Source organism: Clarias gariepinus, chromosome 23 (assembly GCF_024256425.1).
Source record: "Clarias gariepinus isolate MV-2021 ecotype Netherlands chromosome 23, CGAR_prim_01v2, whole genome shotgun sequence".
Lineage (NCBI taxonomy): Eukaryota > Metazoa > Chordata > Actinopteri > Siluriformes > Clariidae > Clarias > Clarias gariepinus.
In genome coordinates this window covers 16942862-17080000 of record NC_071122.1, presented here as the reverse complement: position 1 = coordinate 17080000, position 137139 = coordinate 16942862, and the positions used below count along the sequence as shown (strand labels likewise).

The following is a 137139-nucleotide window of genomic DNA, read 5'->3' as shown; positions in this document are numbered from 1 at the left end:
TTTGCACTAATAAAGTTTTGGAATTGTAAAGTATTTTGTCTCGTGTCAATCATATTGTCAATTATATCGTTATCGCAAATGTTCAAATATATATATCGTGATAAATATTTTTGGCCATATTGCCCTTCCCTAATTAAGATAATCAGATAGTTTTGATTGGGGGCCACTGCTCACGCCTGCGCAACATATAGTCACGAGAATCCAAAGAACAGACAAGCTTTGCCATCAAGTCTTTGTAATCAGATTGTGATTAAGACAACAAACTACATTGGAAAGATTCAGTAAAAGAATTAACATAAATGAAACACACTCAATTAGTACGAAGAAAAAGATGATGCAATCATCCTCAAGTTCCTTGAGTGCGGGTAACTCATGGAGTTGGTTGGAGATAATTCAACTTTCTGATCAGTATGAACCTGAATGGTTCAGTTACAGGATACTGTTTGACAGTGATACATGTATCTTACATGTACCACCATAAAATAACACATTTACTGGTAGATAAGGCCTATTGTGTAGATCCATGTACATTCTCTGTATATAAAATGTGTATCAAATCGTAAAACATTTGCAAAACCTGGACAATTCATTTTTGATGATTTCTATAAAACAGGGCATAACACACCTCTGGTTTTTATTTATTTTCAAGATAAGGTGATGTGAAGTAACCCCTATTTTTTTGAGTAACATATACACATGCAGACCTTGGGTTCTGGGGGGTCGAAAAGGGGTACCCCCAAAAAATGTTTTTTCAGAAATATCTCCATAACCACAGAAGATAGCCAAATTCTGATTACGGAATCTGAATCTACATAAAAAATTACATAAATATACCCAGTTTCACCTCCATATGACATACAGCAAGTGAGTTATCAAGGAAAAGAGGATTTCAAAAAGGGGCCTGGCATGTCTTGGCCAAAAATTAAGATGGCTGCCATTGTTTAACGAGTGGGAGTTGGGACAAAAAAATTGGGGGGTTTTATTTTCATGGCAATATCAACAATTGGTGAAAAAATCAGCAAAATCTGAGAGGTGATGGTGGAAAATTTCTCTTCCACTGGTTCATTTGAGATGGAATCACCCATGTGTATATATATATATATATATATATATATATATATTAGGGATGCACCGAAATGAAAATTCTGGGCCGAAAACGAAACCGAAATTTTTGGATGCACTTGGCCGAAAACCGATACCGAAACCGAAAATGGCTTCATTAAAAAACGTGTTTAAAATATTTTCATTTTGTTTGTATTAAAAAAATGTTGCATATTGCATATATACAGTAGTTGATCAATTGGAATGGTTATTACCGTCGCGCTCACCGCCGCGTAAAAACGTCAGCGGCCAAAATAAATCAGTTGCATTTCAAAGTCATTCGTAAAATGGCCGCCAGGTGGCGCAAAGTGACATTTTCGCTCGTTGCCGTAAATACAACAGTGACTGTTATACAGCGTATCTCTGTATCGTTTTATTGTTATTTAAGTTCTGGATTATTTCAGGTACTTTAAACACATTGTTGGGTTGCTCATGTTGGCTCATATGAGATGTAGTTTACAAATGAACACCTGGTTGGGTTATTTTGACCCAACAACTGGTTTATTCATTATTCTTTCCTTTCTCCAAATATCAGCCTGCAGAATGTTTGAAATATTACTGTTTATTGTGTTACAGGTGTAGTTTTAAGAGTTGTTTAGGCAGGAATGCGTGTGTATACAGCTCAAAACCTCCATCAGTTATTAAAGATAGCGGCTATTTAGAAAACATGCCCAGTGATTTCTGAGCTTCAGGAAATCTCCCGGCGCTCTGCGCATAACACCGGGCCAACTCATGTCGGAAAGAATTTATAAACGGTTTCTAAACATGGGCTATTGTTTTTTTACTTATAATATTTGTTAATTAATTTAAATGAGGTTTGGGCTCAGGACTTCGACTCAGCATCGTGATTCTCTTTAATTTACTCAATAGTTTTAATCAGCGCTCAGCCGCATGCATGGAGTTTTCCAGAGCGCACCGGCAGAAGTAGACTAATGATTATGAACGCGTTGGGAAAACAGCAAGCAGACTGACTCTGACCATTTAAAAAAACGTTTGCGTTCATTTTCTGACGCGCTCAAGTTCACCAAAAACAATACAGAACAGCGCAGCTTACAACACTTACAAAATCACAACACTTACAAAATCACAACGTTTTTTTCGTTATTGTGAGTGCGCTTAAATAAAAGTTGAGTCTTATAAAGGCATGTAGTCTTATATAGTTTTATTATATAGTTTTTGCACATTAATCTGACACAGTTTTTAGAGCCTGTCACGGCGTGCGCCCAAACCAATATCGCTCCTCGCTCACTAGTTAGGCGGCCTCCCCTTCAGACATGCAAAGCAGCGGGACCGCAGAATTACACATGACTGGTGAGCTATCGTTGCTATCGTTGCCCAGGCTTGCACCCCGCGCTATAAAATACTCTGGGTTTGTTGGGCTACAGTGGATTTTACTACGCGCTGTGTATGCAGCGCGCGTGCAACAACGCGGAAGTGCGGCATGCAAGCAGGGCAAATGGAACGCGCCCCAGGGACTTCAAAGGAGCGAGAGGTGGGAGGGGGGCGGTACGGCCATCCGCGGAGAGCAGAGTCAGCGCGAGCAGACGGATGGCCATTGCACTCACACCGCGTAGTAAAATCCACTGTAACCCAACAAACCCCAATCATCACCAGCCGTGCCTTATTCCGTCATGTCATGTGGGCATTATAAGCTTTGTATTGAAGACTTCTAACTAAAAAGTGGCAGCTGGCACGCCTAAAAAATAGACGCAGGTTATTTTTTTAATAGTCTAAATAAAAATCCTCCGATTTAATTTCCTATAGTCTAACCAGCGCTCAACCGCACGCATAGTTTTCCCGAGCGCGAAGAATTTTTTTGTGCTAAATAATGTTTATGCAGTATAAGAATTTACTATTAATCCTGGATTGTTCTTTTAGTGTCACTATAGTGCTTTACAATGCCAGACAACATTCAAATACAAATTTTTCCCCCTCCCCAGGTGTGAATCGGCTGTTCTCACCTATACATTCAGGGGAACTGAAATGCACTTCTCCCCACTTTAAAAACCTCTTGAATCTGAGGCTGACTTTAAGTTATTTAAATTTGTGTAATTTTAATCTTCTGGATTCTAAATTCTAAAGTTAACATTGTTGCCTTTTTAATGCTTGGAATGGAAGAACTTGAGATTTTCCTTATAATAGCGTAAATTGTTTTGTTTTTAATCAGTCTATACACAATAATATTCTTTGGTATTTATTTATTTATTTATTTATTTATTTTTTTAAACGGGTATGGGGGCTATCTTGGTTCATTAATCTCCGTGCCTGGTTTAGGTTTAGTATTTAGTGCGCATCTGTTATATTACAACTATTATAACACTCAAATACCTTTTATTGGGGGTTAAGTGACTGATGTGCCTAACATTTTTCAGCTGAGCCTTTGTTTCACTGAAAACGACCGCGACACGCCTCTCTCTCTCTCTCACACACACACACACACACACACACACACACACACACACACAGAGCCGACCAAATCATTAGCACGTCCCTCCCCCAAACAGCACAGACATTTACTTTCTATCCATTTACTTACACCTGAACTGAGTTGTTTGAGTAACTTGGGTCGAACCCGTTACAAATCATAACAGTCTACTGCATTTCATTCTTATAATAACGCAAAAACACAAGCGGGGCTGAAAGACCGACATCTGCTGACACAGTAGAACGTCCTAACACTGTTTTAATTTTATGGTCATTTATTTTAGTTAATAAATCTACTATAAATTTAAAGAACACAAGATATAAGACGACACAAAACCCTACACGCGTTTTTTCTAATTACACGTGATAAAATTTAAAGGCTCACTGTGTTAACATTTATTTTGTTTAAATTTGATCCTAATAAGATTTAATTTAATTTAAATTCTACATTTGTATCGTCATTTCAGTTCTGTGATTATACATTTGTTAAACTACAATGTTTTACTTGATTTTATCCGCTACTACGTGCAGTTCTAAAACTCTGTGTCTCATTAATCCAGCAGAGAATGAACTAAGGCATGAGGCGTCAGCCTGTAGTTATATAGCGCCACTCAACGGTAAAAGCCAGCAAACGCACAAAGCCAAACGGCTAAATAGGCAGCAAAGGGACGGGGCCGCCTATTTGTGCCGGCTGGCGATAATTAACGTTAATATGATCTCGGGCTTTCTCCGCATTATAAAAGCAAGGCGCGGAGGTTTGTCTATACACACATATACACACACATATACACACACATATATATATATATATATATATATATATATATATATTTTTTTTTTTTTCCCCTTCCAAAAAGTTCCATTCTACCTCACCAGGAAAAGCAGAAGGTAAATAGATGAAAATTTTAGTTATAGGGTCTCCACCTAAACAATAAATTCATACCATCATCTTCATCTCGTGGTCTTCGTTGAGAGGAGTTCTGCATGGCACATGTACTGCCATCACTAAGGGCTGTTCCAGAAATACACATCTTGCTGGAGACCTATATGATTAAGGAGAAGCAGCATTATTGCCATGTTATATGATATCATAACAGGCAGAATAGCAGCTCTTCCACAGCAGGGACCTTGTTTAATGTGGCTGCACACATTCACACACAAAGGGACAGAGAGAAAGGAGAATGAGAAAAGGATCTATGCTTGTGAGTTTCAAAATGGCTTTTAAAAACTCAAATTCAAAATAGCTTTACTCTTAAAATTAAGGAAAATAAAGAAATTAAAATCAAATAGAGAGGATAAAATGATTGAGCTAATCTTAATATGTTAAAACATATATTGTTAATCCTGATTTAAGAGCAGGATATAAATACAATATGCAAATCAAAGATGGCTATACCTTTCAAAAACCAAAGGTTATTTAAGAGATAGTATTGCCTCTTTTGTAATGCATGTATTACACATTCCCATTCAAAAGGTGTAGCCACTGCAAGCATGTGATAAAAAAAAAAAAAAAAACTGCCAGGCTCTTCACACCAAACACTCTATCATCACCCAAATCAGATTATCCTGTGAGTAAACCCCAAATTTCCTAATATGTGTTAATGCTTGTAAGAGTGTAGGCTAGATGGGTGGAGTGTGGAGAAGGCCACTGTGTGGAACAAACAGAGCTGCTATTATGCCAGAATAAGCGGCGGAGCAGAGAAGAAAACTCTGAGTGACAAACAGAGACAGGGACTCTGTTTCCCCATTAGCCATGCCCACACTGGTGGCTTTTCCCCCCCCACACACTAAAACCACCAGGCGAGGCTGGCCTTGGGGATGTACAGAGACGGTGCCACTCTGTACACACATGACTGTTGGAGGCAGCTGCTCTTCTAGCCCTCTCATGGCAAAACTGAAATTTTTATCTTATAGCTACAACTACAAAAGCTCAGCAAAACTGTCTTTGGACTAAAACACTAAAAATTTGGGCATCTTAAAAAATCTGTAACACTACCTCAAATTTAACAAGAGACTTTATGTAAATGATTAATCTGGTTATTACAACTCTTAATAAGGATTAATAAAAATAATACTAAAGTAGAGGCTGAAACAACTGTTCAAAGCCATATGTATTCTGGATTAGTTTTACCTGGGGAGATCATTTTAAATTATGATAGAGATTTGGGATTTGAATCTAGTACAAACAGGCAATGTGCAGTTTCTTTATTAAAAAAAAAAAATAGAAAAGAAAAAAAAGGAAAAGGGAATAATTTCTGAGCAAATGCCTGTCATTCACCAAACACAGAGCTACCTTGGCAACAGTAACCCTGTTTAAATGGACCTTGCTGTAATGCAATAACTAAACCAGACATGAAGATTCAGACTAAGGCTCATAAATCTGATCAAATTACACAGACCTGGCCAAACCCCTTAAAGACTACATAAATGAACCTCCTTTTGGTAAAACTAATCCATCATCAATAATGCTATAGTCAGTAATTTTGAATAAATCTGATCCCTGAGCAGCCTGTGCTCATTGCTGCATATCCTTTTTTTTAAAGATCTTTTTAAAGAACTTTCCTAAGCATGGATATTTTGGTCAACCTATACTTAAAAAAAAGTCTCAAACTGTACTATCACACATAGAGTTTATTACATCTCTGCATAATATTTGTTGCCATGAAAGGGGCAGATGAGCAACGCTTCTCCTATGCACCATGCTGTCGCTTTACCTGACCGGGATCTTCACATGGAGACTGATTAGAATCCTGGCCGACTGAAACATTCTTTGCCGCGTCTGCATTTCAAATGAGACATAGTAACATACAAAAAAAAAAAAAAAAAAAAAAAAAAAAAAAAATCCTGCCGTTTATTAAACATGCACACACCATTCATTCCTAGGATTAAAATAAATATTACGCCATTAGCCAAATTTGTTTTGGCACTGAAAAAATAAATAAATAAATTTATAGGCACCTTATCTGACATATACCAATCAGCCACAACATTGACACCAACGCTCCAATGCATGCATACTCACACACACACACACACACACACACACTCTCGCTCTCTCTCATACGCAACAAAGGCTCAAACTGCAGTGCAAGATTAAAAATAAATAAATAAATAAATAAATAAAATAAGACCTAAGTTCACAGTGCAGCGGAAAACATAAGACATAACAGATATACGGTTAATTCTTAAAGATGTTTAGATAAAGATCTTCAAATACTTAAAAACACTGACTAGCAGGTGTAGGCAACGTACCTGAGTCACTCAGAATGAGCAAGTTCCTCTTCAGCATCTCATAGACAGGGCTGAGAAAAAAAATATGGCATATTAATAAAAATAATAATATTAATAAAATGTATAAGCTGTTGCATTATTTTATGCCAGAGATTAATTTTGTACAACAGCAGCACTGACTTGTTGTGCCAACTACAAAGTTTATCTAACATTCTCATTTCTATAAGTCATGACTTACAGACGTGCTTCTAGAAAATCCGTAACTGCTGATATACTAAAATTCCATGTGAGGACATGTTTGTCTTTTTTTTTTTTTTAGCTCTGCACTATCCACACTTTATAACTGTCAAATGTAAAGCAGCTATGGTTATTGTTTTTCCAACATAAGAAAAGTGTCAAGGACAGGGTTTTTTCCTTTACTGAAAACATAACACTTATTTTGCTTTATAAATTTTAAAGTAAAAAATGAGATGCTAAAAAAAGTAAGTATTACAGGTCATTCAATTCTTACTCAATGTATAAGTATGATTTAGTGTTAGTTATGCCAACATGCCGTAGTGAAGTCGAATAAAACATTTACAAAATATATATAATCAATTGTCCCCGCGTAATGTTTTCTTTCCAAATCACTGTATTGTTTTGGGAATACTCCTCATTTGCTCACAGAAGCAACAAACTCACCTGGGACTTTTGACAGAAAAGCTTCCCACTTCCAGCAGCTCGCCAAGTGGATCATCTTGACAATGAACTATGTGCTGCCTCTGTTTGTCATACAATTCCTTCACGATAATGTACTGGCCAAGGTAGTGCATGACCTGTAATTACAAAGCAGTGTAACTTTGAAAACTGGGAAAACATCTTTATAGTCCAATCTGTTTCTTTCTGCCCGTGCTAAGTAACCATGAGCTGCGTACTGCAGTGATGATGTTTTCATTTGCAGTATTTAAATGGATTTCCTACACCAAAATCAATTGCAGTAGCTACAAGATTTATTCGTGGACAGTTGGGGGAAAAAGGCTGTGTTTGGGTCTTAGCTATCCTTAAAGCACAAAGAGAAAACAGATAATTTCATCAACTAATCTAAAAAGACAAAAGGAGTGAAGCTTACTGGTTGGTTCATGTCACCAGTTGGTTTATGACCTGCGGTGCACTGAAAATGTTTTTTCCCCCCATCTCATTTCAGCATAGACACATAAGGAAAGCTGAGCGTCACTCTCCATTGTAAGCACACAACACCAATAAAGCCACATAATTTAAAACAGGATGACGACCGCAAACTTACTAACAATTTCAGGGATGAAATGGAATGCTGACTGCACACCAGACCTACACACGTTTACTGAACAAGTAAACATCTACAATCACAAGCGCTACAATCGCCAAACATAGCAGAAACCTTTCGTCTAGTCTTCGTTTTTCCTGAAGGCCTGACTGTGCCCATGGATCATGTGAATGATGCAGCTGGTTGGAGGGATTCATAAGAAACGTTCACCCCAGCATTCTGATACATCGCACAACCACAAAATATTTTGTAAAGACTGTGAAAATCAATAGTGTTATAATTCAAGTGTTTCAATAGAAAGCAGGGTTGTTTTGGTTTCTCAAAGAGTGAAGAAAATATAAAACACTGGTGATCAGCCAACTGATCCTGTTCACCAGGCAACTACAAATGAAAAACCGACAGCCCAGAGCAGAGCTGTATTCTGTACAGCAGGTCTAGTGATTTTTTTTTTCCATCACTGTGTGGGAAATTCTTCTAAACACATGCTAAATTAAACCAGAGTTATGCTTTTGGTATGCTTTATACTTTGAAGTCTATATATTTTGACAGGTCACTTTAGAAATGCCTAGCTAAGTAGAAACACTTACTGTTATAACATCCTTAAACCATTTACCAGTTTTAGCTTCTCATCTCAGAACTGCTTTTGGCTGGACAATTTTCAGTGAACTACATCTTTCTTTAACCCTTAAAGCTCAAGCGGCATAAATCAGTGCAGGAAATACAACATTGGTGAATAACGGCTTAAAAAAAAAAAAAAAAAAAAAAAAAACTCCTTATAAGGAAGTCCTGCGTATGTATGTTGTCGCGGGCGGATTTGAACATCAAACTTTGCATTTGGGTTTGAATAACCTTTACAGCACGTAATATGAATATGAGAATGACGTTGCGAAATTGTCAAACTCATAAAGATGCTCATATTTGTAATTTTTTTTTTGGTTATAGAAAAAACTGAAAACAACCTAAAACACAAGATCTTATAAATCTGTGCTGCTTTTTTTTTTTGCCTATGTGACCCATTTTTACACTTTTTTTCTCAGTCATATTTATTTAGGGCAGCACTGTGACCGAGGAACTCCAGAGCAGAGGGTTTGAGTCCCACCTTGGATCTTTGTGCACTGAGTATATATTTACTGAAATATATACTAATAAAAAGAAATGCCTTAAAAAAAACTCTAGTTTTTTTGGGGTTGACGTCAGTGCTGAGAAGGCTCAGCTGTCCAAATATTAATGTGTCAATGACTGGCAAACAGGGTTACATGCTGTGCATACAGTAGCAGCAGACGCAGGCATATATAGCAGGTGTATGTAATATAAAGTGACAGTATGCAGTACCAACCTCCTTCAGAGTGAAAACCTCCTCCTGAGCTCCAGCTACCCGGAGAATCTGCAGCAGGGGAGCCTTGGGCTGGACCTAAAATAAAAAGAATGAATAATTATTGATTCATATGCTTTCTGCTTGCAATAATAATAATAATAATAATAATCCATCAATCTGTCGAGGTTACCGGACTTCCTTCCCCGGGCAGAGCTCTGCATGCTGGGCTTGAAGCCGTGTGCAGGGCTGATGACATGGAGTCCATCATTAGGAAGCTGCAAAAACATGAGAAGACAAATTAAGCACATCTTAAGCGCTATACTATAATAGCGACAGGATACACAACTTACTATGCTTATGAGTGGTATATTAAATTAGTCAAGTATTCACACGAGCTGGTTATTCACCTGTCACCAAAAGGAGATATTTATCTCCTTTTTATGCGAGTAACTTCTTAAAATTAGCATTTATCCCAGATATAGTTATAGGCACCTAATTAATAATAATAATAATAATAATAATAACACGCAGCTACTCAGTTAGCTCACGCTAAGCTTTAGCTAGCAAACCTAGCAACAAACCGTGCTAGTTAGCGCGCTAGATATAAGTGCTAGCAGGTTTAAGCGTTTAAGCACAAAATACACCAACGAGATCAAATAATCTCACCTTAAAATTACTAAAGGTTTACATTGTTGGTTTTTTCGCTAAAACAGGCCAGCGGCTTTAACCAGCAGCGTTATTTTTAATTTTAATTATTTATTTTTTTGAATGATGCTCCTAGCTAACAGTCGGAGAATGGTTAACCGCCTACAACTGACGTGGTAAGAGTCGATTCCAGAAAAATCGTTCGGCAAGTCTTTGGAGTTCAAAAAGATCGAAACTTTTCGTCTTTTCAAAATAAGAGTCTATGATTTGAAAATAAAAACAAAGTCAGGTTTGTCCAGAAAATGGCATCGCATAAGCAGAAATAATATATTGAGCTTGATGTAACAAGAATAATTTTCTATCCCTTAGCACATTTCATTTTTGAAACAAAAAAATACAAATGTTGTTTTGAGGACACAGCTGAGATGAGGCGCCTCCACAGGGGTAATCCCTGTGAAAAAAATTTAAGTGAGGAACATTATATTGAGTAGACTCTATGTACAGAGAAAACAGAAGTTGACATCATTTATGATTTCCGCTTGAATGCCTCGTGGTGTTCTCCGAGTTCTCTGGTTTTCTTCCTACTCCCAAAACATGCCAAAATGTGGCTTAGTTAAAACAAATTGCCCCTATCTGTAGAAGTGTAGGTGGTACGGAGGCTTAGTGGTTACCTTCAGGGTCCTGGTACGATGCCCGCCTCGGGTCTGTATGTGTGGAGTTTGCATGTTCTTGGCCTTTTTAAATCACCCATAGTGTGTGTATGAGCGTCTGTCTGTGTGTGTGTGTGTGCCCTTCGATGGATTGGCACCCCATCCAGGGTGTACTCTGCCTTGTGCCTCAAGTCTCCTGGGATGGGCTCCACACCCACCGCGACCCTGTATACCAGATGAAGCCATATAGATGATAAGTGAGTGAGTGTAAAAGTGTATGGTAAGCGCATGATGCCTATCCAAGTCTAGCGTTCCTGGGATGGAACATAGAAGAACCAGAGACATTCAAAATGAATTGTTGAACTTCTCATACACTGATGATGATTATTTATTACATCTGACTTCATTATCTTTATTTCCTTTCATTTCAGCCAGTTACAGAATTATGTTAATCCTACTACATGGGCTTCTTGACTGCAGTTGCTGTTATTAAGCAGGGTAGGCATTATATAATACTGGGCGGTGGGGGTGGGGGGAGGAATTCATTTTTGTACACAATCTCCCATGTATAAATCTATTATGTATGAACAATTTTGTGGCAACAGTTTGGAGAAGGCCCTTTTTTTATTCCAACATGACTGTACCCCAGTGCACAAAGCATGGACTATAAAAGATGTGGTTTGATGAGTTCGATGTGGAAGAACTTTACTGGACCGCAACCTCATCAAGCACCTTTGGGATGAACTGGAACGGAGATTGTGAGCCAGGCCTTCTCATCCACAGAAACACTCCAACATCTTGTGGACAGCCTTCCAAAAAGAGTGGAAGCTGTTACAGCTGCTAAAGGGGGACCAACTCCATATTGAAGTATGTGTATTTGGATACACTGTCATTGCAATTTTGGTCAAATACTTTTGTCCATATGTATAGAGAGAGAGAGAGAGAGAGAATGCATATTTTGAACTACAGTATGATCTGAGGATACTCCTAATTTGACCAAGAACCCAGTGATAATCAGATCACATAATACCTCATACAAACTTCTAAAATTTTCAAATCTCTGTACAAGTTAGCCAAACGGTAACTAAACCACTATAGGAAGCATACAATTCTTCTTAATTTACTGATTGTTGTAATTAGTGCATGTTATTGTACTATATTTACAGTACACCATAGTTCTTTTGGTACATGTGCATATTAACTGTATTTGAGGTTAAACTATATTATTGGATAATATGGCTAAAACTGCATTATAAATATAGCTAAAGCTTCATTTTTGTTTTTAACAATTGAATTCTTAAATTGAATTCGTAACAGAAAGCTGACATAGTAAAAATTACATTTTGAATTAAATTGAAATTCATCATCTTTCACTAAATTGAAAGTCTAGTTTTCCCTCATTGTTTTCACCAAAATACATGCAACACTATTGTCATGCAATGTTAAATTCTAGTTTCTGATTAGTCAGGAGACAGATTTTCTTTTATCAATGTAATGCACCACAAAAATACATAAAACTAGTTTGTGTCTTTATCAGACTAATATAATGCTTATAATATAAAAATCTTGCAAAACTTTTCACTCTCACACACACAAAAAAAAAAAAAATCAATCTAAATTACACTGATTCTATATAAACTACATTCATGGGCTTGTGTCCTGGTACAGGCTGGTGTCATTGGGGTCATCAATAATTCCTAGCCCATGTATTAAGATCCTCTGCTTAGTCACTATTATTACAATTCATTTGCATTTGAATTCCCATGCTGATCTGTATAGCGTTTGGCTATTCTTCACTTGTTTGGTTTTATCTTGGCAGGTTATCAATCCTCACACTTCTGCTGTCTCTGATAGTGAAACTTAATATCACGCTTAAGTCTACGCAGCTGTTGCGCATTTCATTATTTTAAATTACCACACATTTATAATATCATAAATTAGACCGATCTTTTTTTTTTGCTATTAAGTCTGCTCAAATCTGCACTTGAATTTTGATTTATAAGGACCCCAAACATGAATCATATGTTCATTACAAACCGCACATTGGTGTGACTTCAACATTCCATTATTTTTCCCGCCACTAAATTTTCAAACATCAGTATGTAGGGTATGTACTGTACGCCACATAGCCAAAAGGAAAAGCACCATTTCAGAAGCACCTGCATCAGGCAAAGAAAATAACTGAGGAGAGTTATAAAATAATTGGAACTGAGTTAAGGGCATTATTACTATCAATGCAGAAACAATAATCATGAATGATTGTAACCGAAGATCACCTAAACGCTTATATAGATTCAGTTTGTTTTATAGTGAAAGCATGGGCAGCGCAAGGAGAACAAGGATTGGGACTATACAGCTGTGTGTCTCTTGTTAATGAGACAAACCAGGGGAAAAGGCTTTATTTTGCAGGGAGTATAAGGATTGGACTTTGAAGCAATACAAAAAGGTCATGCAGTCTAATGAGTCCAAATCGACCCTCAAAAAAACCCATCAGGAATAAAGTGTACTATACAAGCCTCTGTAAACAGCGTTATGATCTGTTGTTGTTTCATTTCAGTTCTAGGCTCAGCAACATTTTGTGGCAATAAAATGACATCACACTGATGTACTGAAATACCAGATTATCGCATCTATGCATTTTTTATCTTCCCTGATGGCATGGGCCTATTCTAAAGGCAATAGTAGTGTATTTACTCTGTGAATAGCTGTGAATAGGGAAACTCCGTGCACAATCTTTTAAAGGCTTGTTCCAAAAGTTCATTATCTTAGGTAAAGTTTGTTATACTGTATATTGTTTTAAAGGGCTGTGGGATTAAATCAACATTCCACATTACAATTCAAATGACTTTTTCTTTTATATATATATATATATATATATATATATATATATATATGAATACAAACCGTGAGATACTTGTACCTGTAAGTGACTTGTCAAGCATTTTTTTTCCTGACAAACCTATGCAGATTTGGAAAGGAAAAAATATAATAAAATAATTCACCACCTTCCTGACAACCCATTGTTAAATACTTCTGACTCCTGAGTGGAAGTGTATGTTAAGATCACAAGTGAAAAAAGGTACCTGGTCACACCACATCAACACTTATTCAAAGAATAAGGGAAAAAATGAGTCCTAATATATTTCAAATCCTAATGGCTTTATTTATTTATATATATTATATATTTATATATATAGTTGTATATAATAACTTTCACCTCAATTGCTCAGATATCTTTTTTTGTTTGTTTGTTCTGTTAATTTCAAACGACAGGACATAAAGAACAAGGCATTCCACATGATCATATATTACAAAAGAGTAAATAAAATTTGAAGGTGTGCACATCACACGCATACATACATACGTACATACATAATACAGTTGCGTTTTTGTTAGTATAAAGTAATGGGAAATGGGCATGGCTGCGTTCACCAAGACAGAAAAGAAAAAGCATAGACAGTGTGTGTGTTTGTGTGTGAGAGAGAAAGAGAATCAAGATAAATAATTTGATCACATTCTAAAATCAACCAATCTGTTGCATAGTTGGAAGCAAACAGGACTGACATTTTGGCATGATAAGTTATATTTACAAAAAGGGAAAGTGTTGTGGAGAGGGGGATCTAATGCCAGATTTTTGTCAGCTGAAACACACACCGATAAAAGATGCTGTTTACGATCATCAATCACTTCCTCAAAGGGTTTCAGTGCACCGTGAATGATCTGAAGCAGGTAATAAAAAAACTGTTTTAACTATCTTCTGTTATCAGAACCTGAATCTCTAATAAGGCTCTTATTATCTATAATAAGATAATTTATCTTATTATCTCCCAATGTAGGTCTGACGTGATGATTGGGGGGGGGGATGATGAAGTATACGCCCTTTCTTTTCTTTCCATTATGTAGTGTTGTGAATTCTCTGTTGATCGGACGTTTCATAACTTGATAACTGGTAACATGGAGTCACCTTTTAGCCCTTGGAGTGCTATTAAAGTGCTATACTACGTAGTAAGAACACATTTATGTCACTTAGACTAAACTGGGCAGAAGTTGCTGAAGTGTAAACACAGACTGTGGCAGAAAGCATTAGCAAGTTTCACATCTGGCACCAAAAAACACAAATTGCACATTACTCCCACTTTTAGTAAAGATGCTGATTTTAAACCGACCTTTTATGGACCTCAATTAATTAGTTTTAAAATCTAAAACTATAGACAACTGTCCAAAACTTTTCAGGAAATTAACACAGTGGTGCGACTCGATGCTGCTGAATGGCACTTTCGTGATCAAGAAGACAGCATGCCATTGAAAAGATTTTAAATAATAATAATAATAATAAACGCACTCCATTTTATGCAACAAAGCCACCTTGGTAACGGATGTAAACATGACCTCGGACATGAGGGTACGGTTACCTCTCAAAAACACAGTCTACTGAAAATATTAAGAAAAGTGTTACTTATGTAAACTAACCTTAGCCCAGATTATCAACAATCAAAATGTATAGTCATATTCAAAATTTTAGTAAAATAAGAAGTAAAAAAAGATCCGTTCCAACACTTGTTAAAAAAAAAAAAGATGGCTATTTTTTTCTTTTACATTTCATACTTTTTAGCCATTTTTTTGACTTGTAGTTGAATTTTCAGATGGAAATATTTGCCATTTACACAAAATATAAAAGTTACTCATAGGTAGTGCTTAAAATATGGCTATGCTAGAATTTGGTTCTAATAATAATAATAATAATAAAAGCTTAAAAAATGAAATTAAGAAAGACGGAACTGTGAATGTGACATTTGTAAGTGACCACAGCCAATCACAGTAATTGCCGGTCACTAAAAACAGCATCCAATCATTTTTGCTTTTTCATGTTTATAGAATCATCCACTGGATTTACAGAGAAACACATTAATGAAAACTACTGCTTTCGTTTTGCAAACCGATGAAATGAAAGCGCTCATTTGAGCAGCTGATGGAGTGATGAAAATGATCGATGCTTACCTTCAGGTTCATTATTTAAAGCCCCCACTTTTATTAGCTAAAAGACTCAAACAGCCTTGCACAAAGACTACCACTTAAAAATATACATAAATAATTAAAATTTAAAATTCGATGTCTAACAAGGTGGAAAAAAAGCTGCTTCTTTTACAAGTAGGTGACGAAGCCAAAGCTGGACAAAATGTACGACCAACTGCATGACGGTAATGGAAATGACCCAACAAAGATTGGACTAAAAAAGTCCATCCCTTCAGCTCATATTACTAGTGATTGCAGAATATTAGGTTTATTCAGCAGCCCATTCTTTCCATCTTACAAGTAATAAAGTGCAATCCATGCCTGGAGATAAGGGCATGATGGATGAGTGGACATGGTTCCATATAAATATATATAAACATATCGTATCATCTAATAGAGTAACCAGTGCCCATTTTTCTTACGACAGCATCATGTCAGTGTGTGTTTCTTCTGCTCTGTTAATTTACGTGAAGTGTGCAAGTGTGTGTGTGCGCGCCACGTGCGGCATTCATTGGGAGAACGAGTACAGGTTTTGTTTTTTGTTTTTTTACCCGGGATGTCTCATTCAAATTCTTAATCATGCAAACACTGAACACATATATTCAACAGTTAAGAGATTTCTTTTAAGCAACACAGGACACTAGAAATACCACTCACACCAGGTTGTACATATTGCTTTGAACCACCAATTTGTTTATAAGTCATGCATGCCACATAGATGATATTAGGTTTATACAAAAATAACACCAGTGCTTATTATCATATTCATAAAGAATGAAAGAAATTTGCTTCCTTTTTTCCATTTTTTTTTTTAAACCTCTTCACAATCGAATACACTTTTGTATGCACTCTAATGTAGGATCTCGCTTGCCTAAGGTATGGAAAATAGGCGGTTGTGGTTGTGACTAACTTCAGGTTAAAAATGCAATCTTTTATTTACAGCTTGCGGTGCATCACTTCTAAACCCCAAACCTCAAAAAACAAGAGCTGTCAAAGAATCTCAGTAGACTATATACGCAGTTGAATAAGTTACTGCATGCCACCTATTTTTTCTCCTTTTTGTTTTTTTTTCTTTTGTTACTGCACTTCAGCAAAATGACAAACGTGTACGATACCAAACCGTCCTGCAGAGCCAAATCGGTTTAATGTCGGAACTGAATGTGCTGATGATCGTCACCAGTGTACAGCAAAATGTCCGGGGATAAGATGATGTCATGAGATGGATAAAAAGGGACGAAGTCAGCTTCACAAATATTTCTTTAGGACATCTTTAGGACTCTGAACAGATGGACCGAGGGAACAAAGTAGTGTCGTCTTAACAACGTAACACACATTTATGTAGGGGCTTGAATAACCCTAGATAATGATTGTACAAAACAACACTTTGGCAGAACTTTCTTAAAGCTTTGATGGCAGGAATAAGCATTAATTTTTAACACTACACTGAACGCAGTACATGGTGCACTAGATGATCATGAATTGAGCAGATTGAAAAAAGCTTGAAACAAAACCCAAAACAATTATGTCCTTAAGACAAATTATATTTGGGCAAAGACATGAGTTTACTGTCAAACAAACCATGAAATAGAACAGCCCAAGTTTAAAAAAAACAAACAAAAAAAAACATATACGTTTAAGTTGTGCTTAAAAGTTTGCATACCCTGAAAGAAAGTGTTACACGCTGCCATTTATTTGGAAAATATAACTGATAATGCAAAAAAAAAAAAAAAGATCAGTCAGTCATTAATTATCAATTAATTATCACATAGTTGTTTGACTCCTTTTTAAAACCTAATGATAACCAAAAACAACCCTGATCAACAGTTTACATACCCTTGAATGTTGACCCACACACCCACACCTTTGACTCATTGTAATTGTAATTAGTGTCTGTGCAGTAATAGTCTTATTAATAATGCATTAATAGGAGGTGGGTGGTCAGGTAGCCCAAGAAATCACTACTGCTAGAAGTTTTTATTTTTTTTTCTTATTAGAAGAAATATTGTTAGAGACGTAAAAACTAAACCCCCCAACAACTTCAAGAGAAAGACGGGTTGCACTGGAAAAGTGATGTTTAAAAGAAAGCCTTTACTGCACTAGACAAGCCTCACAGCTTCTGGAGCAGATTCATTTGGAGTGATGAGAACGAAACTGAACTTTATGTTTGGAGAGGAGTCAACAAGGCCCCTATGGTGAAAAGTACACCATCCCCAGAGAAAGGTGAAGGTTCTGGAGTGGCATCAGTCTCACCTGACCTGAATATCATTGTGCCACTTTGGGGAGATTTCAAACGTGCAGTTCATGATAGACAAACAAAACATTAACAGGAACTGAATGCATTTTGCCAAGAAGAATAGGCAGCTCTACCACCTGAGAGAATTAAGGACCTTATGCACAATTATTACAAAAGACTGCATGTAATCATTAATGCTAAAACGGAGCAATACACGATCGTAAAACCTAAGGTATGCAAACTTTTGAACAGGGATTATTACCTTATTTTCTCAGTCATATTTTGTTTGATGAATGTTATGTTTTTTTTTTGCCTTATCTATATATATATATATATATATATATATATATATATATATATATATATATCAATGCAAACTTTTGAGCACAACTGTACGTTATCCTGTAATATCATGGCAAAGAACAAAACAGTGTGACTGCACATGATGGAAATATGCATTGTAACAAAGGCAATTATTTAATTAACAAAACATTCCTTTTACAACTAGTAACGTCAATGCAAGTGTCCGTGTAACATTTACAGTAGCCGGTATGTTGGACAAACCACAGGCTTTCGTTTTCCCAATGCACCTACAACATTCAAAGGCGGTTTTAAGCCGAGCTGAGAGTTTTAGGATTCTCGCCGGATTGAAAGTAAACACACATCACGCTCTCGTTCTCTCCTTGGCCAAAACTTTTCCCATTAAACGTGGCATAAGTGTATCTGCGAAACAATGTACTCTTTACTGCCCTACGTCTTTACTAAATCTGCGAATGCTCCGAGCCTATACACCTTTAATTTATAGATTTCCAAAATATTAAAAAGTACTTAATATAAAAATACAGAACAGTTGTAAAAAACAAAACAAAACATCAACGTTTATATGAAATTTACACGATTCGCCGGAGTAATACGTCACTTTGGGAAATAAGCGAAACAATGTAAATAAAATTGCCAGTAGGGGGAAGCGCGGCTTCGTCGGAACTGTAGCGTTTGTTCATGAAATATTAAAGTGGTCCGTCTTCTTTCTTTTAGGCAGTGACTGAATTTTAAAAGCGAAGAAGGAAAGCAAAAATGGGCTTATAAAAGAACAACCTATAAAATATGGCTCTTAGCAAGTAGAAAAAGGATATTGAGGATCCTGCCTAACCTAGCTCGGTATGAAGTCAGGATTAGAAATATGGCAGTACTACGATTTGGGAATTAGAAGGACGTGGCTGAAAGCTGTCAGGATTTTCTGCTCAGCTAACAGGCCGTTCACAGGGCTAACACAGGCTTCAGGTTGCAGAAAACACGTCAGCCTTTTATGCTTTCCTTTGGAGGAGGAGGAGGAGCGTTGGAACTGCTCAGAGCCTCCTGATGTCTTCTTCTGCAACTGATCAGCACGATATTGGGTAGAGTCTAACATGGAATGGCGAAAAAGAAGACCTGAATCTAAGCTGAAAATTGGCACTGACTGCAGAAACCCGTGCACACACCACACAATCATGAGTCGTGTTAAACACAAAGTGAAAAAGGTTTCATGGTGACGTCCTCTACCTCGAGTGATTCTGCTAGACAGGGATTACAATTAGGGGTGGTTGTTGTTTGTTGTTATTTCTTTTTTTCTTTTTTTTGGCTGGCTGAAATCGAGATGATGAGTTGCATGGCCCACTCATCCCCATCGTGGTGAAATCACATACACACTTTCTTTCACTCTACTTTCAGCATAGCAGCCTTAGGTCTGTGCGTACAGAACCCAAAACATGATCAAATAAACAAGACGACCAAGGATGACCTTAAACCAAAAGTTAATGTATTTGGAGAAAAAGAAAGAAAAAAAAAAAGAAAGAAAAAAAAAGTAGTGTGTGTTTGTAGACTATAAGACACTGGTAGACAGCAGTTGTGGGAAAAAAAACAAAAAGACAATGTTTCAAACTATGGACTACCTTCTCCACTTGTGTTTCTAACCAACATAAAATGAAAAAAAAAAAAAAAAAAAAAAAAGACGGATAAAATCATGTACAAACATTAAAGCACATTTCAAGTTGTAAATCTGAAAGGATAAAAGCTGTTGAAAAACTGTGTCCTAAAAAACAATACACAAATCAGACAACATGGAAAAAGAGAAACAAGGATACAATGTCAGTGAGGGACAGGCTGCAGCCTCCGATCTGCCCTGGTGTGGGTTGAGTTGAGTTAGACCGCGCTGTGCGTGCTGTCGGAGCGCCGGCGGCGCGCTGCCGGTCGAGGAGAAAAAAAAATGTCTCCATGGGGGGATGCTGTATGAAGGGTGAGGTGTTTTATTTATTTATTTATTTTTTCAGAAAGGAGGAGCTTGCAGGAGAACAGGATCGGGATTGATGCGGGGAGGAAAAGATGGTCAGATGGAGGACTCGCGGTCGTGGACGGAGCTGTTCGGCTGTTCTCCGCCTCCGCCTCCGCTTTTCCTGGGGGAGGCGGAGGAGGAGGACATGGAGGAGGAGGAAGGCAGCGGCTCGATCTCGGCGTTGCTCTCCTCTATCGTGGGTACGCGCTCTTCCTCCTCGACCCGTGGCATGAACTCAGGGTGGACCATGAAGTTGTGGATGGAGCTGTTGGACTCGAGGCCCGTGTACAGTGAGCTGCGGAAAGCGTTCACCACCTTAATCTGGGGTTGTGGAGAAACAGATGCAGAGAGAGAGAGAGGAAAAAAAAATAAGGATTAGAGAGATTACACTAGGGTGATCTGCGTGCATGTCTCCATGCTGGATGCATAGTGCATTAAATCACTGATAAGAACACAAACATTGACGACATCTCAAAAGATAAAGCTTTTTTTTTTATTATTATAAAATGATACCAAATATAAATATAGCATAGCAAAAGCATCAAACACAAAAAAAAACACCCCTTCCCAATTAAATATGGAACAACAAGCACGTCACGACATCAAACACACCACAAGCACTAAAAATACCACAAACACTAGACATGCTACACAAACAGGCAGCACCCAATCACGTGCACGCTACTGTACTGAACAAACATCTTCTCGTTATTTATTTTTTTTTTTTTACACAAGATGTGTTAAGGAGAGAAATGGAAAAGATGGAGACTTTTTTTTCTTCTTTAAAAGAAGGAAGAGAAAAAGAGGTAGAGTGATACACACTCACTGTGCAGTCTGGGATGAATTTCCCAGAAACACTTCTGCAGGACAAAGAGGTTCTCAGTGGATCAGTGGAAGAACAGCACACTTCTTAGCAGTTTAAAAGGATCTTTACATTTACAGTATGCCGCTACAGTATTTCTGTATTTATTTGGTTCTATGCAAAATTTGCACTGCTGGTTACCTGATATGATGCTGCATCTGGAGATGTTGTGCGAGTGCATCCGACAATGGCTGGATTGTGCAAATTAAGCATTTCATATTAACAATATGTCCAATGCAAAAAACCCCACACATGGGACATATCTTTGGCTTATGCACATGGTATGTACTCAAGGGGGTCGATCTTTGTATAATGATTTCCCTTTAAAAAAAAAAATCTGGTACAAATCATCTTTCTAAAAATAATGGCAAAAAAAATGTCTTGAGTATGATTTGTATTGCTACAGAATTAAAGACACCCCAGGTCAAAGGAACATTCTTTGCTTGTGAAGTTGTGAATAAAGCATGTGGGTGATGGTCTTATATCAGGCTTAAGATCTGGAAGTCTCTTTGCTGCAATACTGGCAGACACACAAGCATGAAACCACCATATGTCAGGGTGAGAACATACTCACTTACACTCTCTCTCTCTCTCTCGTGCACACACACACACATTCATTTTTGTCAGGTGCTTGCTGGAGTGTGGAAATGAGCGACCGGGGTAAAAGAAAGACAAGCTTCAATGCGTCCTTCTTTGAGTGGCAGAAAGCCGTTTCCGAATTTACACCCCGCGGTTATATTCGTACACACGTCGAGAGCTCTCGCACCTTTCACTGTTTATCACCGATCAGCAGCCTTTTACTTTGCCTGTGCTTGTTCTTTGATCTAGTAGGAAAGAAATGTCCTTTTTCGAGTTTAGTTAGGACTGATCTTGGTATTGGTGTTCAAGTCTGAGCTTAAACCTGTCCACCTGCGTGCGCACTGTCTCCATCACATCCTTAATGCAGTGCTTGCCTACGCTGTGCCTTTGCATCTTCCTGAAGCCGTAGGTGTGTTTTCCTATGCTGCTCTTTCTTAAACCCTGGAAGAAATTGAGACAGCGTAAATATTGACCACCTGCTGCATTACGATCGTTACTGAAATCACATTTCGTCATACGGTCAAACCCTCTGCCCTGACACATATGGCAGCCGTTCTGGTTTATAGCACTCCATAAAGTTTAACCCCACAGGAAATGAGCCAAGGAAGACATAAAGGATGCTCAGGAAGACATAAAGGAGAAACATACAAGACAAAAAGACTCTCAAAAATAGGCAAACATCAATCATTTAACTCCCCAGAACCGGAGTCACGCTTCTATATATTGTTTCCTCGGAGAAGAACTGTCACTTATATATCATCTCTCGGCAGAAGGGGGAGAAGACTGCTTTGATAAACGCATACCACAAATACAAGCTGACATTTTTCAGCTTTCAGCAAGGGATGCCGCGGAAAGGTTTCCGCCTAGGTAACCGAGATAAAGCGAGTAGAGGAGTCATGACTCGCGTGTCCTCCTGCAATACAGAGTGGGAGGGATGAGCGGAGTGTGTCGTGTCAGAGATCTGGAGAGAGGGGGCGAAGGTGGGGCTGGAAAAAAAAAACCTAGAAGACGGATAGAAAGAAGGGGTGGGGTGTAAAGTGTGAGAGGGGGCGAGAGAAAGACAGAAGGGAGGGTGTGTGAGAAGGAATGGAAGGGGGGTATGTGAGAGAGAGATGAAGAGTCTTTGCAGTCTCTCATCACTGGTGAGAAAGTGAGATATGAGAGAGAGAGAGAGAGAGAGAGAGAGAGAGAGAAAGCTATAAGTGTGAGCATCTGCACATTTTCATCTCTCGCGCTCGGCTCTGTTGCTGGGCAGACACTGAACGGGAGCCGCAGGACGTGGCGACCCGTCACCTTGGAGACACCTTGTTCTCTCAGGCCGGCTCAAGGTCATGGGCCGATAACACCGCATTCCAGCAGGCTTTTATCACTTCCTCTTCCTTTTTTTTTGGGCGGGAGGATTCTGACCAGACACATTGTGTGTGTGTGTGTGTGTGTGTGTGTCTGTGTGTGGAGGGGGGGAGGGGGGGGTTTGAGATAAATGATAAATTCATTAACTAGACCACAGAGTTAATAAAGGCACCAACATGGTGCCCAGTGCCATGTTTCTGGTTGCCAGGTAACCTCCTAATTTAAAAAAAGAAGAAAAAAAAAAAAGAAAAAGCTTATAGAGGTGAGGAAAGATCATGTATCGGCCACAATGACTCCAGCATCAAAAGATTTTTAGAGGACAATTTTAATTTATATAAGCCTGCACATCATTCTGTATGGTTGGTTTAGAATGTTTAGAATTGTAAAAGAATCTATACGCATATAAATATATAAAATCTGAATATCAATAAATTTGTGATACCAAATCGCAATACAATTTGAGTTGGCACATGGGTAATGGGATATCACATCAGAAGCCCTCTACTGATTCCTATCCTTACTAACTAATGCAAATTGTTTTGTTACATTAGCTGGATGTGAAAACGATACGACTTGCATCATACAATGGTGTATGACTGTTGAGTACTTGCACTTTATTCCTTTTTTTCTTTTTCTTGATATTTATATATATATAGACAAAAAACAACCATATATACAGCAAAGTAAAAGTGCAAATAATATTTCTCAAAACCATTTTTAATACTAGTTTCAAGATATTCTTTAATTATAGACTTATTGGACAAAAAGCTGATTGCGCCCTCTACCAGCCAAGTATGGAATAGAAAAACACTGTCTATTCACTTCTGTTTTTATCCTAACACAAAAATAAAAAGCAACTGATGACATAACGAGACCACAACACGGATACATGTCTTGTCATTTATGTATCAATATCCATAACCCATTCACTGTGTATGCCACTTATCCTTTATCGGGTTGCGGGTGGCCAGGAGACTATCCCATAGAACTCCAGGCACAAGGTGGGGCACATCCCATCGCAGAGCACTAACGCGCTCACACACAGTCACACACTGCCGGCATTTTATAAAATAACCAGACCAGCCTACAGTGCATTTCTTTGTACTGTAAGAGGAAACGGGAGTACCCTGAGGAAACCCACCAAGCATACGACCTCCACATACACCCACAGAGTGGAGGCGAGATTTAAACCCACAACCCTGGATGTGTGAAGCCTAAGTGCTAACCATTAAACCAAAGACACTACTACTTTTAGATGCTCTGACATATTACACAGATTAATATATTTTTTAAAACAAACAATTAAAGTAAAGAACAGCACTATATTCAGCTTTTGATTATATTTTGGTGATGAAATTGTATAGGTTACTTGACACTACATGAATTTGACTTTATTCAAAATATTTTCACTTGCTCAGACATCATAATCTATAGTGAAATGTCTGAATAAAGACAGGTCTCATAACGGTTACAGCATTAAGGTGTAAAAACCTGTGGTGTCCTTAAGAACCCTTATTATTATTATTATTATTATTATTATTATTAGTGGTGCTTGTGAGACAAAGCCTCACTTGTTTTATCTTGCAGGCTAATAAATTTTTTTTTTTTTACAAATTTTGGTGCGTAACTTGTCCTGTACCATTTGTCATAGACCCTATGAATCTTCTAAGGGGTGGGGGGGGGGGGTAAATTGCCCCCAAAAGAATCCTACAGATTTAACATTGAGACCAAATTTGATGAATTCTGGTGCAGAGCAATAATAAAATTTACTACATATAAAGAGGCTTTCAAGCTGTGTCAGAATACACCCTGCAAGAGGGTATTAGTTGTAGGCTACATTTGGGGCACAAGAGGTGCCCAAATTTGCCCTATTAACATAATATGGTGAAGGTACGCCCCACCGTAACAGGAAGCGCTCACAGTTGCATTCTCTTCTATGGTACATTCCATAGGAACTTTGAAACTAAATCTAACTGTCGAACCAATTGTCATAGAGACATGGGGGTGGACTCATTTTTTCTAAACTTTTTGCTGGTGGTTAAGCCTACTACAAAGAATAAAAGACCAAAACCCAAGACAGAAGACCACAATACTAGCTGTGAAAAGACACACTTCCTTAGAGTAAATAATTTGTAAAAGTTGTAAATGTTATGCTTTAACATGAGGAAAAAAAAACTAAAAAAAAAAAAAAAAACACGCATGCATGTACATACAGATACACATGCACAAATTTAGATCTTCATGCACATACTGCATACTCATTATTATTATTATTTTTATTATTCTATTTTTAAAATGCACTGAATGCTTAGCTATTAACCTGTGTGAGACCCCTTAATTAGATAACGCTTAGAATAACTCTGATCCCCTTAGGGAATAAGCCTAATCTGCTCCTAACTTTCATCATCAAAAAAATAAGAAGAAAAGAAGAGAAGAGCAGATCGGCAGTGATCGGCGTTAACAGCATTCTGAGCCGGTATTGAAGCAGGCGCTTATTCATCTGCTCCATCCATTTCTGCTCACAAGGCATAACACATGCAAACAGTGGCGCAGCCATTCATATTCCTGTCAAACACTGTGCACTGGTATAACCAGAGGGCCAAATGCCATGGTTGATGGAATAAAGGAGAAGTAAGTAGACGCTGTACATATTTTACAATAAAATACATTTCTAGTCTCATAAATTCAGGTTAAGATTAAAAAGCTTTCAAAATTTCACGACACATGCACTACACCGAACTGAGTTCATTTTTAAGGCTCTCAAATCTGTCTTAATCACAGGAGCAAAGATACTAAATGTAATTCTCTGCAACAGCACATTATTTGTAAGAAAAATGCAGATAAGAGTTGGATTTTTTTTGGGGGAAAAAAAGACTGTAGGATCAGTGTCACATTTTAATGTTTGTCAGCTTCGCCCCTTTTAAAATGTGACAACTTACTGAACTTACCAATGAAAAATATTTAGATTACAATCAAGTCTATCAAAAAATGTTGATGATTTTCAAGCTATACGTCTATAATGAACCTAATTATTAGATGATTAATCCTATATTTAGACATGGTTTATAAATTTCAAGCAAATATTTTACCTCATTTTAAGAAAAAAAATTGCCTACTGTATATAATCATAAGTTTTTTTCCCCTATGTAGGAGGGCAACCGCTTTTGTTTTATTCAATTATTTAACTAATAAATACTCCCTATGTTGCTCTTAATATAAAGACACAAGCTACGCCATTTTTAGTCCGTCACTGCTTTGACATTCTGCCCCAATGTAAGAGTTCAGGAAAAAAACTAAGCACATTTCTCCATCTGTTTACCTCGGCCGCTTAAGAATATCAAGAGACTTGATGCTAAATAACGAGGTGGAACCAAAAGGCTAAACCATGCAGTCAAAGCAAATTTATACTATCTAAGACACTGTATTTACTGCAAACGTGTTTTACAGAGCCTCTTTAAAATAAACCTCCGAAATAGACTTTCGACACTGTGTTAATAAGGAACAAGAATGGCTAAAATGTACTTTTTTGCCCAAAAAAAAAAAAATGAAATAAAAATAAATGTGTTCCACCCAGGCACGGAACTGAGGAATGGGAAAGGAATTCGACAAAATCCCTCCACCCAAACATGAGTGCAGAATCTATGGACAGAGCCAAATTCCACAGTTAAGCCTTCGTTATAAATGAGGGAGGGAGAGAGAGAGAGAGAGAGAGAGAAAAAGAGCATTTGGTGATCTGAGATGTTAAGTGTTGCAAAGGTGGAGAGGTGAGAAAGAAGGTGGTTATAAATGCTTTGGTTGTTCATGCAGAAGCAGTTTGGCTTGTGCGTTAGGAGCCACTCACTGCCTGCAGTAGAGGAGGAAGAAGGGACAGGCAGCGCCGTGGCAGTGGAAGGGGAAAGCCCTACATGCGTGGGGCTAGAAACTGTTTTTGCGTCGTTGTGCTGGCTGACCACCGAAGGCTGGCGCCGCAGCGCACCGGGCACCGCCGTTTGGCTTGTCTGGAATGTATAAACCACGTCCATCTGCAAAGGAGAGGGAAAGGCCCGGATGAAGAAAGAGGGGAGAAGGAAAAAAGAGAGAGAGAGGAAGACACCAAGATGTACAGAGCAATCAGTGGTTATAGCAGACATACAGTATGTTATTGAAAAACAGAAAAATGAAACCCTGTAACAATTAGGTTTGAGGCAGCTGAGGAAGAGCAGGGATGGAAAAGAGAGGTATTTTAAGTGCATAAAACTTTTATCTTTTTTGTAGGAGAAAGTTTTTTGTTTTTTTTGGTTATTTTAAAACTAACAAAAGGCTGAAAGCTCCCATTGAAATGTTAAAGAAAAAAAAAAAGAAAATAAGGACCACAAAGAGGTGACAAAAAAGTGGTTCTACAAGACAGGCATTGATGAGTCCGCTGTGAATTGCGTATGTGCCAATTAATTTCTCTATTGTGTACCACTAACCAAGTATGACTGATAAAAAATAGAAATTCAGGAGGATTAGGAATTGTGTTGGTGGGACAGGGAAGCAGCAGTTTTCGCGGTCAAATGAGGAGACGGTGAGGGAGCTTTCAACCTTGTCTGTATCAGAGCTTGAAGGCAAAGAGGGAAGAGACAGTCTGGAACTCAAGGACATGGAAGTGGATTTGGAACAAAAATCCAGGGCAGATGATACGCACGACATCACTTCACGTTTGTCGCCTGATATCGCTGTCTGCTCCAGTTCAACACAGATCAGTCATCACGTCACCGTGCACGTTTATATGCAGAACATGGGATGTGCTTATACACAGAAGTATATAAGACACACACAACAATTAAAATGTTTTACAGTCAGATCAATTCAAATTCAGTCTGAGAGAATAAAGTTATAAGTTGGAATGATTTCAACCGGATTAAAGTAATAGTTTATCTGACTATAGAGTTAAACCTTTATTGTATTTCTAAACAACAATAATTTAAGACTAAAAAACAAATGCCTGCAGTTGGTTAGCTCGACCAAGAGGGTAAACTTTTTTTTATTTTTTTTTTTTTTATTGGTGGTGGTGGTGCAGGAAACCACAATAAGCTGAAATTCAGAATGGGAGAACAAACAGCAAAATGCAGACAAAGATTGATGCCCAATTGCCTCACGATCAGGTTCGCTACTGTAAATAAAATTACATTTCTGCACTGAAACAACAACAATAACAGAAAAATTATGATCCGTGTTAAGCTTTCCATTTTCAGAGGCAGACAGAAAACCTAATGTAGCCCAACGGGAGAAACATGCTGCCTGTGGACATTCATATGGAACCTTCATCGGTGCTCAGTCGGAGGCTTGACGCCCCTGTCTCAGCGCTTCACAGAGAACGCTCAGTACACCTTCATCCAATACACACCCACATATAATATAATATAATATAATATAATATAATATAATATAATATAATATAATATAATATAAATAGACGCAATCCTGGGAGATAAATAAATCTGTGCAAACCCATGACCCCTTCCATGCTGGCAATATTGTAGTAGAAACTGTATAATGTCTCCATACTGAACTAAACCCCCTAATAAAGGATTTTTATTAGAAGCAGCTTGGGAAGGTCAGACCTCTGCCATCTAGTGTCTCGCACTAAGGGATTTTAGATCTCTATAGATTGAGTCTCTTTGGATTTCTACTAAGCTGTAAATAGGTTTTATACCAGTGAGGAAAGTGTGTTACTTTTTAGAGTAGTTTGTCCTTTACCATAGAGCACTGGGAAGTGACACACCACTGCTTAGCTCGGGAGTCTTAAGGGAGTTTGAGAGTTTGCATGAATCGGCTCAGAGGAGAAACAAACGCTGTCCTCCATTCACATTTATGTTCGCATATTATCTGCAGAGCTGTTGGAAATTTTCCGAAGAATGAGGTCTGCATTCTTTTTCTTTAAAACAGCTGTGACTGTAATTCTGTCTGTGAAGTTTATATTAACAACTTGTTCTTATGTCATGATTTCTATGATGTCAAGTCGTGTGGAGTGACTTGTATGGCACTCTAAGCCTAAGAATAAACAGACATGCATTTAACAATGGAAAAACACATTTTCTGCCCCTTTTAATAGGGATTTAGCTGGATACCGAGCTATTTGTACTAGTACAAGGACATGATTTTGAAAACTATGATGAAGAATCTGATAATTGCTGTAACTGTAAATCCAGAGTAATGTACTTTGCACCAGACAATAGAAGTTTATTTAAATTAGATTTTGTCTGTGTTTCAGTTTTTAATTAAGATTTGATTTTCACTTAAATTATTTAAGGACAAAAAAAAAAAAAGAGACAAAAATCATTAAAATAGTGGATAATAGATTTGAGCAGAAAATAAAATTAGCTTGCATCTTTTGCAAATCTTTCTTCTTTCGATTTTATGGGTGGCTGGTGCAATACTGCCACCTACTGGACTGGAGGGTGGAGCAGAATATTGCCAAGGAATTACAAACAACAGAAGTTACAATGCATTTTACAGAATGCTTATTAAATATGTGTAGTAGTTTTGATGCTCTAACACCTGTAGGAAATATAGCTGCTTTAAACAAATCAGATAATAATCATTAGTGCTATTGAATCGAATCAACAATCACAATGACTAAAAATTAAACTGAATCAAATCGACAGTCTATCCATGATTCATGGCACTATTGCAACCAGATAGATGTAAACTAAAACCTGTTTAGCACAGATATTCACTAAGATATGTATAATAAGGACAAGAAAGAATAAAAATACCCTTGCTAAAATTACTATAGGATATCAAGGTTAGAGAAAAAAAACCTCTCACTTTAAGTTTTAATAGTAAAAATAATTAAAAGGTGATGGCACAAAGCTTCATCTACTTATTTTTATCCTGACCTAGTGCAAATAACACAATCACACCGTGCCATAAATGAAAAATCCACATTTCATATTAACCTTTATAATATACGTGATTTTCAATGCTGTCCAAAAATTTGATTTAGTTTTCAGTTAAAAACTCTTTCCTTTAGCCTGAACAGTTTCCTACAGTACATTACCCAGAATGCCAATGTAATAATGCCAGAGGATTTAGTCCATCCTTATACATCATTTCTACCAAAACAGTGATGCAGCAGTGCTTTACTCCTTTGCTGTGAACCTCCCTACTCTTTATCTGTAGCATGTACACACAAATCAGCTTCCCAAACCTCAGTTGTCATCTTGAAAACTAACTCTCTTTGGTGCAGTTTCTTTAAATTGTATCGTATTCTGGTCCGAGGTTTGGTATCGGCACCACATCTACTGTATACTTTCTCATTCATTTGACATTGATGAATGACTTGGGAGAGAAAAAGCTCTTGCTCCTTTGTTTTTAGAAGCTAAAACAAAAAAAACTTAAAGCTCCTTGATCATTACACCTTGTTAAGGGCATGAAGTTGCGCAACTGTTCGGCTTATTAATAAAACCGTCCCATGATGTCATCATGGCACATACAGTAAACGTAAACTTAATACAGCGTTAAAAAAAAAATGAGCAGAATCAGAATCATAAACAGGATCATAAACATTTCAGAAATACAATATTAGTGGAGTATTCGGGCCACACGTCCTTGTGAAAGCAGTATAAAATATGAACATTGGAATGTTATAACAAATACAATACAACCACAGAATTATGTATAAACAAGTATATAACAAATTTCAATGCCTATAAAGGATTTAGATCTAAAACAAAATGTAAACATATAAAAGAAAACATCTTTATGTTTCTTGCTCCTGCAGCTATGGTCACATCTAAAAGAAAAGGCTACAATGGTAAGTGAGAGGCATTGTGGGAGTACCTGAGTCTGGATGCGGTTCAGCCCTCTAAACCAAAGGATCTGACCACGGCGCAGCTCCATCTCAGCGTGATCGATCTCATCCACGTCCTCGATCTGCTCCTCCTTCTGAATCTCCTCCTTGGTGCTGCCATGACCAACTGTCGTCAGGAACTTCAGCCGGTGTGTGGGGATGCTGGAGATGAACTGAGGAGGAAGAAAAGGAATGTCAGATTATCAGCTCTACTTATATAAAGATTTACAGAATTAGCTTTTTACATAGAGTTTCAGAACTGGGACTAAAATGTTATGAAGCCACAAAAAAAAAAAGTGTTTCATTTGCTAGAGAGCCTAATATTCACTAAGATATGTATAATAAGGACAAAAAAAGAATAAAAACATCCTTGCTAAAATTACTAGGATATCAAGGTTAGAGAAATAAATAAATAAATAAAACCCTCTCACTTTAAGTTTTAATGGTAAAAATAATTAAAAGGTGATGGCACAAAGCTTCATCTACTTATTTTTACCATGACCTAGTGCAAATAACACAATCACAATGAGTTAGCTTTTTACATAGTGTTTCGTTGATGTTCTAAAGGTATAAGACTATACTGACTATACAAAGGCTGCCTCGTACAAATGTAAATAATATTCGTCATAATGGAGTAAAGCAAGATTTTACATTTCACCTTACATCATACTCTATAAAGCTGCTGTCCAGGATATTTGCCTGTACATTATACACCGCATGATTAAAAAGGTTAAATGACTGGCCCTTGGGTTAAAAACATTTCAACACATGTTTAAAACCTGGAAAGTCAGTGATGAGCCACTTCATGGAAGAAATGTCGGTCAGAAGTTAGTGAATCATTAAAAAAAATAAAAATAAAAAAATAATGATAATCCAACAGTACAGATCATGGCTACAGTATGTTAAATAGTAAAGGTAAGAGCATTTCTATTTCTATTGAACTTTCGAGTGACGAGAACTCAGAACTGGGACTAAAAAGTTATGAAAAAAAAAAAAAAAGGGTTTCATTTGCTAGAGAGCCTAAGATTCGACTTTGGAGGAATAGAACAAAAGTCTTGTGATCTGATAAGTGCTCGCCCTAGCATCCGGAGATCGCTGGTTTGATCCCTGTAGCCTCGCGCAGCCGAGGGCCCAGAGAGGGGTGATTGGCCAAGCTTTCTCAGCTGCTCTTTTTTTACTACTCCACAGCCAATCAGGGGCGTTTGTGAGTTCACGCAAGTGGAAGGAACAGATAGCGCTGCCCCCAACGGTGCGTGAGCGAGCAGTTCATGTGGTTCGGCCCTCCTGACTGAGTGGTGATAGTAGTAACTTTAATGTGGGAGCCCCCTAGTGACAGGCAGGAGTTGGATACGACTAAATTAGGAAGAAAATTAGGAAAAATACAAAAATGCACTCATTATGCATAGTGGCCACTGTTCAAGCCTCTGGAGGCAGTGTGATGATCTCAGGTTGCTTCAGTTGGTCAGATCCAGGTTAACGAAGCTATGCCTGAATGTACTGAATGACCAGGTTATTCTTCCATGATAACAATAGGCATATTCCATAACTCATATTCTGAAAGAGTGGTTCTATCATTATGAGAAATCATTTTTACACATGAATTGGCCACCCCATTGCACACCGTAATCAAAGGCAAAACCATCCTGGAATAATTCACTACAGCATACAGTAATGTGTTCAATCAAAACTGCAGTTCAACATGCATGATCAAATTCAGATTGAAAACAGCAACTGATGAGAAACGGGTCACACACAGCTTGCCAATAAAGGTTGAGATGAAAAAAAAGATATGACAAGGCAGTAGGTTATTATACAGGTAAGGTTAAAAGTTAATGAATGCCTAGGTTTACTTAAGGCAATTAGAGTATATACTTTATTTCCTTAAGAAACAAGCTGCTTGTGGGATATGTGTATGTCACTGCAAATGTGAAAGGTATGCTTAAAATCGCTGTTTAACTGGAAGTGACCAGATATGACATAATTGTAATTTTGTCTTGAAGTGTTTCAGTATTTCTAAATACAAAAAGAAAAAAAAAGAAGAAAAAAAAAACATCTCCACAACATGATGCTGCCAGTCCCATGCTTCAAAGCAGGTATGGGATTCTTCAGAATAACAACTTTCTCCTCATTAAAACCACTAAGAGGAAAAAGGTTCTGAGGAATAACAATGGCCATAATTACACAATCCTCCAAAAAGGATGGTCTTAGAGTATGTTCTTCCTAGAGATACAGGATGCCCTTCGTGGTGGCTGTACATACTTTGGTACTTGATGCCTTCATCACCTTGTGGCTTTTTTGCTAACTGAAGTGACACTCGAGCCACCAGATTACCATTTGATTCAGAGCAACACCTAACTAGTAATTGAGGGTAGATATTAAAATCATGAGGGTTTGGAACATATTCCATTTCATCAGACATTACAAGACCTCAGACGGCATACTTCTACCTGGGAATGCTAATACTCGAGAGTATTTTAAACAAATGTCATTGCTTCATAAACGTCCACAAAAGACATTCATGCATATAAGGGACATGAAACAGGTAGGACAATCAAATGGGGCATCAGTGGCTAAAATCACCTAGCATGGCGCTTTTTCTCATTCTCAAGCTTTTCCAGAAGACATGGAAACCTTATTGAAGTAACTCGACTGAGTACCTATAAGCATTCTCAGACGGATGCAATGTTGCGTCTGTGAGAGACAGGAGAGACGCAGTGGGAGTACCATGCTCACTTTCCATTCCCCCGTGATGGTGTGTAATTGCGGGCTATAAACTTTTCATGTCTCATTATACTGCCATGCAGTGTGTGAGGTTTTTTTTGGGGGCGGCAACAGTTCGCAGGCAGTGCTGTGCAATGTGCCATCAGCTCATCCACCATCCACCCTCCACCCTCCTCCTCATGCCTTCTTCTCTCCCTCCCACAGAACCTGGATTCAAATGCTGTTTCACTCTCCAAAATACAGACACACACACTTCTATCAGGTGCGAACTGCTGAACGTCACCCACGTCCAAGCACTATGCCATGATGTTTTCATTACACCATGGTGCTGAGAGCAGTACGCCATCTCTCTCTCTCTCTCTCTCTCTCTCTCTCCATCTCCCTCTCTCACACTGTTCTTTCACACTTTGTCATGTGCAGATGGAGGCTTTCAATGCAGAAAAAAAAAACACCTACGAGCCTTTATTCAAACGAGCAGGGCTTTTTAGAATCCTGTTTGGAGGAGATGAAACAGTGCTCGTTGCAAATAAAAATTTTTTTATGATTAACAATGAGGGGAATTTTGCAGTACCTGGCCCCAAAGCAGTTCGCCAACACCAATGAAAATGCACCAGAGCCACTGATCCAGGGTGAGAGCCGTGCAGGAGAAAGGCTTCCCTCCAAGCTGCACGATGATGATCTAAAAGAACAGAGTATAGTTTAATAATTTGACCTGCCATTATTTAGTTGTTGCAGACTTGAACTAGCTTTTTGACCTCGTCTACATGGAAATGTTTATACTGTAGACCATGCTTCATAAAGCTAGTTTGCTACTTTGGTTCACAGTAGTGTATTATTAACATTAAAAATGTTTAATAATAATATAAACATCTACAAAAGTTGAATTCATTAAAGTTCAAAGTTGTTAATCCTGTATCTTGCCTGCAGGATGAAGGTTCCCAGGACGACGCTGCAGAAGATGGGGTTCCTGTGGATGGCTTCGAAGACGTTCCTCTCGCCGTGGATCTTGCGGGCGTTAATCTCGTTGAAGAGCTGCATCATGACGAAGACGTTGAAGATGATAGTGTAGTGTTCGGAGGGGGGTGCGTGGAGGGGGGCGTTGCGGCCGCTGTCGATGGGGAAGAACTTCTCTCCTACGGAAAGCGCCATTTTGTTTCAGTCAATTTTGTTTCAATTATAAATGTATTTATTCACTCATGGAAAACGGTCCTGAAACACTGTTCCTAGGTCAGTATGTTTATATGGGAATCTTTGGTGTAGTAGTCAAAGACGGACCTGGATAGCTAAGTTATAATTACATTTAATAGCAGAAAAAGACTTCCTCGTAAGTGGAAGACTTCCACGCTTTTTTTTCCCCCCTCAAGCAACATTTTCCACTGATGCCCAATGCTATGTTAGTAAAGTCTGATAGAGAATAAGGAAAGATACCAAATGCTGAACTTAAAAAAAAAAAAAAAAAAAACAGAATGTAATGAAGCAACAGGATGAAATTGCTTGAACTTGCATAAAGTCTTGGCTCAGTTGGTTAACGATCAACGAGATGGTCAGTGCAATGGTTTTAGTTAGAGCTGGGAATCACAGATAGACCGTTGATTCAATTTAACTCAACTCAATTCAAAATATATTTTCTGATTTGTCTCAAACAGCTATACATTTTACAGGTTTTAAACTAATATCAACTACTAAAAGTTTCTAATATTCACTGAAATGCTGTGTCACTTGTCTTGCCGATTACTCAAACGTCATGTGATAATCGGATAATAATAATTGCCGATTACTCAAACGTCAAAATGATAATCTTCTGGTCCATTCCAGTACGTCCAGTAGGTGGCAGAACTGCACCAATCATACATAAAGTCAAAAGCATAATATGGAATACTCTTACAAAACACGAGTATTTGCATAACAAAGGAGCGGTTTACATCCTCTGCAAAAGCTGTGGTATATTGTTAAGGACTTTAGAGCATTTAACATGTAAAAGTACTTAAACTAAGACTGCATGGTCGCTTTGAACCGTGCACGGTTACGTGTTGGTGTGCCTTCCCCTCCTGGGCAGATTTCACACTAGTAATACTAGTACACTTCAGTGTTTACACTCTCTACAGCAGGGGTCAATATGCACATCTAGCCTTTGATATTTAAACCCATGCTTGAGTACATCTTACTGCGCTTGAGACCGCTACTTTAATTAGACCTGAACACGGTATACAAATCCATGAGTGGTCAATGTACAGATTTCACACCCTAAGCAAATATACCAAACTTGCGTTCAAGTGTTCGAGGATGTGTGTCTAAGTCCCTGGTACGAAAATACCCTAAAAGAATAAAGTGATTCCTGATTGCTTTCTTTAGACATAGATGATGCTAAAGTTAAATACCACTGGCATCACTATCAAACTGCATGCTGGATAATATAAGAATTCAAAATGAAAATAGACAAAAAAAAAAAACATACAATTTCAGTACTAAGGACGAATTTGGCAGACGTTCTTATCCAGAGCGACTTACAAAAAGTGCTTTGAAATGTCCATCATTGGATAGATACTTACACTGGATTACTAGGTTACTTACTGAAGTGCCATCAGTCAAACACAGGGATTTATTATTATTATTTTTTTATTGGGTGGGGTTTAATCAGTCCAAGTACTAAAGAAACAAATACGTCTTGAGTCGTCATATAAGGAGTACCATAGAGTACCAGTCAAAAGTTTGGAGACGCATTTGACTTAATTTTCTACATTCTAAAACCATACTGGAGATTTCAAAACTATGAAACAACACATTAAGCAACAGGTAATTAAGTAACAGCAGTCAACAACAGTCTGTTGTTTTTTGTAAGACGTGATGGTCAGCTGTTCTGGAATAGTTATTGCGAGAACACTTCTGTCAAGTGCATTTGCAAAACCCATCAAGCACCATAATGAAACTAGCTTTAGTGTACTAATCCCAGACCAAACCAGGAAAGGAAGACCAAAACTGACTTCTGCTGCAGAGGAGACGTTCATTTACTGTAGAGTTACCAGAAACCTCAGAAATGAACAATTAACAAACAGCACCTCATATTAGAGCCGTTAAGAAGGTTTTATAGAGCGTAAGCAGCAGATGCATCTCAATATCAGCTGAGATTATTGCATATTTCGAATGGCTTCAGCATGTTTTATAGTGGATAAGAATAGATTAGATTAGAAGGTGTGTCTAAACTTTTGACTGGTAGTCTATCGATCTATCCGTCTATCCACATACGACTACAGTACATAATTCTAATTTATTATTATTATTATTACATCTTTATAGATAAGGAGATTAAAAGAAACATTTAGAAAGATTACAAGACATCAACATTCTTTAAATGATGTCTATAGGCAATAGTAAACCTGAATGAGAACCCCAAAATCCCAAAACTACACCAGTTGTGTTATAATACAAGCACTGAATTACATACCAATTTGTTCTGCCTTGGGCGTAATACTCCTCCTAAAACAAAACAGCACTGTTTATCTCAATGAGCTCACGAAAACTAAGCCTGAGACACCCTTAGGCATGTGCGATGAGCTAGCAACAGTGTACGTACAGCGTGTGAACCTCAGCAGTAGTGTTTTTCAAAGGCTCGGTGGACTGCATTCAATTTGCATTAATTAATCCTGGCAGAAGGTTTTATCGAAAACAACATATAAGCCGTGCAAAATCCAGTCCAAAAACAGAAGCGAGAAGTCGAAGCTTTAGGCTTCCCTAAAGGGCTCAACACTGGCTCTCTGGCTCTCATAGGGTCCTCACAACTCCCAACTTTCACTCACTAGGAGAGAATGCTAACCGGTCAGGCTCGGCTGCCTCGGGCCACCAGAGAAAGATTACATCACCGTGCGAGGTCAGTCATGTCAACAGACTGAGTGAGAAAAGAAGTCACAGCTCGTGTGTGTGTGTGTGTGTGTGTGTGTTCATTTGCTCTGCTTTATAATATTGAGCAACTTTGACAGTCGCAAAACAAAAACAAAGTTGTCTTGTTTATGACGAAGATTTTCTCAGTTGGAGAACCCTGTAGGCAATGTAAGAGCACATTTTCGTAGCAAATAGTATGAAAAACATTTTTGTTGTTGATGATGATGAAAGGTTTCTGAAGAAAAAACATACAAGATGGCATCAACCAAAAATAAAGCTAGATACCGAGACTGGATCAGTCATTTAAGACTTAATTGTGGCATACACATCCTTTTTTTTTTCTTGCCAACATCTGACCGTCCTTTATGAAGTCTTTTATTGTAAAGACATAAACCTACTGAGCAGATGAATGTTTCATTAGTAGAATTCATCATCTACGGAAAAACTAATGGTATAAACACATACAAACTCCGTAAAGTAAAAAAAAAATCCAATTAAAATCCTTTTCAGAAAGCTTGTTCCGTGTAATACTTTTGACTTATGAATGGATTGCCATGATTGAGTCGAAAAAGAAATATTAAATAGAATAAATATTTAAAGAAATAATGACAAAAATGATCAAAAAAAAAGAAAAGGTAAGTCAGCAGCAGCTCTAAAAACATTACAAAAATTCAGTTTAGATAATGTCATTAGGAGTGATTCCGACCTTAATGTGAAACAGCTTTATTTACGCTGACTGGTAGGCTAATAAATCTAATAGGATAATACTATGCAGGCATCTCCGGACATCCTTAATGATTATTACCAATTCCCATGAGATAAGATCTAAATTGCATTTATAGCCCCTGCCAGTTAAAAAGTCGGAACATCCTTTGCTTTGGCACATTTGGTTAAATGACTTTGTTTCAACTACCATGAAGTTTGAATTGAAAAAGTCCAGGTAAAAATCCAACATCACTATCATGCTGCATGTTAATGCTTTTAAAATATAATTAATTCTAGCCCTATACAGAAGCATTTTATCTAGTGGTTTTATTGGTTTACATTGCAAAGCGGACTTCCTTTAATTAAGCACTCGTTTAGAGTCGCGTTAGGATACGAGTGTGAGAAGTTAGATTTAACAACACTGATTTAGGATTCCTTAATTATTTATGATTTGTTTTAATGGAATGATTTGCTTTAATGGAGATCTCATGGTAATGGATACATTATTATATACCATCCCCACCACAATCTCAAACTAATTCCCATCAAACAGGGCAATGTGTTACAAAAGTATTTCTTACAAAAGTATTTTAAACCATGTTTGGCGGTGGAAAAAAAAGGCTCTGATTTTCCATAACCTCAGATAAATATCACAGTTAACTGAACACTTTACCTCAATTATGATTAATGAACAATTGTTTTGCCATTTCAGGTCCCTGACAAATTTTGTAGTGTAAAATATGTTAATACACCAAGTCCCCCACATACAAACATTTAAGTTATGAACTTTTGAAGATACGAACATGCCTTTGCACTTGTTCAATCATCGAAGTTAGATCACATGTCTAGCATATAATGGTGTGTGTGTGTGTGTGTGTGTGTGTGTGTGTGTGTGTGTGTGTGTGTGTGTGTGTGTGTGTGTGTGTGTGCAGCGTACATCCTCTGCAAGTGCAGCACAAGCCCAGGATGTCCAGCAGCAAGCGCATAATCAGTGGTACTGCTAAGAAGCTCCAAGCAATAACAATGGAAACAAAAGTGAAAAAAAACATCGGGAAAATGGAGCAAGATGGCAGACGTTGCTTGTCTTTTAACATGAATCGATCAACTGTCGGCACAATCCTAAGGAACACTGTACTGTAATATATTGCGTTTAGTCAGGTGTATTGGTTTCCTAGTGCCTAGACGATGTCTGTTGGACTTATGAACAAATCAGACTTAAGAAAAAGCTCTTGGAAGGGAACTTGTTTGTATGTTGGGGACTACTAAGGCTGGGATCGTTTGTTTCTAAAGAAAGAGCTTTTTTTTATGTTCTTCACAGGGCGGAGTCGTGTGGCGGATGCACGTGTTCATTAGAATGCATAATAAAGTTACTCACATGGGCAAAATTAGTTCATTTAGAGGGTCTGGATGTCTGTTTCGTTTCATTTTCAATTAACTGCTCAGACCCATTTTCCACCATGGTATAAATTTACTGTCAATGTCTTAAAGTTATATCTTGACTTATTATTTTGATTGTCTCATTAAATGTATTTCTGGGGTATCTCATTTCTACGAATACCTGTATTGTTTGAGTTGAGGTTGCAATACAGTACCACCCACGACTGACCTAATAAGCCTTCCTCACAGTCTTACCAGCAAACAGCAAGGTGAAGGTGACAGTCAGCTGGTAGACAGCATGACCCAGTATGTTCTTCATCATGGTTCTGGAGATGAGTGGCTTGTTACGGCCATACGGTTTGCGTAGCAGCAGAGCCTCGGTGGGCGGTTCGGTGGCCAGAGCCAGAGAGGCCAGAGTGTCCATGATCAGATTGACCCAGAGCATCTGCACTGCTTTTAGAGGGGAGTCCTGCAAGAAACACACACAAATACATATTAATAAACTGGATTCGACACAACAGAGAAAGACATAGAACAGAGAAGGCAGACTGTCTGACAGTCTTCCGAATCCATTAGTCTAGTATTATCATCAATCTAACCAGATTATCATAACACAGAGACAACAAACAATAAAGTACGGCATTAGTGACATCATCATGGATACAAATACTGTAAGTCACATAAAACTTACCATTATAGTTTTGTTATTATAAAACTTGCTATATTATTATTATTATAACTATTCCTACAGTTTGGTATCAAAGCTACGCAGACCCCAAGTGTTTTTGCAAAGAAATCTAATAAAGCACTTAACATTCTCTGCATGCTAGTCTTTCAGATGCTGAGCAATGTTTTCACTGTGGCCTCTAATTATCACACAAGGGTCAATTAAACACAACAATGGCTCATGTATCATAGACATTCCACTATCACAAAATCGAAGGGCTGCTTGCAGCACAAGGTCGAGGATCCACCTGTGTAATGCAGGCGCCGGTGAAAGCCACGATGACTGCCACGACGTTGACGGTGAGCTGGAACTGCAGGAACTTGGAGATGCTATCGTAGACGTTACGGCCCCACATCACAGCCTTTACGATGCTGGTGAAGTTGTCGTCTGTCAGGATGATATCCGAGGCTTCCTTGGCCACGTCGGTTCCAGCAATACCCTGGGGCAGGAAAGAGCGAACGAAACAGCTGATACAACAATATGACTGAATGGGACTTGTTGCTAAATCTTATTTTTTTAGGCAGTTGCTGATGAGAGCGGACAGAGTGCTTCGACATAACATGTTCCTATTGTTGCCCCACATAAAACTATAAGAATTCTGACTCAATCAGAAAGTTTTTTTGTGTCTTCTTCAGTTAACAATTTCTTCTCACACCACCCTGGAACCTGCAGGGTCGTCCCTGCACGAGTGCTGCTGATTACTGGCTGAGGATGAGAACAGAGCTGCGCTGAGCCTGGCAAACACTAGGAGCAACGGAAACCTGGTGCCAAAACTAACTCTCGTTAAATAAAACATGCAGTGGCTCAAGCATAGCAACCGTCAACTTTAATAAATGTGTTTATTGTAACAAACTAGCTATGAATTGAGTTTTAATCACAGAATGAGTCCACTGAGTGAATTTTAATGTGGAACTGTGGTGGGTCTTGGGGAATGGCCTTTATGGGGAAAAATTGACAAAAGTGAAAATTTAACCAAAAAAAAAAAAAAAAAATGCTGTATAAAACATGCAACGGTTACCATAGCAAAGCCGACATCAGCCTTTTTGAGAGCTGGTCCATCATTGGTTCCGTCCCCTGTCACTGCCACCACCTGTCTGGTTCCTCCCACTGTGCTGTCAATGATGCCTGAAATACACGCACTTAATTATCTGTCTGCTAAATTAATAGAAATGTATGTATGGTAGGTTCGAGGACAAAACAAAGCAAATGTTAACAGTATAAGGATCACTGTTGTGATGCACCATTCATACGTACATGCAGTAGGATCACTATCAAATTATATTAAATATAAGGGCACTAAAGAAGTGTGCCGAGCTGTTTTTGAACGCAGATTCAGCGTTTTGGATAATGAGGTACTTTGAATTTCATTTTGTGCAGATTTCAATGACACGTCAGAGCCATATTTAAAACAGAGAGCTGCAATAGCACAAAGCCAGAACTGGCATTAAGAAATCTGCAAAGGTCAAAAGACATTACAAAAGTTTTCTTGAAAAAACATCCTGATCCTCTCTTTTGAAACTTTTTAGAGGTACTGCTTTACTTCTATATGGCTTGCAGCAAGTTTCTTTGCAACTTTTACTACCTTTGACCAAGGTGTGCTTGTCTGTGGGAGAAGAACGGGCTAGTACACGCAGCTTGGGCCAGACCTTGTCAAGACGATCTTGCTCCACCTGGAGGAAAGGGAGGAAAAAGTCCAGTAAAAACAGTAACGCTTTGAAATTTCTCACAAGGACTAAAGTGATGTTAGGTGAGGAGGTCGGGGTTCAATCTGCGTGCTGGTCACTCATGTTCATCAATACAACCTTTGCAAACCCCATGGACCTCATTTTACGCACATGGATTAGCTAGATTTCTTAGTTCTAGTTAAGGTAAATCATTATGCTACATCCTAGACAGTTGTGCGTTTTATAACTTAATGGAAATGTTTCGGGGAAAGACCACAAAGTTTAGTCCATATTGTGTACATGCTTTCGGCAAAACATAAAACCTGAGTAGGACTTCTGCAAGTTTAAATGTTTGAATGTTAATAAAAAAAAAAAATGGAAATTTAACCATCTGAACAAAAACCCACTGAATTAACTGTTGCAAAACTATTCATTCCCTTCGATGTCAAATCCTTATACTGCCTCTGGTGAAATCAGATAAATTTAGGTGGCAGAACTGTGCCTCTGCCTAGAGGAGTGACTGGGTAAGGGGAGTGTTAGTCAGGAAAACAAGAGAGAACATATCGAATCAGAATATTTATTAAAAAAAATTGTGATATGTTCAATTTTGAATAATGATGCTGTTTGTTTAGGGCTCTTCTCTAGCAAACCTTGGTGACTTCCAGGAGCAGGTACTGTATATGTTAACTGAGGTCATGTGACACTTTAATTGCACACAGGTCAGATCCATGTAACTAATTATGTGACTGCTAATAGAAACTAGTGGTACCTGATCTAATTTAAGGGTTTCACACTAACTGAGGTGCAAGCACAAAAGATTACGCTCATGACATACTGTACAATCGTAACTATATACATTGTAGGTGCCACACAACCAAATGTGAAAAAGTTCCAAGGTACCGGATAAAACAATAGGCTTAAAGTGGGGTTTACTATAATTGGACTACATTCTGTTTATGCATGTCTCATGGATGATTACAATGATTACAAGCCTAATATTTTTCTGTGATTTTAGCTTAGTCACTAGTCATGGTTAGACGTCCTCACCTCTCCTTTGTCATTACGGATTTCCTGGTTAAACTCTTTGCCTTCCAAGCACAGAAAGTCTTCTCCAGGCTGCAGGATGCCACATTTGGTAGCAATGGCACGGGCAGTGTTGATATTGTCTCCAGTAACCATGCGCACGGTAATGCCTGCTTTCTGGCACTTAGAAATGGCCTCTGGAACCTATAGAAGAAGAAGGAAAAATCACTAATGGGCTAAATGGAGTAAACAGAAGGATTAAATGGACTAAAAATAAAGAAATGCTTTATGAATCCATATTTACAAGCGTTGTATATCATAGGGCGAAGCGATTTGCCTCCAGCAAGACACTCAAACTTCAGACTGATCTAAGAATTGAACAGGGTTATTAAGCTAAGCTGAGGAGCAGCGTGGTGCTGAAGTTATCGACCAGACTGAGACCAGTGCTGTCTAGCTCTGGGTGGTTCTTGGGTGTGAGCGCGGGTCTCTAAATGGCAGGTGGTCAGGGTATTTTAGTCACGCTCTGTGGGTCGCCATGCCAGTCTCTGCTGCTCACTCAGCCATAGGGCTGCTGACACATGAAGAGGCCCAAGGGTTGTGTGTGCATGTGTGTTTGCGCATGTGTGTGTCTATGAGGCGTGGTGCAGCCCTCTGTAATTATCTGCACTGAATCTTGTGATGAATCACACCATACCCCTTATTAGAACCAATAAGCTCATTTATTTATAGATGATTAAAAAGGTTGCGGCGTGTGCACAGTGATGTCATACGTCTACAAAACCAATTCAAGTCGAAGGTGGTCTTGAATGACTGTATTAGATTTGATAGAAATTTATTTTTAGACATGACCAAGGATGAACTTGTATAAAAAATAAATAAATAAAAAATAAAACCTTGCGATTCGTTAACTGTCATCTGCCATTAAACAGTTTCACATGAGACACTCGAGAGGAGCCGACATGTAAAACTCTGCTCTGATTAGCATACCCAGTCTGTCACCTCTATAATAACTGATTTGGTGTCCTGTTCCAGTCCTCTCAATATAATATAAAATATAACATTTGTGTGTCTATATGTGTAGATGCATTGTAACTTGAGGACACTTGAATATTAGATTTATTGCTTTTAAACAGGATCACATGATTCAATTATCAGCCTTTAATTTGGACTCTAGATCTGAAACATGGTTTCCAGGATTCAACCTGTGCTAATGTATTTACAGTGCCTGGAAATCAATGTTTTATAAGGGATACAGCTTTAGCTGTAGATACAGTATATGGGGAATATATAGGGAACATGTCTTGTTCACAGAGGTTAACACTTGGGGTGGAAACAGTTTTGTCTGCTCAATGCACAAATTCAGTCATTTGTCGTGTAATGGTGTTTCAAACAATTCAAGAAAATTTGTGGAAACAAAATTAAGCACTTAAGTCCAGAAGGGTTACAAATGTTGTGAAAATGTTTAAGGAAGATTTAAGATTAAATGAAATTATTTATAAATTAAGTCTGGTTAAATCTGCATGTTCTCTCCGTGTTTGATGGGTTCTCTAAGGGATCTCCGGTTTCCTTCCACAATTCAAAGTCATGCAGATTAGCCTAATTGCCGTTCTCAATTCCTGTAGTGTGTGTATGCGTGTGTGCTGTGCGATGGATTGGCACACCAACCAAGGTGTACCCCACCTTGTTCCCCAAGTCTCCTGGGATAGGCTCCAAGGCCGCTACGACCCTGTATACAGGATAAAGCGGTATAGACGATGAGTGAGTGAGTGAGTGAGAGGTACAGTAGTAGTGAATGAATCTCAGAATTGTTTTTGGAATCTTTCTCCAGGACAGAGTTTTTTATCTGGTTATAGACCTATAAAGAACAACTGGGTAGAGGGAATTCTCTCAGAAACTCTTAATCCAGGGATGCTTTTCAACTCAATACCCATGCTTGTTAGATGGCAATTATTGTAGCAGCCGTCCCTCAAAGTGTAACAATAGGGGGGTGTCATTAAATATAATAATAGACAGCTTCGTCATCACCTTTATGTCATAATATATCTGTCAGAAATATTGGAGCATCATGAGGAGCGGCAGTGAGTTGACCGCACACCCATTCGCAGGTTATGGTGGAACATACTCTCTGTGTCGGGATCGGCATGCGGGCGGAGCCGCAGGTGCAGTATATTTCCAAATGACTGGAAACATGCCCTTGTAGCCCCTATTTTTTAAAATGCAAATTTGCGAATAGGTCAATAACTGTAAACCCATAAGCATACTACCAGTACCTTCAGCTCATCTTAACACAAGCAGTTTTGGTTTAAATGAAACCAAATTTAATGGCTTCAAAGCGAATCATTACACTGGAAAACAACCTTACAGTCAAGTGCTGTTTGTTTTAGCCATTTATTCTGTCAATTAATGTAAAGCTTAAACTAAATTGAATAAAAATTTAATTGGTTGTGCTCTGTGTGTCATTATTTTTATTACTTGATTAATCTGCTTAATAATTACCTTTTTTTTACGTATACATCTTGGTTTTCTAGTGCTGCTTTGTAATTATGATGGTTTTTTTAACAGTCATGCACAGGTAATTATATTTTTACCTAAGGATGTTATTAAAGGAGATAACATTTGATAAAATGGACTTGTGTTGACGGTCTGGTGGCAGACAAAGCTCTGCAGAAATCATGACTCTGGAATTGAGAGGACGCAGTGTGGAAGCTCATGTCTGTCCAAACAGTTGAGCACTACAGTATGAGCACTGTTCCTCTGACAGAAGTAGCTGTAAAGCAGCTGGTACGCACTGATATTCTGACTCTAAACTAGTGTTATGTTGAATAGTTACACAACCAGCGAAACAAAAAAATGCTGCCCGATGTTGGCAAGGAATTCACTACGCACAGCTGCTAAGTTAGTCGAGGAGATTACGCAATCACTAATCCGCACACTGATCTACAGTACGCCTGTTAGCAAATACAAAACAATTGATTTGTATACCTAGGCCTGCTTCCAGTTAGGTCTGGGAACTAAAATAGACTGAACGCATTATAACAGGACTGGGGTGGAGCCCATCAGTCCACAATTACGCACCATTATGAGCAGTTAGAGACTACCAGGTTGTGCTCAGCAGAGCAGAGCTTGCATAATGATGCCGACAAAGCTGCTTTGACAAGCGAGCTCAACTGGGAATACTCGCTTGATATGCTTCGGTGGTTTTGAAGGTAAAAAGGTTCATCAAAGTTACGTAATGATTGTTCAAGCACAGCGAGTGCAAACTCTACAAGAAAGCACATTTTCATCGTCTTGGCAATACAGTGAAATTCTCACCTCTGGACGGACGGGGTCTTCGATGCCCACAACGCAAATGCAGGTGAGGTCGTTAAGAATTTCTGCCTCGTTGTCCCAGTTTGGCTCCTCACCCTTGAATTCCCTCATGGCTATGCAGATGGTCCTCAAGCCGTCACAGGCCATGGGTTCGATCACTTTCCGCACCATCTCATCCCGGTCCTTGGGCTTGAAGACCCGAGGCTGACCTGCAGCGTCCAGAATGTAGGAACACCTGGCACAAACCCCAAATAAGAGGGTTTAATATTACACCACCTCAAGTGCGCAAAATACCTGAACATACTGGCTGCTCTCCAGTACTATACATAGAGATTACCACATAAGGTGCAGAGAATAGAAGATATAAAATCAATATCACTTGGGCCCATTAGTAGTAGGGACGACTCAATGATTTGATGTACTGTAGCACAATAACACAACAGGCCAGATCTAGACAGAAAAAGACCTGGAAGGAGATAAGAAAAGAAATCTGTGTACTTGCGGAGGACGATCTCCGAGGCGCCTTTGCTGTACATGCGGAATCCTGAGCCGTCTGCATTTTTCAGCACCGTGCTCATGCTCTTGCGTGATGAATTGAAGGTGTAGACCTTGTAGAGCTTCTCTTCAGGAACCTCGTCACGGATGGGCTGGTAATCTCTCTTCAGCTCCAGAACAAGTCCCAGGAGGGCACACTCAGTCTTATTACCCACATGCCTTGGCAGACCACCTTCCTGCTCTGGTGGCTATATAAATAGATAAAGAATTAGATAAACAAATTAATAATAATTAAAAAAAACAAAACAAGCAAAGTACATTTTGAAATAGTTTAGGTTAAAGCGTGATGGTCTAATAAAGTTACATTGCTCTGTACAAATAAAGGGATCCGAAAAGATTACAACCAGCACAAATACAGCTCCGGTAAAGTAATTATTATATAAAGGCTTATTTAAACTCAAATTAATTGAACTGCCAATCTCCTATGATGTTCAAGCAAATGAAAATCTACTGATAACATACAATACTGTAATGGCCTGTTTGTGCATCTCCCTGAACCAAGACATTTTGCCACCTTGATAATCTATACATAAAATAAAACTGCAATGTTTGTACATTAAAGAAATTTGCAAAAGATCATTTGGGACACACACAAGATAAGTAACAGAACACATTAAAGATGTTTTTTGGAATTTTTGTCTGTCTGGCAGTGTGTCTGTTCGTGCACTACTGTGCAATTTTTAATTGTAATTTTTCTTATTTTAATGTTGATTAATGCCAATCCCCCATAATATGCAAAAGAACTTCCACAAACCTTCATAAAAGGTTAAAATCACGATTAATTTATAAAAGGAAAGCCATGATGGCAGAGGTGAAAATTATTCCGAAATCACTTTTATGGCGATAAAATATTAAGCACCTGATAAGATCAAAATAAAGAGAGGTTTCTACTGGTTCTGAATAACATGGATGGGCAAAAACATGCAGTTCCCTGAATAACCACTAGGCGTTGGCTCAAAAAGTAAATCAAAAAGAGAGTGCAATTATGTGCAGCAAAAGGTTTTTGGTTTTCCATTCATGACAACTGTGCGGGCGCAAAATTGGATGGAATACATCAGTTAAAATTATATTACGCCATAAAATGGGGCATAACTAGGGCCCTGGGCGTTACCATGACCTCTCAGCTGTGCAGCTTTGGGGTTAATTGTACTAATCTGTGCTTTATAAAGTTAGCATAGAAATTACCATTAGCCATTAAGCTAAGCAGAGGTAACAGGTACTGTACTATATCTGTACTTCACTTAAGAAGTGCAACTGTTTGAGACGCTTCAAAAAGGAGTATGAAGAATAGTAAACTTTCATATATTGTATCTGTACTTCACTTAAGTACAGATACAATATATGAAAGTTTACTATTCTTCATACTCCTTTTTGAAGCGTCTCAAACAGTTGCACTTGTTAAGGTAAAACTAGTTAGCTAATAAGCTAACATACTGAGCAAAAGAGTCAGCAGAACTCTTAGACATTTTGCCAACTTAAGCATTGTTTAGGTGGAGTCAGTCCTGCCACAGTTAAAAATTCAAAACTGCTCTTCATGCACTTTATGTTCAGTTTCTTTATATATGGTTTATGCTTGTACTTGCTGTCCATGATAACCTGGGAAAACACACGACAACTTTTAATTTAGTTCAATTGCCCCGGGCCGACAATGGAAAATGAAAAAAGAACTGATTTATACAGTAAGTTAGCATTTATCCTCCAGGGAAGAAAACGGGGGAAAAAAAAAAAACCTTGGCATCCACGTCAACATAAGCAGAGTGCTGGAGCTTCAGTCAGCTGGTGTGTAATTAGAGGTCCTGTTTTTGATAGAGTAAATGATAGAAGCGATGTACATTCATTAGTATAATTCAAAAATAGAAGTGCAGTAATCTATGTGAATTGTGTTATCTAAAGCTAATCAGTTGAGATTTGAATTAGTTGGTCTTCCTGTATGTAAGTAAGTTGAAATACAGGAGTAGGGTGCCAAAATTACAGGATTATAAAGCTTGCTGTGTGTAACAAGGGCTATTAAATGTAACACAAATGTATACTGTACATGGTGCATGTGTTTTCTCTTGGCTACTGTGTTTAAACTGTTCTATCATGTACATTCGAGCTACACAATGATGAAGAACGGAAATGAATGTTATAAACACAGCAAAAACCAATCCTGGAATTATCAACATGGGGACCACATTTTACAATTTCCTAGAGGGAACTAAAAAGCTCTCTCTTTCTCTATTGTTTATTTCTCCCCAAAGTATAATCAAAAGATATGAGTTTGACTCAGCTGGCTAAATTCAATGACAACAAATACATCAGAGATGAAGAAACCACAAGTTCCCCAACTCTGGATGAGTAAAAGTTCCAACGTCCTTAGACACTCTGATGTTATACTTTCCCAGATTTGATTAAATTGATTAGGGAAAGAAAAAGTAACTTTCCAACATATGGTGAGATATTTGCTCCATCTTGAACATGATAATGAGATCATTGTAGTCAAATGGCCTCCACAGTCACCAGATCTCAATCCAATAGAGCACCTTTGGGATGTGGTGGACCATGGATGTGCAGCCGACAAATTTTGCAGCAACTGCATATTGCCAGCATATCAAGGTGGACCAAAAATCTCTGGGGAATGTTTTTTACCATCTTGTTGCATCTATGCCATAAAGAATTAAAGCAGTTCTAAATGCAAAAGAGGATCCAGTGTACTGTATCTAATGAAGTGGCCGCTGAGTGTATGATGATTTAACTTCTCGGACAATGTTTCTAACATTAGCACAAAAAATGTTGGCCAACGTTTTAGCTATGAGATGAGTGTTCTGTGCCTGCACTGCATATAAAAAATAAATCAAATAATTAAAGTCTGGCTAGTGCATGTGGGTTTCGCAATGTGTTTGAACTGTGACATATTTGCACGAGGGAAATGAGGTTCTGACAGTTTTGTGGCAAACTTTATTTATCTTGCTCAATGTTTCTATATACCATGCGCTTGTTTGGGAGAACATCAGCTCTGAGTCATGTATTTAAATCTAATAAGAACCAGCCTCAGGATTCTCCATCCTCGCGTCTCAGCTGATGTGTGTACTGCAGCAGGTGGTCGGATTTGGAACAACTGGCTTGTTCAAAATAGGTCATGTTTATTAGCTACGATCCAACTGCTTTTGAAAAGTGTGTAAGATTTTGTTTCTAACTGCCAAGATATGGGCTCCAGTCTATTTTTTATATGCAATGTGGCACGTTTCTATCCATGGATCTAAAAAAGCAATAAAACATCTGTATGCGTGCTCATGCAACAGAAGGCTCGGCGTTGGAAAGTGACGCTTCCCTAAAAGGATTTTTCATGAGGCGAAAGCACATAAGAGTGACACACCTCACTGTACGAGTCTATTAATAAGCTGCAAGGAGCTAACTGCAAATATTTACACTGACCACACACGAAAACATACTTATAAGGTAGGCTAAGGAGTCGGAAAGTGAAAGCACGTATACGGGATGAGTAAGTCAGGGCTGCTCTCTGTCTGATATGAAAGGCAAAAGGACGATAGAGTCAATTGGTTACACAGAGTACAATAATGTACGGGAGGAAAAAAAAGTTGGCATGCACTGAAAACATTCAGTCGAGTGTCTTCCTCAAGGCCACGGTTCTCATTAAGGATTTAAAAGCTGACACACTGCCAGAAACACTTCATAAGCTGACCGTCTTCAAGGTTAACCCATTAAATACAACTATGTTTTTACAGCTGTCTAGACAAATAAGGAGAGCAAGTTTTAAAAAGATGAATTTGTGGAATTGCACCAAGTATGGCTCCTCAGGGATATAGAGAACTGTGCAAATAGATTGAGCCACCATTCATTTCTTCATATTTCGCTTCCACTTGTCTCAAGGAAACTTTTTTTTAACTCTCTTGCCTCAGAAGTTTTTGGCTTTCATTTTCAGTCCGGACGCTGTACCTAACCAGTTTCATGGGAATGTTTTTTGTTTGTTAAGCCACACAGTATTAATAGATACAGATGATGACATCTGGTCAGGGCGGTGATTAACTTATGGGCGGAATAGCCGAAAGCGGAAATGAGGTTGCTGCTGAGGTTGTTACATGAACACTCACTTATCGCCGATACCGCTTTATCCTATATACAGGGTTGCAGGGGGCCTGGATCCTATTCCAGGAGACTTATTGTACACCCTGAACAGCTGGTCAATCCATCGCAAACAGCAATTAGACTAATCTGCATGTCTTTGCACGGTGAGAACATGCACTCAGACGGGAATCAAACCCGAACCCTGGAGGTGCAAGGCGACAGTGCTAACCACTGTGTCTTTTGGCACTTTGAAGCGTGTTGCAGTAAAATATTTGCGCACATTTATTTTATTTAATCTACGTGATTTCATTTTATATAAAGGGGTGGTTCAAGACTATTGCTCAGTACTGTAAATAAAAAAAAAAAATAAAGATAGAATGTTCACAAAAAAAGGTTAATTTGATGCATGAAAAGTGTCTATAGTGCATAACATCATTTCATACAATTGAACAGAAAGGCAAAGAAAAGAACAGAAGCTTAAGAAGATTTTTAAAACAAACCAGTTAATACATATTAAATAAAGAAATAAAAAAATCTACAAAATGTATGTATATAAAATGACCAAGTCTGGGCTGAACTCAGTGCCTCACTCTTACTTCAATGTGCTTATCAAGAAAGCTTTTCTCCCATGAGCAGCTTATTATCCTCATCAGAAACATTGCCATGACCAATTATTTAACCGGCCGTTAATCCTGCTGGTGTCCTGTGGTGAGCATTTCCTTGAAATATCTAAAAGGAGACTAGCCCTGGTCATTTTCCATACAACAGCTCTGTTCTTCAAATCACAGGTTTACTTGTGCGATCGCTCTAAGACTGGTTTCTATAGTGACAACCCGTCCATGAGGACTTGCATGGCAGTTGCTTCACATTAAACTAAGGCTTATATTCAAAGGATTACAAGTAGTGCTAGTAACAAAGAAAAACAGCATAATTGGTTGAATTTGTTCATGTGATATTTATAGAAGAGTGTCGGAGCTTTGTAAAAGTTCAGCGATTTTCTGGTTTGTCTCCAACATGCCAAGCTGTGTCTTATTAACGTTAAGAAGGCAAGTGAGGTTTACAGCTGCGCCATTTAAGTGATTGCAGGAATTAACATGTTTCATAGACATTCCACAACAGTGAATGTAACTCTGCTCACTATCCACTTTATTATGAACACCTGTACACCTGCTGAACTAAACAGAATGGTGTGAAATACAAAAAACATCCCGAGGGTTGTTTAGCCAAGTTCTAACTTTCGGGTCAGAAAGGTCAACGCAGACCGGTTTAAGCTGACAGGAAAACTCCTGTATTTCAAATGAGCACTCTTTATAACCATGCTAAGAAAAAAAAATGAAGCAACATTGTTTAGAGTCAGATCAGTTTCATAATTCATAAATAAGGCAGTAGTGGGAGGGTTGAGCAAGGCCCCTTAACCCTATCTCCTGAAGGAGTGTTGTATCTTGTGTGACCGTGTGCTCAGACCCCACTTCCTAATAATGATGGGAAGTTTGAATCATTTTAGTGATTCGGTTCTTTGAATCTCGTTCATCAAAATGAACGAATCTTTTTTTTTTGCCTCATTTAGTTCATTTCATTCTTTTAATCAGAAATAAAATATAATGTTGCATTTTTAATAAAAAGACCCCCCCAACACGTCCACATAAACCAATTTTGGCTATAGTTCCAAGTAACCAAAATATTACAATGCAGCCAAGGACATATTATAATAAACAGAATGAGCAGCTCACCTCTCATATCTTCTAGTACGAGTCGTTCGTTCTTTTGAATCTATTGCACCGCATAGCGTCTATGGGAGTCACGTGACAAAGGAACGAACGACTCGGGACTTGAAGACTCAAAGGTAACTATTCAATTCTGTTTCCGGTACATAACCTACGGAGGTTTTGCGATGCTTTGCGCATGCGCGCTCAGTAGAAAATGAACGAATCACTATCCGAGACTACTTGTTCCTCTGAGTCACGCTAAAGATTCATTCAAAAAGAACGAATCATTCATGAATGACCCATCACTACTTCCTAACTGGGATATGCGACAAAATCATTTCAGGTGCACGTGACAATTAATTGAATCTATTTCTATGAATGCATTTTGTGATTATATTCCTTTACAGACTGATGAATCTGCATTTACAAACTGATTTACAAATGCATTTTTTTTTTCAATTTCATGTAAATTAGGTGAAAATCTGATAAGCTTGTTGCAGTGGTGGAAGATTACATACAGCAAAGGAAATATGTCACAGTCAGTGATGTTGCAAACACACTGCACATAAAGTATGTAAAGCAGTGTAGTCACATTTAGTCATACCTTTGGAATTTATGTTCATGTAGCTGAAATTGTAGGAAAAAATCTGATAGCCTGCAGGGAATTCCCATTTGAAAAAAAAAATGCTTTGTGAATCTAAGCGCATCAGGGAAGCCTCAAATATCCAATATCCACGCACAAATGCAGGGATGTTCACGAATGTCGAGCGGTTTCTAAATGCAGATTCTTCCGTCTGTAAATACATGTAATCACAAAATAGGTTTATCAACCGTGTTTGTGCATTTATTTGTGAATTATGAAACTGATCTGACTCCATAACGTTGTGTTCAGACGCAGAGAAATAGAAAGTCTAGTTTAGTTTTCCATCTTTAACTGTCCAGCCATCTTTCATGAACGTCCACTAAAACAATGTACTACAGTTACCACTGTGAGCCAGAATAACTAGACTTACAAAATCAATAATTGCGAGTCATATCTAGATTAAATTAAATTGAATCAACGATTTAGGATCCCTAAAACAAGGATACTGAATAAGAAATACTGCAGCTCTCTCTCTCACCAGGATCTTGGTGGTGTAGGCCGAGTTGATGGAGATGCTATTAACCATGAGCTCCAGAGTCTCAGGTTTGATGGCCTCGGGCTCCGGAACCTTTTTGTAGTGTGTGTCACCTATGTAGGCCTGCACTACGGTCATGCGGTTCATGGTGAGTGTGCCGGTCTTGTCAGAACAGATGGCTGTGGCGTTGCCCATGGTCTCGCAGGCATCCAGGTGCCTCACCAGGTTGTTGTCCTTCATCATTTTCTGTTAAGAGGAAAAAAAAACAGAATGTGACCCAGTTTGAGCAGAAAGATGGCCCTTGGTAGCAGATTCGATTACAGGTGGGTCGATGAGTTAGTCATGATACACACTTTATGTAGTTAATGTAGCGGTGCCTTCAGTCAATATGCATTAAAAATGTAAGTGAACATGACATGACCAGTTAACTTCAATCACACTTGGAAACCTTCTATATTTGGGTTGCACGCTTAACCTTAAGTAGTAACTGTAGTCATGTGAGTAACGGTCAACATAGAAGTTTTTATATGGGCACAAATTTCACATATACTGTATACAATAGACATAAAGATTACATCAGTAGCTAGCTGACCAGATACAGTAGCTTCCAGGAACAGGCATTTGGGATGGCACGAGCGCTTTTCACTTTACACTTTTCATATGTGTCTGAGATTTCCTGAGCTCATTGCAGATGATGAATTATTTAGGAAACCCAGAGAACCTGGCTCATCTGTTGGGTTGCTGTTCGGCCTTAAACCTCGTTTACAGCTGGGTTTTTACAGCTTCTTCGATTACTTTCTACAGTTTCGTGGGCAGCTGCTTCAAGGAGTTAAATTTCTTTATAATATCCTGGGGAGAAAACGATGCCGTTGACAAGAGTACATTTCCCATTCAAAACCATGCATGATCAACGTGTCTGAGAAAGAGCTATTTTTTGACATACTCTTTCTGGAAGCCTGTTACAGTAGCTCTATTTATCTATCCATCTATGACCATTTTGACTATAATTTTAAAAAATAATAATAATAATGAGAATGAAACTTATGAATCGTTAAGCTTAATAATGATCTTAATTACTGTATAACAACTAAATTTTATCTGACTCTAATGTGGACGAGTCTCTCCTCTGAAACGGCACGAATGCGCACATCGACACGTCTCTGCTCACTGGCTTAAAGCACGTCATACATTCGTGTGACCACTCATTCATTTTAAATAACGGATGCAAGTTTAATAAAAAATATGCTTGAGTGTGTATTCCGAAGCTCTTGAAATGTCTGCAATTATAAAATGCACCGCCTCAATACCCGCCTATCATGTGTTCATGTCACATCAGACACTAGGCGCACTACTGTACAGTAACAGGGCTAAGAGATTCCACAGAGCTGATCACGTCCTAGGACTAGGAAATGAGTGGTTAGTTTCTATGGAAATCTTATGCAACCACATAGAAAGTTACATGACGCTGCTATTTATTATGCGGGAAATGTCTAAGAGGCATGCATTAAGTCAAAACCCAGACATTCTACTTTTAATCACTTTAATAGTAAGATGGACCTCACCACATTTTTGGCCAGTGAAATGGGCATCGTTTATCAAGCTGATGTGAACTAATTTAATCGCAGGAGCATTAAGGCAAACCATATTCATATCCACTGAAAATCTGATTAATGATGTATTCTGAGGAAGGTCTTGTCCATTGAAGTTCATGTAAATCTACAGGCGAGACTGTGAAACTTTGACCGGTATGATACAAATCACGCCTGCTGGAATTTTATGTACTGACCACACTGGCTATTACACACAGTTTAATGAAAGATTGTAAAACTCTTCGTAAGATTTTACCCAAAATAACTACATACATAAAAACAAATACAGTGGTACCTTGACGTATGAACACCCCGCTTTAAGAATTTTCGACTGAAATTGTTCAAGAAATTTGACTTGGCATACGAAGCATTTTTGATATACGAGCTACCAAGCTGAGCAGAATTAAACGCCAGCTTAAGCCTCATGTTACTCTTGTTCGAGTCAGTGAAAAGCCAACCAGAGCAAGTTTACATGTTTTTTTTTTGTTTTGTTTTTTGCAAGACGCAAGGATGGTAGCCAGAAGAAAAGGGAGCCACCTTCAGTTTCCTTTTCAAAGCAGCTGGTGCCGAGAGAAATCATACATTATGCTTAAGTGAGGTTTAAAAATATGATTATAGTGTTGGAAATGGGGTAATATTTGTAACATTTTTTAGGGGAATAGAACAGATTCCATGCATTTTCATTATTTCCTATGGGAAAATGTGTTTCGCAGTATAAAATTTTGCCTTTAGAACTCCTCAGGCCTCTAGGACGGGTTACACAAGGTACTACTGTAAGTCTAATCTCACATGTAACATAAAACAAATGTGTCGATGTATAGAAGAAGAAATTTAGCCGACATGCTGCAATGCCTCTCCATGTCTACGCTCCTTCACAGCTAAATATCTTCATTTTTGTTGTTTAGCCCTCTGTGCAGGGCTCCAGACAAACATTAATCTTTAGAAGCCTTTGGCACCTAAAACTAAAATATTTAGAAGCTGAACCAACATTTTACGAGCCACAATATAGGAATTTTTATCATATAACCAAGCAAACTGATGCAGCCACTCTGCCATGGGTATAAGGAACTTAACTAGCTGTGTCTTACTAGCATTATCTGATAAAGAGGACTGAACACAGCTGCGATGAATATACATTGGTCGGCTCAGTCTCTGGATCAGTGGCATAGCCAGGTTTGAATGGGCACGCAGTGAAGTCAAAGATTTTTGTTTTCGTGTCAGCTTGGTTACCCCTATTAGTTAGCACTGCACTGAAAGTTTAAAAAAAATTATCAATAATAAAAAATATGTTGAAAGCAGCCACCAAAACAGGTCTCAAATAAAAACGCTAGGCACACTGGCGACGGTTTCAGTCACCCCCTGAAGCCTTGTCTGTGTTTGTGTGTTTGTGTTTCGCAGGTGACAACATTTTTGTGTGTTGAGTTTACACACAACCGTACTAAAAGTTCGAAAAAAATCGGTACTGACAATAAAAAAAACAACATTAATGCGTCGCTTTTGTTTCGGCTCACCTTCACGGAGTAGGCGAGAGAGATAGTGACGGCGAGCGGAAGCCCTTCAGGAACTGCGACCACCAGCACGGTGACACCGATGATGAAGAACTTGACGAAGTATTGAATGTAGATGGGTGTGCATTCGGCCTTCCACTCTCGCCCCTGCACCCCGAACGTATCGATTACAAAGTATAAGATGAGGATGATGACGGTTACAGCAGACATGATGAGACCTGCGAAGAAGACAAGCAGTTTAAAGGACAGTACAGCCCTCGGGGGGGGGGATGCAATAAGCAGGAAGTTGTGTTCACAGACTACTACTTTGTTTTTAGCCTGGATAATAACAGCTGTGCGCCATCTGAATCAGATTTTATTAAGACATGTTGAAAAAAGTGAGACTTATGTGGAGCGCGGCCCGGAGACGCGGGCCTGTTTTTATGCTCGTTGACATTGTTTCTTTACACAGCAAGTTAAATAAATGCTCTGATCCATGGGAGAGCATGACAAATGAACCCGTTCGCCGAGTTTGTGTGTTCATGGTAATGACAACAAGCAGTCGGTTCGTGTATAACCTCTGAGGAACTAATTAATATAAATATTCTGTGTAGTACAGAATAGCAGGAGAGGCTGTATTCGGGCCAACTCTCGTCTTGCTGGGAAGCAATCGTTATGTTAAATGTAATTCTACTCTCGTGAAGGTCCACTTGTATCCAAAAAAAGAAAAGAAAAAAATCCACCTGGAACATCTCTGGATGATATAATTGTATTAGGTTGATTATAAATCAGTTTTGGTTTAAATTCCCGGACCTGCTTTTCCGATCTGCACGGCCAATCTGGTCAGCTTGCCCTGCAGCACGGACTTCTCCTTTTTGGTGACGTTGACCTTCTTCACTTCTTTCTCCTCTTTCTCCTCGCATTCAGCTGCCTCCTCACTCTTCAGAGGTTGGATCTCCAGAGCGATGCCATCCTGGGTCTTAGCTGGAGGAGAAAGCAATGGGAATGAAGGAAGAGCATGCAAAAAGAAAATTAAAGAAAATTAAAATTTAAAAACAACCAAACAACAATATATTTAAAAAAAAAAAAAAAAAAAAAAAGGAGGGATGAAGGGCAGAGGGGAAAAAAGTGGAAAGTTCAGTGATAGGTAGAAGTCAAAGCCAAGAACATTTTCTCTCTTTATTTTTATTCTTTCTTTCTTTCTTTCTTTCTTTTTTTTAAAGTTAGTGGATATTATTAATGGAATGACTCAGATCTGGCTTGGAACAAGCTGTTATTAAAGCAAGTTACTTCCGCACATGAATGGAATATTAAAGAAAGGCAAAGTCATAAATTCAAAGCACAAAACTATACATTTCTATTAACGCTGCTTTGTATTTATAACACTAATGATCAATGATATGACTGGTGAGACCATCTTTGCAGAACAAACAGCATTCTACGTATGTGGACTGGATATACTGTACATACACAATATTTATGTTTTTTTTATTTTTGAAACATCTACACTTTCTTTAAAATTCAAAATTGCTAAATCTTTCAAAACGAGCACATTTTAACTGAATTCTGACTGCATTTTACAGGTTTAGTCTGCTCTGGAGATGGCATTTCTAACACTGTGTCTGTTTACTGTGGAATGACTTTCCACGACTCATCAACTCTAGACTTACACTATTGGGTGACTCAGCACTGCCTCATTTAACCCAACCGAATTATTCACTTTTCTAGACTGATATTGGGGACCAGGCACCGAAAGAAAGACAGATAGGATCAGGGTAAAACCCCTTTCACGGGAACACTTATCGCTGTATCTTGGAGTTTGACTGTCATAACTCAATTATTTCTCAGACAGACCTATTGCATTACTGGACCTCTGACTAAAATAGAAGCATAATGGGATCTAAGATCCAATTCAGGCTTTTTGCTATGGTCAACCACTGATCCCGCCCCCCCAATTTCCTGCCTATCGTTGCCGCGAGGGCTGCTGGATAACCCGAGGCCCCTGGACGGCGGTGTAAAATTATCCTGGGACGTCATTTCCAATACTGAAATGGTAGCAGATGAAAAGTAACGAGGTCCAAGTAAAACAAGGCACTTAAAAGCAAATACAAGGCACCCAGGATTCTGAGACTTACGGGACTGACAGGACGCATGACGAGGGGGGGAAGGGGGGCGTGTGTGTTACAGACTCAACATAATTCAGACTCGATAAATTTAAAAAAATGATCAGAAAAAAAAAAATAACACATGACTCGATATACAGTAAGCACAAAACGACGAAGAGGAAGAAAAAGTTGAATATCTGAAGATTTTGTTTTAAGAATTTCTTTTAACTAATGCAGAGAAAAGAGAGAGAGAAAGAAAGAGAGAAAGAAATACATAGAGAGAAAGAAAGAAAGAGAGAAAGAGAGAGAGAGAGGCAGAATAATCACACAGTGACTGTGGAATACAGTGTACGAGACAGCATGGGTTCCTGAGCACACCCTGGAAGGAGGCAACAGTGAGACACACAAAAACAACAACAAAAAAAACAAACAAAACAAGAAATTGATGACGATTTACAGCCCACCGATTTGGCAAAGAGTGCAACTCCCACTCGGCCGACCCCAGAGCTGTGACTGAGAATTTACAGAAATAAAAAAAAAAAAAAAAAAGGAATGCAGTCTTTACACTGACTGAGAGGCGTGCAAGCCTGAGAACTGTGAGAGCAATAACACTGTACTGCTTGTCTGACTCTCTGCTACAGTACGCGAGTCATACGAATGTTTCGTCAGGCAGGGAGTGGGTGGAGCCAGAGCAGGGTGGATACACCCTTTTACCCCTGCATAATCTTTGATACACACTTCAGAAGCGTGGGCTAATCGCTTCACGCATGTCTGGTCTACTCCATTTCTAAGCATGTGGGAGTTTCCCTATTCCTGGAAGACGGTAGTAGGTGTTCAGCGCTGCTGACGCCCAAGACGGGGTCGGAGGTCAGAGTGAGGCTTTAAATTTAAAAATGAGATAATAGTCAGTCTTGACTGCTGGACCTTAAAAACAGATGCTTGTTTTGCTTTTTTTTTTTTTTTGTCACAAATGATGCCTTCGGTGGAAAAGTCCACTTTGAACTACACTGAATATGTCGAGCGGTGATGCATTTGGTGATTCTGGAGCTGACTGGTTGGTTGAAGCGCAGGATAAGGCCCAGCTCTGCTGCAGCAGATGAGAGTTGCACTCTTTCACAGGTAAAGCAAGGCGGGAAGAAGCTCCCATAGGTTCAGCAGGAAGAGAGTCAAAGCAACAGCGTGAAAGAAAGGGGAAAAAGAGAGAGAGAGAGAGAGAGAGAGAGAGAGAGAGAGTACAAGCCACAGATAGATAGAGAAAGAGAGAGAGGTGAGTGAGTGAGATTAACACGAGACTCCAAGACTTGTCGCTGAATGGGAGGGGAAGGGGGGGAAGGGGGTGGGGTTAGGGGTTACCTTTGTTGCGATTTTCAGGGGCTCCTTGTTTTTTACCTGTTCAGAACGAGAGAGAGAGGGCGGAGGACTGATATATAACATGGATTAAAAGTAAATGAACCAGACACAAATCAAAAAGAAAACAAAAGGATTCAAAAAACAGGATCGAAAGAAATTAATACAACTTCACACGTGTGAGCGCGGGCTAAAATGTGTCATCTCAAGAAATAACAGTCAATGCTCTTCACTTTTCATTAGTCACAGGCATTGTGCTTTCGGGACAGATTATAGTCATAGATCTCTTCGTTTACAGGACTGAGAGTTGTACTGACTGATGTCTAGCTCTGGATGCATCAGCCAGGAATTGTATAATTGTTAACGCTAATGTGATAAAAATGTATAAAGCAGGCGAAAGTCTCAATAGATTTAGGATGTGCTGCTACAATGCAATGATGCAGCAGTGTAATATTTGGCTTAAGATATCACAGATATTAAGATACTGCTTGAGAGCTGGCTTTCAAATGTTTAAGGGATATTTTTTCGACATGCAAAGGTGCCAACATTGCTAACATGCAACTCCTAGCAGTTGAAAAAATTTTATAAAAAACACCCAAAACTACATTTTACCTCAAAACGACTTCATTTGCTTCTAACTTGACTTGACACAAAGCTTTGTTGCATTGAATCATTAGATTTGATTTAACTTCATTGACTGTGTGTGAAGCCCATGCTTAAAATGTTGTTTATCAGAAAACAGTAATAATAAAAAGCCCTAATTGATAAAGATGCACCGATCGACCAGGAGGTGAAAGGAATTGACTGATCGGCTTTGTGTGTCTCCAATTCCGTACCGATCCCATTCATACTCCCGGGTGGCGCAACAGAAAGCGCGTGCGAGTTCGGATCCTGCTGCAGCCACCCGTAACTAGGAGTCTAGGAAGCAGATTGGTTCTGCTTTCAGGGGAGAGCTGGCACACTTGCACTCTTGCAACAACCAATACGTTTACACAGATAGCGCTTTCCTCTCGCCCCCTAAATGGTGCGTGGGCAGTCACATGTCCCACAGGAAGGATGTGACAGCTTGGTCGGCTCATGCTGTCAATTACAGTTCTTAAAACAGGAGGAAAATCAGAATCGCCAAATCAAATTTTTTTTTTTTTAAATAGGGGGAAAAAATTAGATCGGTGCATCTCTAGTGTTTAACGCTGGGCTTATAAGACAAGACAGAGGGAAACATGGGAGAGAAAACTCATACACCCATTGGAAATGAAATCCAGCAGGTATGGAGCGATGCTAATGCTCGGGTAGATGTGTGTGTGCGCGCTGTTTTGACATGAGTATAGTTACGCAGAACTTTGAAACTTTAGTTAAATGGACACCTGACTGCATTTTTACTCCTGCTCACTTATTTCTTCTGGAAGTGTGTTCTGTTCAGCTCTCATTATTAAACGACACATTTTAGAACAACAGGCTTCCCGAGTATCTCGCCTTAGAAATGACACGTTCGGCCCAGCAAAGATGAGGAATGTAAATCTGACCAAGAAAACCAGTTAAGTTAAATCAAAATACACCAAAAAATAAAAAATAAACAACTAAACAAAAAAAAAATTAAGGGATTAGTTTAATGTGAATTAAAACAAAGAGGGAGAAGTTACTGATCTCCACTGACACATTCTTCATCTTGATCTTTTCTTCAAGCATCTCTTGTGATGATTGATCCTAGTAGTAGGTTAGTAATGAGTTCTCGGATGGGCAGAAATTAAACTGAATGAGATATCACTCAAAATGCCTCTTACCTCGGAGGGGTTAAGATGAGAAGGCTATTGCCCATGGGGTATTTTGAAGGGAAAGGTCGGGGGTGATTTGGCTGGTTTCTACTGATACAAAGGTGATGAACAATGTGACAACTTACCTTTCTTGACCTTTTTCTCTTCCTCCTCACCACCAGCTCCAAGCAGAGTGAGAATAATTCCAGTCTGGGAGTTCACACCAATGGCGGTGACCACCATCCTCCCAGATCCCTCCATCACATGAGTTCCTAAAGAAGGTCACGTTTGAATGTAATGTCAAATCTAAAACTTACAAGGCAAGCAATTACAGCAGTTTTAAGGGTTACAAGCTAATGACGACCACTCTTGGGTCTATTGGGTCTACGGACTTGGGGTTGGATTGATTAATTTAATTTAAAATTGTAGAGCACATTTAATAGCAGACATTGGCAATAATTATAGTCCTATAGTGCAAGCCTGGATGTAAATTTACACCCTAGATGAACAAGTCAGAGGTGACGGGGGGGAAAAAAAACGTGAGGGAGAAACCTTAAGAGGAACCAGACTCAAAAGAGAATTCTCCCACTTCTGGGTAACATCAGATAGTGGGATTATGAATCACAACAGTATGAGTATAACCTGAAATGAATACCGAACCACATACGGTACTTATTTACATCAGCAGGTTCGATTACTGATTAAACCAGAAGTTCTTAGGTTAAAAGTTGTACTTCACAGGTTTTTGAAAAACTCCATGTAGAAAAAGTGTTAAGATGTGACTCTTCGATGTGAGCAGCCGAAAGTACAACAACGTTTCAATGTTTTTTTTTTTTTTTTTTTTTAAATCTAACTAGCACTACTGTAGCTAGCAGACTCCGCTTTAGCTAAAACAGTTTATGTCAAACTGGTTGCCTTTAAACTGTGCAAACATTTCTGGAATGATGGACATGGTCTGAGATGCTTGAAACCATGGTCAGGCTATAGAGTCCGATTCTTAGTTGACAAAGAGTGAAGATTTTCAGTGAAGGTGTTATATTTCTAAAAATAATAATAATAGTAAATCATTTTAATTATGCTAATATTTACAATATTTAATTCTATGTCTTTAGGACCCAGGGGAGTGAGGCGAAATTCAGCAAATCAGATTTTTTTCTGAATACTTTCTCAAGGGGAAGGTTTCAAATTTGGACCTATTGCTCCTATGTAGTAACATGCAGTTTATTTTGCATAAAATAGCTTATTTACACGTAGTGTCTCTTATTATATCACAATTACAACATAAGAGTTTTTGTAGTTAGTGAGCCGTGTTTAATGTTAGACTCGTCTTTGTTAACTTTCTAATAGTGGACAGCTAAGGGATTAATCCATGGACCTTTTTTTTTTTGGTTCTTTTTAATATAATCTGGTGTAGTATGGGATCCCACAAGGCTCTATTTTAGGCTCTCTTCATTCTCTCTTCATAATATTATGACATTTATTATTTTATATGGGAATAAAAAAGTTGTCCGATGCATTTATCAAATTATTTTATTTATCTGCAGAAACCACTTTATCCCAATCAAGGTTTGATTCAGGAAGACAGAATTAACTTTGTCCGAGAATTAAAAATAACTGAACTGAAAGGAACTGAAAGGATTGGTCAAAGTCTGAAAAGGATGTGCGAGTGCTGGTCTAACAACACTACAAAATGATTTACTCCACAAAGCAGTTCACTTTGTCCAGGCAAGTTTGACCAGCTGAACTGGTTGAAAATGCTTTCTTGCATGCAGTACATCACTCCAAAGCAATGAAATAGTGCTATAGAGGACATTATGAATGCTAGGTCTAAGTGTTCATTAAAATGCAGATGAGCAACATGCTTGGTTAACCTAGCCTATTTATCGTTCTTAGATCTTTTATCTCATTAAATGCCGTCTTTGTGATTTGTAGTACTTTTCATGCTTTCTTGATTTATTTATAAGGGACTGTAGTTAATTTCATTAACATATCCATAGTTAATAATTTTTACCAAGTACGTTAGTTATTAATTATCGAATTACAGTATTGAACAATTTAATATTTTGGGATTTGGAATGCCACTGTAGCACTAGGCGCTATTAAAAGTAATGCTTTTTGAATATGTGATATTGTAATAAACCATCAACTACAATATTGGTTTGGATGACTATCACACTATAAATATTCCATACTCTACAATCCCTAATGTACATAGGCAAAACAACCCGAAACTAACAGATAGTTACCAGACATTAGCATCGGGTCTTTCTCAAGAGACTTCTTTACTTGATCTGACTCTCCGGTCAGAGAGCTCTCATCGATCTTCAGGTCATTGCCTTGGATCAGAATCCCATCAGCGGGGAGAAGGTCACCTGAGGACACACACAGGATGATGAGTCTTGTGCTTTACTGTTGCACAATAACAGCTCAACTCACTCATGCAGTCTTAACAATTTCAAAATATCAAATCTAATGATTTTTCCCCTCTTTTTTTTTTGCTTTGAAATCCTCCTACACAGGTGAAAAAAACACACACATCCGCACACACTTATTATGTTCATTAGCGAATGGGTTATGCTGTATATAAAATGAGGGAACATAACGGTTAAAGAATGAGACTGAAGGCGAGAAACCATGGGAGAAAGAAAGTCAGAAACGTATTATGAAAAAAGCCAAAGAGAAAGATGAAGGAAGGAGAATGAGACTATAAAGGGGATATTAGATTGACAGAGATGCAGTAAGAGCGAGGCTGCTTGCTTTTGGCCACCATGGAGACGGTGCTCTCCTGTGGATCTCTTGTGACTCACTTATGCCTGCTAGCATGACTCATAACCGCGCCACGGCTGAAACAAGATCCTTAAACCGCCAGGCATATATAATCCGCTACTATTGCTCCTATGCAGCCCAAAGCTCATTTTAAAGATAAAAAATATTATATATATATATATATATATATATATATATATATATATATATATACACATACATTTTCCAAAAATGAGGACGGGATGCGAATGACTCGGAACTAAGTGTGATTTAGAAATGTCATAGCTTTTGCGACGCGCCAGAGGGAATGCTGTTTCCTGACACCGCTGACTTTCGCAACTGTTATGTAACCATGTGTATTATATAGAGCACGACCAAAAGGTTGTGAACTCAAGTCACAGAACTACCCCTGTCTCACTTGGAATGTATTCTGCCTTATTTCTAAATCCCTTGAAGAAGAAAATGTCTGCCAAACACACCTAAATGTTCTAGTACACCTGGAAATATGATTAAGAATGAGAAACTTTATGAACTCTGTAGCCGCACTACAACTTCAGACATTACGTTCTTCTCAAGTTACAGCATGTATCTTATATTTGAGCATTGCACAATGTCCTCCTCCTGTACCTTCAGTGGATTTATACACTCGGCTCTCTCTCTCATACACACACTGCGCTATCATCTCTTTCCTCTGACATTTCTTATTTTCCTTTTTCTTCACACTATGAAGTAACCAATTAAATTCTTAAAGTGTCGTCAAATATGGTCAGACAAAGATGATGAGTTGTTTAACTGATATGGTGAAGCTTTCTGTTTTGTTAAACATTTATGGAAGTCTCTGAGTCACGACATTATCAGAGACATTACCGAGTATTTAGAAGAATTTCTGGTTTCTTGGTAACTTGACGCAAATGAGAGACTGGTACAAGACCAACAGTCTCTGTTGTGGGACTAACTAATTTTTTACATAAGCTCAAAATCTCATCATACCGTATTTGATCTGTGCGATATCTCCAACGACGATCTCAGCCACTGGGATCTGGATCACTTGACCCTTGCGGATGACTGTGAACTTCTGCTCCTGCTCGATGCGACTCTGCAGCCCGCGGAACTGCTTCTCTTTGCTCCAGTCATTAAACGCCGTCACCAACACCACGATGATTACAGAAAACAAGATAGCAGCACCTTCGATCCAACCGGCCTGAGCTTCACCTTCATCCTCCACGCCACCAGCGGCCTGGCCACAAGCTGGAAGAAAGGAACAGTAACAAAAACACCGCATCACAAGACGTACAGAAGACGTTTTACTAAATACTACTTGCAAAATAAACATTTCGGTCATTAAAACTCAAAAGAGTATGGGGGTGAAAACATGTGCAAGGAAACCCACTCCATTCACAAGCAAAGTGTGTGCTGTATGAAACAACAAAAGAGGGAAAGTAGACTGCGAGAGCCTTCCAAAGTGCTAACCACCATTACACAGACATCCTTTTTTTGTTGAGTTTGTGGTGACTTCCAATGAAGCAAAGCTCTTTTGTTAGTACAGTTGATGGACCTCCATAAAAATTGTGCTTAAAAGCCACTACAAAGTACTTATAACATGCATAAACATAACCGACCACACCACACTGGAAGTGCGTGTACACAGACACACACACAGACACGCGCACGCACACACATACAACATAGCCATACTTTATAAAATTTACTTTAATTTCACTCTAACTTTGTTAGATTCAACATGAATGACCTCATTTTCTCAAGATAATTTTAAGGTAGCACTCGCGTCCTGAGCCAGATAGAGAAACTCAATTCTGCAACATGTACAACCTTTTGGGTAAAAGACCAAAAGTAGCTCAAGTGGTGGGATGATGCAAATCTTAAATGTAATAAGTTGCGACAGAACACTGTGCAGATTTGAGCATAAACAAACAAACAAACAAACAAACAGGAAAGACGCCCACAAACAAATATTTATCAGACAACAATTTGCTCTGAAGAAAACTGTAAAACTGTTCATTTTTACAAATCATGACTCTTTAAATATACATCACTTGGGTTTACTATTTGATTTGCACATCTGAAACTGTTAGTTTACTTAATGTCCTACTACCGTTTCAAAAGTAGCATGGAACTGGAATTGAAGTCTTTGCTCCAGTCCCAAATGAATCCCTCTGTCAGAAAAATGCCTTAAAAACATCTGGTTATGGGTTTATCCTCACTAAGAAGTCATTACACAGCAGTGTCTTCACACTGAGTACTTGGAATCTGCTGTATTCCACACGTACTCCGCTTACCCCTGCAAAGATAATGCTAATTCTTTGAAATTTGCGAGGGTTGCCATCAATTTCGTGTGCGCAACAAGCTACCCTGAACTGTTTCAATCCATCTTAGACGAGAGAAACACATAAAAAGTTAATCTTTCAAATACTGCAGCTAGTACATTCGAGAGCTACCAGAGCTGAACTGTTTTACAAATGTTAGTGTAGTGAGTAATGTAATAAAATTACAAGAGCAACTGCTAGCGAGCATTTTTGAGCATACCAACCACAACCCCCCACCCCCACCCCACCCGCGCCTTATTTTTATGCATTTCTTTTATATATATATAATTTCCCCCCATTTTCTCATTAGGCATCCTACCCAGGGTGTATCCCTACCTCACACCCAGCGTTCCCAAAACTGGTTCCAGATCTACCACGTCCCGGAACATGGATAAAGTACCTACTGAAGATTAATAAATTAATAAGTGATTAAATATATGAACACCTAGCTCTGCCGTTACCAGTAGCAGGGATGGGCAGGAAAATGTTTTGAGGCATTGCTCAAATAAAAATATTTAAATATTTAATCTGCTGCATGCAAACCTGAGAAATGACATGCATACATACACGCAAGATTAAAATGCTGTATACTGTACACCTCCATCATTTGTGAATGCACAGTCAATGCTGTTGCATAAAACTCACATTTGATCTGCTGTACAGATTTATTTGGGAAAACATTTAAGGGGGGCTACAGTATATAAATGACTGTAATTCTTAAAGGGTTAATTAATGTTTTTGTTTTGTGTTAAACGTTTGCAGTGAAGTTGAAAATCTACACTTGTTACTATCCAAATACTTATGGACCTTCTTCTCAACTTCTTTTGAGTGTAAATTTGATATGCAGTTTATCGCAACAATTGCGATGCCAAAAAAAGGTTTTATTTCTAATCTAGGAAATTGTTTTATTAGTCTATTAAATAACTACTAAATAATACTCAAAGTTGCAGCGGAACAGTATAATATTTTAAAAACTTGTAAATAATCATTTAAAAAAAACGTATAAATAGAGACCCATCCAAAACTAGTGGACTTGGACTAGTGGTGTATGGCTATATTCTAAAAAGAGTATAGTATAGACAATAAAATTCACATTGATATATTTTGATGTTGCGATATACGACTCTATTCTTCATCTCCCGTGTGCCACACTCTACGTCGCCCCACTGCACTCTCCCTTCGTGTTCGTGCATAAATCAGGTGTTAACATTTTGTGTCGCGATCTTTACTACGCCATCATGCTAGCGTTACGTAAAAAAAATGATAAAAACTGACAAACTGTATAACAGAGTGTTATACTTTGTGCTACAGAGCCTTAACAGCCAAAAATGTGCTCTGCAACAAATGAAAAAAGGTTTAACATACATTTTATGTTTTTTTTTTTGTTTTTTTGGACAACTCTGAGTGTTTTGTAGTCTACCTCAGTAGAAAATTACTTTTATCAGATTAGGTAAGCCTGCATTATTTTCATGTTTACATCGCACTGTGGACCTGTGCAATTATTTCATCGCAAATGCTGTTATTTATTACAGGGAATACACGCATACTGTAGTTGGGAATTTACGTAAGATTTGTCACTAATTTAAGTATTTGTTTCTTTTTTTTTTAAAAACAGAAATAATGAAATATCACACTTTAAATCACAATCATGTTGTGTGTCAAAATAACCAGAATGTGATTGTATTCTATTAAATCGTGCAGCCCTGTATTTAACTATTCTAATCATCTTGTTATTGTCGAGAACATATAAAGGAACATTCTCAGAGATGGGACTGGTTTTATTTAATATAGGCTGTTGTCATGTCCCCTTAATGCGAACATTCGAGTTATGAACTTTCGGTGATACAAACATGTGTTCGCGCATGTTCGATCGCAGAAGTTAGATCACATGTGCGGCGTACATTGCTTGTTCAACCATCGCGGTGATTCTTAAGAACGCCGTACTGATACAGTATATTTTGCGTAAAGCCAATTGTATCTGTATCCTAGTATTGCACCTAGACAATGTTTGTTGGACTAACAAACAAGCTCTTGGAACAAAACTCATTCATATGTAGGGGGCTTACTATAATGTGTTTTACTAAAAGTGTGACTTCGACTTACAACTAAACATTTATTCAATTTTGATACAATTGTTTATTAATATCCAGCCTAAAAATATCACCAACCCCTAACGGTATGGCTGTTTGCTTGACTACTTCATGAATTTTCTGTGTAGAAAAGGTTTTTTTAGCACTTTTGTCATGTTTAGTTCTGGCCCTTGTTCACATTTGTTTGTGTTCAAACTTAGTTCTAGAAACTTTCGCGGCACTTAAATTACTGTCAGCTCCTTTTATTAGCTTGTATTAGAATCTGCCTCTTTGGATAAAAGCTTCCAACAAATCAATAAATGCAAATGCAATTGTCTAACTTTGTAATTACCCCTAAGCTCAACACAATGCAAATGCTGAGAAGTCTGAATTGCTGCTGTTTTTCCCTCACCATTACTGTCATCTCCTTGTGGGTGGTAGAAGGACAGGCCCAAAGAAATGATGGCAGCTATCTCCAAGATGATGAGCGTGACGTCCTGCAATGCCTCCCACACCAGCTGCAGGAAGGTCTTGGGTTTTTTAGGCGGGATGAAGTTCCTCCCGAAGGCCGTGTGGCGCTTTTCCAAGTCCGCCGGGTTTCCAGAGAGCCCTGGAGGTCGAGAACAAATGGAGCGCTGTGAATGCTTTGTGCAAAACAATGCTAATTATAAACCAACTGCACAAAAGCTTGGAAAATAAAATGGCTGATCGAGATAAACTACCATCGTTTTCCATTGACAAAGCATAACAAAGGATTTCGTGAGAATGGAAAAGTACACATACTAAAACCATTTTTTTTTTTTAAGATCATCCTTAAGCATGTGCATACATATACTGTAGAAGTAAGTACATAGAACACAATAATCTTTGACAGGTAAACATGTATTTAACTTAATGCTTTTATTACAATACACACATCATGCTAAGTAAATGGTGGACATTTAATGACAATCATCTAGTGAAAGAACGTTAGTCAACCCTGTGAATGCTTTTTGCATGGATGGAAATCAGTCAGTGTTTCTTAAAGGAGAAGCTATATTTGGTCAACAGCCGATCCCTTGTTTTGCAAAGAATACTTAGTCCTCAATTTGCACAATACTAACGCTGATCATAAACGACAACGCCCACTGAAGTTTCCACTCACGTCTGTGTAAGCCAAGCGAACATAAAGCATTAACGGCAAGAATGGTTGCGGGTTGAGCCCAACCTAAACACGCCCTGTTCCACAGAGACAGTCCAACTGGGTGGATCATGCTCTGGAGCTGCAGCTGGATTTGATTTCGTATCGCATTCTATCGCACTTTCGGATGAGAGCATTGAGGCGTACGGGGAGAAAAGACTACAGGTGTGAGGGAAAAAAAAACAAGCTTTTTATAGCAGGAAAAATTCACAGTACCATCAGTCGGATCTCGCTCAGTGAGGCTCTTATTGAAAATGGATCTGCGTCCGTGTTCACGTACAGCTGCCTCATGAGGGTGTCCACTGTTAAACAGGCTTAACAAATAAAATAACTACATCCGGTCTAGAAGCTTTATCATGATCGTGCACATCATAACCCAAGCAGTCAGTGCAATCCATAGAATAATGCAGATGCAGATTAAAAGCTTCGCTTAAGGTTCACATCGAAAACAGTGAGAGGGGAAAAAAATGTGATCTTCATGGCTCTGACTGTGGCACGGTTGTTGGTGCCAGATGGGCTGATCTGAGCGTTTTAGAATCTGCTGCATTCCTTGGATTTCCACACACAACAGTTTGTAAAGTTGACACAGAATGGTGCGATGAACATACAGATAAACTTGCAGTGAGCAGCAGTAAGTCATGCTTTTGGGCTGGCAGAAGAAATGAACGGCCAAAACATGGTATTAGTGCCAAAAAGTGTCTCACCTAGGGGGAAAAATAAATTTTTAGATAGGATCATAAAACACCATTTTTCAGAATACTTAATGCTTCTTATCTCCAGATCAAGGTTTCGTTTTTTGTAAATGTGCATACACGTTTATATATATATATATAATTTTTTTTTTTTTTTTCAGTCAAATAAAAGAAAACACATTGGCTAAAAAATACAATTTTATATCCTTTTATGTAGTGTCTATGTATTTTTTATTTTATTTTAATCATGATCATAACTGTCATTCAGATAAAACTTTTAGATTTATTTATTTTTTTTATTTATTTAGAATTTATTCCATTTAGATTTCACATGAAAAAATGCTAAATTGTTAATATATCGCAACATTTTTTACATGGTTACGGACACTACAGATTTTTTTAAAGAGCATTTTTTTGCTCTTTAAAAGCTTTTACCAAAAAACATCCCTCATGCAAAGAACCGAGGTGGCTCTGGAATTTTAATGGTGTATGTGTTACAATACAATAGTTATTGGGCAGATTACAAAAACTGAAGCAATTTTAACCAATTAAAATTATAGATTCATATGTTTTGTGGCCACACAAAATGTGTGTCTAATTTGGAACATTTAAACTAAACCACTGTTAGAAATTTTGGGGAAAAAACAAAAAATAGATTCCTCCTCATTTAACACAGAATTTTAAGCAACAATTTTTTGTTCATGTCATGCGCATCCAATAAGCTTACACCAATTTTAGTATTAATAATCAAAGAAATATGAATAATTTGCATTTGAAATTATTATTGCTTGAAGCGAGACAGTATAGCGCTAAAAAACGGGCATTAAATCGGCAAGATTTAATTTTTAAAAAATAGTTTAAGGCCTTTAATTAGCCTTAAATAGGATTAAAATCATCTCTTCATAATGGCTCAAGTTAGCAACTTGAATTGTTTAGGAGGACGCACACGGACGGGCTTTAAAACATACAGTACTGTGTGTCTGTGGACAAGTGCGCTGAATTCATGATCCCTTCCAGACGCTCCCTTCCAAAAAAGCTGCATCACTTCCAGTCCGTAACTGTGCCAGGTGGGAAGTTGGAGAGAGAAACAAGATACCGTAGATAGATAGATAGAGAGAGAGAGAGAGAGAGAGAGAGAGAGAGAGAGAGAGAGAGAGAATAAGAGAGAAACCACTAAAGGGATATGTTTATAATGTCACAAGTATTTCCCTTCATGACACCCCTACACAAACATACACACACACCTTTAATTAACTCAGACATCTGATTGCTGGGAGCGTGTTATCACTTTGTAATTGTACCAACATTCCTCAAGGTCTCGCTTCTCTCCTCTTTTTTAGTTTTTCCTAATCAGATGGAGAACCTCAGTGGACACGCGACAGTTTCACTCCGTTCCAGAGCAACAGCAGGAGCAGGTCATCGCTGCGAGTAGGAGTGTGTGGGTGTGTGTGTGTGTGGAAGCAAAGTCACAGAAAACCAATCTCCAGCTCGCCCCTGACCTGGCTGCTTATTGCATGGCCTGCAGACAAAGCTGTGAATCAGCTAGGGCCGTGTGCGTGTAAGCATGAGCGGGTGTGTGTTTGAGTGTGTGTGCTGGAGAGAAAAATGCCATCGCACACTGTCCGCTTTGAGGTAATGCTTTTTCCCGCAGCAGTGTGGGTGGGAACATTTTTGTTTGTTTTATAATTATTAGCTTATTTTTTGGGAAATCTCTGCTGGTGCATAAGTAAACATTACAAACGAATGCAAAATGTATTCACAAGTGAATATTAGTAAGCACTAAGATATAAGATGTAAAAGAATAAATGAACCATGAAAAAGAAAAAGAATATGGTTCAAAAAAGCATCATCCATTAATCTCCCTCCCTCCCTTTGTGCTGATCCCTACATGCTTTATCGTCTCAGGGTCACACTCAAGGTGAGTTCATTTTTAGGGTTGAAGCTGTTTATCCATCACTTCTGTTGATGCAGTACTTCCTTATGCTCAACTTGGCTGCCTGCTGTCACTGATACGCTCTGTAATAAACACGAGACAACATCCTACTAATTGAGTAATCTTTATTTTCGCCAGGTTCTGCAAGTTAGCTAGAGCATAAGGGCGGAAGGTCAGAAGTAATTTCCACTATTTCCTCCCCCCTGTTACTTTCTTGCATATTAGTAACGTAAACGATGGCGAATAACTGCGGTGGCATAATTCGTATGTGCGCTGACAGATTTCTTTTTTTATTACGAGATCGGGCATTAAGGCGAAAGCATCAAGGGCCTCCCGGTGGAATAGCCGAGTCGAAGGCGGCACCTTAATGACAATGGATTCGTAGAGTTCCTCTGTGAGCTTTTCTTCTGCGCCTACGCGTCGCTTAGGAGAAGGGAAAAAAAAAAAATCCCCATCAAGAGTCCATGTCTGTATAAAAGATTGAATGGCAGCGAACACTAATATCAGGTTGAGATCAGGAAAAGACCATGGTGAAGCCAGAACATGACTGACATACTCCCCGCTCAGAAATTCTACCTGATCTGTATCCCATCCCTGTCAAACATTTGAGGAGAAACGACAGTCATAAATCAACAGCGGCCAAGAAGACACCTCTGTCCCTGTCACAAATCCCAGGGCTGAATGCAGATGAACCTCAGAGCAAGACTTGACAGTTTGTAGCCTTTTTTTTTAGCTTTGAGTATTGACTTAAGTAGTACAGAATGACCGCTATGAAACGTATTGTGCAAACACATTCTGTAGTTGAACTAACAGTTTCATCAGCTGTCAAATGTCCTACTTGTCTAAATAGAATTATGCTATTGTCTCTACCCAAAAGGAGGGACATGTTACTCTTAAACTTGGCTGAGAATACCACCCGCCCTTACATTGCCCTCTGAATGGGACGGTTTACTTCTGCAGTCCAACAATTGTGTTCTCTATAATGCAATGCAGAAGTGTTCGCTGTAATAACGTGCACACTGAACGCTGTGGCAAGACTTGTTATGCCGTCCCTGAGTAATCTCAGGATGTCTTACGTTATAGCCTATTTGGGCATTTATTTAACCACAAATCAAAACTGTGCAGAAAAACAACATGAGAGTAAAAACTGTATATAACCTCCTGCTACAATAACGCACTTACCCCAGCGTGTTTGGATTCCATCAAGGTAAAAAGTTCTCTCTGTAAGCTAGAGACATGATCGTACTGCCTGTTTCATGTCTGAAATCCTGGCCTCCCAGAAACTCCTTTAACAGATCAAACATGGAGATGGCTTAGAGCGAAGTCAGGACTCCAAGTGCTGTTTGTGAATGATTATGTGTATGGTTCCAACAGACAGATGCGTCTCTTCCGCACTTTGGCGCCAAGTTATCCGTGGATTTTTAAAGGTCAGGCGTTTCACTTGCTGAAAGGACTTGGGAACGATTGCAGCGAGCTCTAAACCACCTCAACGGGATCATCATTCACAGAGGTTTGGCCTTCTTTAAAGCGATTGCAACATTCAAATATTTCACTGCGACTAAGAATCTCATCACTGTACTCTGCTTTAAGGTCTTCTGTAAATGTCAATCAGTTTTATGCCTTCCTTTAGGGTTGACTCAAACATTGGTCAATTCTTAACTCAATCCTCATTGGGCAATTGGAAGCCCCAGTGTGCTTGACCAGTACCATGTCTTGGGGTCTGAAAACATAACTAGGGGTAGTGTACGGTAATAGCATACAGCATAGCAAGCTAGCAAAGTAGTTATGTGCAATAAAACAGACTATGGGCAGTACACGAACTCCTACTGAGTAGCAACTGGGTTTGTTTCCATTCTCTGGTTGTTGAACTTACCTCTCCGCTGGGTAACTGTGAATAAAAAACTACTAGCCGGGGCATGAGATTTGCTTGTGGCAGGAGCATGAGGTACTTATTTTCCCTGTCGTTTCCTTTAAAGGTGGTACGAACTAAAAATTTCCAGGAATTTGAGCAATTAGCACTTGTTGTACCATTAGTGAGGAACAATATGTGATCCGTCTTTTTCACATTCTGGACAAGGCTTACACACATTCCACCTTTAATTAGTCCCGAGGGTCATTAATTAGCTTGGAGGGTCCAACATGCAAACATTAATCTCAAACCATTTCTCCTAAAACATTGCCTTAAGGCGTCCCAATTAATCTTCCCCAGAGACTCGCGGCTTGGAGGTGTTGCTTTAGATTACATAAATTTGCTATTACAGGTGAGAAATTTTGACTTAACAAAGAATGAATCTCTTTAAGGTTGGTGCAAAGGAGGTAATGCCAAAAATGTAAAAATGTAATAATAATAAATAAATAAATAAACGGCGATAATCGGGCCCAAGCACCCTGCCCCATTCGCCTGCACCAGAATCCGATTGTCAGCACTTTTTGTGCATGTTGAGACCTCTAAAAATCCCTAAATGCTGAGAAGAAAAAATAATCCTTAGAAAAAACAAGAGGGCCCTTCACACCACGTTCAGACATCAGCGCTATCATAGCAATAACGATGATGTCATCATGTGTCATAGTGCTTGGGCCCTAAAAAGGCAACATTCTTGCAATAATGATGTTAGTGTACTGGTAAAAAAAATAGAAAAGACTGGTGACGGCGTTTAAAAACCTTCTTCCTCAAAACTATCAAAAATATATTTTTGAAATGATTAAGAAGCAAACAATCCTTGTGATTTAGGCTGTTTTTCCCTAGAGCTTGCACCACCTTTATGTTTCATCAGTGCCGGTTTTGCAAGTAAAATGTCAACATGATCAATTCTGCACCAAAGCAGCTCTGTGGTGTAAAAAAACAAAAACCAACAAAAAAAAATAATCCTGTGTACTTTTTTGCTTTACATGCAAGCTTGCACATTAACAGCAAATTCAGAAAGACATCAGAAAAAAGAAAGAGGTGGGTCTTATTGAACATCAGCTTGCTTCTGATTGGACACAGCATATGACTGGCTTAAAAAAATATTTTTTCCCTTGTGTCAGTCATGTAGTTAGCCAGCAAAAAAGATTTCATGCAAAGTTACTCATGATATTACGATGAGCAGGAGATTAATTCCGTCTTCTTAATAACTGGCTTTCTTTAGGCGGGTTTCAAAAAGGCATCACTAAATTAATTTAGTCTTAAATCATTTTATCTTACTTCAAAAACGTCTCTCAGTGTGACGCACACGAGATTCTTTTCTGTTTGAACTTACTCCTTCACTAAATGCCTTTCAAAATTCTCTGTTGCACTTTTAGTGCTGCGGTTATGATTCTGATTGTTGTTGTGCGTTAGGTTTTGCTGTAGCCTGTGTCATCGCATCGTCAGTTCTGCTGTCATGATTTTTCCTCTGATGTAGCATTTATCATTTTGCTGTTGTGGGTTTAAATTTTTACAGTTTGTGTTTTCAATTCCACTGGATCCGTCTTCGGTTCCGGTGTATCACACTTTAGGTTCTGCTCTCATTTTGCCGTTGCAGTTTTTCTGGTCTCATTTTCATTTCTGCTGTTTGCTTTTTCGTTTTTGCTAAAATGTTTTCGGTTCTGCTGTATTGTTTTGGAGTCTGCGGTTGCAGTTTTCAGTTTTGCTGCTAGGTTTAAAAATGCACATTTTCCCCCCGTAATGCTGCGTTTTTTGCGTGGTTCTAATGTTGTGTGGGATTCTCCGTTGCCGCTTTTTCCGTCCCACCGTTTGCATTTTTCGGTTCCGTTGTGTGCGCTTTTGTTCCCACCATCTACGTTTGTGTTTCTATGATTTCGATTTCAATTCCGCATTTTATTTTCTGCAGTTTGCCATTTCGGTTTCTTAGTTTGCATTTCAGGAATCCCTGCTGTGTTTTTATTTCAATACTATGCTTAACACTTACGGGTTACAATATTAATTAATAAGTAGAAAGTGGAAATTTGCCAGTGAAGATCTTTTCACGGTATCCATTACTTTTGAAGAACTGCTCCTAATATCCTGCTTAATGATAATGTTAGCTAAAATAGTCTGGGTTTCTGTTTTTCTTTATTTCTCTCTATGCAAGTACGCTCATGAGGATTCTGCAACATTTCTAATAACAATTCTAATCATTTTTGATAAGCAACACTCTAAATCATGAGATATTGTGAAGATGATTACTTGCAATAGTCAAGCAAATTGCTAATTTCCTAGAATAACCATGGAGTATTATCCGTCTGCTGAAAATCCCGAGAATCACCAGAGCCAAGAAGTCACCCGACTGCCTTAATCATCTCAGGAGGTGCAGGTGTGAAGGAGATTGACAGGGAAGGCTGGATATACGTGTGTGTTTGAGCTGTGATGGCAATGGAGCAGAACCGTTAATAGGGGCTGCAGCGGTCACACAGGCTGGGAGGACAGCCAAGCACAACAGGCTGAGTTTCAACAGGCAAAATCCGAATGAGTCAAGAAGTAGAAGGGGGGGGCAGAGGGAGAGAGAGACAGCAGCAACCAGCTCATCTTTATGTTTGCTGTTCCACATTACGGAAGAGTCGGATCACTGATTATTTCGGGTTGTGCTTTTTTTTTGGGGGCAGGAAGTTTTTCATAGTTCATCATCTACAGCAGCATTACAAGCACCGTACGCTTCATTCTTAGCCCATGAAGTCATGTCCGTTGTCTTGTCTAATGCACCACAATCTTGAAGGTACAATATTATATATATTTTATTAAATGATGTAATTGACTAATGGGTAACGCAGTGATCTGTCTGATCTACACAGCTCGCGTTCATGCTTCGCGTTTCTCTGTTCTGACCTGGCTAAGAGCAGTGATTGAGTTCGTGAACACATGGACGGCATAAGGGCTGCAGCTTTTGGAGGGCAGCCACTGCACTATCCAACCGAGTGTGTGTGTGTGTCCGTGTTTGTGCCTCATCACAGCTTATCCATCTTTCCATCACAACATTACTCTTCATGAGCAGTCGTTTCAGCACACGACCTGTTTACTTACCCCGGCAGTGGAAAGACTCATTACTCATCATAAAGTTTGCGATTCTTTTTCCCATTTTCTGAAAAATCTACAATGGAAATATGGAGCCTTTTAGAGCAAATTATGATATGCATGTCTTTGCACGACCGGCTCTTTGCTGTAATTACAGTAATTCGATGTTTATGTGCCAAAGGGTACAAACATTCAAACACGAGCCTGACGGAGGCTTGTCACAGAAAATATCCATCACGGAAAATGAATGCGTGTCCACAATGGCCGAATCAATAAACCAATCAGCGTTTGGAGAGAAAGGGAGTAATGGTTAGGTTGGTTCACTCAGACTCAATTGCTTAAAATTATAAAAGCTAAATGAGTGTCCCATGTGGTTGATACTTAAATAATATGAGCAAAAGGTCATCATGATGTAATGACTGTGTCTTAACGTATCTCCAAATCCATAAGGGTATGTACAGAATTACAGTAGTTAAAATGTTTTATTTAGACCTGTGGGATTCTGATTTTTCCTGGCTCACAGTTTATCGCTTAACATATCTTTAATAAATGAGTTAATCATCCGTGACCCAGAACGACCCCTTAAAAACGAAACACAACAAAATAAAAAAAGACAGGAAACATGCATTTCCACCATTTCAGATTTAAGGAGAGTAGGGGAGGGTGTAATAATATCAGTCATGCAGACAGGATGTGCTTGCAAGCAGTAACGATCATAAAAACATAGTGGGAAGGTGGATTTATAAGTAATTCCACTTTAGATAACAAACTTATACAAGAGACACCATAATTGGTTACTTTCTGATAATCATCAATAATAAGATCATTGACACTTAAAAGTCACACATTTAACTATTTTTTTAACAAGTTAAAATAGGTCTCAGAGCTCCCCAAGTGTGTGTGTGGGGGTTTGTGTGTGTTTGTTTGTTTGACAAATTTGGTAACATCTATGAAATCTGTGTATTTAGTCCTTCAAAATGAGCTATTTCAGTGAATTTGAAAAAAGTAAAAAAAAGGGGGGGATACACTTTAGACTCATCAGAATATCCAAAAAAGACTAACAAATCTTGTAATAGGTTGAATATTTTTAGGTCAAATGTCCATTCTTGTCTCTCACTCACTTCAAAGAAAAATATTCCTTTGCTTGAGATTTTTCGATTATTTTTTTAAACACATCCCCAACAAATATAATTAACTGATATTAACTTGTGCAACGTTTAGTCTTAGGCTAATTCATGCAAATATAATTGCATAGTTAATGTCAAGTCGATAAAATTTATTACAAACATTAACGACTTCAAAATAGACTCTATTTCCCGTGACAGAAGGGTTGCGAGACCAGCCAAGAAAGTGTCAGAAGTGCTGAAGCGGACAGGGCTTCCAGTTGGGGTCGGTTAACTTCAGAGAGTTCAGAACTACTGTGCAAAGCATTGTGGGTTCACAATAAAGTTGACTAATGTCCCATTTAACTAGAGAGCTGTAGTGCTAGAGAGCACTTTTGCCACATTTTGGAGCAGGAACCCTTACAGTACCCTAGAGCTCCTACACCTAAAGGTTGGAATGTCTGGTAATAAAATAAAAGTCAAAGTGAACCGCACAGATATCGTGACAGTTTTTTCAAAATTGTAATTAAAAATTGTTATATCGCACAATATTTTAAAGTGGGGATCAAACTTTGGTGTTTTACTGTAGAAGACCGCATCCTACCCTGGGTAAAGTATTATATATCCTTCAGGGTTAGTAAAGGATCCATCTAATCAGTTTTATTTTTCAAGAACTTCACACATCTTGGATGGATTTTCTTTCAGGCTGATTTGGAAAAACCCTTTACATAACGTCCTCCCGCCTCATCCTGCTTCAGAATTAGCAGGAAAACTGCAGCTCCTGCTGGCTGTCAATGATTTTTGAGAATTCCACTGCAAGTATGGCTGTCCCGCCTGGTCTACGAGCAGAGGAGAACAACATATGGAGCACTTTAACATTTACAAAGTCTGAGAATAGAAAGCGCTTGGGGTGCTTTTTGCGGGAATATTTTTAGCTATCCTTTTAAGGGTGGTAACTGGGCATTATGCTGCGAAAACAAGCCACGAGGGGAAAGTTCAGGTAGACAAGGTGAAAGGTATTTCTAGCCAGTTGTGGTTTATTAGTTAAGAAAGAAAGAAAGAAAAAGAAAGATCACGATTCTCACTAAAAAAACTTAGATAGGAGAAAAAAGCCTCTAAACCCACACTTCCCAAACATATGTGTGGAGACTGATGTGCTTAGACTTCAATTCAACTTAAAGGTCTTATTTGTACATAATATAGACTCTCACTCGAGTATGTGCGTTCGCGCACACACAACCCTCAGCTATCAGATTTCACAGAGGAAGATGAAGAGAAAACTCCTCACTGCTTCATCTTGGGGAGAAATGATCAATTTCAATAAGTGAGAGGTAGAGGTAAGGGGACTACTAGAAGAACTAGAAGTTTCAACATACAATACAGCATTTCTGTCCATTCTACACAAACCTCAAGAGATTGGCAAGTGCGTGTGTGCATGCAAGTTTCAACTATTTGTAACCTCCAAATGGGGGTCACTCTGCTGGCTTCCTGAATCTAATTCAGAACTCATCTTTACAACTTGGGTCTTCAATTTCATTGCCGCGGACATTTCTGCTATTTATGCATCGAATCTGAGGAGAAGAAATTTCCCATTTCTGTTACCAACAGTATTGCTTCTCTATCTCCTGAACTTCTTATTTTAAAGGCACTCGAGTTTAGAATGATCTTTTTATCACTACCCAGGTGGCAGTGGTGCTTAACCGAATGATCATTTTTCTCCCATATCTTTAGTTAAGAATCCTTGTAGATTCTTGTAGATGCTCCGTATCAACTGTCCAAATATTTAATCATTTACTCTGGATGAAAGCAGTATTGTCAAGCAGTGTTTTTGGCATGCATCTATGGTTAATCTTTCTGGTTTGATTCACCTTGACATTGTAGCTTATAGTGGTACTGGTTTTGAATTCTGATGCCTGCAGCACTGAAGTTGCCTGTGGAACAATTTCATCACAGGTTACGACCGTGGCAGACAATCTACCCAGAAACAGGACGCATCAGAAATAAATAAAGTGCAGCACAAAGCTGCCACATAACTCCCTGTGCTGTCAGCACAAACTCAAACGTATAGAAGTCAAGGTGTTAGCCGGTTCCAGGTAATTTCTTTTTTTATGTCTTGAAAAGACAAAATGTGTCAGACACTCCAATTGCTCCGGAAGTTCCGGGAGTCTCCCGCATATTGAAAGCAGCTCCCTTAAGTTTTTACCTAATGTAACTTTCCTATCTCTTTCCATCATTCCAGTTTAGTGTTCTGCAGAGCCATGGCAAAGTTTACAAAATCCAACAACGGGCTGACTTTTGCTACATGTTGTTAGAACAGGAAACTCGGTTATACAGTGTCATCTTTTAAGTTTCCGTCCATCCGTATCAGCATACTTATCTAGCTAATTCGCGCACCATACATTATTACATTATGTTTACTATTGGTACTGGGTAACACGTTGGAGGGTTTACTTGCTCAGTAGCCAAGTTCATAAGTTTATTATTTGTAATTAAGCTGGCTAGAATAAATTTAAGATGATCACAAAATAGGTATTTTATCTCTGGAATTACTAAAGCCAATGCGTTTTAGAATGGCCTTTTGATTTCAGGCCTTTTTTTGTAATATAATAACACAAAATTTATCATTACCAAGACTTTTTGACTGAGCCGTTTTTTGAAGCGTCGCAGATAAAAGCATAGATTGTATCTTGTGTGATGATTAATCCCCGTACAGACAGAACTATATTACAGCAGTGGAGGAGAGGCCTTGATATATCCAAAGTACTGCTTCCTCTCAAGTTCGATTTACACTCACTTTGTCTTAATAGTCACATCAGCTCTACGAAACACTGCAACGAGGAGTAGCAACACACACTTTTGACTTTGGCCATTTTGACTTTTTGCCAGATAAAACAACGCGCGTCAAAACTCTGTAGTGTGTGTGCCAGTTTGATGTCGGTGTTTATTTTACAAAGATATCACAGTGAAGTTACAGTACACAGCACAATTGGGACATTTACACATGGTGCCCAAAATAAACTGAAATATTTCTTTATCTTAGGCTTGAAGCTGCTATTATTTCCTCTATAACAAAAAAATCCTTCTGCAAATGCAATCAAACTTTATTTTGCTCATGACAGCCTTAATGATGCCTCATAAATCACTCTTAATCTCTATTTATAGAGCCACCTGTTTTAGGGAACAAATTTCAGAAACTATGTGCCAGCTGTCACACATTTGCCTATTTTCAGTACCAGCAGAATGCCTGGAAGATTTCAGGTGAGTATATACTGAGGGGAAGCTAAACAATATTATTATTGCAATAAATTACGTCGCAATTTATTTTCTGTGATTATAGGAGTAGCGAGCATTGTCTGAAAGCAATTACATACTCTGTACAGTTTTTCTATAAGCTTGATAAATAATAATAAAAACCTCTCATGTTTTTAAAATGCAACATTGCAGTTTTACTGCCATTTTGCTACTGATTATTTATAAGTGCATTGTAGAAATGTCATAATTTGTCATATCACTCACTCATATAAATATTGTAAACTTTGATGACCTTAATTTATATATATATATATATATATATATATATATTTATATATATATATATATATATATATATATATATATATATATATTTACAAAGATTCAACATGCAACTAGAGTTTATGACGCACTGTGTAACATGACCAAGAGTGCAATAATCAAATGTTTCAACTTGTGTATTGGTCTTAGTCAAGCCCAAGTGGATCAATGATGTCATCATCATCTGGAACGTCTTCTTAAGACAAATGACTAATAAGATTTACCCTGACATTAATGGAAAAATATAGCTTATTCGCAGCCAATAAATGTATGCTGCATTAAGGAAAGGTAATTATGGCGATATGATATCGATATCATGATACTAAGAAAAACAGGGAGTAAAAACAGTTAACAGCGTGACTAACAATTCCCAATATTGCAATGCAAACTGTCATAGCTATGGTTCCTTCAAGCAAACAAAGCACCACTGTGTCATCTAAATGATCCCCCACCCTGCAAAGCAAAGTTTCTCCGGGATCGACACGAGAATCTAAATACTTATCTAATTTGGCTCAAACATTGCATTTTCCACCCACTCCTCCAAGGGTGAAACAGAAAACATAATTACGGTGCCTTCATTAAAATGAGTAATATCTTGTGTGCAGAGCGTCAGTACAGCTGTCCCTTGATTACCAAATGGAACCAAAGCAATGATCTATGAAGTAATTAGGAAGATGGCATGGAATTTCAAGGCTGGAATGGACTACTGAGGCCATGTGTTGCAACACTGAAAAGTAGTACAGATTAAAAATAAATTCATAAATAAATAAAAATGAAGCCTTGCCCCTTAGGTTGAAGAACACTCTGCACCACCGCTTACAGCCACAGACGCCAAATGTTGTCTTGGAGCATTGGGTCAAAACTATCACCATGGAATAGACGAGTATGGCATGTTCGCATGAGGCCACACTGAAGGTTTGTGGCTTCTGGCTTTTCCACGACGTTAGGATTAATCCTTAGCTCCTCCATGTTCATTAAGCTGCACACCATTAGCACTAAAGCATTTACAGCTACTAGTCCCAGCAGCTCCTCAGACAATACTATAGATGCTGGAAAAGTACCTTATAGACCTCCTACATTAAGCAGGAAGATTAATTCCCTTCTATAATCTGCCACTTCAGCTGAAGCTAGAGCAGCAAATAGCTGGAAGCCATACTGTGAGCAAAATCATCAAGCCATCAAATGCTACTTAAGGCACTAAAATAAGTCACTGAGCTCTATAATTGGACACTTCCTCTAGTTCAACCCATTAGCTACGACAGCATTGCTTCTTTCTAGAAGTCACTATCCCATTAGCATCGGGGACTGGTGCAGAAGTTATCGTCGCAGTCACCACTTGCTTGAACAGGAGACGGTAAATTCTTCTGGTGGCGAATCTTAATTTTCGGACAGGACTTTTTTTCTTACCCTCGAACTACTTCGTCCCTTGTCGGTCAGGTGTTACCCTATTTACCTGCACTCCTCAAAAGTGTACGGACACCCGATCATGGCACCCACATGTGCTTGTTAAACATCCTGTAACAAAAGCATGGTATTAACATGGATTTGGCCCTCACTTTGCTTCTATAAATTGCTTCCACTCTTCTGGCGAGGCTTTGCACTCTATTTCGGAATGCTGCAGTGGGATTTGAGACCAAGAGCCTTAGTGAGGTTGCTCCCTGATGTTGGGAAAGGAAGTGTGAAATGCAGTTGGCGTTCCAGTTCATCCTGAAGGTGTTGAATGGGGTTGAGGTCAGGGCTTTGTGCAGGCCACTCGAGTTCTTCCAAACTAACCTTGGCAAGGCATGTCTTTATGGCCCTTGTGCTGTGCTCAGAAGCACTGTCATACTGGAATGTTTCGGGGCTTGGCCTTTTAGTTCCAAGAAAGGGAAATCCCAAAGCTTTAGCATACAATGAATGACAATCTTGCCATTCATGCTTTGGCTTTGTATCAAAAGTTTAGGGAAGGCCCACATATTAAAAGATACAAAAAGACATTACTACCCAGCAGGAAGGAAAGGAAGGGATTAGTACCGGTTTTTAAGGGGGTAAGAAAGAAAGAATGAAAAGCACGCTGATTAAAAGCAGTCTATTGGCTAATGTCAACTGATGGTAAATATTATTCTCAAAAGTCAGCAAGGGAGATAAATTAGACATGTGTATGTGCATCTTATGTGCATCTGTACCCTCATTAATGCAGAAGAGGGTGGAAAGTGCTTTGATTTAGTGTGTGTTAGACAAACTGTAGCATGAAGAATATTTAGAAAAGATCTCCTACACCCTCCATGGTGGGTAGCTGTCGTATCATCGTGCAGAGCTGGCTGGTGGATAGAAATGGGCAGGTGACCAAATTAGTCTGGGTAGAATAGACGTCGACACGTACTGATTCTGCAGACTCCGATTACACACGCTGCCTGAACTCACATGGCAGTGCATTATTTGCACATCTTTGCAGTTCTCATGGTTTCCACAGTTTAAAATGATGCATGGCAACCTTACACAGTGGCACTGAATACACAGGGGTTAGTTATAATATTATGCAGGATTGCAGAACGTCTATTGTATAGCAGTAAAAGCGTTTCGAGAACAGCACCTGCAGGAGGTAAATTACCTCGCTCCCTGTTCTCAACGTGCTGCAGCCAGATTACAAAACAACCCGAACGGATATCGTTTTCAAATACCCCACCCACCCAGGCCCTTATCTACACAATAACGCTTTTTAAACGTATCTGCTGCTAGAAATATTTTTTTTGATGGTCAAAAACTGTTTCAGTTTGGCCTGAAGGCCCATCCAAAAACAATATATCCATATTATGGGATATTAGTATAATTTTTTTTTACCGCAATAAAAATTTGCTTCCATCGGCAGCAGAATGTATGTGTACGTGTATGAAGAATGTAATAGAGTAAAATAAATAACAGAAACATTAGACGCACAGCAAAAGCTTTACTGAATGTCAGCTCGATATTTCAGCCTGTAGCCCTGATGTAACAGAGCACGCTCGGGCTTGCGTTTAGGAGAGGATTTCTAATTGGATTAATGAACTTTGCGATTCCAGTTTTGATCCAGGTTCACACTGATCTGTCATTACAGATGTGTCATCCTTAATTTACTGGACCAATGACGGCTTCTTGTGAGAGTTGCAACTGGTATGACACGATTCACAACATGGAGAACATGGAATGCGAGATGCTTGCGTTCACTAACACTTCTGGGGAATAATGTGCAGGCACATGCTTCCTTGACTTTCATCCCTTAAGGTTTAGAGATCATGGATGTTGCAAACTTTTCTGATTTTTTACATAACAGAAGCTGAGCCTTATAAACGTGCACAATACTAGGATGGAAACATTGCTTTATACAAAGTACTTCTAGTGACTTGCTTAAATGTACTGCAGCTGCTGCTGTGTTTAGTGTGTGTGTGGGTGTGTGTGTGTTCTCACCTTCAACAGGAGAGGTTTTCAGCCTGCGGCAGATCCCCTGCACATCTCCGTAGGTGTCTCTGATCTTGTTGACCGCCTCTGAGCTCCTGAGCTCCATCAGGTCCCGGAGGTCCATCACCGTACAGCCGAAGTCCCCGTCATGATTGCCTTCGGCCACAGAGTTCCCAGGTGGGTGGTCCGCCGTGTTGTTGGCCATGGTTTCAGTCTCCGGCTTAGCGTTCTGGGGCTTGCTTTAGACCCGTAAATGAGATTTTACTGATCTGGAATGCTTTCAAAGATTGGCAGCTTTCTGATGAGTTTTCAAGTTCTGAAGGAAGAGCGCTGCTGACGTCTTGCAGGACTGATGGAGGAGAACCATTAGAAGAAGGAGCTCTGAAGAGAACAGAGCATTTTACCACATCTTTTAGTGCAGGTTTGCTTCAAATTCAGTATCTGCAAGACAACAACAACAAAAATTAAATAAATTTGAGGGAAAAATAAAATTGGATAGTCAAGCCACTCCGCAATACACGGGTTGGCAAAACTTAAAAAGTATGCAAATAATTGATGGGGGGAAAAAAACTTCAAGCCCAAGAATAAGCAAAACTTTTTTTTTTCTTTTGAACTGACAAAAAGATCCATTAGAAAGACTAGAATGTTTTGAAATCATCAAGTCGCTTTCATAAAGCGCCATCTTTCAGAATTCTGACTATAAAGAATAAATAATTTTCCATGCATGGAAAAACAGAAACAGATTCCAGAAAGCCTGGGAATTAAAAAAAAAAAAAAAAAAAAAAGGCACTTAAATTCCATAGCATTTCAGTTCTAGTTTGTTCCTGTCATACATAAATGAAGAATCATCATAATCCCCAGTTTGGCATGGAGAAAGAGAAGTCTCCTTTTTACACTGCTTTACTGACACTCAACCCAGATTTTTTTTTGCATGTGTGCGGGCGTTTGAGTGAGGCGAGGGGGAAAAAAAAAGAAGCAGAACAAGACCGTGAAAGAAGAGTAAAAGGTGTGGGGGGTGTAAGTAGGTTTTTGGTCTTCAATTAAGTGGCCAGTATGAATCCTGGCAGGGTTCAAGATAGGAGCTTGGTGTTCATGTGAGATAGAGGTCCGGCTCCAATGGGCCCACTTACCAAAAAAAAAAAACCTTAACAACTAGGGGATTATTACAAACCAGCCGGGAATGATGAAAGCTCTCACTTGAGATTATTGCAAAAACATTTCACCAACTGGAATCGGTAACAAGGATATCTGGAGACTTCAAAAAGTTCTGTTTTTTTATCAGACAGTAACATTTTCCGCCATGTATTAATCCCTTTAGGCCTGTAGGCTCCAGAGGAGTGCTACAGAAAAGTATTTGCCTTTTAGTCTGGAGATGTACAGAGAAAAACTATTCGTCCTCTCAGGGTGAGAAAGATTGCGTACGCTGTCCTGTCAGTTACAGTGACACTAGAAGAGCGTGGGTATCTGTGAGGTTAAACAGCTGTGTGATTAAATCAGGTTAATTTGGTTGACAGAATCGATGGATCGGTTTTTAATTTTCGAGTATTGATTTTTACAGCTTTTTAAAATAAAGCAATATCACACAAGAGGGAATTACTACCCACCAACGGACTTCGAACAATCAATCATGTATTTATATATTCATTGCACAAAATAATTATATATAAAGAGCACCAGTCAAAATTTAAATAGTCTTTCCTGATTTGTAATTTCTTTCTCCACTGTAAAACTATGCTAAAAGATTCAAAAATACAAATTAATCTCCTTTGAACAGTTGATATTTAGGTGTCTTTGATACTTATGCTCTGTAAATCCTTCATAACGGCTCTAATCTGATGTGCTGTTTGTTAATTGGTGATTTCTGAGGCTGGTGACTCTAAATGAACGTCTCCGTATACAGTATTGCTCTAGAATGTAGAATGTGTTCAAACTTTTGACTTTTACTGTATATCCTCTTTTCATCACAGGTATCCTATGATTTACTCACACTGTAACTGACAATGTGAGAGATTGAGAGAGTATATACTGTATGCATACTACATATTCATAGGGATGATGGTAATAAATTGAAAGGCTAGACAGGTAGTAGTTTTATTATCATCGACCTACCCAGAGACTGCAGATGGAATGTAGCTGGTAGCTAACTTTTATGATGAGAATCATTTTTTATTTGAGTGGAATTGTACAAATAAATTAAATTACCAGCCTAAACAGGGGAGGGGGGGGGGGTTATGGTGGAGGTGTAGACAGTAATCGAGTGCGAGTTAAAGCCCAACTTAGGGCTCCATTATTTTGCTTGTCACACTGAATTTAGGAGTTTAATGGAATTATCTTGCCATTTTGGCAGGGTTAGTCAGTCATCTTGTTAAACACAGAGCACAGCTAGTCGTGGACTTTTCATACAATGGGCTCACTGTGGTATAACCATGACAGCTGTATTACGCATTTAAGAAGAATTATGTTCTGCATATACTATTCCATCTTGGTACAGTTTGTAAGGTTTGGTCAGGATTTGTAAAAAAAAAACCTTCCTAAAAAACTAAAACATATTTGATAGAATTTGGAGTTGTTGTATTTCTCCATGTAAAACATTTTACATCTCCATGTCCTGTCTGACTGCTGACCAGGAGGTCCCCGGTTCGAACCCCAATATCACCGGGTTGCCCCTGTTGAACCCCTGAGTAAGGTCCTTCACCCCCCCAACTGCTTAATCGGGAGTCGAGCTGGCAACCGAACCCTGTAGATACCTGCCACAGGAGACGGGCCTACAACACTCAAGATAGGTTTTCTGTATGCATGCACGAATACTAATAGCAAAAGGCTATATTTAACACATGCCCAGTAAGAGTCATTTATTATGTCAGAGTTTAATAAGCAGGAAACCGGTTTGGGTAACTATAACAATAAGGACTCTGTACTAGTAACATGAGCCCCATTCACTCGTTACAACATTATTGTAGACCTGAAAGTTCTTAAATCAACTCGTGCAAAAATTCATGCACTGCTTCGAAGGGACAATTTGTTTTTAATTGCTCAAAAATAAAAGGATCTGATCCACCAGACAAGGAAAGATGTCTGCAAATATAAGGTGAGGTAGATCAGCATTTCCGGATCATTACTTCCGCCTGTTTGGGAGCTGGTATAGATCTGGACTGTCAATAAGACTAATGTTATTCATTTTATTATTGCCGTCCCCCTGGAGTTTTAAGCATGAGGTTCTAAAACCACAATAAATCTCTTTAAGCACTCTTATCGTGCAAATGTCTTTGTCGCAAGTACGTGAGGGACCAACCCTAGCAAAATAGCAGAATGCTCCCTCAACACAGCACGATGCGACATCAATTCCCAAACCTAATTATACTGTAAAAGAGTCTACCAACCCACCTGAATAGTCATAAAACAGGAGACCACACAAAACTTTAGAAAGGGGTGAATGTGAAACAGGAAACGGCACTTGTTTGGTGAGAGATTTTCCCATTCGGGTATTTTTATGCCATGAATCTCACACAGGATACAAATCATCTTAAAGCACACTGGAGCAAGTTTTATTTCGTTTGAACATGGCTTGCAGAGGCAGATTACTTACCGTCACTTCAGTCTCAGATCAAATCTCAGATACCTAGCGCTCTGGTATCAGTGTGATATTGAATATAGAAACTGCAGTCACTGAATTTCTTCACCAAAAAATGTTTTATGACTATATTTTCACAAAACAGTGATGTTTATAGACAGGATCCTGAAACGAGGCACAATATCAGGTCCCCTATTGGGATAATAGACTAATGGTAGACCTTGTTAATGTTCAAACTGAGCATCAGAATTGGAATGTGATTTAAGAGACATTGAACGCGGCATGGCTGTTGGTGCCAGACGGGCCCGTCTGATTATTCATCTCGTCTGAACTGCTGATCTACTGGGATTTTCACACACAATCATCTCTGGGGTTTTACAGAGAATGGTTTGAAACAGAAAATATTTAGCAGATCTCTGAGCAAAAATGCAGTGTTGATGCCAGAGGTCAGAAGAGAACGGTCAGATTAGGTTCAAGCTGACAGAAAGGCAACAGCAGCTCAAATAACATGTTACAACCGAAGTATGCTGAAAAGCATCTATGAGAACACTTGAAGCAAATGGGCTACAACAGCAGAAGACCACCTCGGGTGCCACTGCCGTCAGCTTAAAACAGGGACCTGAGCCTACAATTTGGTGATCATGGGTTCAGCAAAATTAAGACAATAAAAGACTGGAAAAAATATCGCCTAGTCTGATGAGCCTTGATTTCTGATGCGACATTTAGATACTAGGGTTAGAACTTGGCATGAACCTGTCCTGCCTTTTATCAACGGTTCCAAGTGGTGTAATTGTGTAGGGGATATTTTCTTGCCACACTCGATTCCCAGCCAATGCCCAAACCCCAGCCACTGGATGTAATGCCCAGTCCCAAGCCCGGATAAAATGGGAGGGTTGTGTCAGCAAGGGCATCCGGCGTAAAAAACTTGTGCCAGTTTTTTGAGTGGATTGGATGGTCCGCTGAGGCGACTCCTTGTCGGGGTCACCAGAAAGACCAGGAAAACCTTTGGAACCAATTAAGCATCACTTAAATGCCACAGCCTACCTGAGTATTGTTGTTAACCACATGCGTACCTTCATGACCACATGGTAAAGCTAAAAATCATCTAACACTGGTTTATGAACATGACCGTGAGTTCACTGTACTTGAATGGATGCCACCGTCACCAGATCTCAAAAAAACTGAGCACCTTTGGGATGTGGTGGAACGGGAGATCCGTATCATAGATGCGAATCCGAGAAATCCGCAGCAACTACTATAAGTGTAATGGTACAGTATCATGTCACTATGGTCTGTTTCCAATACCTTGTTGAATCTATGCCATGAAGAATTAATGCAGTTCTAAAGGCAAAATGGGGTCCAACTCTTAAGGTAGATCTCTTGCTAGTAAATCTACCTAATGATGTGGTTGTTAAGTTCATATTGAATGCTCTTTGGAAAGCCAAGATGCCTTTGAATTGCATGGCATTTTGTGCTTTGTCTCTAAACAATTTAGATCTAATTATAACACGCTATCTAACTGCGTAGTAGAAGGGGAAGTCCACAGATTCTATATCTGTCCACTATAAACGTTAAGGAAGTACAAGCTAAACTGACCTCTGTGTGACCCCTGACATCAAAAACCAACGGAAGACACCACCATTAAATGTCTCAACTAGAAGCCATCATTACGGCCCAATATACCTCCCTCCATATTAAAACAAATGAGTCTGTGTTTGTGTGTACGTGATGCACATAGCCAGCCAGAGGACATCAGATTTAATTTAACCCACACATTAGCCTGATGTAACAGATGTGTGTAAATCGTGGGTAATGGAAATGTCAGATACTGCAAACAAAATAGCACTGCCTGTATAAAATGTCACCAGCTGCCAGAGGAAAAGGGGGGGGGGGGGGAATTAGAAACAAGAAAAAAAAAAAAAAGTGAAAAACAAACCAGGTTCTAGCAGAACTATCCAGGTGCTTTGGTGTAGGGATAAGTGTATGGCTCAGGGTGAGGAGAGGATCACGGCAACTGCTGCATGACTAATCCTCTTATCTAGTTAACCACTAGTTCAATAAGTAGTAGATAAGTCATCTCTTGCTCACAGTAAAGCGAAACTAAAGCTCCAAGACACGGCTATTATCAACTTGTTTTAAAAATTGCGTCTCATACCTCAAAATTAAATTCAGGAGTTTCAATAAAGTTCTTACAGTCTAAATAAAACTGGCAATAAATGTGCAAAATTTTAGTGCACATCAGATTATAACACAATGATTTATCGATGCCTAAAACGCACTCCTGTGGATGAGATGGCTGCTCAGCGGGAATTGCGGATTTTGAAACAGAGCGCTCAGCAAGGCATGGGTTCCTTCTACCTTAATGATGGCGGGAGACTGATGTCTGCGGAAGTACTCGCGGCTCAGCAGCACAGAAAAACGGATGTTATGTATCGACATGCAGAGATGATCTGACTCAACTAGCAGAGAGGGATTGGATAGGCCAAGTTTGAGCAACATTGCTCAATTCAAATTTTTTGGTCAGATCGGATTCGTAACTCATGACGGTTCACAAGCATAATTACGAGTGAGTTTTACTTAACTTCAATCTGATTAAAGTTTATGATTAAAGTTATGATCAAATCAAATTAAAATTAATATGGACGTGCACACACCGATATGCCCTGGCTCGAGTCATCTGGCATAAAAGGCGTCGAGTTTGTGTGTTCACTCATTCACTTCGAACTTTGGCAAAAAAGTCAGCTTGAGATTTTGCTCTGGAGGACGGCAAGCAGTTAGTCGGCTACTTGTTGAGGTCCAAAAGAAAAAAAGAAAGCCTTTTCCTTTAGGAAAAGCCATTTCCTTTAAACATGAACAGGATTAGGATCGCATGCCAACTTCTTCATTTTATTTAAAATGTTAACAGACCATTAAAGCAAAAATTGATAATTAATTAAAAGAAATGAATGAATAAATAAACCACCCCAGCATGTGCCTTGTGGAGCGGAGTATAGAATTCTTTGACCCAAAAACTCAAAAGCTTGTTCCTATTCAACATTTTTTCCCACATCAATTATATCTATTTACTCACAATTCCCTGTGAGCATCTCATCTGATATAAAAACTCAATTAGCCTTTCTAAGCATGGCTAGATCTTGTTTCTAAAGCGCGCAGTTTAACGCCGTCCCATTTCCCGTTACTATATTCTCTTTGTTTTTATGGCCAGTACCAGGACATCAGACTGATACGACAAAGCTGGAATCCGGCACGAATTCCCATCTTCGTTAAGCAGCAAATTCTGCATGAGATTTAGCACTTATTTTAAATTAATCCTATCCTGAATTTTTCAGGATTCTTATTTTATAAATCGGAAATAAAGGCACCTTTTTTATGTTGAGGCAACTCAAACAGTGCAATTAAGTGGAAGGGGGAGTCATTTGGCCCGGAGGTCTGGAGTGGCATCTCGCTGTGACTTGATGTCCATACCCCATCTGCTCTATAATAAGACAATTTATTAGAAGCAATTATGGTACGTAATAAAAAGCAAAGAGACAGGAGATGATGAGGACGAGGTAGACTTTATGAGGAAATAGAAAAGAAAGTTGTCGAGGACAAGTGTGCTGTAGAAAAAACGATTGCAAAAGTTTATGAAGAGGAGCGTTGGAGATTTTCAGCTTATGAAACTGGAGCCTCGGTCGCACAAAGACTAAATGCGTGGGTGTTAAAGGTCCCTAACCTACAAGACCTAACCTACCACTGTAGGCAGCTAGTCTCTTAGCAATAAAGTCACAATAATACTCCTGTCGCTCTGGGTTAGCATATACCTTATGCTGTCCAAAAAAATCAATAATCAGTAAGACCAGATACCCTTGAAAACAGGAAAATATGACATGCTACAGATCACGTAATGTATTTAACTTTCCCAAACATCCATGAATATACAGAACATTTACATGTCTGTTTTCTAATTACACATTACTTTAATTTGTTGCCTTTAGTCAGCTTCGATGTTTCTCAATTAACTATGCATTACTGCTGCATGGGGAGCGACACGCGCTCTTGTCTGTGAACTTCTGGCATCCGTCGCGCATTAAAGCGATGCTGGAGAGCCCACACAGAAAGGCAGAGCCGGTGCGTCGAGGGCAGGTGAGGAGTGGAGGGAGAGAAGTGCCTGAGCTGCCCACGTAAAGTTCTTCATGCATATTCATGCGTCAATCCGGGCTGCCGAGCCTCCGCAAACCTGACATCATACTCTGAGCGGCGATTAAAGAGAAAGAGCGATGTGCCTGATACGCAGAGCTCTGAATTTCTTCATGTCTGAAGCTTTTTGTTTGAATGTTACACCATGATGCTAATAAAATAAAATGACATTCAATTTTTGGAAAGTGGACTACCTTCAGATAGGATGCAATAGGATATCGCCCTTGTTTGAGCTCTACCTTAATCAAATCCGGCTCTCTCACTTCCTTTTCTGTGCACCGTTTAAACACATCGGCTTTCAGAGCTTTAGTATTTATGTAAATACATCCCTAAACAGCTCGGGCGTCGCTAACTAGCACTACAGTATGGTGGCATTCCGTTCTGGAACTCTGACTCCAACCTTTACCATCTCTACTACCGCTATGTTGGAGTTCTCATTAACGTCGACCATAACTGGAAGGTTGTGAGGAAGAAAAGAAGCTCTTGCTCTTTTGTTGGGTTATTGAACTTTTTCCTCCTATTAAAGATATCACTGGAACTGTACTAACAATACCCCATGTGACTTCAGCGCAGCACATAACCGCTGACTTCGGGCAGGAATAATGATGCAAACAGCATGCATACATGCAGTACTGTAAAAAGTCCTGAGCCCCCCACCATTCCCTCAAATTAAAGGCAATTAATTAGATTAATTTAAGGGGAAAAATTTTTTTTAAATCTCAGCAGCAACCTCATTTCCCCTCTCGTCTGTTCCAACCAATCAACATCTAGAATCATCAGTATACTAATAACTGACCAGATTATGTCATCATCTGAACCTGTTAAGTTTAATGTTTTTTTTTTGTTGTTGTTTCTTAAATGATTTATAGGTTGATGTGTAAGCTTAACAGACAGAAAACATTGGCCAGGTACAGAGATGAGAGCTACAAGTAAGCCTGATGAACTATTCATCAAAACTACATTAAAAATACATCAAAGGCTGACTCTATGAAAGTACAATATAAAGAAATAAAAGGTGACTCGAGACTTCTGCACTGTATATAGGTATACTGTATATAAAATTACTATATATACTGATAAAATACAGCAAAAAGCAACTAATTAGCACTAGAATAACTAATAGGAACAGAAATCACCAGGGACCAGCTGATATAATATCACGATACTAAGTGCCGATTCGATTTGTATCGCAGTTTTGTCTATATCCCATTTCTACAAATATCGCATTTCGATGTTAAGTTTTATTTTTTCTTACTTTGTTACAATTCTAAACAAACTTTGCAGATAAATGACTCCTAGCGCATAGGATCCTATGCTGCCTGCCCATGTGCGGATGGTTTAGACCACACCTCCTATAGGATTATATTTACGCCATTTGACAGACGCTCTTAGAGTAACTCAGTTTTATCTCACTACACATCTGAGCACTTAAACGTTAAAGGGCCTTGCTCCAGGGCCCAACAGGGGCAACTTGGTCGTTATGGGGTTTAAACCTAGGACCTTCTGAACTGTAGTCCAAAGTCTTAACCATAGTTACTGTTACAGAAGAACAATAACATTTGTCACCTTACATGCAATAAAAAATTTTTAAAATTATATTTTTGAGTTAGGGTGGTGATTCCAGAATTGTCATATGCAAATCAAAATACCTATAGATACATAAGTGATTAAAGTTTTAGCAGCTTTGCTAACCAAGCACATCAATATAACATATTCCAATCTAAATGTATTAAATATTTGATGGTGTTTAGGGTGGGTATGAAAAATTCAGATTTTCGGCCTACTTCCATCAAAACGTAATGATTTTTGCCTGGCTCCAAGTCATTCCAACACCAAAAACACAAGGTCAGGGAGCAAGTAAATAACCAATATTATTATATATCCTTCATAAGGATAAGATAAAATATTTAACAATTTTGTCTCATTTATTTGGCCTGTATTTTTCCAGATTAGCTCCAAGAAAAGTGTGTGTGGAACATCATGGTATAGTGCTGTGCGTCAGATATGCCTGCGATTACGAACGGCTTAAAAACACAAGAACTGACAAGCGATCGGTTCTTTGAGCATCCACTGAGTCTGCTCTACGCCATAATCGTGTATTCTGCTGTATGTGATTCCGACGGTGATGAGCTGGTTTTAAGATGCCATCGGTGCATCAATGGGAACTTTCAGTTATGTTAACGGGTTTAATTAGTAATACAAAGAGGGTCGAGGATGTATGCTCAATGTAAGGCAGTGTGCATTACATACTGTAGTGTACTCCAAGCTTGATGTGTAATAATGAAAAGATTAATTAAGAAAAATCAAACTGGCAAAAAAAGAAAGAAAGATGTTTGTGGGAATCTTGTGCGTCCATATGATTCTAGGATTATATTTTTAATGCAATAATAAAAGATTTGTAGTAAAATAATAAGGTAGCCTATTCACATAGAACATAGTGCAGAACTTGGACCAGCCACAACATACGGTAGATGAAGAATGTTTTAATGCGGAACTGATTGATGACGTATGCAGAATGTCATAGCCTGTCATGGAATTTGCCCATGTGATCTTCACAGCCTGCTAAACTTGCAGAGTTGTACTTTCTTTTCCTCTTTCTGAATTAACTGGAAGTTTTTCCACTTGCTCAAGGGGTCTCTGTTGAGCAAAAACAGCAGAATCGCTGCATGAAATCATGTCTTGTGGTTACTGGTGTGTGCTGGATTCCGGAAATAATTCATCTTGCTATGTAAGAGATTGCACACTGCATGGACAGATTTTGATTTTATTTATTTATTTAGTCTTTCAAAACGTGTCAAACTGTAAATGCATTTACGTTTCAACATCCTGTTTTTAAGTGATGGGGGGGGGGGGAGTCATTGTTCAGTAACTACTTATGACTTACTCTATATTGATTTAAATTGCATTAATTGCTTAAAAAAATGAACCTGCTTATGTACATCTGTGCATCAATACAGATTTAACGATATTTTTTCCCCTCATTCCGAGCATGATGCTAGACAGAGTGGTGTTTTTGGCATTCTCTAGCATACACGTTATACATATTTGTTGAGTTGAACTCAATCCAGACAGAACAGGCATATAATACTGTACAGCAAACAGTCGTGCAACGTGAACTGAATGAGACAGAATGAAGTGTGGGGGCAGAATGAGCGACGGGGGAGTGAAAATAAGAGAATGAGCGAGAGGGAGGCACTGCTCTCAGATTAAAGAGCATGAGCTGGAGCTCGTAGGCAGTAGATGTAAATCATCGGCCCATGCGTTTCCTCTGCAGTCCTGCACCGGCAATGCCAAGGTGGGTCTTAAGGCTTTTGGATCCACCTCCACATCTCTGGGACTGCAAAAAAGAAAGGCCTTATTGCTCCCTCTTCCCTTCCTCCTCCCCCCCCCTTCCTTATTTACTCTCCGTCTTTCTTTCTCTCCTTTTATAAGATGACTCATCCGTCTACATTAAATGTTTCAGGCTAAATCGACACCTGCTAAAAAGAGGAAAGTGTCTAAATACGAGGCGACACCACGCAGGTGGTTAGGAGAAAAGAAAAAAAAAATGTCCGGAGTGATTAAATGACCTAAACCGAGCTTGTTTATCTGCATCACATTTCACTTCAAACCTGAGCTGACTGGCCTGCAACATATTGATGTGTTCTCTTTTTTTTTTTTACCCGCGGTATGAAAGGGGAAAAGAATTAAATGAATTAAAACACAAAGTGCAGTAGGTCATCAGAGGAGAATCAAACAGGCTCGTGTACTTCCAATAATTGATGCCGGTGCTCAACATCTATTGAAATGACCCTGAAAGGCCTCCATCAAACGCGGTTCAGGCCAGGTGTGCTTGTATGGTAAAATCCATAGAGATGCGCGTGAGTATCAACCCAGTGCTAAGGCAACACAGATGCGCGACGTACCGTCGAGAATTCCCCGCGGCAAACGGATAAAAAAAACAAACCCTGCTGTCTTGCTAACAACCAGTGATTAGTACCTCCCTTGTTTTACATATAGGGAAGCCACAAGGCTCAGCAATGAGTCCGGCTGCGTTTGGTTTATTTATTATTATTGTTGTTTATTTTTCCTGAGCTTCGGAGGTTTTGGAATCTATGAATCACAGCCCATCCCTGTTGTGTAGCCTTCACCAGTCATGTGTGCCTCAGATAGGAAAAAAAAAAAAAAAAAAAAAACAAGACACAGCAAACCGGACACCAAACATGAACCAAACAAAAGTCAAAGGAATGACAGAAAGAAAAGAGGGTTTAGATTAAAGCAGAGGACTGGGTGTTCAATGTTTTCGCAGGGGGGTGGCAGACATAATGAGAAGACACACTGTGTAAGAAAGACACAAAAAAAAAAAAAAGACAGGAAAGAAAAGACTGAAGGAGTGAAAGAGGGAAGTGAAGAAAGATTATAAACAAGCAGATGTGTGTAATTAAAGTCATGTAACTTGGCTTGGAGTGGAATACGCAATGTGTGTATGTGTGTGCGAGAGAGAGAGAGAGAGACTGTGTGACTGTGTGTGCGTGTGGGCGGTGGCCTGCGCCATGCCTCCCTCTGACTGCAGCCACACCTGCCTTGCATACTAAAGCGGCACAATGCAGAGCCCGCAGCTGGGCTGCTCTCCCTGCACCAATCCCGCCTACACACACACACACACACACACACACACACACTTGCTGTGGCGATGAGGAACTCCCTGGGAAGTTGACGGATTGTGTAATACCACCATAATGGGTCACAGCACATTAAGCCAGGTGTTCGGGGCTCGCGTCTCGTTTGCGCCAGTCTGCACGACGGATACGGGACTGGAGCTTTCCCATGCTTCCGTTATTAGATTAGTCTAAGCTCGCGATGATGGCCAGACCAAGTCACAAATCCTGCAAAACTGTAATTAATTTGATTTCGAAAAACAGCTGCACCCTGAGCAGACATGACGGTTTACACGAAGGATTTGGACGTAACGAATATGATGCTATGATACCAATTTTCCTTGAATTCTCTGTCCTGGAAAACATTATTATTATTATTATTATTAAGTCAAACCTTTTTTTTATCAAAGATTTTTAATTTTTGGACAAATCCTAAAGTTTTTTTGTCCAGTAGAAAACTCTTCTAGGTCAATTTGTAGCACAGGGTTTAAAACTCAAGTGCAGATGGAATACTTAGTATTGCCAATAAATACGACTTATTTGACATATTTTTGAGCGATAGCGCATACCAGAGCACAGTGATGTTCAAAAGTGAAGCTCCTACGGAAAGTGAATAATTGTCTGGCAGGTCTGTATCACTGTAATTATTTACAGTTGATGTGTGTGTGCAAGCCTTGGCTCGTGCTGGATTACTGAATCATTCACAGCGGCCTAGAATGCAAAGCCCACACCCTCCAGTCACGTGACTATAGGAGGGGGAAAAAAAACCTACTAAGGATACAGAATGGGGAGGTTATAAAGAAAGGAACAAGAGGAAAAAGGAAGGGAGGGGGCCGAAGGGGAAAAAAAAAAAAAAAGACAGCCTAAGTTTTATGGCCTTGGCATACGGGAGAAAGGGGAAGTGTAGTGTTGAGAGCAAGAAAGAAAATGACTGGGCAACTAAACAACAGTGGGGGAGGGGGGGGGGATCAATGCTGAAAAGCAGAAGAGCAGCAGGACCAGAGCTGACCTTTGTTTCTTTATTATTCCACTCCCTAAAAATGATATGGTAAGCTCATTCCAGGAGGGTTTTCAAAATGTACAAAAAAGCAATTAAAACGTTAGGAACCAAAATGTATTGTTTTTTTCATAACCAAACCAGCTACCTTTCGCAAGTGTATGACGGACATTGAGCGGTCTTCTGTTTGTGAGTGCTCGTTATTCAACGCAGCCCTGCAGTACCATCACACACACACACACACATATCTCTACTCTCATGATGAATGGGCAGACGCCCACCAAGAGAAAGCCTTTCACAGGATTAACACGTTTTTTTTAAATAGGCGACTGTCTGGGTAGATCACAAAACAAAAACATTAGGTGCGCTGGCAACCATTTCAGAAATTTGAAGCCGTCATGAGCTCCAACTACAGAGCGAAGGTCCCGAAAACCCATAAGAAACATTTGTTTTTCAAAAGAGTGCTTGTGCTATAGCGACTGGTATTTCACAAAAAGCCTCATTTAACAATCTGAACTATTATGTATAGTAAATTCGTTAGTAGAGCTGTGTACCTTAATCAAATGTTAGTGGACTCAATATTTTAATTATTTAGGCAACTTACAAATAACACATTCCTCGATGAAAACTTGCACATTCACTGCGGCTTTTTTTTTTTTTTTTTTTTTTTTTGAGTTAATGGGCTGTTGGTGCAATACTGCCACTTACGGGACTGGAGTGGGAAGCAGAAGATTAACAGGAGCAATGCGATTGGTGCAGCGGTAACAAGCTCGCCCTATCATCCAGGGATTGAAAGTTCAATTCCTGGGTGATGCTGTAGACTCCTGCAACTGGGGGCCTGATTGGTCAAGCACTCTTAGTGAGGGTTGGGACTCTAGCGTTCTCAGATCTATCGCGGCTCTTTATAGTTGATCATAGCCATTTGTGAGTATATCATCTGTACGCTCGCGCAAGCGGGCTTTAAGCCTCAGTAATGTTAAATCAGCCGTTTCATGAACACGCTTCGTAATTTCCAACCGCTTGGTATTTCTCATATGCATGCAAGTACAAAGAGAATCTGCATTGCTGGATTTTTTTTTCCGCCGGAATGGTATGTAAACCATTTTACACACCATGGGCGATGACCGTATCAGTGCAGAGTTTTGGGGGATGCTTAACATTCTACTGCTTGAGCAACCAAACAGCAGCTGCAGTTCTACAAGCTAGTGGTGTGTTCTCAAGGCTAATGCATTCTTCAGTACTGGGAGTCCAGCTGCTGGAAGAGTATTAGACAGGGAATAATTACAGACAGATGACATTACTTAACATGCACCGTGGTGTTCTCTATGCTATTCCTCCACTCCTCTGCCTCGGATTAGTCACAACAGTGTGGAAGCCAGGCGAGCCAGGACAAGAGGTAGATGTGGCTTCAAAATGAAATAAGAATTCAAATGTTCATGCTTGTGAACAGCCAAATGAACACGCAATCGTTCTGAGAAAACAATGTGATCGAGAAGAGACTCTTCAGAGTTAAATGCGTTATTGACTATGACCTACGGGCATTAGGGCTTGGCTTCTACGCTCTGAAACAACAGCAAACAAGGTGCTGCTGCGCCTATTTTTCCTCAAGTGCTGTTGTTATAATAGAAGCTGAACAGAAAGCTCCCTCAGGACTTCCAGGCTGAAGACGGGACAAACAGGACAGAATGATGGGACAGGGCCTCTGGGGAGGAAGCTGGGCAAATGGCAATGTTTGTGTACTTGACAGAAGGCAAACCAAGGTCAGGACTTGGTGATGGTTGGGTCGAGTTACAGAGTGTGTCATTGGGTTGTTTTTAAAGGGGAAGAAAGCGCTACTTTTTAAAAATGGTGAACAAAATCCTTTAAACCTTTGTGTGCAGCCCGGTCTCGCTCAAAAGGCTGACTCACAGGGCAATTTGCACATCTTTTGTCCAGTTTGTCACTGTGGAATCTCATTTCTGACCTCATATCCCCTCCTTGGACAGCCTACGTCTGTCTTTTTCACAGAATATTGTGCAGTTATAGAAAGGAAATTACTTATAATCGCACTATTCTGATTGGGTCTTTATGTCATTATAGGCAGATTTTCCATGGCACTTTCGCCTCTGACTTGCTCATTAGGGACAAGTGTATAATTTTAGAAGTTATATCAAGAATTCTATCATTCTGTAAAGCTGCTTTGTGACCATGTTAAGTGTTAAAATTGCTATACTAACACAAAACTGAACTGAATACATAATAATCAGACGCAGACTTGCTTAATCTTGTGTTGCATGGCAGCAATAATTACACTTTAATTGCACGTGATCTTGTATTAAAACCGATCAATGTGGATATGCAACATTTGACGGAATGATATAGGATTATAAAATGGCGCACCTACATGTATCGCATGACGGCAAGTTAGTTTTTTGCGTTCGTTCCATTTCGACGAATGTCACTGAATCACGAACAACCACAAGGCCGAAGTCATGCAGTCAAACAGTCAGTCAGTCATAGTAAAAAATGTTGCAATAGTAAGACTGCAACATGAAGACTATAACCCACAAAGTGAGGTAATAAACAGAACTGGGCATCCATACACTTTTCAGATAACGACTAGTGAACAGACCGTTGTTATAATTGCAGGGCTAATTATTAGCATTGGTACGACTACAGAAAGAAATGCAGATGGTACAACAACTGTTCTATGTGTTAATATGTAGACCACATGTTCTAATAGAACAAAATTACGAGTTTGGGAGGGGAAAAAAAATTACCTTCAGTGATATACCCTGATTCCTTTTTTTGGGATGATTTATGTATCGTTACACTGACACTTAAATGAAAGATTTTTTTTTCTCTACATTTAAACATTTGCATTTTAATTGTGAAATGTTGCTGTTCCTCTATAATCCTACAGGTGGCGTGCTCTAAACTGTTCAGCACAGCATCCTGTGTGGTAGGAGCTAATTATTTGACAAGTTTGTTTAAGTAACAATTTTTTGTTTTTTAAATCAATTGTATTTAAACATGGTCTTTTAAAATCCGTGCCTTGCAAGCAAAAGTATTCACACCCCATGAACTTCTCCACATTTTGTTTGTGATGAGCCATGTGGAACTGCAAACGGGACTTTTTATGGCTTTCTTATTGCCACTCTTCCATAAAACTTGAATGGCTTGAACAGTGCTCCGTTAGATATTTAGAGCTGAGGTTTTTTTTTTTGTTAACCTAACCCTGCTTTTAACCTCTGCGTAACACTATCCCTGACCTGTCTGGTGTGTCCCCTGGGCTTCACGGTGCTGTTTCTTGACTAATGTTCTCTAACAAACCTCTGAGGGCTTCACAGAACAGCTGTATTTATACGGTGATTAAATTACACACAGGTGGACTCAATTTACTAATTAAGTGACTTCTGAAATCAATTGGTCCCACTGGATTTTAGTTAGGGGTATCAGAGTAAAGGGGGCTGAATACAAATGCATGCTACACTTTTTAGATTTTTATTTGTAAAAATATTTTGTTACTTTATGTCTGTGTTGATACATCATACGTTGATGATCCTTTGTAAAGGGAAAGAAAGAAGGGTGAAATATGGTACAACAAGCTTGTGGTCTTATATGAAGTCACAATAGTTTAAAAATATATATATTTATCTATTGGCTATATAAAACAAGATTAGTTTAAAAAAAGGCAGAGAAATTTGAAAGTGGATTTTAAGGAATATCTATCCTTTAAGCCTTGGAAAATTTACTGATTTACAGTCTTATGCAAAGGTTTGGGCACCCCTTGATAAATAACAGATTTTGGTGATTTTTTTTATTTAAAAAAAAGGGGTCAACACAGTCTCTCTTGGAAATATTTTCAGCAAACATTGATGCATAGTTACTTTTTGTGTCATGAATTGAACAAAGAAAAAAAAATTGTGGCACTGTGCAAAAGTTTGGGCATCCTACATAATCAGTAATTAAAATTCCACTAAAATTTAATGGAATTCATTCTTCCCTCCAACCGTGCATCGTTTCCTGTGCCACTGGCGGCAACACAACCCCAAAGCATGATACTGTAGATCCTCCTAGTTAGCAAAATGTTCTTTTCATGAAATGCAGCTCTTTACATGAAAAGAAGTAACTATGCATCAATGTTTCCTGAAAATATTGTGCATTTTTTCCATCTCCAAGAATGATCTTTTCAATTAAAAAATCATAAAAATCTGTGATTTATTAAGGGGTGCCCAAACATTTGCAAAGGACTGTATATGTTGCAGTCACGTAACTAATAATTCCTAGAAGTCATTCTTAAAGTTTTGTCTTATAGTGAAAAAAAAAGCAAGGAAGTTAAACCACATCAAACTCTAAGCTAATTGCAATTTAAAAGGTGAAAAATCAAGCACTTCGGGACTTGATGAATTAGCTTTGAATTGCAAGGGCTGGCCATTATCATGATCAGGGCCATTCACCAAGCTTAAGATCTTATCAATTAATAAAGGAAAATTAATCTATTTCACATCCTTCCTTCCAGTCCGCTCCCCCCCACTCCTGGATCACTCCGGGACTACATCACCCTTATCCACTATTTACACAACCCCATCAACTGTTCCTTCAGGCAGACTCTGCTCGAAAGGTTATAATAAACATAGACATCAGGCTCTTTGTTAGATGAGACTACTTGAGATCATTTTTCCTTGCTCTCGAGCCAAGTTAGGCTCATCAACCAGCAACTTAAATCTCCTTGAATTATTTTTATCTCCTTGCTAATTAATCAATGCAATGGCCCGTAGGGAAGATGATAATGATAGTCAAAACGCAGTTTGATCATGGAAACCAGATAGAACTCCTATACAGGGCATCACGAAACTAGTAATTGATAGAATCGCAAGGTGTAATTTGTCATTATTCAGGCATGAATCATCAAAATGAAATTACAGTACAAGACTCTGCAGGAATATCAAATACAAGAAAACTCACCAAAACCTGTGGATCCAGACAAGGTCAGGCTGAATACTTCAACGAGCAATAATGTATTTATATTGCACCGGTGGCAGTCAGGGAAGAAACATGGTGCGAACAAGGAAGTCCTGATGATATTTCCAGACAAAGTAATGCAACACCAGGCCTGACAGCATAGCTTTAACCCACTGTGTGATGAATCACTTCAAAGCGAGACATCCTTCACAACAGCTTGATGCATTAGCAAGCAATAAAGGCCAGACAAAACATCAAGGATGTCATTCACCGTCTCAGACCAACATCAAGATGAAACGCAAAGACAAGGAATATCCTTTTTCTGCAGGTAAGCTCTTTAGAGAACTGAAGTGAAGATCTGAAGAACAAAAAATTGCTATGATAATGTTCATTAAACTACAGTACTTTGGAATTCTCAAATCTGATTGCTCAGACTTTTTTGTTGCTTTTCTCAGACAACAGCTAAGCAAATTAAAGGTTATATAACAATGCATTTATTCCCTGAAGGTAGGTTTAGGAAAGTACCCCTCACATGAATACTCAAGTTTTCCCAGAAGAGCTGCCTCCAAACGCTTGTCTTCTTTCTATAGTGCATTCCTGTGAGGGTTTCCCCACGGTCCAATCATGATGCTCCGGTGTTCATTGTAAGAGCTTTCAGTGGCTGACATGGCTCAGTGTGGGCACTCTAACTGTTCACACACACCAAGCTTCAATGTAGTATATGTTATGACACCTCTCAGTCATCATAACCAGCAACTTTTTCAGTAAACTGTGCTGTAGAAGCACTTCTGTGGGATCGGACCAGACTAGGCTAGCATTTGCTCTCCACTTGTGTCACACTTGGCAGTTTTTCCTGCTTCCAGTACGACAACTTTAACTTTTCACTTGCTTCCTCTTGACGTGTGCCAAAGTAACGAGGTAATCGACTGAGGTTTTAATGTTATGCCTGATGGCCACTTCAAACTCTGTCTTTTATAGACGTTTATTAGCCCATTTCATCCACTATTACCGTCCTTTGGATTTTCTATCCACCAGACACAAAAAGGGGGAAAAAAACTACTTAAAAGACGCCGAGACCATTTTCACACAAGCATGACTAACATTCGAGATTTATTAATACTCAATAAGAACTGCCTGAGTAGGCCCAAATACCTTTTGACACTTACTAAGATGTTTCAGATTAACTACTTATCGTAACATATTATTCTAAAAGCCATTCTCACAAGCAAATCATCTTCAGAAGACTTCCTAAGCTCAAAACATTCCTCAGCGCATCAACGCCTCAGACATATTTAAAATGCTTTGCCTTTTTCAATCAAGCGGCATAGCCGAGACCTCCGAAACATTTCTTTCTATTCTTATCAGTGTCCCAGAGGTCAGCGATTATTTGTTGCAGCACCAGTGCACTGTGATAAATATTTCCGTCACCAAAGATGAGAGAATCTCGGCGCGATGTGCCACTAGTTCAATTTGTTGTCTTGAAGCATAGTGACAAGCAAAGTGGGTGTGAAAGCAGACTAATCTCAGAAATGCAGAAAGAGGAGACAGCCATTTCTCAGCTCTTCCCAAGTACTGTCTTACAGAGTCTGCACTCTGCCATTTTCTAAGACTCCTTAATGGAAGATTTTCCGCTGCAGGAATGTCACAGGTAGGTTTAGGTTCGCTTCTATGGTAACTCTGAGACACAATGTGCGACCTAACGGTTAAAAATGTGATTAGAATTTCTCTGTTATCCTTTCTGCGAGCGCTGCCCATAACTAAATGCACTTTTATGAATCCTTCAGCGAATCCTCTTACGATGCAGGACGTGCAAGCCTGAAGGATTTCTCACCTCCAAACCTTACTGCAGAGACTGATAGAAGGCTATCAGGCACCTAGTCAATAGCAATCGAGCTCTTTTTCCACACCATCGCATCGCTGGGTTCGATTTCAACCACAGTTGAAAAGAGCCGTCTCAAGATCATCCAATGTCGATTTTAGACTCGGCTGGCTGGTATGAGGAGGAAGGGATCAGTAGACCGTAATGGAGGAATCAGTTAAAGAACATACCAATGAAGCGGACACGCATCTTACAACATGACTACGCAAAACAAACAGTACAATCTAAACACCAACTAAAATGATCCTACATGAGATGGGACAGCGCATAAGAAAACTATTATACCAACACTCCTGCTGCTTAAAAGGATTTCTCTGCAACATCCTGATGCACATCTCCTGCTACGATTTCTGTAAATCTCAAGACAAATGCAAGGATACATAAACCAAATTACACGTGACTGAATGTCGTTGTACCGAGTGACCAAGAATCTCACCCCCATGGTGATATTCGGTACGACACCATGATCAAGGGTGTGATTTTGCTTTTATAGAACAGCTCTACAAACACCATTTATTATCAACAGATTATACTGACCTTAATTTACCTAGTTATTTTATATACTATGGCATTACATATCCTTACGCAACTGGCAGGCCTAACTGGTGTGCAAATGGTGGAAATGGCGACTGTGGCGATATCCGTTTCTTCCGTTAGAAGAAACGGATATCGCATTGTCCTTCGGGCTTGCTTGACCTGCATTGCCATTGCTCGCAGACACCGCGAGAATGATACGAGAGTGCTAAGTGTCTCCTACATACATTCTCCCATCAGAGAGAGAGAGAGAGAGAGAGAGAGAGAGAGAGAGAAAACTCTCATCAGCCCCCAGCTGCAGGAGGTTACAGTATCACCCGGGATTCAAACTTGCGATCTCCGAATGATAGGAAAAGCAATAAACAATGGAGATGGTGAATAGTGCTAAAAAAATATATATTCACACTTATTCTGCCTTAGAATAATCAGCCTACTTCTAGTGTTCTGCAAGTTGTAACCCAAATAGCATTAAATGGAAATCTAGTGTGCCAGGGTGTACTGTCCCTTGTCCCACACATCAGGGGGTAAAGAGGTATTTGAGAGCCGGGTTTGTATTAGCTTTGTAGCTAGCATTAGTCATGAGCAAAACACGAACATTTCAAAGGAAATTCGGAATGACTTGGAAGCAACTCCTAAGGAGACAAACTGTGACTGGTTTGGAATGTGGGTTTTGGCAGGCAACTGCTCTCTCCTCTTTCCAGTACAGACCTGCTTTCACCCATGCCGGTGAAATTACACTGTTACACGGTGTTACACTGTTAACAGCTTGTACACTGTTGTGTATTTACCTTCAGTCTGCAGGAAGGGTCTGAACTGAAATGACCCAAGGTTCTGAATGACTGCATTTGTAAATGCAACACCTTATGCTTATTTTAACATGTGCATTTACACCAGGGCTATGCACAACCTCTAATGTATATAGTACCATTTTTATTTCCTGTATAACTGTATATTTATAGTACTTGAAAAAAAAAAAACTTTATTATTTTATTGAATTTAAATAGGGAAAAAAAAAATAAACTAGGGATGCACCGAAATTTCGGCCGCCGAAAATTTTCGGCCGAAATAGCATTATCGGTTTCGGCCGAAACGTAAGAAAGCGCCGAAAATAAAAGCCGAAATTGTCGCCACGCCTCTCCCATCCTCCCGTCTCGTTCGCGCTGTCATTACGCATCAAACACGGAGTATGTCGGCGGTTTGGAAGCACTTCAAAGTTTCAGATGAGGACAGCAAAGTTGCAATATGCAACATTTTTTTAATACAAACAAAAAGAAAATATTTTAAACATGTTTTTTAATGAAGCCATTTTCGGTTTCGGTATCGGTTTTCGGCCAAGTGCATCCAAAAATTTCGGTTTCGTTTTCGGCCCAGAATTTTCATTTCGGTGCATCCCTAAAATAAACCTTCCAAAGCTCAAAACACGAACCAGCAAACAAATAAATAGTTCTGCCTTCTGCTACGCAGAAAGCGCCTCAGCCTGGGACTATAGTGTCCATGGCCCAACTCTTCTTTGAAGGATGGGTATGACTTCTAAAAGAATTCCATAGGCCCATGTTAAGAGAATTGGAAATCAAATCCATGTCAAATATAAAACATTAGTAGGAATGATGAAGGCTTTCAGCACAACGTTATTTGTATAGTGCTTTCAACAACGTCACAAAGCAACAGAAATTCTGGATGTAAATTTCAAATTGCCCTTAATGATGTGAAGGTGGCAAGAAAAAAAAAAAAAAAAGGGGGGAAAAAGAAAACAAACTCCCAGACAGCATGAGGAAAAACACCAGACGGAAAGTCAGATCATACTGTACGCATCTGAGTGACATCGGACAATGTGATTATAAATCATTTCCCTTCCGTTGTGATGTAAACAAAAACAAAAAAAAGTTATTATGTAAACAGGAACTTGTAAGCTGATAAAATGCTGGATGGTAAATACATTTAGAATTCATGTTCTTTGCTTCAGGAAGTGCAATTACTATTAAAAGTAAAATACTAGAAAACTTCCAGTTTCATAACAGAAGTAATTCCCCAGTTCTAATTCTAAGTAATGTAACATAATAATGAAGAAATAAAATTAACATTTATTTAGTGGGAACAAATCCTGGGACTGAGATCTGCTGAAGAATGAATGCATGGCGTAGTTTTCGTCCACACAGCTGAAAAGTTTGAAAAGGCAACCCCGACCTTGTTTGAGAGGCTAGATGGGGGAAGCCGAGCGCTTGTGTCATTCCACAGGCAGGGAGAGAAGTGAGGGCTGTCCCGAGGCAATCCGTGGGCTATTAATAAAGCATTGATGAGTATGTTAAGGGGAAATCCCTGCATTCATGCGTATTCTTTCCAGCCTTCATGCACAAGTTAAGAGTTGCATTTTAAAAAATTAATTAAAAAAAATTTTTAGATTCATCAGTACAGTATGGTTTTTTAAATCCTCTTTACAGACCATTAGTTCTTCTCACACTGACAGGGTGCAAACATGGCCATGTTCTGAAGCAAAAAAGAAATAAAATTCCAAAGTGCTTCCTGGTTTCATTGAGGGAAAAAAAAAAAAAAAAAAAAAACACAGCAACTCTTAAGTCTTTAAACTCGTAGCTAGGTAGTCATAGATTTCCAGGAAGATGATTCGTTGTTTTGACATATGCTCTTCTGCAAGACTCTGAATCTTTGTGTTTTCTTTCGGCCTCACCTAACAGGCATGTAAGAGCCTAATACCAAGCATTCCACTGTTTTTTTTTCCTTGCCAGTTTGCATTCCAAGCTATCCGAAGTGAAGCGCAGCGTTTTTACCTTCCAGACTTATTTATATTTGAAATTCTCCACTTTTCTGTTACGCTGCTTAAACACAACTCGCTCTGACCGCCTGAATGAAGGGAAAAATATTGAAGGGGGGAGGGGGGAAAAATAGCAAACTTCCCACTCTTCAGATAGCTCTGTAAGATAGATCCACATTAGCAAAAAAAAAGTGTCTTTCGCTCTCAGACATCCACAATGCTCGCCTGCTGGGCAGTCCTGAAGCTTTAAAGTAATGCATGGGAGTATATGCACGAGTCTGGGATTTTTCAATTAGCGCGCCGAGATAACGAGCAGTGCAACCACTCTCTGTCGGATCTGGGATCTTTGATTAACCGACAAAGATAATCAGCAATTTAGAGCTTTGGTTACCTCAGCCTATTTCTAAAGAAAACTCTATATACACAAATCTCAGTCTTCTCAAACGTGCCTTCGTAATGTCAAATATTTGCATATTAAGACAAAACATCTTACTCATAGAGCACACACCCAACCATTCGACATAAAGTACTGGACGCGATCCAAACAAACCATCTCCATATTGCCATTAACTTGATTTATATCAATATAATTTCCAGCACAATCATTGAAATTTATAACCATGCCAATCAGTTTTTGCGTCAAACAGGCGGGACGGATATCGGAGTATATTGTCGTTTTATTAGATCCCTTCTAATAAGAACAGGAAAGAGAAGAGCATGGCAGCAACAAACTGTGACGGCTGAACATAAACCGCAGCTAGCTGGCCTGGCAGTTTCACTTTCAGATAAGGTGAAAAATCAAAACATGAAGTTGGGGAAGTGGCGAGTAACACTTGCAATGCTGTCTTGACACATCCTTCGGTAATAAAAGACAAACACATTACACAAATAGTGGTGTAGAACATGATCTGTGGTGCTCTAAAGAAAGGCGCAGGAGACGGGAGGAATTTGGGCTTTCATTTTCACGTTCAAAAACATTTTTTGGTCATGTCAATCGTCTTACTCAGCCCTTCTAGGAAACTCGCCCTTAAGCTTCTGAAAAGAAGGATAGTCTAAAGAAGTAATTATCCGATGATCTAAGGTATAAACTTCTGTGCTATAACTTTTAAAAGTCTTAAAATCGGAACAAATGTTATATTAAATTGTGGTATTTACAACATTATGATTACTTACAGATACCATAATATAGTCCCTGGTGATTCCCATCCCTGATATCTATGCATAATTAATAGTGCATATACACCATTACAGCCCAATTTGTTCATTTTTTCCTTGGCCACCAATTAGGTTTATTCCATTACATTGTAGTCATCTTGGCAAATTAAAATGTTACAATATTATGCATACATCATACACTTTGTATTTAAAATATAAAAAATCTGATTATTAAACACTGTTAGACATCCAAAATATTTAAGCTACTAGTTATTAATAATCTAAATTAAAAAATTTTTTAAAAAGACTCCTTCGCTTAGTCCAGCTCCAGCTCATTCAGGCAGCCTCAGCTTAAATCGGCAACCTACCAGCAGTCAGGCAAGCCCATGCAAATCCCCGTCGTCAGCCAGACTCGCGTTGCTTCGCTCACTTCTTCTCTGTCCCTTTGTCCTAAAGTGTTGATGTGGCTTCCTTATCAGAGTTACCATCAGCCAAGCAACAATGGATATTGCAGTGCTAATGCTCGCAAATGTCAGCCTGTGTTAGCATCATTCGGCTTGAGGATATTCAAGGATAAAAAAATCAGACAGTCCAGACATACAGGGATCCATTGGTTACTGCTTTTAGCTGAAGGGCAGCTGGAGCACCGACTCTGCCTTTTATACAACAGCTTATTAGACGACAACTGTAGCTTTTCAAACCAAATGTCACAAGACCAGCTGAATAGTCAGGTGTCTCTCGCTCTTTCAGTGAGCGCTGAACTATTCCTTCCAAGCCTAATGTAGTAAAGCTTCCCTTCTGTAACCCGACACATCCACACGGAAGGAGACACAAAAAGTGAGTGGAAGAAAGGGTGTTAAGGAGCATTGATGATTCAAAGATTTGGCGTATGATCATGAAAATGTGTTTCTACAAACGTTCTGGCTTCAAAGAAAAATGCTGAACATCCCCATTTAGCAAACAAAAAAGCTTCAGGATGTGTGCGGAGCTGATTGACATGGACTGCAGTCTGCATACACGCAACTGTGGCATGCGTGACGACATCAAGAGTAAAACTCTTGATTATGACCAGGCCACTGTGGTGTCATTAATACTTCAAGTAAGTCATGGGAACCTGGCAAGAGGATAAGAAGTAGCTACAAAAAGTCATTTAAGGGATCCTTACCAGGGAACAGCGAGTGCTCGGTTTCTTCTTAACCAGCCACTCGAATATAAATATAGCGAAGCTTTAAGGCAGTTTATTGCACAAGCAGAACAAGGAAGAGAACAAAATGTTGATATGCAGCGGAAATAGAGCAGCAGGATTCCATAAACTTGGTGGAAACTTCGCGGAGGCACGGCCGTCCTGAAAGGAAACATTTCGGGTGACTGTTGATGAAATGTTTTTCTTCTTTCCACGGGTGTCACAAGACACTTGCACATGTGGCAAGACCTTAACCACTTAACTTATGGAACGTAAAGCATTTGAGGAATCATAACGGTGCTCTTTCAGGCAAAAAACTCAACTAAAATAAAAGTCAACTTGTGGTGCTCAATGCAGCGATTCTTCTCTGGTGTGCATATCGAAGCTCAATTTACCCTCGGTGGTTATGTCACATGCAGAACCACATTAGCAGCTGGCCTTAATTCAGCAGTGGAAAAAGCAGCAAGAGGGAGTCTCCAACAAAGAACCCTTCTTGCACGGTTTTCTGGCACGGCGCCGCAGTCACATGTTGTCTTGCCTCCCTCGCTGATGAGGAGCGCTTGTCTGTAGCACAAGTGTAGGCTTGGAAAATAGTTTTACTATACAGTATATAAGTTTTTCAACCCACTTGACTTACTCTTGAGAATGTTTACGGGGTGTGAATTGAAAATAAATAAATAAATAAATAAAAATAGCATTGACATGAATGGTCTGGGTGTGACTTCTCCAAAACAGCATGAGCAGATGTTTAATAATAGTACACACCTATGGTTATGTGAATTAGAAGTGAAAAAGATGTGCTTCCATGTGCTCGGAAAGGTGTAGAATTCATACCTTGTTGGCTGTCTGAAAACAAATAAACAGCTTGCCGAGCGAGCGAAGCCAATAGCACTGTTGGAAGGCGAAAAAATAACATCCTAAGTGTTTCTAAGGCTGAGGCCTGTGGTGAAAATGTCTTCCATGAGCACGGACGTTCGAACAATGTGCAAGCGCCACACCCCGCCGAAGGGAGAATACATCAGATAAAACACTGCACTGTACACTGCTTTGCTCGTTCATACTGTAGATCTTCCACAGATTGGTAGATGTGATGTATCTGAGTGCACTGTTCTGCGTATATTAGGAGCATTAGGAGAGTTTATGGGATTCATAAGGAAGCCCGATTCAAATGAGCCATCGATCCATGAGGGCTGATCAGAATGCAGACAGGCACCTCGGCCGACTGGGATGAGTGCGCACAAGCCTCGCAGCCCGGGAAAACCAGCAGAAAAGAGGAGTGGACGGGTGCAGGATATCACCACACCCCCGAGAGTTCCATAACTGGCATTTTCCCAGCAGCTAAATGAGCACGGTACTGGCACTGTGCAGGCAATCACAGTGGAATCAAGTGGGACAAGAGAAATGAATAAACATGCCAGATCTGACCATAGATTTAAGGAACGGAAAGCTAAGCTTTAAGCATTAATTATGAGGAAACCACTAAAAGTTTCTTGAAGTTTCCTCAAAAAAATCAGCTGAAGCTTGTTTTGTCTAAAGTTCAGTGGAAAAAAAATGTAGTCACGGAAAAGTGATTCAAGAAAAGCCTAGGATCAAAAACAGGAAAATAAAAAAGTGATAATAGCCTGCTTGCAATTGTCGTCGCGGCACTGCAAAGCTGAGAGCGGGCGAGCCTTTCGATTCTGTGGAAAACCGGCTGCTCCTTATACACAGAAGGACAAGCCTGGCAACTTTCTAGTCATAACCTTGTACCGAATTATCGTCTAATCTTGCTTTGTACTTCCTGCTCTCCACCTGAATTTTGAGCGTCACATGTTATTAAAAGCAAACTCTATTACTTGGGAGGATTTTTTTTTTTTTTTTTTACACAGCAACAGAACAATATCAGATACAAAGACCAAGCCCTTAAACTCTACCTAGTCCTTCTCATCAATCTCCTCTCTTTATCAGTCAGGCACAAGGGCACCTGCTGGCATTCGTCCCTCGGCCCGAGGAAGCAGATTGCATCTCGACTCAGCGCGAGAGGCTGATTAAGTCGAGCTAATTCAAGGCATCGCTCAACGCATAAGGGTTTGGCACCACCTAATCATACTGCCGCAGTGCAGGATGAAGGAGGCGGATTCTTCCTGAAAGAACAAGGATCATTTACTGCCATCGTTTGTCAGGCCCCCTTGATCACCTCCTGCATCTCATTGGAGATTGTCCTTCCTCCATGCATGGCCTGGTTAGAATTGAGGGCTGGTTAAATGACTTAGAGGCAAAAGTTTGTATTCGATGCTTTTTAAACCACAGCAGTGACGCAGCACACACACACATACATACACGCACACACTAGAAGCTTATTTCTTACTTAACCTGGGTTTGCTGAGGTCAGCTGCATAAAAGTGTTTGCTAACCTCAAGCTCTCAGGAGAGATGAATCTGCAGCAGGTTGATCAACAGAAGACTGGGACTTGGGAACCTTGGCAGAGAAACTGGTTCAGCCCATCGTCTCGTGTACTGATTGCACTATAGCTGATCAATACGCACACATCCCACATGACTCTCTGGCCATCTCTGAGGGCCTTTCATAGTTAAACTCTAAGTGGATATCTATCGATTAGGCTTCAAACGATAAGTGATCGGTGGCTGAACTGCTACACGTTAAACTTAATCTCTGCTTTCATCTTGATCCTCAAGTTTTATCGGCTACTCCATCATATTTTCCATGATATTGTCTATTTTTCACAATAATGATTGTCCGGTATATTTATTTTTTCCCGACAAGTCCCTTTCTTAAAAGAATCTTTTTTGTCTTGAAATTGTGTCATGACACATTTGATATTTGTGGACATAGGTTAACCTTTTGTTTCGGCTTCATGCTAAAAAACATTTTGGTTTGAGCTAAAAATAATAATAAATAAATAAAAAGTGGATGATAAAATGTCAAGATATCATAATTTTTATTTGGATATACCCGACTGCAAAGATGGGGAAAATGTATTCCATGTCATGAATACATTGTGTGGTCCAAAACCTCGAATTTTTAGGCTTTTTTTTTTTTTTAACCGACTCCAACTTTCGAAAAAAATTTAATTGTTATATGTTTGCAATAAAAATGATGCAGTTCCTTCATAATCCTGCAGGTGGTGTGCTTTTAATTACAAGTCTTAGCATGAAACAGCATCCTGTGCGGGAGGGGCAAATTTTGTTTATACCAATATAAAGACCAGGTCACAGAGTACGCAAGAAAAGCAAGCTGAGAACAGAGAAAAAAAACCTGAGCCACTGCACAGACAGAGGGTATAGTGACTTGGGATGTTCTGAAAAAAGGATCAAAGCACTTGTAAAGCAACAACCAGACATCAAACAGGCGTTACCTAAACTTTACGGACAAATATTAACCTCTTTTAAACGGCAGAAAGGACAAAGTATAGAGAATGAAAGGATTTACTCATGATCCACAGCACACAGGATCATCAGTCAAGGATGGTGGGGTAGTGTCAAGCCTTTGGCCTGCATGGGTACTTCGGGAATGAGCTCACTAATCTTTATTGATGAGGTCACTCGTGATGGAAGTAGCAGAATGAATTGGAAAGTCTGAAGAAGCAGTCGGTCTGACAATCTGCAGACAAATAATCCAGTCTAATTGGGAGGAACATCATAATGCAGTGAGACAATGACCCAAAATACAACAAATTACTTTATCAGGGAAAAAGTGTTTAAAACTGTCCATCAAAAAGATGGACCAAAAAAGTCCATCAAACAGACTTTTACACAACCGACCAGATATTTCACTTTCTGAAGAGGAGACTGAAGGGAAAAAGCTCCAAAATAGACAACAACTAAAAACAAGCCTGAAAAAGGCATTGCAAAAGAAGAATGCACATGTTAGTAATGTAGTATGGTACCAACCAAATATTAAGTTTTACTTACCCATAAGCTCATCTGTTCCTATAGTGTGGTCAGCTAACATTGAGTGAGTTGTTAAATATAAAACAACAAAAATAATAATGCTAAAATAATTACATCACCACGTTCAGGGTACAGCAAAAACAGCAGAACTGGCCTTTCTGTTCCAATACTTTTGGATGGAACGGTAGCCAAAAACAAGCAACAAACAATTCTATTAACTACAAAATTAATTTTCAATCTTATTACGAACATTAAAATTATTCAGCCAAGCAGGAAAGAAAAGATAAGCTTCCAGGTTATTGTGCATTAGGCCCACAGACGATGGCACTGATATACCTCAGACTCGTCCGAATTATTTCCGAGATGCCTTTCCATCATCCTGTTTGCAATCGCGCTCTCTGGATGCACAGAGCGAATCGATATTCACACGGCTCACTGTCTCAGATGGCCATCGCCCCAAACTAACAAAGCCACCTGCCACGGCTTTGGGATTTCTTATCCTGTCATAAACAAATGCTGTCCCAGAATGTGTTGGGGGCGGGCGGTGAGCAGAATCTCTGTGCTCATGGCTAAATAAAGACACGTTCACTTTTGTTTTGGAATCCATTATGTGTGTCTGTGTGTATATATACAGGTGTGTGTGTGTGTGTGTGTGTGTGTGTGTGCGATGAGGCCTAAAGAAATTAAAGAACAATTACAGGGATTAACTAAGGTGTTCGGCAACCTTGAACAGCTTCCAAGTTCGAAATTGCACCCAATAAATACATATTCTTTAAAAAAAATAGATATCTTTTTAACTTTGCAACTTATTCACACACGTCATAAGCCAAAATGTTACGCGCTAACTTGCAAAAATGTATTAACCTGATATTGAAATGGTATCACGATAATATTGTATCGCATGATGCATGCCGATTCCCGTCCCTACTCATTTGTCCGATGATCATAAATAATGGAACACGTGCCTGACGAGTGTTTCTTGTTGCCCAGGTAATATGAAATGGTTATTTTGTGTGTGTTTGGTGATGCTATTTGCTGTGTCTTACCAAAAATGACTAAATGTTAGTATGGATTAGTAGACGTTGCATTTGTGATGGCTGCGACGTGAGGAGATCTGTCCAATAGAGGAGTTCAGTTTATTCATCATCATAACTGTGTAGGTGTTTAAGCACATTCATCATGTTGGCTGTATATGGAAAGGGCGTGCAACACAGACAGCATGCTGTTGACTTTTTAGTCACCAAGGGAGAATGTAAAGATTGTAAAGCGTATGGAAAACAAAATGTTAAGACGATGACCGCCGCCCCCCAAGCCGGAGATAGAGAATTATCAGCGAGAGGTTTAATGTGAAAGCATGGTGTAAGAGGGAAAGGATAAAGTTGTAATGGGTAACAGAGACACAACGTATATTTGTTGTTTGAGTCTTCGGCTGCTTTCACACAAGGCACGATTGATTCTTACTGTCCCCTGCTGTGCACCAGAGTACACTTGCATATTTACACTCTCCGACACAGTAGGTGGCAGTATGCGCCTCAGTTGGTTTGCAAGCTGTCAATAAACACGATACAAGAAAGTCAATATTCGCACTATGCCTAATATTATTGACGTTTTGGGAAAATGTCACAAGCGACCCTCTTGCATGCTGCATTAAGGATATGGTTATTGACGGCCACGTCGAAGCACTTATGCAAGTCGCTCTGAATAAGGGGGTCTGCCGAAGGCTGTAAATGCAAATCCGTGTCTTTCTACTTATCTGCTTTGTGGTTGCGTATTTCAGAGGATGTGTTAAGATATGTGCGGTCTGAGCACACACATAGATTTCAGAGGAGACGGATAGCACTGATGATGTAAGGTCCTTAAAAAATGGCCTATTTCAGGTCCAATACCTTTTTTTTTTCAGGTGTTCAAAACTACCTTTTCAAGTGGACACTTTAATGCGAGCATGACAGAGTGCTCACATTAAGCCACTGTACCAAACTTTGGGATCAAGTGTGCTGGGATCCATGCCCGAGACTAGTATTAAAGCACTCTTAGACATCAAAAGTGTCTTTTCAAAAGCTCATAAGAAATCTAAACATGCTACCTCTAGTATAATAACCCAAAAATGCAGGTGCAAAATTCTACACACCTTTGCAAAAGTGGCCTTGCTTTTCTCCCACTCTACTACGTTCATGAACATAGACACCTAATTTTCGCTTAGAATAGCCGTGGACTTTCCATATAGTCATATTTTTCCATATTATATTAAACTCGTTGCAGTGCTACAGTATGTTTGACCTAACTCAATAGGGGGTATATGGAATTACATAATTTTCATGCTACAGAACGGGTTTTTAAATAAATAAACTAAATACAATACTGTTTCATTGGTCATCATTCATTAGTAAAAACCTATCTGTGGTGAGCGTCATATATAAAAAATTGTTTTATAAACTTAAATGTACTGTTATGTTATTTGCTGGTGATATTGTGAGCAGCTGTGTTGATCTGATATCAGGGCTGAGTAGAAATTCCAGGGAAAGGGCTTGTTATCTTTGGTTTTTCCCAGTCTAAGGTTTTGTTTTGAGCATTAATTCTTGAGCACTGAGTCAAAAGCAAAGAAGGAAACTTTGTAGGCAGCACATTAGTGTAGTGGTTCGCACTATAGCCTTGCACTTCCAGGGTCTGGGTTCGATTCCCGTCTCTTTCCACATGAAGTTCGCATGTTCTCCTTGTGCTTGGTGGGTTTCCTCCAGGTATTCCGATTTGCTCCCACAGTCCAAAGACATGCAGATTAGGCTAACTGACGTTCCCAAACTGCCCGTGGTGTGCACGCGTGTGTGTGTGTCATGCCCCAAGTCTCCAGGGATAGGCTCTCGTATAAAAGACAATTATGAACTGGATTGTTGGCGGTTACTGTAAATAGTATTTGCATTGCTAAAAAATAAATTAAAGGAGTGTAAAAGCTTTAAAATTTCTCCTGATGCTAAAATCATATTCCACCAAAACATTTATAAAACAAAACGAGTACATGGTCTAGACAACATACACAGCAAAGCAGAGACTGACATTACTAACAATTGCACATGAGGATGGATTTTGGCCCTTTAGAATAACTCTTTGCTGTTGGTGTTGTTGAATGAACTTGTTTACAGAATAATTCTTTAATTAAAAATCTCCAACAAAAAAAGCAATCATCTGTAGTACTTTCAAAACAAATGCTCGTGACGGTGCTGCAGGAAAACCTGAGCGGAACCACATGTTTAACGGGACGTCCATTGCGGAGTAGTGCAGCCTGTGTGGGAATGATGAGCTCTAAGCCCTCTCCAAGCAAGTGCACTCCACAGAGGATTGAAGAGCTCTCGGTGAAAGATTTCTTGCCTCGAACACCCCCCCAGCCCTTGTTCTCAGATCTCATTCCCCAAACTCCCTTGCTAAGCGGAATAGCTCCATCGGCGTGATGAACAATCATGCTCTGTGCCAGCCTCTACCAGTAAGGATCAACTCCACTGTACCTTTTCATTTCTTCATCCCTTCCTCCTATACATTGAAAATTGGCCCTGTCGCTTGACTCAAACGTCCAACAGCTGCAGATCGGCAGCGATCGTTATGTACACGTAATTACTGCGTGGGCTTGACAAGCAGGGTGACAACGCAAATAAAGTTCCCATGCAGCTCTGGCTAGAACATGTCCCTTTATGCAGGTTCTCTTCTTCAAATTCTATCCTTGACCCGTAGAACAGTCAAATCCATCAGAAAAGAGCAGGTTATACCAGGTCTTTGAGGCAGTCTGGTAGAACGATGGACAATTGATCACAGCCATGTCAATTTCTCGAATCTGAAGTGTCAGAAAATTATTGCTTTTCTACAGCAGCATGACTTTGACAGGGAGTAAATCGCAGGTTTATATAAATGCGCACTTCATAATGCGTTATATTTTCTAAAGCAATGGATTACACAAGGATTTGTATAGTAACAGTGACCTGCATCGTTAATTAAAATGTGCACAACGTCCACATTTTCTGTAAGAGTTTTCTTAACTTTATGCAAAATAAAAAGACATAAAAGTTTGCTTAGTTGCTGTAATACAAGTGATAACAGGAACATTAAGTATAACTATATACAGAGTAAAGGTGCGATATGTCATTCTTTAATTAACATAGTATTTCAGGATGTGCCGTTAACGGGAACATAGGCAAATTTTTTCTTTTTTTTTTTTTTTATCTTTAGCCTCAAATGGGTCTCCAGTGAGAGAAAAAAAACAGGAACAGAGGAAAAAAATTAGACTATAATTAGACTATAAAAATAATCAGACTATAATAATCAAAAAGAACTGGGCAAACCCTCAGTGGCGTCACCCACAGTTTTACTGAATTATTAACGGTGGGAGCTCTGGTTGTCTGATTGTTGGCAGGAGCAGACTCCGCCTTTAATCCATAAATGGGTAAATGGGTGGAATGAGTGTTTCGGACACGCCTACCAACCTACCTACGGTTACCACAAGCTAGCTAGCTTAGCTTTATCTTTGCTAAAACGCTAAGGTGACAAACTGATTCATGCATTAACTTTTACATTTGTAACCTCTCGCAGCCGGAGGTCTAGAGAGAGCTGATTGGCCAAGCTCTCTCCCAGGGGAGGGATAAGAGGTACTTCGTGCTTCCACATATATATGTTATTGGAATATATATTCCAAATATATTAATTTATTCAACGTATTATATTAACTTATAAGACGGTTTGTAAAACTGTAAACCAATAAACATTTTTACAGAATTTCACAGTCTGTGGTTTATGGGAACTTGTTAGCAAACCTGTAATGAAATGTACTGTGAATCATTATAAAATAAATGTCTAAAAGTATCATTCCGAAGCTAGTATTTTGGGATCATATTAGCTATCCCCTTCTTGCTGTTTTCTTTGCTTTCATTATAGCATAAGCATTTACTTATTTCATTCCCTTATTTCACTTATACTGCACTCTTTACTTTTTGGAAGAAATAAAAATACTTCTATTTTACAGTCCTGTTTTCTTTAAAGCTATGTTAATCACCAGATGCATTCCATGTCCCAGAAATACTTTTACAAAAAATATCCTTACTGCCATTATTTTTAAAGGCATGCCTCTGCAAACATCATCAGTCTTGTGCCGCTGCAGACAGACTGCTGGGTTTGGTGGTTTTCGGCTCCGCGAGTGGGTGACTTTCACCCAACCCCTATCCACCTTCTCAGTAGACGCCAATGTGCTATGCTCTGATTACATTCAAAGCATGACTTGGAAGCCTGTCCTCGAGGCTCAAGGGGATCCCACGAATATACACCCACAAATGTGCTCTCTCACACACTTATATATTGGCACATGTAGAATGCACAATCCTTACATTCATTTACAATGGATTTACAAAAAAAAAAAAAACAACAGTAATAATAATATAAACAATATATTTTGGACCACATGATGTACATAACTATGATTCTTACCCTGAGAAACAGGGCAGTTTACCCAAATCAGGCAACTAATGTTTACAGTTGGCAACAATAGCCACCTAATAATAGACCTACTTTAAATTTTGGGTCTGTTAACTTCCAGTAAGATCGGAAAAGTGTGACGACATGCTAGCCAAATCCACCTCGTAGCTCAGACACAGTGCCGCCACTAGTCAAAAACGAGCGCAACATTCAATTTCTGATTTAATAGTGACAATAGAGAACAAAAAGCAGGTAAAAATAAGGAAAACATCATCCTGCACTCACACCTGATCACAGCACAAGTGTTGAAGCTTGCTGCGTCACAAACGCGTGAACAGTAAAGCAGACCAATGAGTACAAGCATCTGTCACAGACAGGCCTCCATCATCATCTCAGCGGACACCACGCTCTCAAAACTCCTCTAGATGACCCTGTCTGCCCGAGTGAAAACGCACCATGTGTTGCATTAGTGAAATAAAAGTAGATAATTTCTACTTCTGTTTACAAACGGATTTTTATACCTCGAAAGAAGCTTTGACTGTAACTCTTCTTCATTTCTTGCTCAGAGCTGTCTGGATCAGTTTGCATAAGCTCACACACTGCATCATTAGAGCAAAGACAGCAGAGCGGGCTGAGAATCTGCCGAACTCATTAATCGGTATGCAGTCGCTCTTGACTTGGAAGCAAACGCTGGCCTCTTGAAAAGTGTTAATATTCACATTAATGGCAAACCGGAGAGGGGGGTGGGGGGGCAGATAAGGGCAGAGGTGATGAAACACATGCAACACACCTGCTATTGAGACATAAGTGTGTGTGCATGTGGGTGTGTGCATGTGTGTGCAAAACTGCTTCTCTGAATTGCTTTGTGCGAGAATACATGACATTTTAACAAGTTTAGGTTAATAACCTGTTTGAAATTACATTTTCCTGAATTTCCTCTAAGAATTATGCTGCTCTGGAGTTCCCATGAACACAACAAAACAAGAAATTTGCATACAGCTATTACAACTTGAATTTGCATTTCCTACTTATGTAACTTGTGTTCTGCTGACATGCATGTCTATTCCAGACCAAATTTCAATTCCTAATTCATTGCAGTCACGTACGTGCATCTGGTCATATTGTGTGCGTGTGTGTGCGTGTGTGAGAGAGATACACAGAACCATTTATGGATTGCGGGCACAAGCACAGAGCCGTGCTCACATGGCTCAAGCCTCCTAATTCCCAAACTCCATCTACTTTGGGTGGGGAGGGAGCAGAAGACAGCACTCTCCGTTAATTAGAGGGAACGGTTGCTAGTCAAGTGAGACGAACTTAATATGTTCGGAAAAAAACAAACCGTGCTGCGCGGCCTGACTTCGAGCTAGGAACGAAAATTTCTTGGTCATGCTCTGAACACGCGTCCCGTCCGCACCCATGGGATTATGTAAAGTATACGACATTCATGCACGCACATGCTGGAAGAGTCTTCCTGATTTAACAGGAGCTGCAGATCTAGATTAAATCGCATTCGGAATTGCCCTGAAAAATGATTTATAATTCTACTGCAGATCTATCAAGTATTCAAAACATGATTAATAAATTGTTTCTCATTAAAAAAAAAAAAGAATTTCAATTATTCACCAACGATTAAGAAAAATGCCACCTGGAAACACAAAATATAAAAAAAAACACTAATCTGTTTAGTGACTCTGGTGGCAATTTGTTAGTTGATGATGGCGTGTTTTTCACTGTACTGTACCTGTGAGAGCTTAGCGGTTACAATAGAGTTTAATATGCGATCATTATTAAATGTGTCATTTACTTCTCCCTTTAATCTCATAACATAAAAGATAATGATCAGGCCTTCATGTACTGCAGATGTGTTTACATGGACCCTAATTTTCCAATAATTAATAGAAAAACAGCCAAACCTAAATAAAAATGCATCATGTAAACACCTTAGTCAGAGCACTCTGACATAATCCGGCCAAAACGGAATGAATTTACAACAGGAATGAGAGATGTGGTGTAAACATTTGATTATGTGTTCAAAGGCAAATATTAGCCATGTAAACACTTGATCTGGATGTTTCTCTCTTGAGGAATAAATATATTCTTTCTGCACGTTTGCTCCATGTGGGGGTATAATTAGCTGGCGTGACAACGTTTTCGGTAAATCGCTGTTTACCTCACACTTTCATGTACTCGTGTCTCTGGCTGAGAAAGGAGCCCGGATTTGTTAGATGTTTTACTATAAATGTAATCTAAGCCAATCATGGATGAGATTGAAATCTTGCAACCAATCAAAACTCAGAAGGCGGGATTTATCAGAAAAGATTGGAAGCCTAACCTAACCTCAAAGTTAAAGGAACAATAAAAACCTCTCTTCTGTCTTCTGTTGCATTGCCAGCAGATGAAACACTTTAGAACAAAATCGAACTTAAATGTTCCAATGTAAACACAAACCTCATCAGGTCAACAGTGATGTAAACAGTTAAGAAATCTCTAGTCAGAATGATTTTAATCAGATTGTCCATGTAAATGTAGCTAGTGTGTGAACGATTTTTTTTCCAGCAACGTTATATTAATGAGAAACCCAATGCAGAATGTGTTTTGCTGTAGATGTTCCAAAATGCAGTGAGGCTATATGACATGCAGTTGGTGTTGATGGCGTTAATTAGCATAAGCACTGGAACCTTTTTAGGTGGTCTTGTGGGTAATGTAGAAAAACAGGACAGCGTGTTGATGAAAGGCACGGGGAATAAAAAAAGGTCAACTTGGAATTTCATTAAAATAATTCTTTAACATAATTGAAGATCACATGTTAAAAAGAAAACACTGATATGTTAGTAGTTCGGCATGATTTTTAGTTTGCTTTAATGACATGCGTCATTAATCACACTACTCTCCTAGAAGCTAATGATATGAACTAATGAGAATCGTATCAGCAGATTGCTAGAAAGCGCCACTTTAGATTTTGTTGATATTTATGGCAATGTGGATATACGAGTCATGCCATGTTTCATTTCCGAGTACGAAACATACAGGCTAAAGGTACCATGTTAGACAAAACCCATGCTACACGCATATGCTTTATATGATAACATAACATTTATGGTTTCTACCCATCTAGGTTTTTATCCTTACCCTGTACATTACAATTTTACATCATTAAATATGTATCAAGAAATCACAACCTGTTCGACATATGCAGTTTGCCACAACGCGGCATCGGAGAATCATTTTTTCAAGTGGAATGTAACACGATCTTTTCCTGCTTCAGCCGTTCTCGGGCCAAGCTAGTAGAGAACCTAAGTAAGCTATGTAAAGTAACGAAGCAAGCTTATTCACTTTAAAATCAAGTAGCTAAAATAATAATAATAAAAAATGGGCGGCTAACATAATAAAAACAAGTAACACGAAACACGGAGCTTATTCATTATGCAGCAGTAGTATTCAAAGTTTATATTTAAAAATATATATATAAAATTAATGAAATTCCCTTTTTTATTGTGCTATACAGAATTAGCCTCTAGCTTATTGTGCAAAGCACAAAACAGTCACAATGCACAGACACACTCACAAGTACGTCATTTTGATGGGTCCTGTCACACTGGTGTTCACATATCAAGTGCAACAGAGGCATTAAGATTGAACACACTAGGTGCTGACAAGGTGTTAACCATTAGAGCTGTGAACCACTGCTAGACTGTCGATCAGATTCAATTTGAGTTCTGGGCATTGTTAGTTTTAATTTAATTCAACAGGAATACTGTTTATTGGATGATTTGTCTCAAATACAAAAAGATACAATACTCTCGCAAAAAAGGAGTATTTGTGAAAGATGGAAACGTTTATATTTTCTGCAGAAAGAGACATCCTCTGTCTCCCAGAGATGAAGGCACGTTTGGTACGAAAGTACAATTCAATCCCAGAACAGCAGCAAATGACCTTGAGAAGACATTGGGAAAAAGAAGTACCAGAGTATCTATTTCTATAGTAAAATAAGACAGATATTGACATAACCTGAAGGGTTGCTCAGCAAGGAAAAAGACACTGCTCCAGATTCACCAAGCTGAACATGGGGTCAAAGATCATGTGGTCTAACCACTGGTTAGATGAACCCAAAATTGAATTGTTTGGCCATGAATACTATCAATCCAACATTTGGGAAAAAAATGGGGGACCGTCGCAGCCGTGAAGCACGTGGGTGGCAGCATCATATTGTAGGGAGGATTTACCCCTGGACTGGTGCACTTCACAGAAACAGATGGTATCATGAAGAAGGAATGTGGATATATTGAAACATCATCTTACATCAGCAGCCAGAAAGTTAAGTCTTGGTCACAAATAGGTCTTCGAAATGGGCAATCGCCACAAGCATACTTTTAAAGTTGTGACATGGCTTAAAGACAATAATTTCAAACATATTGGAACTCAATCCAGTACAGTGTGAGCAAGGATGCCCACAAACCTGATGCAGTTACACCAGTTCTGTCAGGAGAAATGGGCTTAAAAACCTTATTGTAATATGTTTGTGGAAAGCTACACAAAACCTTCAACCAAATTTTGAACAAGTTAAAGGCAATGTTAACAAATACTAACTACGTGTATGCAAATGTCTGTCCCAATGGGAATGGGATGAAATAAAAAATATATATTAAAATATATATTATATTAAAATAGTAAAAAAAAGATTAATGCTAAAAATAACTTGAACAGCCTTAATGAAATTAGTGATTATATTATTTAAGGTTGAAGCGCATGTACATGTCTGCCTGTCTTTCTGTACGGCAGAACTCTTTGCATAACTTATTAATCCAAAGAAATAAAATTTGAGGTTGAGTGTCTTACACCTTATTTACTTTAAATCGTACTTCTTTCTTCATCAGTGAGTCAAATCCACTCCCTGTTTAGAGTAGATTATTACATCCTGCACATGACTGTTCACATCACCACTTGTACTCAACATTTGAGCGGCTAACACTATCATTTCGGATGTTTTACACCTCGCCCTCACCTCGGACTGCTGCAGATATGTTTGCTCTAACTTCCCGCAGGAAGATTAAACATACAATCATCTGTCCATACATCTTTGATGATTCCGTTTTCAAAAGTTACATACCTTTTTTTGTCATGCTTTGTCATGCGTTTGTTTGTGTTTGGTAAGGATTTGGGCGCTTTGTAGGTGCATTAAGGTCGTTTGTGTCTTCCGCCTACCATGTATTTAGGGTAAACTAACGCATTGATTGGCTTTGTTTAGTGACGCATATAGCCATGCCTGATCTGAAGGCAAAATCATTGTATTGGTTAAAAAAAAAAAAAAAAAAAAAAAGATTGCTGTTAGATAATCTGGCACAAAACTGCTCATAACATCCCTTTTACTCAACGTTCTGATTTAATTCATGGCGCTGACACAACTTCAGGCAAATACCTAACTACTGCCAAAGTTTCATTAAATCCTGTCAAGTCAGTTTTCGCGTGAAGTTGTGACTAAATTGAGTAAACATATATACAGACATACATAGACAATTTAAAAAAAAACTGGTTTCAGGTCCTCCAATGTATGAAATGTAAATAAATAGAATTAAAAGAGACAAAACCTCTTTTTTATTTATATAGATAATAACAAACCATATTATGACTATGCTCTGTAATTCGGTGGCGTCCCGGCTGAGGTGTATCCCTAACCAACACCCATCGCTCCCGGGATAGTCACTACTGTAGATTCACCATCATCCTGACCAGGTTAAAGCAGCTACTAATAATAAATGAATATACTATGACTGAGAATAAACATTATACCACCATAGCTAAATTAACCAACCCCTTGGTTAGCCAAGTCTCCTAACTAACAAGTTACCTGGCAATAGCAGCTGATCGTTTACAACTGTAACACACAATTTTTATTCTAGTGTTTTATGCCTAACAAAAACAGACAGATAGATGAATTAAAAGCATTTCAAAGAATTTTGCTAATTTATTTTAAAAGTTCGTATACAAATTAATTTAAGCTATTAACTTGCATATAATTTATAGCATGAAAGTTTATGACTACATAAGAATTGTAAAAATGTTGTACGCACACGTTTTTTTTATTTGCTTGTTTTGTCATCTTAGCAACATGACCGAATTAACTAATTAATCGAAGCTTGAGCTGATTTGTTAAATTAACATTAATTGTACCCTTAAAGAGCTGGTTTACTCGCAGGTTCCTTCTATTAATTAGTCGTATGACTGGGCATGCACTGAGTGATTGTGCAGCAGCAGCAATTTTTTGGGGTTTTCCCTGGCCAGAGGAAGTCAGAAGAGCAGGTCTGCACATGCAACGTGTGCCATGAGAAGTTCCCAATTATTCTGCTTTCAAAACAGAAATGCTTTTATTTTAGCAACACGTGTTCTGTGACTATGCACATGAGTGTATGTGATGTAAAGTTCCATTTTGTAATGGAAGATCTGAGTTGCCACTTCCCTGAACTGCAGGATTTCCTCAAAAAAAAAAAAAAAAAAAAACTGGACTAAATCCAGTTAATTCACATTTTTCGGTTAACTTTTGTGTAAATATTTGTACACTCCTAATTATTATAATCAATTATTCGAATTAACAAATAATATATATATATATATATATATATATATATATATTTTGGCCACAAATAAAAAAAAAAAAGCACGGACATGAGGACAACAAGTGTATAACGATACCGAGGAATAGGTACTTACTTTACAATTAATTTTAGTACAGAACACACGATTCAGGCAATTTACCCAGATTTGTTTCAAGATGTAAAGGGAATGTAACATGAACCACGGCCTGACTGCTCTGAGCCAGCTGCTCAGAAAACCAGACAGGCCTCCTCACGGAAACCTGGACATGGACTCATTTAACATAAAAGCCTGCATTTAGGCTTAAGATACTGTGAGAAAACATTTGCTATTTCAAAGAGAAAACACATCAGTTTATCAGTCATTTGGGGCTACATGTAGAAATTACATGTCAGCTCAATCACCTTTAAGATTTATTTTTTAATCCGAAGGTTGAATTACACCTATAACATCTATTTTTATACTACAGTATGTTAAGAAAATGATGGCCCTATCCCCCTTAGCTCATGCAATAAATATTTATATTAATATACATATTATATAATTAATTTGCATTTACCCGTTTCAAACATATATTTTCAAAAAGCTGTTTCTTTATGACCTGTTTTCATGAAATGTGCACTAATGTTTCTATCCACAAGAACATCACAAAGGTAATTCTCAAAATCTTGTCTTTGGTTCAAAAAGGATGTCAAAGTAATGTCTTGTATTATAAAGAGCTTGATTTTCATAATGTCTGCTGATTAGAAACAGTCACTTGCGAAACTAAATTATAGAGTATAACAAAATGTTTAACAAGAGTTTTCACACTTTTTTTCAGCTGTCGAGGATTTCAATACAACTGCCTTCATCAAGGTCTTTCGAATTTCTCAAGGTTGATAACCTAGATCGTGAGCTGCTGTTGTATTTTGAAGTTATGCAGTACCAGTCACAGGGTCATTCCCAGGAGGCAACAACAGACTTAGACTAAATATTATAATATTGATAAAAAACAATAAAAATACCCCTACTGATGAAGAAACTCAAATGGTCAGAATCATATTCTTACTCAGTACAGAGTATTTATATTCAAAAATAATTATTCTACACCATTAAACAATTAGAAATGGGAATAGTAAAGTAAAGGCACACACCCAAAAATGCACCATTAAATCCGTGTTTGTCAAAACAGGAGGCAGGACATACACACTGTCTGGCCAATTGCATGTGCACAATTGAATATTTACCATCCCATGTTTAAAACATTAATGCTGAGTCCTGCTGCCGTGACAGCCACCACTGATCTCGAAAAGGCTTTTGTCCACATTTTAGCCTGGCTGAGGACATTTGTGACACTGTCTGTGAAAACCAGGCTGTGTGATTCACCGTTTTCTACATAAACTCTTTCTGCATTAAATCACAAAAGAAATAACTTTCGCTAGTTTTGCACAGACAAGGTCACATTTGTTCTCATTCAGACTGTCACCGGCACTGATTCCTGGTCTGCATCAATCGACCCAAATTACCCCAGAGGTGTTCGGTGGGGTTGAGGTCAAGGTTCTGGAGAAAAACCCTCGAGATCTTCAACATCTAAGCCAGTTGTTTCCACCCTTTTCACACTTTTCCACCCCTTAGCTGCAGATTAGGGGAATCTTAAATACGTTCAGCTAAATTCTGAACAGTTCGGGTAAGGGCCACTAACTGGTGTGACGAAATAATGTATGTTCTGGGACGTTAGTTCTCCCAAGACTAATACGGGAATGAGTCATCGTCTATACCACTTCATCCTGTATACAGGATCACAGGGGGCCTGGAGCCTTTCCCAAGAGACAGAGCATGGGGCTCTATCTAGACATAGAGCATGAGGGTACCAGTCCATTGCAGGGCACGCACACATACATACATACATAAACACTCACACACCATGGGCAATTTGGGAACGGCAATTAACCTAATCTGCATGTCTTTGGATTGTGGGGAGAAACCGGAGCATCCATAGCACAGGGAGAACATGCAAAGACTAAGCACAAAGAGCTGAGGCGAAAATCAAGCCCCGAACCCTGAAGGTGCAAGGGGACAGTGATTACCACTAAGCCATGTCAGGAATTAATCATATCTTCCGACGAACATAGACATACATTTTGAAGCACTTCTGGGTGGGACAACAGATCAAAGTAAATTTAGAGTTTATACTACAAACTGGGATTGGGTTTTTGCTTGAGGAGTCGGAACTCCCAATTCATCCACAAGTGCACTGCGTCTGGCGTGAAGTAATGAAGCTGTAGCACGCTAGTGCACCATTCATCCGGTAAGGAGCTGCCTGAGGTTCAGCCTAGGTCTCTTCCATGCTGAAGAACAAACCGCAGGGTTTCCCCCCTCAGCGCACTAGCGCCATGACGTCACTCGCCTCGAGCGCCACTGATTAATTAGGGGAGCCTTTTAGTCCTGAAGGGGGGAAAAATCCTCCGGTTTGTCCGTGCGATTTAAACCCGTCCTTCTGAGTCGCCTGGTTAATTAAAGCCACCGGTGGCTAATTACAGTGATTTCGAGAACGACACAATACCTTCTCCGCAAAACACTTCGCGGTCGCGTGCTCCGTTTTCAGTCGACATGACGCGGTGAAATAACGCCTTACGAAAACGTGTGTGCGCGACAGATCATTTGGGAAGCTTTAAGACGTTATTGGAAGCGTCATGGCTTTGTTACTTCCGCATCCAATCTGTCTATTGGAGAAGACAAGAACGTACTGATCAAAAAACAAAACAAAAATCACCAAACAACAAACAATAACGACATGCTTGCTTTGCTTTATATTTGAGCGGAAAACAACATGACCTGTATGCTTAAACAATTTCGTTAGAAAATCGTAACACTCAAACAATAACAATAGTGCATGAGATGCAGCATACGCACGCACGGAAAACACTCACACCTGTAGACAAATTAAATATACTAACCTTCAATAGGTGGGAAAATACGCAGACTTAAGCCGACACTCCTGGGACTGACCTTCCTCCTCCGGTTCTCTTCAATGCATGAAAGTGGCTCGGACTTTTATACAATCCCGTCAAAAATCGCAGTCCTTTCCTTTGCTCCCTCTCAAATGTGTGTGTGAGCATACACAAAGCAGTGCTTTTCCTCTAAAAGCGTCTCTTGCAATAAAAAAAACGAGTTAGTGTAATTGTAATACGACGCGGACGGAGCACGCGCTTTCTTTAATGCAGCACTGTGGCAGTTGCTCGGCGCGTGCGCTGCAAACTAAACTTCAGCCCACCGGTCAACAAGCTGGGCGTTTACACACGTAACGCTCGAGCAACTACTCGCGGGTTTAAAATATTATCGTTAATAATTAATGTAATGATAATATGCTAATGTAATCATAATAAAACCGGAAACGTCCTACAGTAACGTTGACGCGCGAGCGATAAAGTAGAAAGCTGTAGTAGTAGACGCTGCCTCTTCGACAATCCAGTAGCTGAGAAGGAAAAAAAAGAGGAAATGTAAGCAGTAGAGAGAGAGAGAGAGAGCGGGCTAACGCTCAGCCCTGAACGCAACAGTTTCGACTTCTTTCCTGGCGAATAATCCGCCTTTCTACCTCCCTCTCGACCAAAATGTACAAAAAAGTGCGAAACAAACGTACACCTCGAGCTGTTTTTAACCCTTTATCTTTCTTTTTTTTAATGTTGGCGTGTTAAACTGAAAGCTGAGTGAATGACAGCGCTTAGGATACGAGAGAGAGAGCGAGGGAGGGACTATAAGCTTTGGGAATCGGGCCCTGCTTTACTTAAAAACAACCGATCCCGGATCAGGGTGTACTACAATAAACGTCTGTTTACGAGCGCTAAAACCGACCTGGAATCAGTTTTCATGTAGTGGTGATTCGAGTTAAGAAAGAGAGCAACAGGCGGGCAAGTCGAACCAAAAAAGGAACCCAAAAAAAGGGACGCAAATAAACACCCGTTTGTGTTTATTTTAGGTCGGTTAAACAACGTAAAATTAAAGAGTGTCTAAATTAACCAGATTTTTTTTTTAAAGTTAACAGGATCTAGTTTATGTCCGAATACTTAACTAAGAATAAAGTTCTTTTCAAATAATCACTTATTAAAATGGCTTAAACGTTAGTGATTTAGCGCTGTCACCTTGCACCTCCAAGGTCCTGGTTCGGTTCCTGGGTTCTGTGGGAATGTTCTCCCCATGCTTGGTTTTCTCTAGGACAATCCGGTTTCCTTCAATAATCCCAAATTGTCCCGTAGTGTATGAATGCGTGTGCAATGTTGACCGGACGTTCTACCACGGTCATACAATGGGGAAAAAAATACAGTGGTAATCACCATTGGCCTCCATGGTCCCTATTTTGACTACACAGGTTCCTAGCTGGATGGCTAGATGGATTAAGTAGGTTTTACGATTATGTGTCACAAACTCTGACGTATTGTAAAGACGCATGGTGGTACAGCAGGTAGTGGTACAGCTAATGTCCGCTTCTGTTTCCTTCCAGGTTCTCCTAGCAAGATGTCAGTAGATGGACTAACTGCCTGAATTGCCCCTAAATGTGAATGCATGTGTTACTCACTCACTCATCTTCTATACTGCTTTATCGCTTTATCCTGTATTCACGGTCACAGGGACCTGGAGCCTATTCCAGGAGGCCTATGGCACTAGGCAGGGTACACCCTGGACAGGGTGCCAATTCATCAAGGGCACACACAAATACACACACTCTCTCACACTACAGGCAATTCGGGAATGCCAATTAGCCTAAGCTGCATATCTTTTGACTGTGGGTGGAAACCGGAGTACCCTGAGGAAACCCACCAAGCACAGGGAGAACATGCAAACTCCATGCACTCAGAGACGGGAATCAAGTCTGGCCAGTAAAATTTCATAGGATGAAAATTTATTTATTTACTATAATGCTTATCCTGTGTACAAGGTCACAGGGAGCCAGGAGCCTATCCCAAGAGACTTATGGCAAAAAGGGGCATATTCACACACTACAGGCAATTTAGAAACATCAATTAGCCTAATGTGCATGTCATCGGTATGTGGGAGGAAGCCGGAAGACCCAGAGGAAACCCCTTAAGCAGGTGGAGAAAATGTAACTCCATGCACACAGACCTGATGCAGGATGCAAACCCTGATCGCAGGGGTGTATGGTGATTGTGCTTACCACTGTGCCACCAAGCCATCATAGGAGGAACTTACCTTTAGTACTATCATTAAGTTACCATCATTAAATATATCCTTACACTGGTTGACTAGGTTACTAAATATAAGTACCATCAGCAAAACGCTGTTGTGCTGGGAAGGACTTATTTTTTAGGAGGGGTTGGGTGGAAAAATTAACCCAATATATGTGTGTATATAAGTGTGTGTATGTATATACAGACATACATGCCAAGATAATCAAGCTTGATCAAGCTTAAACAAACAGAGTAACATAAATGTATAGCCTTCTTTAGTTTAGCATTGATAACTGCCTGGTCAGGCTTGTGGTGTTTAAATAAGACTACTGGTGTTTAAAACAAAATTATCAACGCACAAGCAGTATTGAACCAAAAAAGTCCCATGCGCATATATATAGCTGAGACCAATTATTAACTGGAGTGATGTAGTTGAGGCTGAATGCTGACATTTTACCTTTCAGTGGCATTTTTTTAAGGTTGCCTGGATTCATATGCTAGTAAGAATGGAAGCATCATTTTGAAATGTGCATTTTTTTGGCCAAACCATCATTCTTGTCCTCAGCACTTTTAAAAGGAATGTTAAGCCAAGACAAGTACAACTTGAAAGTAGAACAGCACTGACTGGGATACCACCAATTTTAGCCACCAATTTAGTACCCTTTAATTTTTCTTCAAATTCTACAGTATTGAAGGAAAAAAAAAACTACGATTTCCATCATCTGATCTTGCCCTGGTTTTCATTCTGTTTGGATTTCCAGTATCAAATCAGTTCATTTTTACATAACAGTGATAATTTCATTAAAATCCTAAGAGTATTTAGACACTCTTTTGTGGGGTTTCATGCAAAGGAAAACCTTCGGGGACACAAACTGAATGACCCACAGACTACCTGGTGGTGAAGGCATAAAATCATAGTTCCCATGAAAGTTTCTCTGGGGAAAAAATATATTGGTTGTTGTTGTTTTTTTTTAACAGGTGGATTGTAGTGTATTTTCAGAATTAATTGCTGGGAATTGGTCAGCGTTGCCAAGTCTGTGTGGAAAAAAGCACAGGATACCAACATTTAAACTTTATTTCTTCCACTTACTAAAAAAAGCGTTTAAAATGAGACTATTTTTTAGTTCCACAACATTCTAGAAAATTTGGCCTGCTGGTTGAATGTTGAAAAGGATGTATTACAAATAGCCAATTTCAAAACAATTTGGAGTTTGAAAAACTAATTTCCAAGAGCAATCGAAGAGTTCCAAAGGTGTCATCTGAATGTCACACAAAGTTTGAGACTCAATGTGAAAGGTGCTGGGATTTCTAAGCATTGCTGACCCAAAATAGTTTTTCCTCTTTTTACTAGTTATTTTTGCTATACAGTCACACTAGAGAAGATAAAGTCTAGAGACATGTGCAATAGCACAAGGTACAGTGTATTCTTAGTCTCCTACAGGTACGCTATTACTCAAGCACTGGAAAAATGGAATAGGAATATTTACATTTGATACAAGTTGTGTTGTGGCAACAGTAACAGGTGACAACTCGGAGAGCATTCCAAGTAGCCAGGAAGACACTCAGGACTTTTCCTTTCCTTAACTTCTCATCTTATGGCCAGAGACAAACTGTGTTACACTAACATAATTCACACAATTATTAGTACAGAGCATGCCATAATTTTTCCCCCTAGTTTAGCCACAGCTAAATATATGGCTTTATTCTCAACCTAGCACTGTCATTAAGCAAATTCTTGGAAAGTTGAACTAATTACATTTTAACTCTCTTGGTCCACATGTATTCTGTCAAGGATCATTTAACACGGTGATTTTAGTATGCAGTGTTTTGCTGGTGTGAAAAAAAAAGTTCTCTGTTAAAGCCACCTGCTGTCTTTCTTTAACCAGCACCTCATGGGACAATTCAGTCAACATCGAAAAAAACACTTTATGGTTCTTAATCTTTGATTTTATAATTCAACCCTATTTCAACAAATTCACAAAATATAAAAGAGTCTCTAAACATTCGAAGGTTGCATGTGTCTGATTTATGTTTTTTTTGTGTTACCAGTACCTTTGTGGGTCCCAGCACACCAGGCAAGTGAAGACAGCCAAAGGGAGAATAAAAGCATCTAGACAATGCTCCTTTTGCAATTTTAAAACTGTGAATTTTGAATAGTCAGCAAGCAGCAATCTGGCTGATGCCTCAAGCATCGTAGATATGATGCCTTCAAGACACACTGGGCTTTTGAGGTTGGTTTTTTACCAGACGCACAAAACTACTGTTGGATTAATATGCACTCTCAGTAGGGGCTTAGCGCTGAAATCTATTTTTAGTAATAAAAATACTTTTTCCACTATGGCATTGGAAAGAAGAAAAATCCCTGCATGTGCATTGGCTGCTGACTTTTTTTTTATTTTTAGGTTAGGTTGCAAAATTTATTAAAAAAAAAAAAAATAAAAAAAATAATTTAAAAAAAAAAAAAAAAAAAAAAACATTATAAAAAAACCTCTAAAGCACTCTGTGATAGACTGGTGTCCAGGTCAGGGTTTATTCCTAAAGGATGAACGAGTAAATGAACTACAGTCGCATTTAAATCTTTTCCAGTATGGTGTTTTATTGGTAATTTATACAGAATGTCATTCTGTTGGGATTATACTTACAAGTATACATGTGTTGCTTAAAAAGAAACTGCTTAAATGTATATATATATATAAAAAATACAAACATTAAATCAACTGGATTTATTTCTAGACTGGGCCAGCTGTATAGGAATTACAGCTCCATAGATAGTTCACCCCATGTTAGGAGAGTGTTGGTTGTTGGTATGTTGCATTTGGTAAATCACGTCAGAGCCAGGACAATGTTTAATGTTTACAATGAACGCCTGGGGTCGTACCATTTGACGAACATACTACTACTGCTAAATTTCACTAATTCAATCTGGTGCTCTTATTCTTCTGTTTGGCGCATTCAGTACTGAATAATATAAATTTTATTGAATAAAAAAATCGAAATAACATTTTAAACATATTGGAGTAGCGTGACTGAACAATTTCATTCAAGCTAACCAGGAGCCACATCTGATTTCCTTCATGTTTAATCAGCTGTTCCTGGTCTTCGTATCACTATCACTGTAGATATATCTGCTAGGTACTGTACATGACTGGAATGAAAGGCCCTAAAAGATCAGTTAAATGTTTAGTGCTTTGTAAAGAAACAAACACACAGAAGAACTGGAAGCCTCAAGGCCAATTTCTATTTTTAAGGTCTTTTAAAATGCTCTGAGCTCAATTTGATCCAGAGTACAGCCACTTTTCAATTAAAGCATACCTCCTGCCCTGTAAATCTTGTAGACATTTTTCCATTTGAAATCCAATCTGACGAAGCAAAAAGAAGTTTCGGGTTTCAAGCTATTGGTCCACAGAGGGTCTGTGTTATATTGTATAACACTCTTTATCAAAGGTCACTCCTGTCAAGTGTCAGGATTGTCCCCTGAGACCCAATTTGTCTTAATATTTTGGGGTGAATTTACCAAGAAGGAAAAAAAAAAAATAAAAACAGAAAAATAAAGGAAAGTAAACACAGAGCAGCTGCCTCATACCCTTTTTGGGAGACCCCAAGGAATTAGAAGGTCACTTGGTTAACTGTGTCATTTAAGGACGAGAAGAAAAAAAAAGCTAACAAGATTTAATCTTATAGATAGCATTTGGTATTTCACATGAGGGGCGAAGATGTGCCTGTAAAACAGACCATAAGAAGTCTGACAAGCACAGTAAATCAATTGTTGTCTCAAGTGCCTGGGTTTCCATCTTCAGTGAACACTAAGCAGCCAAAAAAGTTCTCCAGAATATATTTGAAAGTGCTCCATCTAATATAAAATTACATTGACTACTTCTAAGAAAAAGTACCAGACCTCTCCCTGCTGCTGTGAGTTAATAAGAAAGACATATTTGACACTCTGTCCTGCTATAAACACCAGCACTTGCAAATGCATTAGCACTTAGGATGCAGCAAATGGGTTTACATAATATAAACACGCAATGTTACTGCCCACATTTAGAGAGAACATTTATCATGGTTTGTTTCTTTTGAGTTGTCAGAGAAAAATATGCAGCATGCATCACATGGATAATTCTTATGAATACTTCAAACCCCCACCCTAGCAAGTTTACACCCTGTTATTCAGAACAAACATTTTGCTTTCATGTTCCATGCTTTAGAAGTCAGACCAGTAGTTTGAAATTTAAAGTGGTGTAGAGTTCACAGTTT

General features: G+C 39.0%; 2 protein-coding genes across 2 annotated transcripts in view; both read right to left on the bottom strand.

The window, feature by feature from the left end:
* Positions 1-10165, bottom strand: part of mdm4 (MDM4 regulator of p53) — a 16651-nt gene extending 6486 nt beyond the window's left edge. The window contains exons 1-7 of the mRNA XM_053484302.1: positions 10020-10165; positions 9544-9628; positions 9375-9449; positions 7438-7571; positions 6778-6827; positions 6240-6304; positions 4469-4568 (exon numbers count right to left, since the gene is read on the bottom strand). Coding sequence (XP_053340277.1) covers positions 4469-4568; positions 6240-6304; positions 6778-6827; positions 7438-7571; positions 9375-9449; positions 9544-9621 — 502 coding nt within the window. The 5' untranslated portion in view covers positions 9622-9628; positions 10020-10165. The remainder of the gene's footprint in view (positions 1-4468; positions 4569-6239; positions 6305-6777; positions 6828-7437; positions 7572-9374; positions 9450-9543; positions 9629-10019) is intronic.
* A 9336-nt stretch (positions 10166-19501) lies between these two features.
* Positions 19502-131423, bottom strand: atp2b4 (ATPase plasma membrane Ca2+ transporting 4). The gene is made up of 21 exons (XM_053483533.1): positions 130663-131423; positions 85967-86398; positions 69506-69703; positions 65691-65948; positions 64181-64306; positions 62081-62206; positions 60190-60225; positions 57545-57715; positions 56756-56970; positions 53659-53901; positions 46710-46954; positions 46215-46446; positions 42927-43106; positions 41798-41885; positions 41234-41340; positions 40463-40654; positions 39744-39957; positions 34452-34663; positions 34102-34209; positions 30800-30982; positions 19502-20523 (listed from the first exon to the last, which is right to left on the bottom strand). The coding sequence occupies exons 2-21, from the start codon at positions 86160-86162 to the stop codon at positions 20257-20259; spliced, it is 3597 nt and encodes a 1198-aa protein (XP_053339508.1). The 5' UTR covers positions 86163-86398; positions 130663-131423; the 3' UTR covers positions 19502-20256.
* Between the last annotated feature and the right edge of the window lie 5716 nt (positions 131424-137139).

Excerpts from the sequence above, each read along its gene's own strand:
- atp2b4 (XM_053483533.1), bottom strand. The coding sequence starts at position 86,162 with ATGGCCAACAACACGGCGGACCACCCACCTGGGAACTCTGTGGCCGAA. Across the intron at positions 60,226-62,080 it reads AGAGAAAAAGGTCAAGAAAG|GTAAAAAACAAGGAGCCCCT; the intron begins GTAAGTTGTCAC and ends CGTTCTGAACAG. Across the intron at positions 34,210-34,451 it reads TGGGAACCTTCATCCTGCAG|ATCATCATCGTGCAGCTTGG; the intron begins GCAAGATACAGG and ends CTGTTCTTTTAG.